The sequence below is a fragment of the Sminthopsis crassicaudata genome, chromosome 1 (assembly GCF_048593235.1).
Source record: "Sminthopsis crassicaudata isolate SCR6 chromosome 1, ASM4859323v1, whole genome shotgun sequence".
NCBI classification, from domain to species: domain Eukaryota; kingdom Metazoa; phylum Chordata; class Mammalia; order Dasyuromorphia; family Dasyuridae; genus Sminthopsis; species Sminthopsis crassicaudata.
In genome coordinates this window covers 82,660,694-82,804,872 of record NC_133617.1, presented here as the reverse complement: position 1 = coordinate 82,804,872, position 144,179 = coordinate 82,660,694, and positions in this window count along the sequence as shown.

Sequence of the window (144,179 nt, the reverse complement as noted above, 5' to 3'; positions counted from 1 at the left end):
AAATGTTGGTCTATTAACTCTGGCTAAAGAGGAGTATACTATTGGGGGTAGGTAGGATTTCCTTTTCATTCTTTTATTATTCTCTTCCCTACTGCTTGGCCTTAAAAATGGGGAGTGGAAGGGGAAATGGCATTAATAGGGCTTCCAAAACATGAAGCTCCAGGCATCTTCATTGTCTCCCCACTATTAAAAAAAAATAATGGAAGTCTTTCCATTCTTTGCAAAAAAGACTGCATACAGGATTTAATTTTTTTACCCTCTTGCCCTTAATTCCTGCTTTGTGCTGAGGGAGTGTCATTAATCCTGCTAGCTTCTCTGTCTCTTGTCAACTTTCTGGAGAACAAGAGGCAATTCACATGTAGGCCGGGTATACATCATTTGAACATGTTCCTGCTGCCTGAAATCCATGTCCCAGCCTGGGGAAGGAGAGAAGGTGGATTGATGGACAGCATCAGGCCCTAGGGTGGAAGGAGAACTGATTTGATGTGGGAATTAAGAGAGGAAGGAAGTTTGAAGAAGCTTCCTTTACGGATGTGTGTATAGTGGGGATGAGGACCAGGGGAGAGTCAATCAATGAATAATAAGACCATATGACACTTCTTTAATGCTTTCTAACTCTGGTTAGGAAATACTTGGCATCAGTGAGCTCACTGGGGACTCTAAGGGGAAGGGAGAGGAGTGACTATTATCTCTATTTGCAAATGAAGAAAGAGGTCCAGGGATAGTATTCTCACAGTTGTAAGTTGTATAGCAGGGAGCCAAACCCAGATCTGCAAATCTAGTTCTGTTACAATGACATCAAATTGTATTATTTCACCTAGGTTCTCTGACTCAAGGTCATTTGTCTACTCCACCAATCCTAGACTCCCTCTCCACTAATACAGAAACTTCCTGATGTTGCTAACTGACTTGTGGGGCACCTTCTATTGTACTATGTCATCCCTGGGTTGATGGAGACCTCAGTGAATCCTGGAAGCTTGAAAACATATATGGGAGAGGCCAAATTTCTCCTCTCCTTAAAAATTATAATAATGTATTCAGGATCAGAGGTCCTTCTTCATCTTGCCATTAGGCAAATTTTTATTTTAGCATTTAATCAATAGTACAGATGATGAGTCAAATTATAGTATGGTAGAAAGAAAGTTCCTCTCATGGGAAAATCACATTCCTTCTCAAGTCAAAGATTTGATTTCCTCAGAAAATCAATTGGAGTACTTTGTGAGGGGAGAGGAGAGGACAATGTATATCTGGGGCAGTTCCCAAGTCATCCAGAAATGAACATTTTATATAGGAGGAAATTGATGCAAAGAGTGACATCCAAGATGTCATGATTAGTCAAATAAAAGATTCAAATATAGATCTACCTCCAAGTTTTGGAATCCTTCTACTAGACCAGGTTCTCTTTGAGTGAGCCTTAGCACCTAGTCCTCTCTCACAGCTGATAAAAGGCCAAAGTCTCTATCCTCTAGGAGCTCTTGGCCAAAATAGGGAGATAATTTCATTTGAACTCTATACTACCTCTACAAGGTAAGGAATGAAGTGTTATTATTTCCATTTGATAGAAGTGGACAAATGAGGTACAGCTAGGCTAAATAACTTGCCCAACAATACACAGTTAATGTTACATTTGGGATTCAAATCCAGGTATTTCATCTTCAAAAATCTTCTATAACAATTATTCCATGTATTTATCATATTTCCTCCAGGCTCAGCAGTCAATTTAATAACAGGGACTTCTTAATGTTAGAGATAGAATTAGATGCACATCTTTTGATTCCAAGCCTTGGACTCTTTCTATAATCCCACATGAGCTGTGTGTCTTGAGGATAATCACTTGTACTCTCTGGTTCAGTTTCCTCCTCTGTATAGAGCATTGGTCTGTTAGGGCTGTTTATAGCTTGAATATTCCTTGGTGTTATGATTCCAGGAGTGCTCTCTGCTTCAATCTGGAAAAAGAATTCATTGCCTCCTTTCTAAGACTTTAAATCCCTGACTTGCAAGTTATTCATTAATTACTTTTTAATTATTTACATCTATAATTTGTTATATTTGCATCTCTGCAGTAGGTTTTTTTTTCTTTTTAACTTAGGTTCTTGCTGTGAGCTTTCCATACCAGATCTCAGCCTTCTTTTGTTCTTCTGAGTTCTTTAATCTTTGTGAGGAAGGAAATAAATATTTGTAGAACATCAACTAAGGGTTGGATACTGTGCTAAATGCTTCACAAATATTCTCACATTTGATCCTTACAACAATACCGGGAGGACAGTTGTTTTTATCCTCATTTTACAGTTGAAGAAAACTGTAGGTGTCTGAAGTAGGATCTGAATTCAGGTCTTCCCAACTTTAAAGTCAGAATTTTCTCCTAATCTGAAAGATTTCATTTGCCTCCTAGAAAGAAGACTCTTTTAGAAGATGGCAGATTTAAAAAATAAAACAAACCAAAAAGAGTTTACAATATCTAAAAGTCAGTAGGATTATCCATGCAACATTTCATATAAGCTTTTGAAAGGCAGAAATCACTTTGTTTTTGTCTTTGTCTCCCCATTCCATAGCACAGTGTCTTGCACTTAGTAGGTGTTTAATAAATAACCATTGAATTAATTTGAGTTTCATTTTACAGAATTGAGTTTATATGGTTATTAGAAGTAATCTTAAAATGATTTTCTTAGATCATTTCAAGGGAGCACAAAAATAATGTGGGATTATGGGAGTGAGAAAACCTGAAATTTCTGTTTTGTTTGTGCTGCTGGTTTGCTGTGTGACTTTAGATACAAGCCCTCCCAGGACTTCAATTTCTTCCTTTCAAATGGGGGTCAAATAGACTAAATCATCTCTGATTGTTACAGACTCACAGAATTTCAGAACCCATCCCCTTACAGCCTGGAGCTGAAGAACAATGTCCATTACAATATCACCCCCCAATCTTTGTTTGGAATTTTCCAGTGAAGGGGTGCTCATTACATCATATCCTCAGGGGTAGTCCATGGACAGCCCTAATACTCTTAGAAAGAATGCCTGAATAAATTGTGGTATGTGATTATGATGGAATATTATTGCTCTGTGGGAAATGATGAACAGGATGCTCTCAGAAAAACCAAGAAAGTCCTCCATAAACTCAAGCAAAGTAAAATATACTCTATACAAAGTAATAGCAATGTTCTGGTATAATCAGCTATGAATAACTTTGCTATTCTTAGCAATATAGTGATTTACAACTACTCTAAAGGGCTTTATGAAAAGTCCTATAACTATTCAGAGAAGGAATCAATTGTGTCTGAATACAGATTGAAGGATACTCCTCACTCTTTTTCTGTCTGCCTGTCTCTGTCTGCCTTCTCTGTCTCTATATCTTTCTGACCCTGTCTTCTGTCTCTCTTTTTTATTGAGTGTGTTTTAAAGGGGGATGTTCTATGTTTTCTTTCACAGAATGACTTTCATGGAAATGTTTTACATAATTTCACATGTACTGTCTTAATGGGAGCTGAAGGGTGGAGGAGAAGGAATCTGGAACTTAAAGTTTTAAAAACAAATGTAAAAAAATGTTTTAACTGTAACTGGGGAAAAATAAAAAAAAAAATAAATAAAAAAGCCACCTCCCAAAAGTATAATTTTTGTGCACTTGGGATGTCACAGTACAGTGGAGGAAACCTTGGACTTTGAGTTAAATACTCTGAGTTTAAATCCTGTCTTTGCCATTTATTATGTGTATGACCCTGGGTAACTAACAACTTCTCTTATTTCCATCATTTGGAAAATGGTGATAACAATAACTCATATTTGTATAATGATTGTGAGGAAGCATCAGAATTGCTCAGATGGTTGTAGACCATGCCATATTAAAGTTCAGTTGAAAGAACTAGTGATGTTCAGCTTGGAGATGTTCAGCAGATTCTTATATGCTAAAGATAATTTGAATTTTCAAACACATATCTTTTCTTTTCCCTTTCCATTTGTGGTTTTTACCCTTTAGATGCTCTGGAGTGCTGATGTGCTGGAAAACAACAACAGCACACTTAACTTGGGGTTAAGAAGAATCCCACCTTAGAAACTTAACCATCTCTACAGTCATGATCAATCCTCTCTGGTCCTCAGTTTTCCTATCTATAATGAATAGATGCAAGCAGATGGTCTTTGAGATTTCATTAAGATTTAAATTTATGATCTTGTAAACCTAGAGTGCTGAATGGCAGAGCTAGGAAGTACCTTAGAATTATCCCAAGTTCAATGCACTGTCTCATCTGGTGCTTATCAATAGCTTCCCAATAACCTGAACAAGTTCTGATCAGAGTTAACACAGCTCAATAGCATTTGCAAATTAGCTATTTATTTGTTAATAATAATAATAATAATAAGACACAATAGTTGTGGTTGCTATTCAATTTACTACCAGGCCATGAAATAAAACTGGACAGTAAAATTTCCTCCTGCCACCTCTTTACTGAATTTAGCTTTGGAGCAAGGTGCCCTAAGGGTTGTTAGAGTTTGGCACTTCCCCCAAGGGCACAGTTGCTTGCAGTCCATTACTCTGTCTCTACTTCTTATCCAGACTGGTTTATCCCATAGTCTTTAGAAATTCAGATTTTCATAGCTTCTGGGAAGGTAGTTTCATGTATCCTATGATTCAATCACCCTATAGTACTTGGGGAGGCTGGAAACTTTATCAGGCTATGAAGGGAAAAATAATTCAAAAGAGATTTGCTTAACTACTCATAATTTAGGTTCAATGGCTGTCTGAATTAGTTATTTTCCTGAGACTTAGTTTTTACAATTGCTCATAAAAAAGTTTTTTTTCTTTTTAAAGATTTTACAAAATATTTTTATTACAAAAATCTTTCAACATGGTGGGTGCTTGTGGTTGAGAAGCCAGTGTTGAAGCTATTTTTTTTTCTACTTAACTCATGAATTAAGTTAAGTTGCCTAAGATCATAAAGTTAATAAGGGCCATTATTCAAAATTGAATTTAGGGCTCAAGATTTCAAATTCAGTGTTATTTTAACCACATCATCATGTCATAGATCACACAAATGTTAGGGCTGAGAGGGACTTGAGACTAATCTTCCATTTTCTTCAACAATTGAGAAAGGAAGAGAGTAAAACAGAATTCAAAAGTCCCCTCGATTTAAGGATAGTTCTATCCTCACATAAGAAAAAGTTATTGATTTCCAGGGAGTGACAGAGCCTCAAGTTATTGTCTCCTTAACTCATTAGGCACTGGGTCAGAGGCCAGCTGAAGGAACTTAGTTTTTTTTTTTAATAGTATTTTCTTTTTCCAAATACATGAAAAGATAGTTTTTTTCAGGGGAAAAATTGCAATTAATTTATTTTTTATGTTCAAAACATATGCGTAGGTAATTTTCAACATTCATCCTTGCAAAACCTTGTGTTCCCAATTTTTTTTTCTCATTCCTTTCTCCCGAGCCCTTTCCTAAATAGCAAGTAATGCAGTATATGTTAAACGTGAAAGTTTTCTCTATATCTTTCGACAATTATCGTGTTGACAAGGAAAATCAAATAAAAAAAGAAAAAAAATGAGAAAGAAAACAAAATGCAAGCAAATAAACACAACAAAAAAGGGAGAATACTATATTGTGAAACACACTCAGACTTTCAGTCCTCTATGGGTTCAGATGGTTCTCTCCATCACAAGACCATTGTAACTGGCCTGAATCATCTCCTTGGTGAAAAGATCCACATCCATCAGAATTTATCATTATATAATCTTGCTATTGCTGTGCACAATGATCTCCTGGTTCTGCTCTTTTCACTTAGCATCATTTCATGTAAGTCTCTCCAGTCCTCTCTGAAATCATCCTGCTGATTGTTTCTTATAGAACAACAGTATTCCATACCATTCATATACCATAACTTATTGAGCTAGCATTTCAACTGATGGGCATCCAGTTAATATCTAGTTTATTGCCACTACAAAAAGGATTGCTATAAACATTTTTACATGTAAGTTCTTTTTTCATCTTTCATGGTCTCTTTGAGATGCAGACTCAGTAGAATCATTATTGGGTCAAAGGGTTTCAAATTGCTCTCCAGAATAGTTAGACCAGTTTACAACACCACCATCAGTGCATCAGTTTTCCCTCATCCCCTCCAACATTTGTCATTATCTTTTTCTGTCATCTTAGCTGATCTGAGAGGTTTTGAGTGGTACCTCAGAGAGAGTTGTCTTACTTTGCATTTTTCTAATCAATGATGTTTTAGAGCATTTATTCATATGACCAGAAATGGCTTTAATTTCTTCATCTAAAAATTGCCTGTTCATATCCTTTGATTATTTATCAATTGGAGAATGGTTTATATCCTTATTAATTTGAGTCAATTCTGTATACATTTAGAAATGAGGCCTTTATCAGAAACACTAGATTTCAAATTTTCTTCCTCTCTTTATACTTCCTTTTTAATCTTGGCTGCATTTGTTTTGTTTGTACAAAATCTTTTTAATTTAATGTAATCAAAATACATTTTATAAAGTTCTCTATTTCTTCTTTGGCCTTAAATTTCTCTTCTCCATGTATCTGATTATTCCTTGTCCTCCTAATGTGCTTATAATATCATTTTTATGTCTAAATTATGAACCCATATCAATTTTACCTTGGTATAAAGTATTAGATGTTGGTCAATGCCTAGTTTCTTCATTACTATTTTCCACTTATCCCAAGAATTTTTGTCAAATAGTGAATTCTCATCCCAGAAACTGGAATTTTTAGATTTATAAAACATTAGACCAAATTATCTGTTTTTTTTCTGATTCTATCTTCTGGAAGAAGTTTAGTCCTCCCTCATGACACATATGCTTGAAAAGGGCTATAATATCTTCCTTCCCCTATGATTCTTTGTCTTCATTTCTCAGGGCTAAGCAATCCCAGTTCCTTCAATTAATCTTTATTTGATATGGACTCAAGACCCTTCATTATTCTAATTTCTTTCCTCTGGACAGATTTTCTATATCTTTCTTCAAGGATTGTCCCTAAAATTGAGTACAGTATTACAGATGAGGCATGAAGAAAGCATAGTACAGTGGGGCTATCACTTCCTTAATTCCTTAATTCTGGAAGCTAAAACTGTCTTAAATACAGCTCAGCATCACAGTGTTTTTTTTTTTTTTTTTCTCCTCAATGTCTCTCATTTGATTTTTGAATTCTTTTTTTTTTTTTAATTCTCTCTGGGCAAGGAACCATTTTATGTTACTCTTTGAGGTAGAAACTTTTTTTTTTTTTACTAAAGTGTTCTCTTCTGAAGATGAACTATTTTCTTCCCTGTTCCCTAATATGTTTCAGTGGTGGGGTTCTTTCTTCTTTGCTGATTCATTTTTTTTAATAACAGGTATTATTGTAAGCACCTTGAATCATGGGGTGGGAGGGATAGTATCTCAAGCTTACCTTTAGGTCTTCACTCTGACCAGGAACTCCAAACCAAGAGGTCCCTTTTCCTGCAAATGCCCACCTCCAGCAGCATCCCTGCCTCACTGCTTCTGCACCCACCAGGTACTGGTTCTTTTTCACCAAGGGCTGAAGCTCTGCAGTCTGGAAACAGTCTGGAAAATGAAAGTTTCTATGGTTTCTACTGCATTCCAGCTACACCCAACTAGTAAGAAAGGTACCCATTTGGTGTTTCTATGGAGCTAGCCCAGAGGTATTTACACTTCAAACAGGTTATTCCCTAGCTTGGGGTCTTTCTTCAAATCTAATCAGTTTGAATCAGGAGTACTCCCATTCTGCTCCAAATGTTATTGATTTTTCACCAGTCTTATGTTTGCCCTGAGGCACAAATTTGTTGTATTTGTGGCAGAAATTGAGAGAGTTTGAAATGTACCAACATACTCAACATCTTCCCAGAATCCTTCCATTCAATTCAGCTTTGCTCATAGAGCACAGCATCTTCTCTGATGAGGGCACGCCATTCTGGGCAATCATGTGCCAGTGTCTCCCATGTCTAGGATCATCCTAAAATTCTTAAGAGAGATCTTGGCTGTGTCCTTATGTCACTTTTTCTGACTTTTGTACTTTTGTTGTTTGAGTTCTCCATAAATTTTATATATGTGTATGTGTATATATTATAGATAACATATGTGTGTATATCTGTGACTATTTATCCCAGAGAACATAAGAAGTTCAGTATGGCTTCATTGGAGATTGTATGAGGAGGAATAATATGCATATAATAAGGCTGGAAAGAAAAATTGGAAGAACTTTTAAAAAGAGGAATATATACCTAGAAGAAATAAGGAGCCTCTGAGTAGGGGAGTGACTTGGTTAGATCTGAACATAATGAGTATTACATTCCCAAACCTGATTTCATCCTTTAACAGCAGAAATCTTCATTCTGAGTTCACTCCATTCTTCATTTCAATCAAGCTCTGACTTCATCCTAAACTTGATTATGATTCTCCACAATCTGCTCATATTTTCCATTACACTGTCATTATTCCCATATTTTGTGGTTGATTTCATTCTCCCCATGTATTCCTTGCATTGTTCCTTCTAGGAATAATCACTTTCTGTCATCTCTACCTTTAGAAATCCTAAACATTTAACTTTTTTGTTTGTTGTTATCATTCAGTGTTGTCCAACTTACCATGACCTTATTTGGAATTTTCTTGGCAAAACATTGGAGTGGTTGACCATGTAGCAAACATGGCTAATTGACTTTCTCAGGGTCTCATAGCTAGTAAATATCTGAAGCTAAATTTGAACTCAGGTCTTTCAGACTCAAGGCTTGTTATTTTATCTATTATACCATTTAGCTGCCCAAATATTTATTAGATTCCAACTATATGCAAAGCATAGTGGTAGTGATGAGGAGTAAACTGAGGTTCTAAAGCGAGATGGCTCTGTTCCTTTTCTCTCTCTCCTTCCTTCCCCAAAGTAACCAAGGGCTGGGTTGGCAGCAAATGAATTTGCTACTTAATGCCATATGGAAACATAGTCTTTATTGATTAGAATGGAAACACCGGAGAGCCAGTGGGCAAAATGGCTGCAAGGTACAAAGCCAATTTTGCAAAGAATAGATTTTTGAGGACTCTGCTTTATACAAGAGCACAATCATTCAGATGCAGTGATGTAAGGAGGTTCCGGAGACTGATGTAAATAAGACAAGGATTCTCTTGTTATCTTTTGGGGAGAGACAGAAATCTCTTTCCAAAAAGGAATTTCCTGCTGGCATTTGGTCTATCTGAGCAGATTAGAATGGGGGCTGTAAAACTCCAACCAGCTCAGATAGCCCAAACTAGTTTGACCAGATCTTGTATCAAAGGTCCAAGTCCCAAAGGAAGTTGGAGATCAAACAAGGAATATCAAGGGGCTACTGCCCCCAACAGTAGATACTAGGCATACAAAAGAAAAAAAAATGAAAATTTCTAACTTCAATGAACCTAAATGGGTCATAGAATAATAGATCTAGGGTCACAAAGGTTTTCTACTTTAACCCTTTAATTTTATAATTGAGAAAACAGGAAGAGGGAGGTTTACACATTTGTCAGTGGTTCCTCTCCCATTGTAGCATTCCATTTCAGTAGTAGAGGTGGGATTAGAACTTGATTCTCAAGATTTCAACTTTTGTTGTTGTTGTTTTGGATTGACAATCCAAGTTAGGTGACTTGTCCAGGGTCATTTGGCAAATGTCTAAAGCTAGATCTAAATTCAGGTCCTTCTAATTTAGGACCAATGATCTCTATATACATCTTTGCCCCTGGTTCCAAGTTTAGTGGAAAAATTCAGGCAGCATTTACTCTCCAGCCAAATTGTGAGCTGCTAAGGATGGCAACCACATCTCTCCTCTCTCCCTTAGCATTAGCTGAGAACAGAGCTGCCTAGGAGACTCAGATTTGCTAAAGATTTTGAAATGAATGAAATTTAATGAAGGCCATTGAGAAGCCAGAGACAGTCAGATAGATTAGTTAGAAATAGCTGGGCATTATCTTTGGAAGTGGAATAATAGAACTGCAGAATGTTTAATTGGGAGGACCTTGTAGCATACTGAATGGAAGGCTAGAGATGAAAAAATCTTATTGACAATAATAGCATATATATATATCTATCTATATATATAGATAGATATATATATATATATAAAGTTTACAAGATGCTTCAATTATTTCTTTCTATTCTCACAACAACCCTGTGACGTAGATTATCATTATCCCATTCAACAGATAAGACCAATTAACACTGTTTACCTCAGTTTCCTCATTTGTAAAATAAACTGGAGAAGCAAATGTAAACTACTCTAGTATTTATGTCAATAAAATCTCAAAGGATGTCATGAAGAATCAGACACGACTAATGATAACGAAACTTCCTAACACCATTGCTCTCCCCAGTGTGCCAAAAGTTGCCTCAGTTTCCCCATCTATCATAAGATGGGGTTGTACTCAGTGATTTGTTATCCTGATGAGCAAAGGGAAGGAAGTGTAGTTTGTGAGGTGGGAAATACAATCTATTGCTGTCTCTCACTGTGCTACTTTAGATGGTTACTCCTTCTTAAAGCCTCATTTTCCTCATCTGTAATATGAGGGAGTTACACTTAAGGTCTCTAAGTTCCCATTTTACAGTAATATTTCATAGTTCTAGGATCCTTTGACCTCTTAAAACTTGACATCAGCCTACATCTCCCCAAACTGCAAAGGAATGAGGCAGGGAGAATTTGACTAGGAATAGCAATTATCAAGGAGTACAGCTTCTCTTCTATTGATTGGCTGTCAAGCTCTGATTGGGGAAATTACCAATTAATGCCAACTCAATTGGCCTCTGTGGGATTGTCAGTGTATGCAAGAGAATGATTTTCTGGGAAGACAAGTGTTTGGAAGGGGGTTGGAGAAGGGAGGGGATGAATGATGTTGTTTAATGGGCTCAATTGAATGAGAATATCTCATTTGTCAAATGAGAAGTTTTGGTAGATAAGGTCTAAGGTTCTTTCCTGCTCTAATATTCTGTATGCAGTGTTCTAAAGTTCCTTCCAGTTCTAAAGTTCTGCTTTGTGATTTAAGGTTCCATTTAGCTCTAACAACCCATTGTTCTAAGATCCTGTCTGAATTTGGTATTCTATTTTCTTAGACCCATTTTATTTTTAACAATATGCCCTATGTTTAAGGTCCCTTCTGAATATATATAAATATATGTATGTATTCATTGTGCACAATGTACATATACAAACATATGTTTATATGTACATACACACTACACATATACATGTATATCTATATACATACATACACACATGTATATGTATATGTGAATGCATCTATACATTTCCCTTTCTCCAGTCTCACTCCCTTCTCTAACAGTCACTATTCTATATTCTAAGCATTTTAGAATAATACGTTAGTGACAACAGTAGGATGAAGTGCAGTAGATAAAGCCCTGACCTGAAAGAGGCAAGTTCTGAGTTCAAATCCTGTCTTAGACGCTTACTGAATGATCTTGCACAAATCATCAAACATGGATGAGTTTCCTTATCTATTATTGTTGTTGTTCGGTTGTTTCTGATTCTTTGTGACCTCACTTGATTTTTTTTTTTTTTTTTTGGCAAAGATACTGGAATGGTTTGCCATTTCCTTCTTCAGCTCATTTTACAGTTGAGAAATTAGTCAAATAGAGTCGAGTGACTTACCTAGGATAACACCACTAATAAGTGTCTGAGGTCAAATTTGAACTCAGGTCTTTCTGATTCCTGGCCGAGAACTCTAGTCATTGCACAATTTAGTTGCTTCTGGAAGAACTGAGGTCACTTAGCCTCTATTTGCCTAAATTTCCCCACCTATAAAATGGGGATGATGCTATCTATCATTTCCCAGTGTTATAGTAAGAGAAATAATATTTATACAAAGCACACAGTAGGCATTAAATCAATACTTTTCCCCTTGGTATTGAGGTCCCAGCAAGGAGAGCGCCAAGCCTATGGTCTCATAGCTATCCAGTGGCTTCCTTGAGATGATCTAGTTTTCTTTAAACTCTGTCTAGTCACTGTTGTGATCATCACACAGCTCAAGATGTAATTTGAGATGAATTAAATAATTTTCACAAGATGTATAAATCAAACCAAGTCATTAACTTATATTTCTTTTTCTCCATCACTAGGGCTTCCTCAGGAAAAGGGTACTGTGAGCATGCCATGTAGAGGAAATCACTTGTAATCAATGCATCTAGAATGACACTACGTGTCTTCATGAGTCCTATATTGTTGTGAAAATTCATTCTAAGCTTGACCTACTCCAGCTCCTAATACTACTACTGCTTTTAGAGGTTGTAGGAACTTAAATGAGTTTTTGAGTCTTCCCTAAGCCCCAGATTCCTCATCAGTAAAGTGGTATGTATATAACTTATACAATGGTATAAATATTTACTCTAGAGGGACAGCATAATATGATAGAGAGAATGTCAACTTGAGAGGAAAAAAGGACTGATTTCCAGTCCTGTTTCTGATATCTACTAATTATGCCATAAGGGCAAGATGTGTACCCTCTCAGTACTTCAGATAATTCTTTATAAGTAGAGAAAACTGAGGTAACCATATGGCACAATGGATAAAATTCTGCACATGGATTTGGGGAGACCTGAGTTCAAATTTGACTTGTTATGTGTTCTTCATTTTGAAAAGGACCAATGACATCCTGCATGATGTCTTGACTAGTGTGTCAATTGTATTTAAATAAGATAAAGTTGCATAAGATTATTATCCTCTCTCTCTCTTGCAAAGTCACTGAAGCCCAGTGGGAAAACAAAAGTCAAGATGACTGGTGATGGTCCAGGATGGAGTGGATGAATTTGGCATCTTCTGTGTCTGACAGAGCTTTAAGGACTTCACAGTACCTGTTTCATTTCCCTTGGTGGAAGATGGAACAGACTGTTCTCATTTGCTTATCCCATTGAGGGAAGTCTTCATATAGTTGGAGTAGACATCCCCCAACTTGGTGACAGTTTTGGAGTTTGTTGGTTTACTCTCAAACTGTTTTACCTCTGTATCTGCTGAGATGGATGCCCCAGGTTGTGGCTGGTATGCATTCTACAGTTTCTTAGAGCCACAGGTGAGAGCTGAGTGAAGGTGGGAAGCAAAGGTAGAAGAGAAATCCTGAAAAAGGGCTCAGCAATCCCTCACAGCAGAGATATTAGTTCTCCCTGAACTCCAAACTCTGATCTAGACACTAGTTGTATGTCACTGGCCAAATCAATTGATTTCAGTCTGCCTCAATTTGCTCAACTACAGTAATCATATCTAATTCCCAAGGTTGTTGTAAATATAAAATGACACTTGTAAACTTCTTTGTGAATCTGAAATTGCTATAAGGCAAAAATAATTAAATGAACAGATATGTGTGTGATATGTATGGTTTGTGCTGTGCGTATGTAACATATGGCATGTAACATATGATATGATTTTATATGTAATTGTTGGGAAGGGATAAGAATGAGGGAAGAAAAGAGAAGAAAATGCTATATAGCAAGCTACTTTATATATATATAAAGTATATACACACATATATAAGTGCTAGCTATTGTATATATCACAATATGTAATGTTACATATGATAATATGTAGCATATATATATATCATATTTAATTGTATATACATATATTTATGTATATACATTGTATATAATTGTAGGAAGGGGGGAGGAGTGAGGGAAGAAGCATTTATTAATCACCTACTATGTGTTACATATTGTGTTAAGCACTTTATAAAGATTTCATTTGATGGCAAGGTGATTAACATCCGTGTCGTTAAGTTTCTGAAACATAAATTCCACACACTAATGAAAACATAGGTGTTACACCCCTATGGACTACTCTAACCTGGTAGCTCCCCTTAGAGATACTCTTAATGCCCGTCCGACAAGGGCACGGCTAGGCCACACGTACCCGTCTTCAGGCACCAACCCAGATCCCATAGAGACAGACCACCATTAGATAGGGGTGAAGCGAAAGAGAACTTTATTCTGAAATAGTACATATTTATACCCCACTGATGATATGGGGGAAGGGGGAGGTCCTCTAGGAACCTGGCATAATGTGATTGGCCCAAGAAGAAGGAGGGAGGATGCTAGGCTTTGAGAGCACTGAGGAGGGAGGCGTGGTACCTGGAGTCAGACACCGCCTCATGGGGCTGTGCCCCACCTCTACGTAGGACTCGCCTGCACCTCAGAACCTCTCATTCCTCATGTCCTCCCACATGCCTTGAACTGCATTCCTTGCTTCTAGAGGCTTTTTAACCCTTACAATAAGTCTGGATTTTAAAAATAAAAACAAAAACAATATTTCACATGTAATTATATATACATATCTATGTATATACATTGTATATAATTGTAGGGAGAGTATAGGAGTGAGGGAAGAAACATTTATATTAATCACCTCCTATGTGCTACAAATTGTGTTAAGCACTTTATAAAGATTTCATTTGATGGCAAGGTGATTAACATCCATGTAGTTAAGTTTCTGAAACATAAATTCCACACACTAATGAAAGCATAGGTCTGGATTTTTAAAATAAAAACAAAAACAATATCAACATTAAAACAAACACTCAAAAGTATGCTATTTACCTCCTGGGGTTGTTTTTGAGGAAGGCACTTTATAAACTTTAGATTGTTGTTGAAACTAGGGGTTCTTTTATTATTGTCCATAAACTTTTATTGACAGTCGATTTGATTGATTTTTAGTAATGATAGCCCTGTGTGGGTGGAAACAAAACCTGTCTTTTTTCCTTCTTTTCTTAGAAAATAGGGCAGGCCAGGCAGGCTTAGACGTATGTGTGTGTGGCTCCGTTAACTCTGCAGTCAGGATGGCCGGGATGACACATTTGTCAAAATTATAGCCCAATTAGGCAGCTTTAACTGGTGTCTAATACTGCAGCTAATGTAATCACGGGGTAATATCACTTAGAGACGTGCTGCTGAGTGATTAGGCGAAGGCCTGGAACAGGAGGGAACCTGTGATAAATTGTTTCCTAGAGGGAGCTCTCCAAGGCTGGTGAAGTGACTTCTAGCTGTAATCTCACCATCTCTTGACCGATGCAGATGATAATGGTTTAAATTAATTCAGTCAGGACCAAAGTTGACTGTGGTCAAGAAGACAGGGAAAGCTATGGTCAGAATTCACAAGTAAGCAAAACATAGTTTGGGGAAAACTTTTACAATCTTCTACCTCTACTTCTACATGCAATTTCTCTGTTCATTTCTTCCTTTTTTATTCCAAGTCTCCTATCACCTTCCTACCTTTCCCCTAGGGATAGACATAGTCTAACACTCTAAAATTCTATGATGCTATGATTTTTTTGGGCAAAATATTGGTTATGGTAGTGATGGCGATAATGTTGCTGATGGTGATGATGATTTGTCGTGATGGTGATCGTGATGGAACTACTACTAATGGTGGAGACAGCAGCAATAATGATGGGAGGGATACTGATGATGGTTATAACCATCACTATATGTTTGAAGGGTTTCTACTCATGAGAAAGTGTACATTTTAATATTTTTAATAAGCATCCAGCTAGAGTGTTGGCTGGGATGAGGATAATGATTCATTTTGATAGAATCAAGGATAATCTTAGAGAAGGATAGGGCCTCAGAGGTCTTATGCAGCACCTCATGAGTTCTTTTTGTAATATCACCTTAAATAGGACTGTCCAGTTTCCATTTAAATATCACATAGAGGGAAAGAGTGTGTATTGAGAATTAGAGAGCTGAGGCATGGATTTTAGCCCTGGTATCTTCCTGGGTGATTTTGGGCAACTCATTTCCTCTGGCTGGACCCAAATATCCTGATCCATGAAAAGAAGAGGTTGAATGATTTCTCAAGTTCCTTTTGCTTTTAAATCTTATGGAACATTAAGTAAAGAGAATTCACCATATCCTGAGGTTGCCCATTCCATTTATGTATTCTGAGTGTTAGGAAGACTGATTTATATTGAGATGAAATTTGATTCTTTGTAAATAAGCAGATAATATCTAATCCTTCTTTCATAGGTTATTCACAGATAAATTTTTAAGACACCTAGTATTATAGTTTTGATGAAATCTAAAATGCAATATAGAACCTATGTAAAATAAGTAAGGTTGAATGAAGCCAAATTGATTCCTTTAGCTTTTAATGCCTGTTTCTTATAATTATCTTATATGTATTTTGCATGTACCTATATGTTTATGTACTCTTTCTTCTATCCAGAACATAAGTATTATGGAAACAGGAACTGTATTATTTTTGTCTTTGTATTCTCGGTGCTAGGTACAAGGCCAGTCATATAATAGGTACCTTGTAAATGTTTGATGATTGAGTGGTTGATCTGAAATAATGAGTTTATACTTTAAACTAAGTTGACTAATTAACTTTTAGTGACTGTCCTTTTTTTTTTTTTTTTTTTTTTTTTTTAATTGAGTCTACCCATTTTGTTTAGTGTAGGAGTATAACCATCACTCGTGATCTCAGTTCCACTGCTGACTGTCACAGAAGGTTTGACCTATTCCATTTCTGACTAGGCTGATTTGCTCCTCCTTAGGCCATCCAGTGGCCCCTCCTCCCAGGGCCTCATCATAATGATGCCAGACTTAACATGGCTAGTTAAATGGCTTAGCCTATAGTAGCTATATAGCTCCTGAATTTAAATAATCCACTAACCTCTAGCTCCTTGGTAGCTGGAATTACACCTAGATATCACTATTCCTAGTTTCTTGTTGACTCCATTTTATGGAATCCTGAAAAGTCCTCATAACATAAAAGTGATCATAGATTCATAAAAGCAATATTCACAAAATTTACATTTTGTTGAACAGGCTTTGAATATTATCCCAGTGATAAGATTTGCCTGAGGACCTGCTTCGTTAATCACTGAAAGGCTCATCAGTAGTTGGACCACTTAGTGATGAAATAAAACAAAACATAAAATTCTCCTTAGTCATGTGTATCTTCCCTCCCCTCATCCCTTCTGCTTCTGCAGGAATTGTAGCAGAAATGGGAACAGATGATGCTAATAATCTTACAGATTTACAATAGTTTGTAGACATTAATTTAACTATTGATACTCTAAATAAGACCTTTACACAGCCATCAACAAATGGAAGAATTGAACCATAACAATATTGACATTCTTGCTATAAATGAAACCACAAGGCATGAGAAAGGTATAACTAAAATAGCGGGCTGACTCTCAGGTTTCTCTCAGATACAAATAATGGATTTCCCTGCATCACATCCCTTAAAGCCAAAGAAATATAATTTCACAGGATACCTTTTCATTTTACCTTGAAGTACTCATGGGGAGAATTAATAAGAAGATTACCTTGAAGAAAATTGTAGCTAATGTGCCTACAGTTATTGTAGTAAATGAAGAAAGGGAAATCTAAAAGGAATTTGACAAAGTCTTCCACATTGAGTCCCTATATACCATGATAATTGATGACAATAATTAGGCATATTTCATAGAAAAGGTAGTGTGAAAATATTGATAATTAAATTTCAGGATTAAAAAGTGAATAACATCAAAGTCTAGTAGATAATTTAGAAGACACATCTGTCTTTTTAAAAAGAACCATTTCTTCAAACATATTGTTGAAAGGTAATGGACTTGGTGACCAACGTGTAATATTAAAAGAAAAGAAATTTTTTAACTAAATTGACAGGAAATGACTACTTACTGATGTGGGAGTCATTTTTTGAGTCAGTGATCTGTATACAGTCAGACCATGGACTAATTATAGCAAATGTCAAAATCAACACCATATAAAAAAGGATAAAGATGAAAATAACATATTGTATTCAATTGAAATAACTTTAACTTGACCTATTCAAACAAAAAAAACTTCCTTTAAAAATAATAAATGAACAAACATACTAAAAGTGGTTTTAGTCATCACCATTTCCTGTAACAGTATGACTGATAGGAATCCCAAACAACAGAAAAAAAAAGCCCAGAAATCACTCAAGGTAACACATTGATCTCCTTGACAAGTGGAGCAACATGACAGCTGAGGTCAGCTGTCAGGTCATAAAGTACAGATTTTTCTGGAAAGCAATATGGTGGATGATGCAGACATTTATGACAGGTACCTCCTTACAAAGTAGCAAAAGACAATAGAGGAAAAACACATCTTTAGAATGTTTGGCATGAGACACAGCTTAGCAAGTCAACTTAGGAGCAACTGTAGAAGGAAGACAAGTACATGCAAAATGTAACATACTTTTCATAGTCTCCATGACAATCTATTATCATTGTCATCATGACAGTAGAATGACAGATAAAAAACTGAAAGGACACTGGCAAAGTTGGTTGGAAAGATGAGTTGGACTAGAAGAAATCCTTTGGGAAACATATCAATTTTGAAACCCTTGAGAAAGGCATGCAATAACATAGCAAGAGGAATAACAGGTGGTTATTCTGGTTATACTGGTACCCAAGAATTTACAAAGGTAGTAGAATGGATATAGTATATTTTTCATGCTTACAAGTATTTTTGTCTTTCCCTTTAAGAAAAAGGCTTTATATGAGCTTTCAATTTACCCATCTATGTGTTTTTACATATCTATCTTCTACATACATATCTTCTATACATCTTCCCTGTTTAGAATGTAAATTTCTTAAGATCTGGGGCTGTTTCATTTTTTTATTTGTATTCTCAGTGCTTACAGCCCCACCATATACATAATACAAGCTTTCTTTATATTTACTTGATAAATTAATAGGATGCTTCCTTTTGGGGGGATATTTGGAAGACTGACAAAATTCACTTCAGGTGAAAAGACTTGGGTGGATTTCCTTTGAGCTGATAGAGGAAGTATCAATATTAATGTTGATGAGGATGATAATGATGACAACTCATATAGCATTTAAAGTTTCCCAAGAGCTTTTCTCTTAAAGAACCAAAAAAAAAACCCAATGAGAACCAGGTAGTTTAAACACTATTAGTAACATTTTACAGAGGAAGAAAATGAAACTGTGTGATGAAGTGATATGTCCATAATCACACTCAAAAGTATCAGATCCAGGACTGGATGGGAGGACTTCTGACTCTAAGACTTTCCTCCACCCACAAGTCTTGCTACTATATTGCAAGCTACCCGTCAATGAAATGGATGAGATTATATAGAACAATGTTCAAGGAAGATCACTATGAGCTCCTTAAATGTGCATTTGCTTACTGACTTCTTCTTTCTCCTTTCTCATACATTTTTTATATGTTATCTTGCCTCATTTGAATGTATGTTCCTTGAGGGTAGTGTCTGTCTGTCTTGATTTCTGTTTATATTTATATTTTTATCACTAAACACAGGACCTGGCACATAGTAAGTGCTTTAATAAATGCTTGTTGAAAAACTGATTCTGTTATGGATCACAGGCTACTTATGCCCTGGCCTTGACATCTCCCTTAAAAAGAATTCTACAAGATTGTCTTGGATGAAAGTTGATTTTACTCCTCATCTTTCTGAATTCAAATCTGGCCTCACTGCAAGCTGTGTCACACCAGGTGAGTACCTTTGCCCTTTTTGCCTCAGTTTCCTTATATGTAAAGTGAGCTGGAAAAGGAAACAGCAAATAGCTTCAGTGTCTTTGCCAAGAAAACCACCATGAAAAATTGTATGGGACTGAAATGACTGAATGACAACATTGAACACCTGTTCCACCCAAAGGGGCACTAGGAGAGGAATAAAAAGCTATTATGTATGCAGAGAAAATGACCAGGATTTCTTTCTCCAGAATAGGCAGTGACTTTGGCAGAAAAGATGACTTTCATAAGGAAGGGAGAAATTTTAAATGCTTACTATATCAGGTTCTGAGCTAAGGATTGGGGATACAAATAGAAGAGCTAACATTCCAATGGAGAATACACAAAACAACATTGAGAAGCTGTGTGTGTATGTAAGGGGGTATGAATATTATCCAGTAAGTTATAATAACTGAATGTTTTCAGATGAAAGTGACCGAGAGATTATCTAGTATAGTGGGAAGAAAATGAAGACCAGAGAAGGAAAATAAATTTCTGAATTATGCAGATAGTTGATACTAAAACACAGGTCCCCTGAATCTGGGTCTAGGATTCCTTCCACTCTATTATATTAATGACATGCTTTGTACTTGGGAGTGAAGGGAATCATTACCGCAGAGTAAATCATTGACTTCTTGGACATTCAAGGTGCCAGGAAGTTTACTACTTTGGTCAAGACTTTAAGTTAAGGCACAGAAAGCCCTATTAAAACACTATTTCTGGGAGTGATACCTTCACTCTCTCTACTATTGAGGAACTCATACTTTCTTGAGTCATGCACTTTTTTTCCTATGATGACAAATAGACCTTTTTTGCAAAATAATGCTTTAGAATGCAAAAAAAAAATAAATGCACAGGATGATAAAGGAAAGCAATTATAATGAAATACAGTAATTAAAATATATTTTAAAGAACAGTCTGTTCTAACTCATTTATAACTTGGTCAGAATGGTAAGATTAATCTTTCTTTTACATCAATCTGTATCCATATTTTTCAAAAATCTTTAATGAAAGTTCAGTTTTTTGGTTTGTTTATTCAAGGCACTCTATGACCCGATGTTTTCTTACCTTTCCATTATTGTCTCAGTATAACTACTTTCTACATATTCAATAGCCTACCCCAATTTTATAGTTCACCTACCATCCTTGCCATATGTTCTAGGATCTCCTGTATTTTTTTCTTTTATTTTATTAGGCCTAGAATGCCTGACTGTTACTCCTTGAATTTCTGGCCATCCTTTAAAGCCCAACTCAAGTACAATTCAGGGAATGGGAATTCATTTCCAGAATTCCTACCCCTTAGATCTCACCTAGATCTTTGCTTATGCCTCTCAAATATCCCTATGAGTCTGTATCTAGACCAAGTCTTATCTCAACTTAGTTTCCCCTTCTATTGTACATAGAGCACTGAATGATTAATGATTGTTTGCTTAATAAATGTTTGCTGTATTCATGCATATATGAACAAATGAATGAATGAATGGATGAATATTGAATGTAAATTTGATGCATAGTTGAAGGAGCTTGGGATGTTTAGCCTGGAGAAGAGAAGACTCAAGAGAGATATTACTTTCTTTTCAAGTATTTGAAGGGCTGTCATGGGGCAGAGGGAGCAGACTTTGTTCCATTTCTCACCAAAGGGCATAATTAGGAGCAAAGGGTGGAAGTTGCAGGGAGGCAAATTTCAGCAGAGAATAAAGAAAGTATTTTGAACAATTAGAGTTAGCCAAAAATGGAATGGGTTGCCTCAAGCAGTAGTCAGTTGCCCCATCATGTGGAGGTTCTTCAAGTTCATTAACTGGATGACCACTTATATCAGAGGTGTCATAGAGGGGATTGATGATTTGGGTAGAGGTCTGATTCCTGCTTAGAATGAAGCTTAAAATAAATGATGCTTAAGGTTTCTTCTATCTTTAGGGATCTATGTTTTATGGTTCTGACTGAATCCTTTTTTTTAAATGTTAGATGAGACCAAAGGCCAGTTTACTAGAGCTCATAGCATCCCTCTGGGCAGTTTGACTCCCCAGCATTCACTTGACCTTCCCTGCATAAGCTGCTCCTCCATCCCCCCTCATTAGTTAGTCCCTGGAGCCCCTGATTCATTGAAGTTGCTTTCCTTTGAATTCCCTCTCATTTGTCAACAATCTTTCCCTATCGAGCTATTATTGAATGCCTCTAAACGGACTCTATGTATGGCTAGAACTAATTATCCTCTCTTACTCTCTCTACTCCCAGGAAACTGATGCTGAGGAAGCCTTCATTCTGGCCAGCATGTCAATTTTTCACTCTGGGAGTGTCAGTGATATGTGAAGGAATGTATGGAATGTGTTCTACTTTGTTCTACTTTGTAAAAAATGTTGGGTGAAGGCAGAAAGAGCATTGGGATGAGGATTAGCATGTCTGGGTTTATTTCTTCACCCTGCCTCATTCTTTTTGCCATTATGGAGCTTATACTGGGTGGTAGAAGCAGCATGGTAAATTAAAATTCTCTTGGGACAAAGAGGCTAGAATTCTAAGTTATATTTTTGGCTCCATAACTTATAGTTTTGTTGTGGTTATTATTTTTTCAGTCATTTCTGACTATTGTTGACTCCATTTGGGGTTTTCTTGGAAAAATACTGGAGTGATTTGCCATTTTCTTCTCCAGTTCCTTTTTCAGATGAGGAAACTGAGGCAAACAGGGTTAGGTGACTTGCCCAGGGTCAAACAGCTAGTAAGTGTCTGAGACCAGAAGTGTCTGAGAACTCATGGAGATGAGTCTTCATGATTCTAGACCCAGATCTCTATGCACTATGGCAGGGGTTCTCAAATTATGGCCCCAGGCACATATATGTGCATATATATATATACACACATATGATAGATATATACAGTTGACACACATAACACAAATAATATATATAGCATGTGTAGTTCATTATGTGTATGTTATCTATTCATGCACATACACACATATACACACATGCTTGACAAATATATCCCCAAGAATAAGGAGGCAAGGAATTCATAAGTATAGGATAGTATATAATTGAACTGATCAGCTAGAAAGTTGACTGATACAAGAAATGGAAATAAGAAGAGTGGTACTGGACAGAGAGAATAGAAAGGCATCAAAGGATTAACAATAATGGTAAAGATGAAGAGTAAGCTTAGAGTGTTGGAAGGAAGCAATAGATAGAATAAGCATTTATGCACACACAACTGTTATTATCTCTACTTTAAGGTTGAGGTAACTGAGGCAAATAGAAATTAGGAGATATAATCAATATCACACAGCTAATAAGTGTCTAGGCCAAATTTGAAATCAGATCTTACTGAATCGATGTTGAGTTCTCTATGCTCTGTTCTCCCTGGCTGTTACTGGGATAGTGAAAGAACCTATAGCTGAATTTATGGTGACATGTGGAGGAAGCTTGTGAGGCAGCATTGTCCAGGGTATTGCAGGCTGAAGGCAGGCTGCTATCCATGATCCAGATTTAAGAAGGCTTGATATAAATGTCATCAGAGCTTTAGGATTGCTTGGAGTTAGAATTGCATCTAGCTGTATCTTTGTGATGTAGGAAGAGAATGGTTATATTGTATGGTTGTCAAGAAGAAACCTCTCAACCCCCTACCTTGAGCATGCTTTTGCATCTTTTACTCAGGGAGTTAAGTTAAGAAGCATCTGAAGGATAGTGTGTGTGTGTGTGTGTGTGTGTGTGTGTATGTGTGCACATGCATGTGTATGTGTACCTGTGTTTCATGGATAAGAATGTCTCTTGTCCATGAAACACATGTACACATACACATCAATATTTTGGTAAAGAAGGGCTGAATCTTTGGTGAGAAAACCTTTCAGAGCTTCTAATGCATTGCTAATGTTTCCCAAAACCCAAGATTTTGCCCAACCATCCTACTATCTGAAACAACCTTTTTTAGTCCCTTTTAAAATGCATTTTTATGATTTTTTTTTCTATTCCCTCTCTCTATTTGGGAGGATTTTATTCTAGAACTGGGGACTTTCCTCTTATTATGAAGGCAGAACTTATGCTCTAATATTTGGGGATTAGTAAGCATTGGATATTCTTTAATTCCTCAATGCAAAAGTGAAACAACCAACCCACAAGGAGTTTACAGTATAACAGGAAAAACATATGTATCCAAATATAAAGTTTATAATTAGGATATATACAAAATGAATATAAGATAGTATACATCTTACTGGAGATATAATCTTAAGTTGTCCTTGTACTTATAGAGTAAATCCCTAGGGAAGAACTGACAACTCTCTTACTAAGGGTTACCATGCAAGTCTATACTTCTAATACTGAATCTTACAAGCCCCAATCAGGATGCTTCCCCTAAACAATCAGTGACTAGCCTAAATTAACTTTTAACAAAAGCATTTGCTAAAATGGTAGAGAAGACTGAGCTTATATCCCAAAGAAATACTAAAGAAGGGAAAGGGACCTGTATGTGCCAAAATGTTTGTGGCAGCCCTTTTCATAGTGGCTAGAAGCTGGAAAATGAATGGATGTCCATCAATTGGAGAATGGTTGGGTAAATTATGGTATATGAATGTTATAGAATATTATTGTTCTGTAAGAAATGACCAGCAGGAGGAATACAGAGAGGCTTGGAGAGACTTACATCAACTGATGCTGAGTGAGGTGAGCAGAACCAGGAGATCATTATACACTTCAACAAGGATACTGTATGAAGATATCTTCTGATTGAAGTGGATATCTTCAACATAAAGAAGATCTAATTTAGTTCCAGTTGATCAATGATGGACAGAAACAGCTATACCCAGAGAAGAAACACTGGGAATCGAGTGTAAAATGTTTGCACTATTGTCTTTCTATCCAGGTTACTTATACCTTCGGAATCCAATTCTTACTATGCAACAAGAAATTTGGTTTTACACACATATATTGTATCTAGGTTATACTGTAACACATTTAATATGTATAGGATTGCCTGTCATCTAGGGGAGGGAGTAGAGGGAGGGAGGGGAAAACTTGGAAAAATGAATACAAGGGATAAGGTTGTAAAAAAAAATTTACCCATGCATATGTACTGTCAAAAAATTATAATTATAAAATAAATAGATAAATAAATAAATAAAATAGATAGAGAGGAGGTAAAGATGATAATCTTAATGAAAACAGAATGATATGAAAATATTTCTACAACTTCCTCTACAGTGGGTCTCAAAAGTCTTTAAGTAGCTTAATAGCATGACTGCCTTAAAATCAAACTAAGATTTTTGTAACATATTATGTATGATATGTATTATTCTTTCATATACCTTTGTGTAAGTAGTTTGTATGCATATGTATGCATGTAAAATTTGGCACACATAAGTACTTTAAAAAATTTAAGAAAAATAAAATGGTATAGTAAGAATTCTAATCTCTCCCTCCTTCCTCCAAAGCCGGGATTGCATTCTCCACAAATACATAAAGGTCATTGGGAAGAATGGGCAAAATCCTAGAAGACAGGATGATGAGTCACATGTGTAGAGCAATTCACAGATTCTGACACTGGATGTCCTTTTTCCCTTAACAGAATCCTTATTCAACTTCCTTTGGGCATAGTTATCTGCTAGGGAATTCTTTAGGAGTAGGTCCTTTCTTGAGTTTATGACCAATACTTTTCTATGAATTCTTCTCTCAATTATTGTATCTTGTTATTTTTATCTAAATGCATTGTTTTCCCCTGGTCTCTACTTTTTTTTTTTTTGATAACAGTTTGTTAATGGATACAAGCAGGTTTGTGGGGTGAAAAGTGTAACTTTCTGGACTCACTCTGGTACAGCCATAAACCTTTGCTTCCACAAGATGCTTTTGAACTTTCTATATTTGATTTCCTTTATCTGAACTGGAGACCTTAAAAATCGGTTTGCCTTGTTTACATGTAGGTCAAATGGGTGTGACTGATCCTCTTAGCCAGTAACAATGCTTTCTTTTAAAAAATTAATTTTATTTTTAATTTATTAAATTAGCCAAGCATTTTCATAACATAGTATATTAAAATCATTTCTTTTTGACTCAATTAAGGATGAATTTACACTTGACTAAACGACCAGAGGCATATAAATCTTGTCTATATATTACAAGCTAATTATTATATGATTACATGTTGTAAGATATGAGAAAATCCCCAACATCTTCTACTTGAGATTACCTTCTTGTCCTGTTAATTGATCTATTATTTTATTTAATTGATGTATCTGATTCTTCTTTGATTATATTAATTGATGTTTGGAGAAGTGATGCCCCTATGGGAAAGGGTTAACTAGCATGTAGGAGTTGGTACTTGAACACTGAGTTTTGAGAAAAACCAAGAATTCAAGGTAAAAGAGAGGAGGGAGACAAAATTCCAAGTATAGGTTGGGGGCAATATGGAAACATGGTGATGGGAAATGGAATGTTGTGGAAAAGGATTAGCAAAGCAAACTAATACGGCTTAAACTGTAGAGTTCATAGAGGGGAAGTAGTGTGCAAGAAGGCTGAAAAGTTAAGAAGGGTCAGTTTGTAGAAAGTTTTAAACACCAAAAAAGAGAAGTTTGCACCTTATTCTAAAGCTAAGAGGTAGTCATTGGAAATTATTAATTGGACATTGACATGATCAGACATGTGCTTCAGGAATAACAATTTGGCTTCTTTGTGGAAGATGGTTATGAGGATGGAGGTCCTAGAGAAAAGCAAAGAGAGAAGCTGTTGAATAGCTCAGAAGAGGGATGTTGAGTGCCTGAACAAGGGTGGCAACTGCTACTTAGAGAGAAAAGGATAGATGGGAGATATTGGGGAAGGAGAACATAGCATCTGATTGATGATGAGGTAAATGGAAGTGACAAGCCAAGGCTTTGAACCTGAGAAACTGGAAGGATGGTGTCACCTTCATAGAAATAAAAATATTAAGAAGAAGCAAGGGCTTGAGAGAAAAAGAAAATGAGTTCTGTTTTAGACATGTTAAGTTGTAAATAATTTTCTACAATGAGTCTCATTAGACATACCTAATAGGTAGTTCATTATTTAGGACACCTTTTCCAAGTATCCCCAGATCTAATTATTTTCTCTGTTCTGCACTTATTGTGTATATGTGCTGATTTATGGACAATATATATTGTTTCTTCCATTTGGATATAAGCTCCTTGGGGATAAGAATTGTTTTTCTTTTTCTTTCTTTTTTCTTTTAAATCCCCAACAGCACAGTGCCTAGTATGTGGTAAGTACTAAATAAATGCTGATTTATTAATACATTGATGCACTAGAATTCAGATCCAAGGTTAGGAGTAGGAAGAGAAAGAAGAGGAAGAGGAGAAGGAGGAAAAGAACAAAGAGGAGAAGGAAGAGGAGTAGGAAAAGGAAGAGGATGAAGGGGAGGAGGAGGAACAGGAGGAAGAGGAGAGAAGAATAGAGCAAAAGACAGGTTAGAGCTTTGCCATAACATACCCCCCACAGAAGCCCCCCCACACCCTCACATCCCCACAAACAAAACCGAAAAGAAGCTTGGAATAATGATCCTTTAAAATATACTTTAAAATACTGATCAGACCAAGAGACAACTGTAAATGGTGGTCAATGAAAGAAACTAGCATAGCCAATCTTAAACTTTGAATCTAGGTTCCCTTGAAAGGAGTCATCAGGCATGCACCTCAAGTGAGGTCCAGTTATGGTATAATAATAGCATGTGTCCCTCTCTACAACCATTACAACTATCACTGGTTACACTCCCAACTCGGGGCAGCTAGGTAGCACAGTGGATAGAGTATCAGCCCCCTGAAGTCCGGAGGACCTGAGTTCAAATCTGGCCTCAGACACTTAACACTTCCTAGCTGTGTGATCCTGGGCAAGTCACTTAACTCCAATTACCTCAGCAAAAAATACTCCCAACTCCATATAGTCTCTCCAGTGATTCTGAACTATTGACAATGTACAAACTCCATCCTCTAATAACTGCCACTAACTCTTTTCCATCATCATCTCACACCATATGTCTTATTCCAGTCTGTGTCTTCTCCTGTGCCTTCTAGAAAGTATGTTCCATAGATTTAAATTTTTATTTTCCTCTAAACTTATTTCTTTCATCTTCTGTATTTCATGGAGACATGGTTTTCTTCCAAATGAGAGATTCTTTTTTGAAATGAAAATTATTTTTCATACTAACTGCATTTTCAACAAGATACTTATTTTCTTATTGAGATCAGAAAATCTGAACGGCCTCTTCTATAACTGTTCCTCTGTGGATATCATATAATGATTTTTCCTCCTCTGAGACCTATTGTATACAAATTGATAACCCAACCCAGACCATAATGGTCATTATCAATCAACTACCAGGGCATTCTCCTTCCTTTCTGAAGGAACTTAGTGCCCTACTCATTGCCTTTTCTCCTCAACTCTTGACCTCATACTAGAGAACTTCAGCATATATATATATATATATGTATGTATATTGTCTATTTATATACATATATGTGTCACACATATACTTAGAACATTATATACACATACATATATGCATATATATTCTATATGCATCTAGGTGGCACCACATATGTATATATATGTATGTTATCTGTTTATATGCATATATGTGTCACATATACTTAGAACATCATATACACATACATATATGCATATATATTATATATGCATCTAGGTGGCACAGTAGATAAAATGATAGATCTGGAGGCAGGAAGATTCATCTTTCTGAGTCCAAATTTGGCCTCAGACCCTACTTAGCTGAGTGGTCCTGGACTTGTTTTAGTTTCTTTATCTGTAAAATGAGTTGGAGAAGGAAATGGAAAATCATTCCAATATCTCTGCCAAGAAAGCCCCAAATAGGGTCATGAAGATTTGAACAAGCTTGAAAAATGACTGAATAAAATGTAGATATGTGATAGATGCATGTATTTATGCAAGTACATATATATGTGTGTATATATATGTGTATGTATGTATTATATATCCACATATGTATATGTGTGATTTCTCAAGTACTCTAACTTCCTAGTTTCTCAATGTATCTAGTTCCCTGGTCTACTTCTCTATCTCACCCCATACTCTTGGTCTTGCCATTGTTCATAAGTGTTCTACTTCCATATTCATGTATTATGAAATTCATTTATTTGATCAGAATCTTTTATCATTTCGTCTTTTCTTATGCCTTAGTACACTTAATTGTGCTCTTCAGAATCACTGTGACCTCTGTTGCCTTTTCCCCTCAATACTTTTTCAAATAATTACTCTTATACAGTTTACAATCTCCTCTTTTTCTTAATTCTGCTCTTTAGTGAACATATTCAGCTCTTCATTATTCTTTTCTCTTGACTATTTTACTCCCTCACCCTACTGTCACTTTGCATCTATGCCTTATCCCCACTGTTTGTCTTCTTCACTTCTATCAAAATGTTATCAAATAGAAATGGAAATCAGGAAATCATTTTGAATTGATTCACTTTATTTATTGATTTATTTATATCTTTTTCTATTTATTTATTTGTTTGTTTATTTGTGATGATGGAGAAATCTCAACTGGGCACTTACAGCAGCAAGGCAACACTTCTAGCCCTTCTTAAACAATTAACTATCTAACTTTCAATAATGTGTTTTTCAAAGCCCCTCATCTCTCAAGCCCCCAATTATGCCTGCTCTTACCTTTTACTTGAAAAACTCATCTCAGATTTCAACTAAAATATTGAGAACATTCATCTAAAACTTTCTTTTATCTCATACTTCTCATCTTTTATCATTCAGACACCTTATTCCACTATATCTTCATTCATATTTGGATAAAAAAGTTTACCTTCTCCTTGCCTAAATTAGTATATATATATATATATATATATATATATATATATACATGCCTTTGATCTATTCCTTTCTATTCAATTAGATTACTCTCACTGTCATCTCCATGCATAGGCATGGGTCTAAACATAATCTCAGGATAGGCTGTGACAACACAGCTCAGGTTCCAGGAAGCCATTAAGTGTCATGATCTCTAGACGTCCTCAGCCCACAGAGGCCTAGGATAACTCTACAAAAAAAGGTTTGATATACTTAGGTATGAGAGAGCACCAGCCCAGGACTGGGCTTTGGAAGCCACTGAATCAATCAGTGCCAGCATCAATGCTGTATTAGGAGCAATGATTGTGACTGTGGTAGCTTCTGGAGATCTTAGCTCACTGGTGGGGGAATGGACAGCTGGTCAGAGGGAGACTGCAGGGGCTTCTTTGCTGGCATTGTGGCAGAACTTTGTTGCGTTGCTCATACTCAGAACTGGGTAGCAGGACTGACTGACAGCACAGACAGACACCTAGAAGGATCTCTGAAAATAGCTGCATAAAATCCTACTTTAATGAAGAGTTAAAAGCCAAGTAATAGGCTGAGTAAATGAGTAAACAATAATAAAAATTATAATCATAGAAGTGAATTCTACCAAATATTATGGTGACAAGAAAGATCAAAATATATACTCAGGAGATGACAACAAAATCAAAACTCTCACATTGAAAACTTCCAAGAAAAATGAGAATTGGTTTCAGAGTATAGGTTTTAAAAGAGATTTTGAAAATCAAGTAAGAGAGGTAGAGGAAAAAGTGGGAAGAAAAATGAGAGAGATACAAAAGGAAATATTGAGGTGAAGAATGCTTTAAAAAGACCAAATGGGAAAGGAGTACAAAAGTTCTCTGAGGAAAATGATTTCCTAAAAAATTAGAATTGAGAAAATGGGAGCTAATTATTTTATGAGAAATCAAGATACAACAAATCAAATCCAAAAGAATTTTTTAAAATAGAAAAAAAATTGTGAAACTTCTGGCAAGCAATTGTCCTAGAAGAAAGATCAAGGAGAGATAATTTTAAAATATTGATATAACTGTGAGCCATGATGAAAAAAGAGCATGGATATCATCTTTCTTTTTAAAAAATCTAATTTAATTAATTTATTTATTTATTATAGCTTTTTTATTGACAAAACATATGCATGGGTAATTTTTCAACATTGACCTTTGCAAAGACTTCTGTTCCAACTTTTTCCCCTCCTTCCCTCCACCTCCTCCTCTATATGGTAGATAGTTCCATACATATTAAATATATTAAAGTATATGTTAAATACTATATATATATAGTTGTCTTGCTACACAAGAAAAATCGGACTTAGAAAGAAGGTAAAAATAACCTGGGAAGAAAAACAAAAATGCAAGCAAACAATAACAGAAAGATTGTAATTGCTATGTTGTGGTCCACACTCATTTTCCAGTGTTGCTTCACTGGATGTAGCTGGTTTTGTTCATTACTGATCAATTGGAACTGATTTGGATCCTCTAAATGTTGAAAATAGCCACTTCCATCAGAATTGATCCTCATATAGTATTGCCGTTGAAGAATACAATGATCTTCTGATTATGCTCATTTCACTTAGTATCAGTTCATTTAAGTCTCTCCCGGCCCTCTCTGTATTCATCTTACTGGTCATTTCTTATAGAACAATAATATTCCATAACATTCATATACCACAATTTATTCAGCCATTCTCCAATTGATGGGCATCCATTTAATTTCCAGTTTCTAGCTACTACAAAAAGGCCTGCCATAAATATGTTTGCACATACAGGTTCCTTTTCCAGTTTTAATATCTCTTTGGGATATAAACCCAGTAATAACATTGCTGGATCAAAAGGTATGCACAGTTTGACAACTTTTTGAGCATAGTTCCAAATTGCTCTCCAGAATGGTTGGATTAGTTCACAACTCCACCAACAATGCATCAGTGTCCCAGTTTCCCCATATCCCCTCATTGTCACCATCTTTTCCTGTCATCTTATCCAATATGAAAGTTGTGTAATGGAATCTCAGAGTTGGACATCATCTTTCAAGAAATTATCAAGGAAAAGTGTCCTGACATTCTAGAACCAGAAGATAAAACAGAAATTGAAAGAATCCACATATCACTTTCTGAAAGAGACTTGAAGATGAATACTTCCAGAAATATTATATCCAAATTCTGGAAGTCTTAGTTCAAGGAGAAAGTATTGTAAGAATCCAGAAAGGAACAATTCAAATATAACAGAGCCATCATCAGCCATAACACAAGATTTATCACCTTCTACATTAATGGATTGAAGGGAATGGAATATGATATTTCAAAGAGCAATGGAACTAGGACTACAATCAAGAATTGCCTATACATTTGAGGCCCTCATCTTGGAAACTTGCTTCAAAATTCCCTTTATAATCACTATTTCTAACTATATTACCCCCTTTATTTTGTCCTTTGTTAAAAACACTAGAGATCATAGGAATAAGTAAAGCGTAACTTAAATGAGAAGTAATATTTATCTAAAGCCATAAGCAAGCATTATCTGTAATGGGAATATACTAGAAAACTTCCATATACAATCAGGGGTGAAGCAAAGATGTCCATTATCACTTATATTACTTAATATTATATTCAAAGTATTAATTAAAACATTAAGGGAAAGAAAAAGCAATGAAAGTAATTAGAATAAACCATGAGAAAACAAAACCATCTCTTTGCAGATATGATATTATACATAGAAAATCCTAGAAAATACATTAAAATAGTTGAAATTATTAGCAGCCTTAGCAAATTCACATGATTTCAGAAAGGCCTGGAGAGACTTATATCAACTGATGTTAAGTGAGGTGAGTAGAACAAAGAGAGCACCGTACATAGCAACAGCAAGATCATGTGATGATCAATTCTGATGGACGTGGCTCCTTTCAACAATGATATAATTCAGAAAAAAACCTATCGGACTTGCAATGGAGAGAGCCATCTGCATCCAGAAAGAGGACTGTGGGGACTGAATATGCATCACAACATAGTATTTTCACCAGTTTTGTTATTGTTTCTTGCATTTTGTTTTCTTTTTCATTTTTTCCCTTTTTAATCTGATTTTTTTGGTATAAATATGTGTACACACACATATATACATGGACATATATGAATTACTTGTTGTCTTGGGGGTGAGGAAAAGGAAGGGAGAAAATTTGGAACACAAGGTCTTGCAGGGATGAATTTTGAAATACATATATTTTGAAAATAAAAGCTATTATAAATTCCACAGAAATCATTAGCATTTATATATTATCAATGAAGTATAGTAGTAATAGATAAAAAGAAAAAAATAATTTAAAATAACTGCTGACAATATAAAATACTTGAGGAATCTATCTATCCAAGATATACCCAGGAACTACATAAATACTACCATAAAACATTTCACACAAATAAACTCAGAATAATTGTTCATGTATAGGCTGAGCCAATATAATAAAAATGACAATTCTACCTAAATTAATCTATTTATTAAATATAATACCTATAAAATATCAGAAAATATTTTATGGAGCTAGAAAAAAATAATATTCACCTGGAAGAACAAAAGCTCAAAGATATAAAAGGAGTCAATGAAAAAAATGTGAAAGGTGATCTAGCTGAACCAGATTTCAAACTATTATAAAGTAGTAATTGTTAAAACAATGTGATACTTGCTAAGAGATAGAGTAGTGGATAAGTAGAATAAAATAGGTACAAATTACATTATAATAAATTACCTTAGATATCTAGTATTTAGATAAACTCAAAGATCCAAGCTTTTGGAAAAAAAACGCATCATTTTGTAAAAACTACTGGAAAACTTGAAAATAGTATGGCAAAAATTAGGTATAGACCAATATCTCACACTAAATACCAAGATAACATGATATATACTGAAAGGGCAATACCATAAGGAATTTAAGAGGAAATGGAATAGTCATGTCAGATTTATTGACAAGAACAGAATTTAGGATCAAAGATTAAAGATTACAAAATATAAAATAGATCATTTGCTTTATATAAAATTTAAAAAGCTTTTGCATGAACAAAGCAAATGTACCTAAAATTATAAGAAAAGAAGAAGACTGGAAAAAATTTGCAAGCAGTATCACTAATAAATATATAGGAAATTTAGGAAAACTTTTAAAATTCAAGTCATTCCCTGATTCATAATGGTTGAAGGATATGAACAAATAGTTTTCAGACAAATAAATCAAAAGCATTTTAGTCACATAAAAAACATTCTAAATCCTTGTTGATCAGAAAAATGGAAATTAAAACAATTCTGGAAAAATACTTCATACCTATCAAGAGGAGAATATTATTAAAAAAAGGAAAATGTTGAATATTGAAGGAGATGTAGGAAAACTGGGACACATATATTGTTGGTGGAGTTGTGTGTGAACTAATCCAACTATTCTAGAGAGCAATTTGGAATTATGCAGAAAAGGCTATCAAACAATGAATACTGTTTGATACAATAGTGTGTCTATTGTATCTGTATCTTAAAGAGATTATAAAAAAGGGAAAAGGACCCACATGAGTGGAAATGTTTGTAGCAGCCCTTTGTGTAGTGGTAAGAAAGTAGAAACTGAGTGTATGCCCATCAGCTGGGGAATGGTTGGGTAAATTATGGTATATCAATGTTACGGAATATTATTGTTCTGTAAGAAATGACCAACAGGATGATTTCAGAAAGGCCTGGGGAGATTTACATGAACTGATGCTAAATGAAGTGAAAAGAACTAAGAGAACATTATACACAGCAACAGCAAGATTATGTAATGATCAACTCTAATGGATGTGGTTCTTTTCAATAATGAGGTGATTCAGGATAATTCCAATAGACGTGATGGAGAGAGAAAATTGCACCTTGTCCTGTGGGGATTGAATATGGATCACAACATAGTATTTTCATCTTTTTTTGGGGGGGGCTGTTATTTTCTTGTTAGTTATTTTTTCCCATTTTTTTCCCTTTTTGATGTGATTTTTCTTTTGAGCATGACAAATGTGGAAATACTTTTAAAAGAACTGAACATGTTTAACCTATATCGGATTGCTTGTTGTCTAGGGGAGGAGGGAGGTGGAGAGGGAGTGAGAAAAATGTGGAACACAAGGTTTTGTTGGAGTGAATGTTGAAAACTATCTTTGTATATAATTTGAAAAAAAACTATTATTATTGAAAAGAGAGTATTGGATAATATGTATATATGCATATATATGTGTGTATATATACATATATATACACACACATATACACACACATACACACACACACACACACACACACACACACACACACACACACATATATATATATATATGTAGGATAATATATTTTTGAAAGATTTTTCACCCCTGGCTCTATGATGTTCTGTACTAGATACCTATGACCCTGACACTGGGGCTCTAGTTGGTCCCTAGATAAAGGCCATATAGTTTGTCCATGATTTAATAAATGTTTATTGAATTAATCATTGAATTGGACCATCTAGCTGCTGAATAATTTCAGGCAAATTCCCTGCCCCCTCTGAGTCTTGTGGATTGTTAAATCCGTAGTTGCCAGGCCACGGGTGTTGTGGCAATTAAGCTTACTCTTGCGGGGGAAAGGTGGTTCAGGCTTTTCTGGGCCTCTGGCTCTAGAAATATCCGGCATCATTATTATTTTAAGTCTTCCTCAGCTGCTTTATTGAATTCTCCAAGTCAGTAAAATTCTGGCAAGATAAGAAGTTGACATTTTCAGAAGCCGTGTCGTAGAGAACTGTGCGGGCGGCGAGGACAGAGGGAGGCCTGCTCGGCATGAGAATGACTCACAGCCTGCCTCCCCCTCCCTGCTCAGGCTCGGGCCGAGGAACAAGTGTTGGAGAGCGAGCCCACGCCCGCCACCCTGAAAAAGCCCCTCAACTCCCCAAACCTCAGCTCCTCCTTTCCCAGTGCGCTCTGCTCTGCATTTCCTTCTAAAGTGCGGAGCAGGGGTGGGGTGGGGATGGGGGGCTTGTGCTGCCCCCTTAAACTGGCGTCCAAACGGGAGGGCTGCCCCGGTCAGACTAGCCTCCTCTGGAGTACTCATGACCAAACCTGGTCGCAAAAGAGGAGGTAAGACAGTGTTCCCCTTTTCCTTTCTGGTCAAGGGGCCCATGATGGGCATAGAACACTGCATATACTGATGAACTCAGTTTATGTCAGTTAGTTTTCTGAATTATCTTTTTAGGTTAATTTTTCTATTCTTTGTTATAAAAGAGGGTCCTCTGGGTAGCAAAGGAGAAGGGGTATATTGAAAAAAATAAAGGTGATATAAAAGTAAAATATCTCTACCTCCTTTCTCCCTTCCTCTTCCCTCTCCTCCCCTTCTCTTCTCTCCTCCCCTTCTCTCCTCCCCTCTTCTCTTCTCTTCTCTTCTCTTCTCTTCTCTTCTCTTCTCTTCTCTTCTCTTCTCTTCTCTTCTCTTCTCTTCTCTTCTCTTCTCTTCTCTTCTCTTCTCTTCTCTTCTCTTCTCTCCTTACCTCTCTCCTCTCTTCTATCTTCTCTCCTCTCCTCTATTCTCTTCTCCTTCTCTCTCCTCCCTTTCCCTTTCCTTTCCTCTTTATCCTCTCCTCTCTTCTCTCCTCTCATCTCCTCTTCTCTCTTTTCTCTACTGCTCTCCTCTTTTTCTTCTCCTTTCCTTTCTCCTCTCTTCTCTTCTCTCATTGCCCTCCTCTTCTCTCCTTTCCTCTTCTCTCTCTCTCTTTCTCTCTCTCAACTATCTCTTTGTTTGTCTCTGTCTCTGTTTCTGTCTCTGTCTCTGTCTCTCTTCTCTCTGCCTCTGTCTCTATAGACACACACACACACACACACACACACACACACCCTCCTGGAGGAGAGATCTTGTTTTGGTTGTACTCACTTTACTTAGCATCAGTTCATGGAAATCTCTTCAGGCCTCTCTGAAACCAGCCTCTTGATCATTTCTTACAGAACAATATTATTCTATAATATTTATATACCATAACTTATCCAGTCATTCACCAATTGATGGGCATCCACTCATTTTCCAGTTCCTTGCTAGTATAAAAAGGGCTGCTTCAAACATTTTTGCACATGTGAATCCTTTTCCCTTTTTTATGATCTCTTTGGGATACAGACCTAATAGAGACACTGCTGAATCAAAATGTATGCACAGTTTGATAGCTGTTTGGGCAGTTTCAAATTGCTCTCTAGAATGATTGTATCAGTTTACAACTCCACCAACAATGTATTAGTGTCCTAGTTTTTCCACATCCCTTTCAATGTTTGTCATCTTTTCCTGTCTTCTTAGCAAATCTGAAAGGAGTGCAATGATATCTCTGAGTTGTCTTAATTTGCATTTTTCTAATCAGAAGTGATTTAGAGAATGACTATAAATGATTTTAATTTCTTCATCTGAAAATTATTTATATTCTTTGACAATTTATCAATAGAAGAATAACTTGCATTCTTATAAATTTGAGTCAATTCTCTATATGTTTTAGAAATGAATCCTTTAAAAAAAAACCTTTGGATGTAAATTCCAGTCCCCATGTTTTCTTCTTCCCGTCTAATCTTTTCAGCATTGGTTTTGTTTGTTCTTTTTTTCTTTTCCTGAGGAAATTGGGGTTAGGTGACTTGTCCAGGGTCACATAGCTAGGAAGTGTTAAGTGTTTGAGGCAGATTTGAACTCAGATCCTCCTGACTTCAGGACTGGTGCTCTATTCACTGCACCAACTAGCTGTCCATGTACAAAAATTTTAACATAATCAAAGTTATCCATTTTGCATTTCATAACATATTCTAGTTATTAATTGGCCACAAATTCCTTGTTCACAGTTCTGAGAGTTAAACTATTCTTTTTTCTCCTAATTTGCTTAGAGTATCACTTTTTATGTCTAAATCATGAATCCCTTTCAATCTTACCTTGGTATAGGATATTGGGTGTGAATCATGGTATAGTTTTCCCAGCAATTTTTGTCAGAGTTCTGCTTCCAGAAGATGGGGTCTTTGGATGTGTCAAATATTAAATTTGACTCTTTATGAACTAATTTTGAGTTTTCTTGGCAAAGTTCCTAGAGTGGTTTGTCATTTCCTTCTCCAGCTTATTTTACAGATGAGGAAATCGAGGCAAGCAGGGTTAAGTGACTTGCCTAGGTTCACATAGCTAGGAACTGTCTGAAGTCAGATTTGAGCTCAGGAAGATGAGAATTCTTGACTCTAGGCTGGCACTATCCATTCTACCACCTAGCTTTTCTGAAGTATACCTAATCATCCATAACCTCTGGTTTGGTTTGCAAAGAATATTATTTAGAATAAAGAGGAGCTGTTGCTTTGTATGTGACTGAGGTTAGAAGTTACTCTGTGAATAAAACTATTAGATCTCAGTCTATCTCTACCATACGAGCCCAGTTTAAAGTAGAGGGTTATTTTGTAGTCTGTAGTGAGGTTCAGTACTCAATCAAAATTAGGATTCAGTCTGTAGCCAGGTTTGGAGACTAAAATTTACTCTCAGTTTGAGATTAGGGTTTGACCTGTTAATGACTTTAGGCTTCAGTTAGTGACCCTAGTTCTTGTTGGATTCATGGTCAAAATCTGTGCCACAATTAATTTGTAATTAAGATCAAGATCTTATTGTAATCCTGATTAAAGCTAGAACTTTCCCTTCCCGTTCCCAGGAGATCATTGCTTTGATCTTGGCTGCCTTATTGCCTAATGCTCTTCAGCTACTAAATGTTCTTTCCCTATGCCTTCTGTAACTTTTAGCCATTGCCCTTACCCAAAGAGAACAGAAGAAATTGGCTAAATACTGTTGGATGTGCATTAATATGATAATATGAAAGATATGTCCAATGCTTTGAAGTTTGCAAAGCATTTTCTGTCATTGGATTAACTCACTGGATCCTCATAACAACATCTAGACATGGTAATAGGAATGGAATAGGAGTGTGACTTTATTTATATAGGGAACATACTGGGTAAGGAAATATACTCTCAGAAATTAACCTCTTCAATACCCCCACGCCCTAAAAAATAGGTCAGCAGGTATTATTATTCTCATTTTATAGGTGAGGAAACAAAGTAAGATTAAGTGATTTACCCATTGTGATACTGGGCATAACTATAAAGTTTTAATGTTGCATAGTTTATATGGACCAAAGACAGAATTTAACCCCAGTTGAATTTTTTTTTAATTTTTAAAAAATTTTCTCTTTTTTAATTCATTTTTTAAATTAAAGCATTTTATTTCCAAAATATATACATGGATAATTTTCGACATTCAACCTTACAAAATATTGATATTTTCTTCCCTCCCTTCCCCCAATTCTCTCCTCTAGATAGCAAGTGATGCATTATATGTTAAACATTTGCAATTTTTCTATATATATGTTTCCACAAATATCATGTTGCACAAGAAAAATCAGATCAAAAAAATCAGAAAGAAAACAAAATGCAAGCAAATAATGCCAAAAGAGTGAAAAATACTATGTTGTGGTCCACATTTAGTTCCCAAAGTCCTCTCTGGGTGCAGATATCTTTCTTTATCACAAGTCCATTAGAACTGGCCTGAATTGTTGTTAAAGAGCCATGTCCATTAGAATTGATCATCGTTTAATCTTGCTGTTGCCATGTACAATGATCTCCTGGTTCTGCTCATTTCATTTAAGTCTTTCAATCCTAGATCTTTCCAATGCCTTCTAGTACTGTATTTACCACATCACACTGTCTCTGTACTAATTTTTCACATTTCCATAGAACAAACTGGTCTTCAGTTTCTGCTGTTGGATGATAGGGATCTGAGCTGCTACTGTGTATTAACTTTTCAAAATCCTGAAAACATCTCCTAGGCCACCTAAACTAATTTGTTGCAACCTGAAATTTGCTGTTCATAGAGCAGTAGACCTTTCTGTGCTTTAATTCATACTAACAAAGACTTAAAGAAGCACTGGGACAATGCAGGGCAGCAAGGGATACCCTCCAATCATGGCAGGGAAGGAATCCAGCCAAGGTACCAGTCAAACATTGAATGTAGGATTTCTAAAGTATGAGTCTGAAAAGCTCACTCCTTTACTTAATAAACTCTGGTGGTTGAGGTTAGGAATAAAATAGAAAGTCCTTTATTTGGTATTTAAAGCCCTTCATAGTCTGACTGCTTTTTGCTTCTGAAATTTTCCACTCTCCTCCCCTACAATCCCTACTCTTCTAGTCTGTGGTTTTCCTAACACCTCTCCTATCACCAGGCCTCTGCTCAGGCTGTTTTCCATATCTGAAAAGCCCTTTCTCCTCATCAGCTCAGAGCATCCCGATTTTCCTTCAAAATTCAGCTCAAATGTCACCTGCTAAAGGAAACCTTTCCCAATTCCCCTAGATACTAGAACTTCCAAAGTCACCTTTAATTTACTCAGTATCTCAAAAATACCTTTTGATTTACCTACTGACTCTTTTCCAGGAAGTAAATAAACATTTATTCATTTCCTGCTAAGTGACAAGAAATATGCTAAGCACTTTTCTTCACAATAATCCTATAAGGCAGATATTATTATCCTTATCTTACAATTGAGGAAACTGAGGCAAAAAGAGATCAAGTATTTTGCCCAGGATAACAGAGCTAGTAATAATCTGAGATGGATTTGAACTCAGGTTTTCCAGAGTCTTTTTCCAGAGTTTTTCCAGAGTCTATGCACTGTACCACATAGCTGCCTTTGTCACTTAAGGGCATGTTGAGAGTTTAGGCACCAAAAAAACAAAGAAAGAAAATAAACAAAATCCCCAAAGCATAACAAATTCCTAAAAATCAGATCTAAATGTAGTATCTAGGTGGTACAGTGAATAGATAGAGGACCAGTAGGATGGAGGCAGGAAAACTCATCTTCCTAAGTACTAAGTTCAGGTCTAGCTTCAGATACTTTCTAGTTGTGTGACCCTGGGAAAGTCACTTAACACTGCTTGGCTCAATTTTGTCACCTATAAAATGATCTGGAGAAGGAAATGGCAAGCCAATATAGTATCTCTGCCAAAAAGGCTCCCAAATAGTCTCATTAAGAATTGGACACAAATAAACCAAAAAAATGTAAGTTGTTCTTGTTTTTATTCTGGAAGAGGGCCATGACATCAGGGAGGGGATATTGTATCATGCAAGTAAATGGGATTTAAGTGAGATGCCTCACTTTTCTTCCAGAGTTATTTGGGTCCAGTGGCCAGATAGAGATCAGGACAACTGGAGACGGTCCTAGATGTAATGGGAGACATCAGCCTCTTTTAATTAAGGTCTTTTCCCAGGTCTCAGTTGCCACACTCAGTGATTAAGGGTAGGTAGCAAGTGAGACAAAAAAAAATCACCTCTTTCACTTAGTCCAAAAAAAAATCTAAATAAATGAATAGTGAATAAATGAATCTTGGAGGGGAATGCTCCTTCAAAAGACAATGCATTATCCTTGGTGATTTGGTGATTCAATGATTCTTTAATGTGCTTTTCTATCAATTCTACCCAGGTATCTTGGTGGCACAGTGATAAGAACTCTAGGTCTGGAGTCAGAAAGATCTGAATTTAAACCTGTGTGATTGGCTATATGACCCTGGACAAGTAGCTTAACCTCTTCCTGCCTCAATTATATTATTTGTAAAATGGTGATAATAATAGCACCTATCTCCCAGGGTTGCTTTAAGGATCAAAAGAGGTATTTATAAAGTACTTTCCAAGCCTTAAAGTAATATAAATAGCAACTAATCATAATAATGATGATATAACAACAAATTTGAAGAGAAAGATTTAAATCAGTATTTCCCTTCTCTCCTATCAAACAGCTGTCTGATATATTATTAAGCTTCATGTAAATCAGTAACTGAGGCAAGAGAGCAGTTCTTATGTACATATGCAGGCCCCTTTGCTGTCTCGGATTCAGAGCAGCCATGGCTGGCACTTTAAAAAGACCATATATTGTCTTTGGAGATCAAAGCTCAGCCCTCCCTCCTCTGGCCTCTGACTTGCCTCCATTTCTGAGCTCTGAACAGAAAGAGGATTCTTATCTCAGGGTTTATTTCCAAGTCTGATCTTGCCCTGAGATAGTCTCCCCAGGATATTGCCAACAAAGGCTGCTGACTTTTTTAATATCCCGTCTGTGTGGAGGGATGTAATGCATTTTGTTATCTTGCCAATGTGTATCATAATATTGTGGGAAAAATAATAGTGTGATGGGAGTGAGAAGTCTTGGGTTCAAATTTTAACTGATATCATACTTGTTAGTGGGACTGTGACAGATCATATTTCCAGGTTTCAGAACTGTCTCTGCAAAATAAACATAATAATTTATGCCAGTCAACACCATATGGCACCTGAAATGGTCATGGGAGATAAGAGAGGGAGAGAAAAGTGCTTTATAGTTAAAAACCATGCACAGATATCAGCAATTACTCATAATAAAACTAACCGGTTGGGAATAGCAAGGCTAGCAGGTACTATTCATTTCTTCCTGGACCCTTAACCTGCAATTTAAAAATTTTGCTAGCAAGTGGAAGATGAGGCTTGCATGATGGTCCCCTATCCTCAGCTGACAGGTTTACCAAAGGTGTGGTTTATTGGGTCACTAATTAAAGTGGACACACACACACATGCATATAGATGTATATATATCTTATATTATTTATATTTCCAAATACATAGATTTAAAAACAATTTCAGGGATATATATATATATATATATATATATATATACATATATATGTATATATATGCACATATTTTCATGTACATACTAAATATATATGTATATGAAAGTATGTGCATTTATATATGTATATATCCACATATATATGCATCTATATATATATATGTACATATGTACATGCATCTATATATGTGCATTTATAGATGTATATTCATCTATATATCTGGATATATATCTGTAAATATGTATATAACTGACAATATTTTAATATAATTGGTTTCTTTTGAAATCCATCATATTTTATTTTATGCTTTAAACACATTACAGTGAAAAGAAGCTCATAGGCTTTACCTTACTTTCAAGACATACAACAGTTTAGGAACCCTAAGACTAGAGGTCTATGAGGAGGTCCCTGCTAGTTTGATAGTTATGATCTGCTATCAATAAACTGACAAACCTTTATTAAGTACCTATATGTTCCAGGCCCTGTGATAGTCCTCAGAGATATTAATATAAAGAAAAAAAAAATCTCTATGTAATATGGGATCTTGAGAATCACTTCTGTTTCTGAATCTCTGTTTCTTTATCTGGCAGGGATGATGGATGATAATATTCCTGCTACCCATATTACAGAGATGTATGGAGCAAAATATACAATAAATGAGTATTTTGCACTTTGAAAACATATTTTATATAGTGTCTTTTAAATACTATTCCTATCTTAATTATGCATTCATGATTAAATAGAGAGAACAGTAATGACCTTGCCAGGGTTGTACAAGATGTTAAAGACAAAGTAGGGAGCAGAATCCAAATCTCCTGATTCTTAGGCCAGGGCTGATTACACTTCTCCCATGTTGCCTGCAAAAAAGCTGTCTTTGGTGGGCTTGTATAAATACCCAGAGCTTCAAGGAAGGCTGGAGTGATAGTGATTCCCTTGGGCTCCACCCATATCACTTGTTTCAGGTAATTTCTGGAGCATATCCCAGGTTGGATGAGTCGAGGTCAGTGGCTGTTCTCCACTCCTTCCTTCCCACCCCCCACATATACACCGTTGTGGTGAGGGTGCTAATAGACTGCACCTGGCAATTGAGTCCTGCTTAGAAAACAAGAGCAGTTTTGTGGGTCTGAAGATAATGAGATAATGGAGCGGAAGTTCCGTAGGGTTTTCTTTCCTTTTAAATTCTCCAAGAAATCCTGCACCTGGAGAATGAGAGATCTGGCACTGAAGGGAAATGCAGAGGCTGACGCCTTTGTCTGCATTGTGTATTCTTCTGATGGGAAGGGATATTCTCTGAGGCTTCCACCTGGAGATTTTCAATTAATTCAGGCTGGGTCCTCTCTTCAGTTCTCCCCTCATCTCCCTCATCCACACACAAAAGACTGGGAAATTCTTTGAGGGCTTCTCCTCTCTATGTCCTCTCCTAATGGTTAGGTTTACAGGGTCCCATTTTAACAATGACATGTTCTCTCCTGGGCAATCTACCCCATGGAAAGAGAAATTGAGTTTAATTGCGAAAGATCCAATCAGCAGTATACATGGTTATTATTTAGGTCCCCTATTAATATGTTTTAATTAGCTTCTTTCTCTTCAGTTCAGTCTCTACATAGCTCCCAAATTTATATTCCTAAAACAGAGGTATAACAATGGCAACCTCTTGGTCAAGAAGCTTCAATAACTTCCTACTGCCTCTGGAGACTCCTGAGAGAATATATAAACTCTTCTTTGGCATTTCAAATATTTTACAACATAGCTCTTGATATATCTTTCTAGATTGGCCAAATGAGATCAGTGTGGTGCAATAATAATTAGCAGAGATTACATGTTGCATAAAATTAGTGGGAAGAAGTCCAAAAATGAGCAGGCTTATATTATCACCCAAGGGCATTAGTGCACTTTAAGGAACAGTGGTAGTAATCCATGAATACACACATATTTGCTATATGTGTCTATTCCTACTATGGAAGTATTAAGTATGCATATGTGTGTGTATGTATGGATATGTTTGGGAGAAAACATGCCCAAAGATTATGAGGAAATATTTTATTGCTACATTATTCCTGTGCTATTCCTTTATGTGCTATTTCCTCATATGGTTTTCCTTTCAATTAAATGTGTCCTCTGCTAATTAAAAAAGTAAATACATTGGAGGACTTTTAAGTTAAGTGTTTTGAATGGATAGGGGTCAATGGTGAATCTCATCTAGAGAAGACAAATATAAGTTGGGGGAGTGTTTCCTTTTTGTAGGTGATGCAGATAGTTAATAGTAGAGTCAGGATTCCAACCGAAGTCCAGTTGGGATTCTGAAGCCCAAATATGACATACTTTTCTGGGATCACACTGCATAAGAGTTGATATTGAAATCCATGTCCCAAGCTTCTGATCTGGATTCCTCCAACTACATTAATGCTGCTTTTTGAAGACTAAAGACTGTATAAATTGCAGGTTGAGTGAGGGAGGTCATTAACTTCCGCTAGCATCTCTCACCTAGAGATGTAAGACAGAATTCCATTGCTCAATACACAAAGGTCAGTTAAGGCTCTTCCTTGGCCCTCCAGGACCAGCATAACAATGAGAAATCTCTGGGTCTGTTGAAGGAACTGCCTGTGAAAGAGTTTATATTTTAGAGTCTGCTGAATTCCCCCTCTACCAGGAGCTAGCCAAAACCACTTAAGTTTTAATGTCTGAGGAGAAGAGGATTCACAGAAAAATAAATGCCTTCCTATTCCCTGGTGCACAAATAATCCATTTTTGAAAAAAGGTATGAGTTTCTCTGTCTTTAAGGTAGTTCAAAGAAGAAACACCCAATAGCAATTGCCTAAATTACTGAAATGTTTGGGCCCATTAGAGTCCAAGACCTTTCCTAACATCATCAAATGACTTACTCTGTCAAAGAAGGACTGTATAAACAGAGAGGGGAAAATAGTACACAAATCAAATATAGAGTCAGTTGAATGAACCTGTTTCTATAGGTTGTGAGCTCCCTGTCATTGGAAGTATTCAATCAGATGCTGGATGACTACCTTGACTAAGTCATTCTTGCTTAAGTATAGTTTGGACTAGATGCCTTCTGAGATCACTTCTAACACAGAGATTCTCTAAATATTTTTGGTGCATTGTTTGTCTTGGTGAGAGTTTCTAATAATTGTTAAGGTTTAGAGAAACTTTAGCCATACAGAAGGAATAATTCCTTCCTAATTAGGAAGGTGAATTCTGCATTTCTGCAAATGTCAGGTATGATACTTTTTGTCACATAGTCCAGTGGACCTGGAGCCATTGGACTGCCATTCCTTGGTTATGTCATTTTCTGAGCTTATCTCTCCAATTGAATAGGTATTCTACATATCTTGGTTTATGTATTATGTTCACATGTGAGTGCTAATTTAGCCATCTCTGACCTTTGGTTTCCTCTTTTCTTGTTTTATTATTTTTTTCTGGTTATACATGTACACTGATTTTTAAAATACACAGTTCTTTATAAATTATCTTGAAAGAGAAAAATCAGAACAAAAAGGGAAAAAATCAGAGGGGAAAAAAGGAAGAAAAAAGATTAAAAAATAAACATAGTATTGTTGATTTACATTCAGTCTCTATATTTCTCTCTCTGGATGGAGATAGAGTTTTATATCCAAAGTTTATTGGGATTCCCTTGGATCATTATACTGAGAAGAATCAAGCCTTTCATAATTTATCATTACACATCCTTGTTACTATGTACAGTGTATTCCTGGCTCTGCTTGTTTCATTCAGTATCACTTCATGTAAATTTTTTTTGCCTTTCTAAAATCAGTTTGTTCATCATTTTTATAAAACAATAATATTCCATTACTTTCATATACCATAACATATTTAGCCATTCCCCAATTGATGGGTGGGCATCTACTCATTTTCCAATTCTTTGCTGCCCCAAAAGGAGCTGCTACAAACATTTTTGCACACGTGGGTCCCTTTCCCTCCTTTATGATTTTCTGAGTATATTGACCCAGTAGTGGCAGTGCTGGATCTAAAGAAATGCACAGTTTTATAGGCTTTTGGACATTGTTTCTAATTACTCTCTAGAATAGTTAGATCATTTCACAACTCCACCAACAATGCATTAGTGTCCCAGTTTTCCTATATCCACTCCAACATGTTTTGCTGTCATCTTTGGCAATCTGAAAGGTGTGAGATGATACCTCAGAGTTGTTTGAATTTTCATTTCTTTGATCAAAAGTGATTTAGAGCATTTTTTGAAATGGCTTTAATATCATCATCTAAAAATTGTCTGTTCAGGACAGCTAGGTGGTACAGTGGATAGAGCACCAGCCCTGAAGTCAGGAGGTCCTGAGTTCAAATCTGATCTCAGACCTTTAACACTTCATAGTTGTGTGACCCTGGGCAAGTCACTTAAACCCAATTGTCTCAGCCCCCCAAAAAAAAGAAAAAAAGAAAAAAAGAAAGAAAGAAAAGAAAACTGTCAAATTCTTAAAATTTTATTCTTAAAAATTTGACACAGTTTTTAATGTATTTTAGAAATGAGGCTTTCATGTGCAAAAATGTTTGTGGTGACCCTTTTTGTAGTGGCAAGGAATTAGAACTGAATGAATGCCCATCAGTTGGAAATTTACTGAATAAATTGTGGTATGAATGTTATGGAATATTATTATTCTATAAGAAATGATCAACAGAATGATTTTAGAGAGGCCTGGAGAGATATGAACTGATGTCAAATGAAATGAGCAGAACCAGGAGATCATTGTACACAGCAACAAGAAAATTATACAATGATCAATTCTGATGGATATGGCTCTCTTCAACAATGATATGATTGAGGTCAGTTCCAATGATCTTGTGATGAAGAAAGCCATCTCTACCCAGAGAGAGGACTTTGAAAACTGAATGTGGATCACCATATCATTTTCGCTCTTTTTGTTGTTGTTTGCTTGCATTTTGTTTTCTTTCTCTGTTTTTTTTCTTTTTGAACTGATTTTTCTTGTGCAGCAAGATTATTGTATAAGTATGTATACATATATTGGACAACATATTTTAATATATTTATCATATTTTGTATTGTCGTCTAGGAGAGGGGGTAAAGGGAAGGAGGGAGAAAATTTGGAACACAAAGTTTTGTAAGGGTCAATACTGAAAAATTATCTGTGCATATGTTTTGAAAATAAAAAGCTTTAATAAAAAAGGAAATGAGGCCTTCATTAGAAAAACTGGGTATAAATTTTCCCTCAGCTTTAAACTTCCCTTTTAATTTTGCTTGTGTTTGTTTTGTTTGTGCAAAAACTTTTTAGGTTAAAGTAATCATCTTCTTTGGTCATAAATTTCCCTCTTCTCCAATGATCTGATAGACAAACTATCCCTTGTTCTCCTAATTTGCTTATAGTATCACCCTTTACATCTTAGTGACCCCATTTGTTTTTTTTTTTTTTTTTTTTTTTGGCAAAGTTATTAGAGTGGTTTACCATTTTCTTCTCAAGCTCATTTTTGCAGGTGAGGAAACTGAGGCAAACAGAGTTAAGTGACTTGCCCATGGTCACATAACTAGTAAATATCTGAGATCAGATTTAAACTCAGAATAGTAAGTCTACCTGAATCCAAGGTCAATTCTCTATCCAATGAGAAATCTAGCTGCCTTCTCGCATATGCACATTTATGCTATCTTCTCTTTCAATACATCTGCTTAATACTGTTTGTTGACTGATGAATTTGTAAAATGACCGATTGAACTAGATGACATCTAAGGTTCCTTATATTCTTATAGTCTATGCATTTATGAGTTTTCCTCAACTTATGACTCCATTTGCCTCACCTCCTTGGATATACTTCTTAATACTTCATTTTTATCTCTAATTCTGTTCACATCAACCCTGTTGCATAGAAGCAGCTTTCTTTCCCATAACCCTACAATCTATTCATCATGATCAAGCTTAATTCCCACGGTCTACAGGATAACTTCTTTGACCATTGTAGCTCTGAAGAAATAATTAAAGGCTAAAGATTAAGGAAATTGAGAATTCTTCTGAGAAGGAAAACACAATGTTAATTAAAGGGTGATTTGATGAGAACCAGAGAATTGTCCACTATTATGATGTTAGAATTTAGAACGTCAGGATAGAAGGCATTGGAGAGATCATGTCGTTTCTTAATTCTCTATCCTATTTTATTTTAGAAGCAATTGGTAGTGAAATGGAAAGTGTACAGTATTTATAGTTAGAAAGATCTGAGTTCAAATCTAGCCTCAGATGCTTACTAGCTGGGTGACCAGGAACAAGTCACTTAATATGTTTGCCTCAGTTTCCTGAATTACAAAATGAGAATAATCATAGCACCTATTTCCCAGTCTTGTTTTAAGGATCAAATACGATTATAACTGTAAAAAATTGCTTAGCATAATTCTAGACATAGATTAAGTGCTATACAATTACTTATTTTCTTCCTTCACGCCCTAGTTTTAAGGTCTCTACTATGTTTTCATGGCAGCTTCTCATCCATTTTTTCTATGGACTTGGAAAATCATGTCCTGGTCCACAGCACTTAGAATTCTCTTCAAAAGGGGAAAGTGTCAGTCTCTCAACTCTCTCTCTCTCTCTCTCTCTCTCTCTCTCTCTCTCTCTCTCTCTCTCTCTCTCTCTCTCTCTCTCTCTCTGTCTCTCTCTTTCTCTCTCTCTCTTTCTCTCTTTCTCTCTCTCTCTGTCTCTCTCTCTGTCTCTCTCTGTCTTTCTCTCTCTTTCTCTCTCTCTTTCTCTCTCTCTCTCTCTCTCTCTGTCTTTCTCTCTCTCTCTCTCTCTCTCTCTCTGTCTCTCTCTGTCTCTCTCTGTCTCTCTCTGTCTCTCTCTCTCTCTTTCTCTCTCTCTCTCTATCTCTCTCTCTGTCTCTCTCTCTCTGTCTCTCTCTCTCTGTCTCTCTCTCTCTCTCTCTCTCTCTCTCTCTCTCTCTCTCTCACACACACACACACACACACACACACACACACACACACACACACACACCAAAGAGACAATGAATGAGTGAGTGAACAAGGAACAAAATCTGACTCCACCTCCTGGAGCTCTCTAGAGAGCCACAACCCCAGTTCTTGCCAACAATGTGTCTTGCTGCCTGACAAGGCGACAAGACACCTTTAGTCACAGGCATAACGTTGCACATTCATCTCATGTATTGAATACTTCTGGATCCCAAAGCACTTGGCAAATGAGTCTGAATTCATTCTGATCCTCACAGTTGAAGGGCAGCCATTTATGCTATGAGGTAGCATAATGAAGGATTTTAATTTCTGTAGTCCTTATAGAGGCATATATATGTATATACACGTGTCTGTCTGTGTATCAGTCTATCTATCTAATTATCTATCAAACTATCATCTAATTACCTAGATAATATATCTTGATATAAAATATATACACATATAGATATGTGTATACAAACATATATATGGTTACCATGTTAATATATAAATCACATATCCTATTTTTATTGTCCATACATGTAATACATATATATAATATACAATTATGTTATATATCATACATATATAAAGGTTTTTATTGTTGTTTCAGATATGCCCAACACTCCATGACCTTATTTGGGGTTTTCTTGACAAAGATATTGGAGTGGTTTGGCATTTCCTTCTCCATCTCATTTTATAGATGAGATAACTGAGTTAACAGGGGTAAGTGACTTGGCAAGGGTGACACAGCTACTACATATCTGAGGCCAGATTTGAACTTAGGAAAGTGAGCCATCCTAGAGCTCTATCTTCTATGGCACTTAGCTGATCCATAAATAACTTGCAAATGTATATGGATGTGCATGTGTGTATTTATACATTAAAGCCTGTGCTTTGCCATAGGAAAAGAGAGTGGGCTCTTGTTTGGTGAGATTTCAGAAGCTGCAGAAAGGTTCTTTTTGTCCTGAAATTCCTATCCCATCTTTCTGCTTTTCCATTATCCCAGTTCTGTTATTCTTTCTCTCTTCTCTAAATACCTGGAGTGTCTGAAAAAGACATATTTCTTTGTTTTTATAACTGACATTTTTCTGTTTCTTTGATGTTTGGAAGGTGCTTTATATAGCTTATTTCATTTGAATCTCACAATAATCTTGTGAGAGTAGGTAGCTAGTATTAATACACATTATTAGTTCTATTTTATAGATGTGTAAACAAGTCTCTTGTTTAAGATACACAACTAGGAAGTGCTAAACAAAAGATCTAAACACTGATTTCTTAAATACTCTACCCACAATATCACAGTAGCACTTCATCCTCTATAGTCATCAATTTAATTCAATTCAATGTACTTTGAACTATTGGGTTAGAACTACTGTATTTTCTAATTGATCATAAAAAATAGGATTTCGAGGTTAGAGAGTGACTTGGCCATTAACTCCAAGAGGAGTTCACTGCCTTCACTTTACAAATGTGGAAACTGAGGCCATAAGAAAAGTGCCTTAATACAGTCATTCAAGGATCATTTACAAGTAGTAAATAGAAGAAAGACAAGCTAAATGATTGTGAATAGAGGGCCAGGCCTAGAGTGAGGGAGACATCTTTGTGAGTTCAAATCTGGTTTGAGACATACAAGCCGTATGACCCTGAGCAAATTACTTAACCCTGCTGGCCTCAGTTTCCTGATCTGTAAAATGAGCTGGACGAGGACATGGCAAATTTCTCCAGTATCTCTGCCAAGAAAATCTCAGATTGTGAAAAGTTGAATATGACTGAAAAATAACAGAAAATATCAGAAAATTCAGATTCAGGTTTTTCTGAAGGCAAATTCAGTGTTTTGGCTGATTTTCTCTTCCCCCTCTACTCCCTCCCCACTTCTGGTCCATCATTATGCTCTTTATTATTTCCCTATTGATTCTTTACTCTAAACGTGTCCTAATACTGATGGTCCTCATCAACATTAGCACATCAACTCTAAGACTGATGCAAGTGTGTATGTGTATATGTGTATAAGTATGAATGTATATAAAGGTTTTTTGAGAGTATTTCAGTAAACATTTCTATAGAGTGAGCATATTTCTATAAACGTTTGTGTAGGTTTGGAGAGCTTCGTACAAAAACTGGATGACTACTTGTTTGCTATGTTGGAGACAGAATAAGACTTTGGATTGAACTGAGCCACTGAGATTCCTTTTAACTTTGAAGTTCTAAGTGATTGTGTGTATGTGTGTGTGTGTGTGTGTGCGTGTGTTTGTGTATGTGTGCACACACACATGCATGTGTAGGAATATATATGTGAGATAAAATATGAGTGGAAGGAGAGAAAGAGACAAAAACATAAAAATAAAGGTAGAGAAAAAAGGAACAGAAAGAAAGAGGCAAAGTGAAGCAAAGAAAGAGGAAATAGAAACAGGAGAAAATAGAGACACACAGATGAATGAGAAGAGCAGGAGAAGAGCAGAAGAAAAGCAGATTTCTCTGTGTGTGTTTGCATATGTGTGTATATGTGTGCATGCACATGTGTAGGAATATATTTGTGAGAAAAATGTGAGTGTAAGGAGAGAGACAAAAATAGGAAAGGAAAAAAGAAAAGGAAAAGAAAGAGGCAAAGAGAGAAGCAAAGAAAGAGGAAATAGAAACACACACAGATGGATGAGAAGAGCAGAAAAAAAGCAGGTTTCTGTGTGTGTTTGTATGTGTGTGTGTGTGTGTGTGTGTGTGTGTGTGTGTGTGTGTGTGTGTGTAGTTGCAAGCTCTCTCAGGTGAATGGAAAACACCCAAAGTTCAGGTCTCACTCACCCCCTCCTATGAGTACAGAGTTCAAGGCAGTGATGCCCTCCTATATGCACCCTCAGCCCCAGGCTCTTTCCTGCATCCTGGCCTTAAGTGGCCTTAATATCTCTTCACATACTCATCAGCCACCCCCAGTGGTGCTTTCATAGATCTTAGCCATGGCTTCTGGAGCAAAAAAAGGAGGAGAGATCAAGGCATATAATGAAGGACCTGTCTTCTCAATTTTACTACTGGGGGTGGTGGGAGATTAAAATGCAGGTGCTTCTGAGAAATTAGGGAATTAGAACTGGGGGAGAACAGGAACCTCATTCAGCTCCCAAGCAACAAAGCCACCTGCTTGATCTAATCCCAGTCACGTCCATGTGGCAAAATGTCCTGCAAACTTGCTAGGATCACTTGGGTCTTCATAATTGTAGCTGAAAACTTACTTTCTAGCTATGTATGCTCTTTCCCAACAGGATAGAAGTTTCCTGAGAGCTTGCTACTTATTCAATGAATGCTTATTATTTAATTGATTAGGCAAGTCAATCAACCATTCAATCAATAATCTTATACTCATCATGTTTTAGACTCATGGTTAAGCCCTAGAGATAAAACAAAAAACAATAATAGCCCTTGACCTCAAGAAACTGAAATTTTAATGGAGGCTACCCCTCAGTGTGGCAGTTTGTGTGCATAAAGTATATACAAAATAAATACAGACTGTATGGAAAATAGCTTTAAAGAGGGAGGTGAGAAGCACTAAAGACTGGGAAAGGTCCCCATTATAAGACAATGTTTTTAATAATTTGTGAAGGAAACCAGAAATTCTAAGAGATGAAGGCTCATATTCCCAATATATGAGAAAGCCTGGATAGAGTTATGGAGATATAAGATGGAACATGGTGTGGGGAAAAAGGGAGTTGGCTAGTATGGTTGAACACAATATATATATATATATATATATATATATATATATATATATATATATATATATATATATATAAAGTTATATGGAAAAGCATTGGAAAGCTAGGAATGAGACAGATTTTGAACAGCTTTAAATGCCAAACCAAAGATTTTATACTGAACCCTAGAATAGAAAGCCAATGATATTTATTGAGTTGGGGAAGAGTGACATGGTCAGGCCTACATTTCGGATAGATCACTTTGGTGAGTGTGAGAAGGATGAAATTAATGAATTAGTGAAAAGTATTTATTAAGCATCAAGGACATAAATACAAAAGGAAAGATATCCTCTGTCTTCGAGGGACTTATAATTTAATTTTTAAAAAAAGAAAATGCCTATAGGAGAGTGGTAAATAGGAAGGGATTATTTTGGTTTGAGAAAAGTGTGGAACTATAAGGTAATAGAAACTTTAATTATTTTACAATAAACATGTATTTATTTTCTTCTCCTTATCTCTTCCACGACTGGAAAAAGAAAAAAAAAATCTTGCTTAAAATTCAGTCAAGCAAAACCAATGTTTACATTGGCCTTGTTAAAAAATGTGTCTCATTCTGCATATAGAGTTTATCACCTTTTTGTTATAATGTTCTTAGTATACTTAATCATCCATTCTCTGAAAATTATTGTATTGAATAAAGTTGTTTCAACAATGTTTTCAATGTTGATATTATAGATTTTTTTTTTATTTTGCTGATTTCAATATGTGTCAGTATGTAATTCTTTCAAGGTTTCTCTAAAATTATCTTTTTCATCATGTCTAATAATACAATTATATTCTATTTCATTCACAAGCTATAAATTATTCAGTCATTCACTAATTTATAAGTATTCTTTTAGTTTCTAGTTCCTTACCAGTACAAAGTTGATATAAATTGCTCTAAATATTATAGTACATATTGCAATTATTTTATTTTTTGTTTGATAAAATGAGATATTTGTAAAGTGTTTATCTCTTACACACACACATATACATACACACATACACAAGCAAAATAACTGAAGGTTATGACAGTACCCTTATACTCTAGAAGCAAAGCTCTACTTTAGCATAAAATAAGGAAATAGTCTAGAAAAATAAATGAACAGACAAAATATACTGATTATAGAAAGTTATTATGATGACAGAGAAGATTAAAAAATAAATTCAAAAAACAACAAAGTTAAAACTCCTGCATCCTAAACCTCAAAGAAAAATATGAATTTTTTTCAGGTCAAAAAAGAGGTCAAAAAGAATTTTAAAATCAAATAAGAGAGAGAGAAAAATTGGGAAGAGAATTGAAAGTAATTCAATAAAATCATGAAGAAAACCAACAGTTTGGTAAGGAAGCAGAAAAAATATTTCAAACAATAATATCTTAAAAAAAAACCCATTAGGCCAAATGGTAAAAGAAGCACAAAAAATTCAATGAAGAGAAGAATGCCTTGAGAAGCAGAATTGGGCAAATGGAGAAAAAGATATATGAAAATTCACCAAAGAAAGGAATTCCTTAGAGAATAGAATTGGCCACATGGAAAAGGAGGTACAAAAGCACTGAAGAAAAAAAATAATTTCTTGAAAATTGGAATTGGACAAGTGGAAGCTAATGACTTTATGAGACATCAATAAAACATAAAACAAAATTAAAAGAATGAAAAATAGAAGAAAATATGAAATATCTCATTGGGGAAGAAAAAAAAAACTGACCCAGAAAGAAGATCCAGTAGAGACAATTTAAGAATTCTGGCCCTACCTAAAAGCCCTAATAAAAAAAAGAGCATAGATATTTTTATTATTATCTTATCAAGATTATCTTTCAAGAAGTTATTAAATAAAACTGCTTTGATATTCCATGACCAGAAAGCAAAATAAAATTTGAAAGAATTTACTGATCATCTCTTAAAAGTGATCCCCAAATGAATACTCCCAGGAATATTATAGCAAAATTCCAGAACTCCCAGGTCAAGGAGAAAATAGTGCAAGCAATTCAAATGTTGTTGAGTCAGTGAGGGTAACACAAGATTTAAAGTTTCTACATTAAAGAATCACGGGACTTGGAATATAATATTCTGAAAAAAAATAATTAAAAATACAACCAAGAATAACCTACCCAGCAAAACTGAGTATAATCCTTTTGGGGGAAAATGGATATTTAATGAAATTGAGAACTTTCAAGCATTTCTGATGAAAAGACAAAAGTTGAATAGAAAATTTGACTTTAAGATATGAGTCTCAAGTATAAAAAGGTAATTAGGAAAGAGAATCATAAGAGATTAAATAAAGTTAAACTATTTACATTCCTTTTTGTGAAAATATACATGTAATTCCTAAAAAAATTCTCTCATTATTAAGGCAACTAGAAAGAAGGAGTATGTGTAGTCAGAGGGTGTGAGTATGAATTGTATATGATAAGATGATTATTTTAAAAATTACATAAAGGAGTGAGAAAGAGGGATGCACTGAGAGAGACATTGAGAGAGAGAAACAGAGAGACAAAGACAGACAAACAGAGACAGAGAGACACACACAGAGACATAGAGACAGATAGAGTCAGAGATGCGGATAAAGACAGACAGAGATAGACAAACACATACACACACATACATAGAAAGACAGATACAGACAGACAGAAAGAGAGACAGACAGACTGAGACAAAGATACACAAATTGAAAAACAGAGACAGAGGCAGAGAGAGAGATATTGGGTGGAGAAAAATGCATAGTGATCATAACAAAAAAAGTTATAGCAAGTTTCTCTGATAAAGGCATCATTTCTCAAATATATGGAGAGCAGAGTCAAATTTATAGAAATAAAAACCATTCCTCAATTGAGAAATGATCAAAAGCTATGAATAGGCATTTTTCAGATGAAATAATAAAAGCTATCTATAGTCACATGAAAAAGTTTGTCACTATTGATATATTCTTCCTTTCATTCATTCATTCTTTCTTTCTTTCCTACTTTCTTATTTCTATCTCTTTCCTCCTTCTTCTCTGCATTTTTTATAGCATGATTAACATGGAAATATGTTTTGCATGACTATATATGTATAGCCCATATAAAACTTTGTGCCTTCTCAGAAAAGAATGGGGAGGAAGGAAGGAGAGAGAGATTAAAAAAAAAAAAAAAAAGTTAAAAATATTTTTTACATGTAGTTGGGGGGAAAAGAAAATATTCAATAAAAAACTTCATTCAGTTAGATTATGGTCCTGGATGGATCAGGAAATATTCAAAGAGTGAAATGAATTGTGCTGGGCCTAAGCATTCAGGGATGGATGAGTAGGAAAAGGTTTGTGGCAGGGAGACCAGTTAGGAATCAATTAGTCAGGCAAGAATTGTTGAGAGCCTAGAATAGAGTGGTAGTTGTGTGGGTGTGGAAAAGAGGTTGTAGGGGATATGTTATAGAGGCAGAAAGAAGATTTGGATATTTGAGATTAGTGAGAAGGATTAGTGAAGATGACACTATTGATGAAGTGAGCATTTATTAAACACCTACTATGTGCAAAGCAATTCACAAATATTTTTTCATTTGATCTTCACAAAAATCCCATGAGGTGAATACTATTAATCTATCTATTTTTTAATTGAGGGAACTACAGCAGATGAGTTAATTCACTTGCTTATTATTACAAAGTGAAGAAGTATCTGAGACTGCATTTGAATATAGGTATGCTTATATCTAGTTAACTGAAAAGATGACTGTGCCCTTAAAAATAATAGTGAAGGAAAGAGGATGAGTTTTGAAAAAAAAAAGATGTAATGAGTAATGTTTTGGAAATGTCAACTTTGAGATGCCTGTAGAACACCCAGTGTGAATTGCCCAATAGGCAATTGGTATTTCAGGACTAGAGTTAAAGAGCCTGGGGCTAGAGCTTCCTAGGGATGCATATGAAGTCCCTGGCAGCTAATGAGATCCCCAGATAAGAGAATATAAAGAAAAAAGAGAAAAGGCCCTAGAATAGAGCCTTGGGATTTTCCCAAAGGGGAAGAATATGAGTTAGATGAAACTACAGAAAGGGAAACTGAGGTATGATTAGACAGGCAGGAATAGAACAAGAGAAAAAAAAAAAAAACATTCATAACAATAGAAGGAGGAGAGTGTCCAAGTGGAGAAATGTCAAAGGCTAAGAAAGTAGAGAGGTTTTTTTTTTTTTTTCAATTTAAAATTAAAATAACTTTGGAGAGAACAGTTTCAGTTGAGTAATGAAATCAGAAACCATCTTGCAGGGAATTTAGAATAAAGTGAAGAAAAAGTAGAATCACTTTGTCTCCTTTAGCCTTAGTTTACTCATCTGTGAAATTGTTGTGATTAAATTTCTCTGTAAACCTTAGCATTTACAAGAAAATGGGAACTATTGTTATTGTCGCTGCTGTTACTATTAATACTACTATTACTCACAGTTTCCTAGGATATTAGAGCAAAAAAAAAAAAATTCGAGGGACAAGCTTTTCCCCTTCACTTGCATTTTCCCAATGAGTAAACTGAGACCCAAGGGAATTTAAATCAATTGTGTGAGATCATACTGAAAGTCAGTGACAAAGCTGGGACTAAAAATTTGGTCTAGAATTGCAAATTCACAGCTTTTTCCTGTTCATGAGTGTGAGCTCCTGAAGGGCAGGGATTTTTTGTTTGTTTGTTTGTTTGTTTCTTTTTTTGCATCCCCCATGGCTTATTGCCATGCTGAATACATAGTGGGAGTTTAATAAATATTTATTGACTGAATCCAAGGTTCATCATTATGCTTTATAAACTTTGTATATAAACATCAGGCCTCTAGCAAGGGAGAATATACAGAGACCCAAAACCAAAGAGAGAAGTTCTTCATATGCATTTCTCTTGAACAGAAGACATTAATGTGTCTCTATGTGGAGGAAAATGAGAAAGAACATGGGTCAGGGAGAGATATTCAAACCCAAGAAACCTGGATTTCTTTTTCTGCTCAGTCATAGTCTCAAATGTATAAGCATAAGATTGTATGACCACTTGTCAGCGATGATATTAGGAAGATTCCTACTCTGGTATGGGTGGGACCTGATGCTTTCTGATCTCCCTTCCCACTCAGGGATTTTAAGATTCAAGATCCTTTCCTGGGCCTCAATTTTCTCCTCTGCTGGAGTTAACTGGATGATTCCTAAGGTCCCTTTGACTGCTGCAATTCTCCAGCTCCCCATTTTGCTGCAGGCTGGCCTTGTCTAGCCCCTTCTCACTCTAAATGTCAGATATTAAATTAAAACCTCTCTGCAATTGTGCATGCTACATTGACTTATGAGATCACAAACAATTTAATAAGCAGATGGGGAAGAAAAGGTCATTCTTTTGTCAGTCCAACTTATCTCATAAATTAGGCATCAGGTGTTAACACAAGTGTCTTTGACCAAATAGAATTATCTTGTTTGATGAGGGAACCCTGTCCACTGAAGACAGAAAGGGAATACATGTGTAATGCTAATAATAACAGTCAATCTCAGAATGGAAAAGGACCTTGGAAATCACCTAGCACAGAAATACAACTGCCCACACTACACTGGCATTTGCTTTGGTTCATTTGTAGCAGTTAACTAGTCTACCAGCCTCTGAATTAAAAAGCATGCAACAATTTTGAATTATTAGTCTTGCTTTCCTACAGAGGAACCCCCATCTGAAGCAGCTTGTTATAATTCTTTCTGCTTTCTGTCCTGATTGTACCTCAATCCAAAGCTGCGTGTGCTATTCTGGGTACCACATTTTAGGAATGTCAGTCTATCAGTCAATAAGTGCTCTTTGTGTTGAGTACAGTTGAATGCTGAGAGTACAAACTAAAAGGAAGACAAATTCCTGAGCTTATATTCTAATGGAGGTAAGCAACACATGAAAAGAAGTGGAAAAATGGGAGGGATGGAGAGGAGAAAGGCAAAGGTCCCCAGTTGGGCATGGTAGAAAAACTCTGTAATGTAAAATCTAGAGAGGAATGAGATGTATCTGGCATGGATACCCTCCTGAAATGGAGGTTCTGGGAGAGGGAGAGACCACACTGGGAAGAGGGCAGTGAAGGTGGAGAAAAGATGAGAGACCATGCCATTAAAAGATTCATTTATGAAAGTGCAGGTGTTGACCTGAAGGTCAGTCAGCTCTCTGACAGTCCAAAGGATTGTCATGGTGTCATGGGGAAGAGAATATATATATATATATGTACACACACATATATGTGGCAAACAGAATTGGTTGAGAACAACAGAAAGGGATTTTTTCAAGGCAAGGAATGACAAGCTATATATAATAGGGTTACAATTTCATGTAGAATTATTTTTATTATACTATTTTATGAAAATACTTATTTTATTCCATAAATTAAAAACATAAAGCAATGGAAAAAAACCCAAAATCTGCTTTGAAATCAGAGATGTCTCCATATGAAATAGACTGTCTTATCAAGGAATAAGTTGCTTTTCATTTGATATCTTCAAGCAGAGGCTGGGTGACCAAATGTTGAGAAGATTGTAAAATCTCTTGACGTTTGGTTGGAATAAAATCAAATGGAAAACATTTATGAAGCACCTACTGTGTGTCAGGCCCTATGCTAAACATTATAGGCCCTGTGTCAAACTCTGTAAGATGTCCTCAATCGCTAAGATTCCTTGATTTCATAATTATTTGACTAATAAGAAAAGTCAACTTGCTACTTCCTGATGAATTATATTCTTCTGTGAAATGGTTACCTGGTAATGAATGTCTCTGCTTTTAATTAGTCTGTTACTAGAGATTAGGGACTATACCTGAGATTTTATTAACATGGAGAGCTCCCAAAAAGGAAATTCTAGAGATCAGGACCTTCTCGCAACTTAGAACTTTAAAGAAATGTTTAGAACATTTATTTAGGATAAGTAATTTGCCCAGCCAGTCTATATCAGAAGTGAAATTTGAGCTCTGGTCTTCCTGGTTCTTGAGGCCTATTCTCTAGAGTTTCATTATCTCCCTCTGCTTTATAAGATTCTGTCTTTATAGATGAAGTCTTTCTAGTTTGGAAGGTAAAACTAGGATATGGGTAAAATGGACATAAGTTTTGAGATCTGCAGGGCATTTTTATACCAGAATGATTATATTAGAGAAAGTTTTAAGTTGTGGCAGTAACTTTAAGAAGAAATGTTAACAATAATAATAATGACCTAAAGATGCACTTTTCTCAAAACAGTTTTATGAAATAGGCAGCATAAATGTGATGGACTTTATTTTACAGAAAGGAAAGCTGAATTTCAGAGAAAAAGTATTTACTTGCTATCATATGGCAGGTAAGGATTGAAGGCAATTAGAGATAACAAGGATTTACAAATATTATTTCTTTTCTTTTTTCTTTTTTTTTTTGGCAACAATCTAAGAAATGAGTATTATTATAACCATCATTTTACACATGAGGAAACTGAGGTAGAGAAGTCAAATGACTTACCCCAGTTCACACAAATAAGTTTCTGAGGCTGGATTTGAATGTAGACTTTACTAATCCTAGGTCTAGAGTTCTATCCATTATGCTACCCTGGTCTCTAGGTTTCCTGATTTCAAATAAGGGGCTTTTGCCACAATATTCACAATATTACAGTAAATAAACAAAATAAGTAATAAATGAAATGTGATTGGTGGTGAAAATGATTAGCCATATGTATAAATGGACAATTTCTATGCTTACCCAGTCTTACTTTACTAGTTGTCTTTGATCTAGGGATAATAGAGAATAGAGTCCTGGATTTGGAGTCAGGATAACCGAAGTTCACGTCTACCCTCAGACATTTCCTAGTCATTTAACATCTGTTTACCTCAGTTTCCTCATTTGTAAAATAGAGACAATGATAGCACCTATCTCTTGATTTATTGTGAGGATGAAAATAAATGTTAGCTATTATTATTATTATTATTATTATTATTATTATTATTATTATTATTACTCCATTCCATGCTAGGAACACTTCCTTGCATTTCTGTCTTTTGTAATTTTCCCCTCCCATAAAGGTCCAGTTCAATTGTCAGCTCCTCTGTAAAACCTTCTCTGATCACTCTAGGTAAATGTTAAACTCTCTCCAAGAATCACTCATTCCCTTCTGAATGGATCTCTTTTTTTTTTTCTTGTCCTAACCTCACTAATGTCAAAGTTGTTTGTGCCTGCCTTATGTCAGCTCTGTATACTCTTCTTCCACCAACATCCTTTAAAGAGAATATATTTACTCCCTGCAAGCAGGAACTACAGGTAATGAAAACAAAGTTTTCTAGGCATAAGGCATCCAGTAAATATTTGTTGAAATTGTATTAAAGTGTGGTTTCAGCCATCAATCAATAAGCATTTATTAAGCACCTACTATATCAGGCACTGTGCTCCACACAGTAATGCAGTCCTGTCTGTCAAGCACCTCACAGTCTGAGGAAGAGACAACATGAAAAAGTTATGTCCAAACAGCACATTGACAAGATAAACTGGAAATAAATACAAGGAAAAAAAAAGATCTAGAATTAAGGGGGATGGGAAAGGCTTTCTCTAGAACCTGTTCTTTTTTTTCCCCTTTTTTCCTTATTTTTATTTATTTTTCCCTTTTTCTGGTTATACATAAATGTTATTTTTAAAGTACAGGTTTCTTTATAGATCATTGGGAGAGAAAAGTCAGAACAAAAGGGCAAAACCACAAGAGAAAAAAAATAGAAGAAAAAGAAAAAAAAAGTGAACATAGCATTTGTTGGTTTGCACTCAGTTTCCATAGTTCTCTCTCTGGATTCAGATGATGTTTTCTATAGAAAGTTTATTGAGATTGCTTTGGATCATTGAGCTACAAAAGCTTATTTATAAAAACTAGGCGCATTCCATCTTTAAAACCAAAAACATAGTTCCTTTTTTATGTTTTTTTAAAAAATCGAAAAAAGTGCAAAAAATTTAATACTGACATAGTATATAAATTCAAATTTTGTAAAAATCTTATTTATTAGTTTGTATAGCTTAACCACTGAGAAGAACTAAATCTTTCATAGTGGATCAAAGCAATTCCTGCTGCTGCAGTTATTGTGTACATTGTTATTCCTGTTTCTATTTGTTTTACTTAGCATCAGTTCATGTAAATATTTCCAGGCCTTTCTAAAATCAGGCTGTTCATCATTTCTTATAGAACAATAATATTCCATTACTTTCGTATACCATAGCTTATTCAGCCACTCCCCAATTGATGGGCATATACTTATTTTTCGATTCTTTGACATCATAAAAAGAGTTGCTACAAACACTTTTGCACATGTTGGTCTTTTCCTATCCTTTATGATTTCCTTGGAATACAGACCCAATAATAACATTGCTGTATCAAAGTTTATGCAAAATTTTATAGATCTTTGGATATAGTTCCAAATTGTTTTCCAGAATGGCTAGATCATTTCACTACTCCACCAAATATGCATTAATGTCCCAGTTTTCCCATATCTCCTCCAACATTTATCATTATTTTTTCCTGTCATTTTAGCCAATCTGATAGGTGTGAAGTGGTACTTCACACCTAATTGATCTCTAATAAATGGTGATTTAGAGTATTTTTTCATATGGTTATAGATGACTTTAATTTCATTATCTAAAAATTATCTGTTCATATTATCTGACCATTTATCAATTGGGGAATGACTTGTATTCTTATGAATTTGACACAGTTCTTTATGTATTTTAGAAATGAGGCCTTTATCAAAAACACTGGCTGTAAATTTTTTTTCTTCAATTTTATACTTCCTTGTATATGTTAGGTTTGTTTGTTCAAAACCTTTTTACTTTAATGTAATAAAAGTTGTCTATTTTGCATTTCATAATGTTCTCTAGTTCTTCATTGGTCATAAATTCCTCCTATCTCCAAAAATTTGCTAGGTAAACTAACTAACACTTGTTCTCCTCAGTCCCTTATGATATCACCCTTTACCTGAAATCATGTACCTTATTTTGCTATGGGGTGTGAGATGTAGATCTAGGCTGAGTTTCTGACATATCATTTTCCAATTTTCCCAGAAATTTTTATGAAATAGTGGGTTCTTATCCTAGAAGTTGGAGTTTGGGGGTTTATCAAATATTAGATTACTGTAGTCACTAATTATTGTGTTGTGTATATCTAACCTATTCCACTACCCACCACTCTATTTCTTAGTCAGTACCAAATGATTTTGATGACTGTTGCTTTATAATATAGTTTTAGGTTATAAACCAACTTCTTAAACTGTGGTTCACAGCCCCATTTGGGGTGTTTTAACTGAATGTGGGTTTGCAAAATTATGACATTATCAAACTAATGTTTGATTTGTATAATTTTTTAAAATATCTATATGCCTGGGGTCATGTAAAAATTTCCTGGGAGAAAAAGGGTAGTGAGTAGAAAACAAGTTTTAAAAAAACCTGCTCATCTGGGGCTGTGCTTGGGGGGCTATCAGACTGTGCATGTTCTTTGATCCAGCAATATCACTGCTGGGTCTGTATCCTAGGGAGGTCATGGCTCAAGGGGACCCACATATACAGGGATGTTTGTAGTGATTCTTTTTGTAGTGACAACAAGTTGGAAATTTGAGAAGATGCTTATCAATTGGGTAATGGCTGAATAAGTTGTGATGTTTGAAGATAATAGAATATTATTGTGTTATAAAACAACAATGAACAACCTGATTTTAGAAAGGCCTAGAGAGATTTACAAATTACTGATGTTGAATGAAACAAGCAGAACCAGGAATACATTGTACATGATAACCACAAAAATATGTAATGATCAGCTATGAAAGATTTGGTTCTTCTCGCTGGTCCAGTGATTCAAAGCAATCCCAATAGACTTAGAATAGAAAATGCCATCTGCATCCAGAAAAAACAAAACAAAACAAAACAAAAACAAAAAAATGAAAAACTATGGAAATTGAATGTAAGTCAACACATGCTATGTTCATTTCTTTTCTGTTTTTTTTTTCTCTCCCATAATTTTTCCCTTTTGCTCTGATTTTTCTTTTCCAGCATGATTCATAAAGCAATGTACATTAAAATAAATAAAACAAAAATTTAAAAACCCTGCACTAGAAGGTAAGAAGGACTTGAAGGAAGATAGGAAGGCCTCTTATGTGGGACCACAGTCCTGGGCAAGGCTGACTTCCTTTCTCCAGACTGCCTCTCTTCTCATCATAAGTAAAATTGTTCACTTCCTATTCTTTCTTCTCTCAGTCCCCTCTGATGGGTGGTCATTTATTGGATGAGAGGATATGTGTGATATTCAATAGCAAATAAGTACCTTCTGATTGACTGAGAGTAAGCCTGGGATTGAAGAATGGATCAATGAATTTGACCTAGCTCATTCAGGGAGGTAAATCTTCATTTGTCTCTAGAAGAAAGTACCCTTTTTTTGGGAACTCTGAAAAAGAGATATAGAAGGCTTTTAGAAATTCACAGGACCATGAGAATAAAAATGATATAGGCTCTCATAGAAGAATTAGTCAGTATTCTGCTTAGATTTCTTTTACCTGAACTTCTAATGATCTTCCCTTAAAATATTATTTTGAATTTGTATAGTCTCTTTTCCCTTGTGAAAATGCCCTCATCATTCTGGAGTGTGCAAAGACAGGGAGATGAAGTTAAAAATGAAAATACTGGATTTTTGGTCCAATCAGGGCTGTGCTCAAGCCAGCTTGGAGTAATCCTAAAGTTAATTGTTAATTTTCAATGTGGACATTTACAGAAGAAAGGAGGAAGAGAGGAAGGGAGAATGGTTATGAAGGCCCCAGTTAAGACAAATGTAATGTGAAGAGGCAATGGGATGACAGAGAGAATAATGTCAGGTAGATTCCCTAAGACTTTACAACTCATTGGACCTAAGGAAGGAGAGAAGGAGAAGAGTTGAGGATCGTGCTGAAGTTTCAAAGACTGATGACTGAAAAGAAGGCCTTCTTTCACAGAAAGAAAAGGGAAACCTAGGGAGAAGAAGCATAGACAGAAAAGTTCTGAATTTTGTTTTGGATTTTCAATGAGAAAGAAGGATCAACTTCTACAGGATGAAATCCCAAAGGTCAGTCCAAGAAGTAATGAGGAAAAGTAAGAGGCCAGTCTGAGTTTAATATGAGGAGGAAGGTTCAGCTGTAGAATATTTGAGCTCCTGTGTTTTAGGAACAGTTTGGGAAGAATCTGGAGGGATGCTGCAAAGGGAGTTTCTACTTCAAGTAGGATGGATTCCAAGGTCTATTTAGGGTCCCAAAGTTTGCTTCTAAAATTTCTTTTTGCATTAGAAAGGCTCATGGATTTTGATTCATGGCATCTGAGTTCATTGGATTTTTGATTCTGAGAACTTAGAGATAATCTAGTCCAGCTCTCCTACTTGACAATTTGTTAAGAGCAATGTTAAGATTTGAACTCAAATTCCCTACCTCTGAACTTTTTGTTTCCCCCTTAAGCCATGACACTGGATTCTTGGCTTCCTTGTTTACTGGTTCTGTGACCCTGGGCATTTTAGCCTTTCAGTTTTTTTATCTGTCAAATAGAGAATAGCAGTCATATCACTTACACTACTGAGTTGTAAGGATTACACTATAAATCTTAAAAAGGATAAAAGTGAGAGCATTTATTGGGGGTGATTTTATCATGAATACTATGTCTTCTCTGGGACTCAGGGTTTTGCAAAGGAAAACCTGACAGATCCCAGCTTGCCTCTGAATGAAACCTCTTCCCCAGTGTCCCCCACCCTCAGCCCCCACCCCTCCACACACCCCAGGCTCCCAGATGGTGTGTCTGATGTGAGCAAACTTATTGCTTCCTAAGCCGGATACAAACAAAGGGCATGGTTGCTTACATTAACTTCTAAAAGGCTCATCCATTCTCCTGGAGAGATGCGTACAGTAAGTCATATTGGGAACGCAGACGGATGATTTTTAATAAACCCAGCTTTCCCGAGGCCTGAATCACTGTTACTGCAGAAGCAGGAGCAGATTTACTCCTCAGCCCTAGCACTCTCTCCAGCCCTGGCCCCCACCCTGGGGAGCCACCAGGCAGCTGTCTTGTTTAGAGGACAATTTGTTTTTGTGGAAACTGTGGTATAAACAGAAGCCACGTCTATCAGAAGAAAAGCTTGTGTATGCTGGAGCAGGAGGGATGGAGACAGATTTGAGAGCCTGGGGGAAGGGCACAGTTAAGTTTGAAATATAGGTTTATACCTGAGAGTAGCCTCTCCCGCACCCTTTTTACAGAATGAATCTTCCAAAGGAGAGTATTTCAGATTTAAGGAACTTTGCTTTTCTGTATGTAGGCTAAAACCATAACTCATGAGCCCCTACCTTTATATTTATTTTTACTAATTAGACAGATTACACAATCAATTCAAAATAGTAGAGTATGAAAAAATGAAAAAAAAATTGTTTCTTTTTTAAGCTTAGGATATACTTTCCTTACGGATGTATCCACCATCAGTGAAAAGAATTGGATACATGTTGAACATACATAGAGAGGCAATATGCTTTTGGGACACTCATTTGGGAAGCACATGCTCATTATAAGATATCATAGGATTTCTTCTTAAAGACTTGTGCCCACTTGTGCCCCAGATATATAATTTCCATTCAACAGGTAGTTTCCACTAGATGCTGATCCTGTGGCTCCTAGTGGTTACCATTGGATAAATAGTTATGGAGCTCTTTCTGTTTCCAGCTTCTGGCTTCAGTTGGAGTGCCATCTAATTTTCACTCTAAAGAATTGGAAATCAGTGTAAACATGGTGGGATGTATCCACTTAAAGGTATTGTCTTGCTTTTGATGAAACAAGGACTCAGGGAGATGGGCAGTGGAGAAGAGAGGGGAAGGAAGAAGTATCCACATCACTACCACGCTATCATGATAGCACTACCATGATGCTAAAAAAGGTCTTAGGTTCATGTCAAGTAACTCAGAATATATTCTCTCAATACCAACTATATAGCAGAGAATTCTAGGATTTCAAGTTTGCAACAGACCTTAGAGACCATTCAATCCAAACTCATCATTTTGCCAAAGGGACACTGATGTCCCCAGAAAGAAAATTTTGTGTCTCATATCATACAGATAGTTCAGTAGAAGAGTTTAAAACTGAATCCAGGTCTCAAAGATTTAAAAAAACATGTTTCTCTTCTTTTCATCTCTGCCCTCAGGAAGTCCCTTTGGGGATTTCTCTTTTTCTTCAAGTAAGCTTTGCCTGACCAGTTAAGGAAACTTTCAATGATATACAATACTATCTTTTTCTTTGTCCCTCTTCTGATTAGCTTATCCATTTTTCTGTTGCATTATAATTTACGAGGTTATTTTCTCATCCAGGATCTTATTTGATTATTTCAGAAGTCTTATAAAGAAAAGAGTATAAGGTTTATTATCTCCATTTGACAATTGAGGAAACTGAGGGCTTAGAGAGAGAAAGTCATTTGCTGCAGTGCATAAAATGGAAGAGCCAGGAAAAGGCTCAGAGGTTCAGACTCCCAAGGCAGAATATCTTTCTCATTTTCCATTCATTGCTTCTTCCTTCCTCTTCCTCTTTTCCTCAAAATATTGAGTAGTTGGGAAAGTGAAAGCTGTATCTAGAACTAGGAAGATGATTGAAGTTGGTCATAAAGTCATTTCAGTTTAAATTTGGAGGGTCTGAGGTCCCCATCTTCATCATCCACCAGCTATTATCTATGATCTACCATTTATTACCCATTATCTTTGTTACTTAAACTACATCTGGCATATTTTATTCAGTTCTGCTTATCAAATTTTCTTCCTTCTTTCCTTCCTTCCTTCCTTCCTTCCTTCCTTCCTTCCTTCCTTCCTTCCTCGCTCTTTCTTTCCTTCCTTCCTTTATTTTTTCCTTCCTTCCTCTTTCCTTCCTTCCTTCCTTCCTTCCTTCCTTCCTTCCTTCCTTCCTTCCTTCCTTCCTTCCTTCCTTCCTTCCTTCCTTCCTCTCTCCTTCTTTCCTTCCTTCCTCTCTCTTTCTTTCCTTCCTTCCTTCCTTCCTTCCTTCCTTCCTTCCTTCCTTCCTTCCTTCCTCTCTCCTTCTTTCCTTCCTTCCTCTCTCTTTCTTTCCTTCCTTCCTTCCTTCCTTCCTTCCTTCCTTCCTTCCTTCCTTCCTTCCTTCCTTCCTTCCTTCCTTCCTTCCTTCCTTCCTTCTTTCCTTTCCTCTTCTCTTCCTCCCCCTCTCTCTCTCTACTTCCTTCCCTTGCTCCCTTCCTTCTCTCTCTACCTTCCTCACTCCATCCCTCTTTGTCTTCTTTCCTTCCCTCTCTTCCCAAATGATTTCCTTAAGATGTGTAATGAGTTACCCATCACTGGAAGGCTTTTAGCAATGACTATATTTTCACTTGTCTGGGATGTTATATAGGTGATTTCCAGTCTGGTGTAAGTTGAATTGGAAGTCCTTGAAGGTGTCTTCCACAACTAATATTACTTTATTTCTTTAAATGGATTAATAATGCCATAAGTTACTTTCTCCTCCAGCATACTTTGCAATCCTTTTGATGCTTTCATGAGTGAATTGTTGTAGCTGAAAACTTCATCATGTTGCAATCTCCCAATACTTAGCCAAGCTGGTATTCAGATGAATATGGTACACATTATATTGATTGAGTCATACTGAAAGCCTGGATAAGTTAGGGGGGCTTTCAGAGCTTGAACTCTATTGGTATAGCTCTTGACAACCTATTCCAACTCTGTAACAATGCTGAGGCAGCTCCATGGCATAGCGATAGACCACTGAGCCTGAAGTCAGGAAGATCTGACTTTAAATGCTACTTCATAAAAACTTTCTAGGTATGTGGCAACTTAAGACAGATTAAGTTGAATTTAGGCCAAGTGTGTGTGTGTGTGTGTGTGTGTGTGTGTGTGTGTGTGTGTGTACCCATATTAACAGAGTAGGATTTCCGGTGAGATCTGATTCTACTACTCACAGCAGAATGTTTCTGCTTCTCAATACCAACAATGTCTTCAGGGCTTAAAGAAATGTAAATTTAAAAATTCCTTGTCCCTTCTCTCAGCCTTCAGACTTTTCACAGACTGCTTTTCATAGCTTTATACATCTGGGATAAAGCATTTATATTGTGTGTTAAGGTTTGTGAAATGCTTTATAAATATTATCTCATTTCATCCTTACAACTGCAGAAGGTAGGTCTTATTATTGTCTCCATTTTACACACAAGGAAATTTGAGCCTGAAGGAGGAGAAGTGATTTGATCACAGTCACATAGCTAATAATAAGTCTGTATTTGAACTCATGTCTTTGTGACTCCAGGTCACAGCGGTACCTAGCTTCCAAAGTAGAATGATCCATCTGAGGATCAAATAAGATCATCGTGAAGCCCTTAGCACAGTGCCTGGCACACAGTTAGTGCTATATAAATATTAGCTATGACAATAACATCAATAATAACCATTATCATAGAAATAAGTTATAGCCTCAGATTCACAGTTGTTAACGCTTTAAATACACGCATGATCTTTGGAGGGAGTTTGAAGAAATTTGGGAAAACTAAAAGCCTGGTCAGGCTAAATTTAAGAAAACTGAAAATCCTAATATAGGGAAGGGAGAGGAGTATAGTGTGCAAATCCTAGTTCTCTCATTATTTGGCTTTTCACTGTCTGGGTCTCAGTTATCTCATCATAAAATGAGAACATAGCATATCCAGATGGGGTCACTGTGTTATTAGCTTTACTTACCTATTTTATTTTGTTATAATGTCTTTCACAAACTAAGAGTAATCTGTAATTATTGGATCATGTAAAATACATAATAATAAAACTTTAAAGAAAAGAGTCAAAGACTGAACTTCCATCTAGATGGGCAGCAGATAGTGTACTAAATGTAGCTATGGACCTGAGTTCAAATCTAGACTTTTATAATTATTGGTTATCACCGTGGGCAAATAACTTAATTGTTTCTTGCTTCTGTTTTCTCATCTGTAAAACAGGGATAAAAGTAGCACTACCCCATACCTACCCCACCCCTAAGCTTATTGAGAGAATATGGTGTGAGAATATTTGTAGAATATGCTGCAAAATCTAAAGTGATTTATAAATATTTACTGCCTGTATATTAAATTAAGGGTTTTCCAGCTATAATGTAGTTCATATTTTCTTATTGTTATTATCACTGGAGTTTCCTAATCTGCTGATCCAGATCTAAATAACCCATACAACCCCATAGGGCGGTGCCAAAAATTTTTGTGTTCTAGGTAAGATGAAGGAACTTAACCTAACTTCTTCCCATTTCCCTTGCAGAATACTTCTCTCCCAACTTGATACCTTAGTACCCCATGGCTCCCATGTTTGGGATGTACTCACTCTTCCCCTACCTCCAAGAAACCCTCTTTTCCTTTGAAGTTTAGCTCAAGAGCCTCCTTCCACATAGGGCTGACCCTGGTCCCCTTAAACTGACTTCCTGGAAAGACTCACTTGGGTTTATTTTGGATTTATTTTGAATATACATAGATTCATAGAGTTAGAGATTTTAAACTAGAAGGGATTGTAGAAGTTACCAAGCACAAATTTTTCATTTCCAAATTCCTCTATTCAAAGAGGTTAAATAAGTTGCTTAGGGTCACAAAACTAGTAGCTGAAGTAGGATTTGAACTTAAATATTCTTGGCTCCAAATCCAAAACCTTTTCTGTTGTTGCTATTAAGTTACTGCTGTTGAGCTGCTGTGTTGTTCCTGACTCTTACTAACCTCATTTAGGATTTTTTTTGGCAGAGATACTAAAGTAATTTGTCATTTCCTTCTCTAACTCATTTTACAGATAAAGAAACTGAGGCAGACAGGGTTAAGTGACTTGTCTGGTGTTACACAGGTATAAGTGTCTGAGGCCAGATTTGAATTCAAGTCCTCCTGACTCAGAGCTGGTACACCATTCATTGTGACACATATACATATGTATGTATGCATGCATGTAAGCATGTATATGCAGACATAAACGGCAGATATACACATACATACATATAAGACACACATGTATATTATGCATAATTGTGTATGTGATGGTATGTACACTGTGTATTATAACACATGTATATGTATGAATACATACTATATTTATATGTACATACATGTATGCATATCTAGCTCATCTATCTATCTATCTATCTATCTATCTATCTATAGATTTAGATATAAATGTCCCTTGTAGAATATGGGGCAGCTAAGTGGTGCTATGGATACATCACCCCTCTGAATTCAGGAGCACCTGGATTCAAATACAGCCTCAGACATTAACAAGTTGTTCATATGTTGCTGGATAAATCACTTAATCCAATTACCTCTGAGAAAAGAATATAAACTCCTTGAAGGCAGGAACTATTTCACTCTTTGTTTTTGTTTCTCTAGCATAAGGAAGATACTAAATAAATGCTTGCTGAATGATTGGTTGGTCCATTGAAATACCTACTGTGTGGGGCTGTTTTTCTTGTTGTATGGTAGGATAATCTGGTCTCTTATGATAGAGTGAGAAGGCTTAGGTGATGGTCCTGCCTTCTAGCCTTCTATACTTTCCCAAACTATATGACCTTGGAGAAATCAGAAACTCTTTGAGTTCTACTTTGCTGATCTGCAAAACAGAAGCAGCGCGAGTTACAGTGTTTACATAGTTTGATGGTTGTGAGAAAACTGAGCTATTATTATCATTATTCCAGTTATTAACAGTTGGATAGCTTAGTCCAGCAATATAAATCAACTGTTCTCTGGGGCTCTTCTCTGCTGCTCAGTCATTAAAACAGAAGCCCAGATTTGCTTTATAGAATCCTAGAAGAACTGGAAGCAGCCTTAGAACACTGGCTATCTGAAATGAAAGGGCCCTTAAAATATAATGTTGGGACTAGGAAGAACATTAGGACATCAGAACAGACTAGGAAAGCTGAAAGGAATCTTACAAGCAATATAGTTTGATTTTCCAATTTTTATGGGTAGTTTAGGTATTACAATATAATTGGGCTTGGATTCAGGAGAACCTGAGTTCAAATCCAACCTCAATTACTTACTAGTTCTGTGATCCTGGGCAAGTCACTTCATCCTGTTTGCTTAGTTTCCTCATCTTTAAAATGAACTGGGGAAAGAAATGGCAAACCATTTCAGTATCTTCGCCAAGAAAACCCACATGGGTCACAGAGAATCTCGCATGATTGAAATGGGTCACAGAGAATCTCACATGATTGAAATGACTCAGCAACAAACATTTTTAATTTTTAAGGTAGAGAACTGAACCACAGAGACGACATGGGTGGTTCAAAGACATGTAATGAGTAGCAACCTTCCAGGAGGGAAGATCTGGATTCAAATCCCAATTCTATGTGATCTCAGGCTTCCCATCTTTAGAGTGATGGAGTTGGGGGTCCAGCTCCTTTCCATCTTTAAATCTACGAGCCTTTGCCTCAGCTTTTTTTTTTCTGTCTATAAAATTAAACAGTTGGATTTTAAAGATTCTAAGGGCAAGGAGAGAAAGGAAAGGGTGAAATATTGAGGGGACAGAAGGAATAGGAAGGAAAGAAGGGAGATGGAGAGGAAGTGCTCAATGATAAACTGGTGAACTTTCCATTTTACTTTTTTTAAGTGACCTCAAATATTGTTATTGTTAATATTCAGAAATACAGTGTTCATATTTCTCCTTTTATAATAAAATTAAGTCTTCACTATAATCCTATTCTGATTCTTCATTTTTAGTTGGGGAGGAGGAGAACATTGACCTATAGATCAATCATGATACACCCAAGAAGTCTTTGTCACAGGATTTGTCAGACCATAAAGGGGAGGACCAAGAGTGAATATGCATGAATAGAAAGTATTTTCTAGTCTAGTATTTTCTAGTCATTTCTAGTCTAATTTCTGCTGAATGAAAGGTCTACTTGTCCTACTAAAGGACTTTCAGGCAACAGTAGGGAAGTAGAGGAGGAGGATGTTAAGGAATTAGAAACTGCTGTTCCTGTGCCCCAGAAATCATACCATGCAGGTGGCTGGTCCACCTACAGGTAGGGCTGGGCTTCTTTGCAGATGTCTGACTCCTCTGGTTTCTGCCGTTTTTCCTGCCTTCCCTGATTAATCCCAACCCACTCAGATTACTCAGAGATGCAGGATATGCTCATAGAAACAGAATGTCAATGATGGAAGGGGTCTTTATCTTATTCAGCCCCCTCAGCTTTCAGAAGATACTCAAAAAAGGGACGTGAGTCCTAAGTCGCATAGTCAGGGAGTGGCAAAGCCTAGGTCTCCTGGCTCCCAAATCTGAGCTGCTTTCCTGGCAGCCTTTCCCTTCTTCCTCCTCTCAGCCCCCTCAGGATTCACAGCCAAGGCTCAGTTGTGACTGTATCACTGCTTTTATAAATATGTTGTTTGTAATCGTCCCCAAGTGGTTTCATGATTTTCAGTTTGTCTCCCCAGCTAGACAGGAGTGGTGATAATATCATCTTAGATTTATTCAGGGTTCTTCACTCCAAAAATCTTTCACCACCTTCATTTTTTCAGGCTTCCCTCCCACCTCCCCCACCCCCACTCCCACCCCCCCACCCCCCGCTTGGAAAGTTCCTCCTATTCTCCCCCAACCAAACACTCCCCATCTTTTAATGCTGGTCTCAAGTTCCACCTTCTCCTGGAAACCTTCCTGGGCCCCCACATATTCTGTGCCACCAGGCTGGCACTGCAGTTTATACTGCATTCTATTTTTAGAATCCATTCTGATGATTTCCTCTGTTTGCCTTGGACCCACAAAGCTTGATTCTAAGTCCCAAGAAACCTTGCCTCCTCCAGGAAGGCATCCTTCCCTGATTCTTCTAGTCTGTCTCACTGCTTCATTCATCAATAAGCATGAATAAATAATTCAATATTATTAATAAATGCCCATTGTTAATAATTCACAGTGATGATCCACTCATAATTGTAGAGTGATGTTAACTCTTCAAAGCCCATGCATTTCCTAGCTCCTGAATCTCGGACCAGAGTCCTGCTTCTAGTTTTTAGTGCTAGGTGCATGGCTTCCTCTGCTATTGTCCAAAGGTAGCTCTGGTCCAGGAGGGCAATCACAGAGGAGGGCTTTGAGACTTTGGCCAAGTGCATGTGATATCCTAAATAAAATGAGGATAATAGACAAGACCAACTCTGAGTTTCTGATAGTTAATATTCTAACCTATCTTCACCTCTGATTGCTCCATGAAAGCAGGGGTTGCCTTGGCCCTTGTCAAAGGGCTTTCTGTGGGCCAGTCTCTCCTTAGACATGGGGTCATGCTTCCTCTTCCTGCAAGAACCCTGAAGGCAAGGGCTTTCAGAACCTCCTCCTGCCTCTCACTCCCCTTCCAGGCCCAGTGCCACATATAGGGGGTGCTAAAACCCCATTTCTCACTGACTGATGTTGAAAAATGGAACTTTTTATCTGCAAACTCTGCTGTTGTTTCTTTAAGTCAATAGAAGACGCTAGATCCCAAAAATTGATATTGCAAGAGTCCTCACACATCTGCATCGGAAAGATTCCAAATAAGAAGTTTTTTGCTTTTGAAAAAAAAAGGGAGAGGAAGAGCCAGACAAAGAATTCTCTGACAGCTTGAAAAATTTGCACTGTTCCCGGTTCACTTGAAGGTTGTTTTTTTGGGGGGACCCAATTATGCAATCTAGGAAAAGGCAATACAATAAAATTAGGGTGTCCCTGTGGGTGCAAATCTCGGTCAGAGAAGATCCCCTTTAGACATCCCAGCTGACAACATGGGGGAAAGTCCTGAACTGGAACCCAGAAGATATGGTTTTTGAGCTTATCTCTGCTGGTTTGGATGATCTGGAATATGTCTCATCTTTGGGCCTCAGTTTCCCTATTTGCAAAAATAGAAAATAGGGTGGGTATTGGACTAAATTACCTTTTCTGTCCCTTTCAGCTGAGATATTCTGTGGTATAAGATCACTTTCCTTTTCTAATGGTCGTGTTTTAAAGTCCCTTGTAGTCTTAGTCTGGATTTCCAAAATCGCGCTGTTCAAGACCTACTAATTTGTAGGTTGGTTATCACTAAGGGTTACATTATGATTCTGTGAGGAAGTCACCTCTTTGATTGTTTCTTTCAACAAATACTTATTAAAGCCCCTACAATGGGAGGGCCCTAGTCTCAGTTCTGTAAAGAATACAAAAATGCCTTAGGAGGAATTGGGACTAGGACATTCTGATGTCCCTTTCAGTTCTAAACCTGTGATTCCCATGGTACAGTAACTGCTTTTAGGGAACTTAACATTGGGGAAAAGAGTCATGGATTCATGCCTTATCCAAGCTCTAATATTCTCATTTATAAAATTTATTTTAAAAATATATAAATATATATATATAATATAAATATAAAATATATAATTATAAAATTTATAAAATAGGAATAATAATACTGCCTTAATCTATAGAGACCCAATGAAATAATGAATGGATATGCTTTTGTCCCTATGTAGTACACACCTAAAGCATAATTACTTATTTAGTATTTCCTTCCTGTACTTGAAGATTCCTGTATGTTGATACTGTGGGGGAGACATGCATAAAGAACACCTTGGCAACCAAGAAAGACACAGTGAATAGGATGGTAAATTTGGAGTCAGGAAGACCTGAGTTCAAATATGAACCCAAGTACTTATGAACTTTGTGATGAGTAATTTATTTAATCTGTTTGCTTTAGTTTCCTCAGCTATAAAATGGAGATCATAGTAGTAGCTACCTCCCAAGGTTATTGTAAAGATCAAGTGAGATAATATTTGTAAAGTATCTGGCATATAGTAGGGGGCTTAATAAAAAGCTTGTTTTTTTCCTTAAAAAAATTCCTTGTTTTGGAGGACAACAGAAACATGTCATAAAGATAAGAGTGGAAAGAACCTTAAAGGCCATCTAGTCTGGCCCTCTCTTTTTTAGATTTTTATTTTAAAATTTACAAGAAACTTGCTCAGTGCTATCACAACCAACATTTTCTCATTCCCTCTTTTACTAGTAGAGGAGAAATGATTTCCCTCATTTTACAGAGGAAGAAATGGGGGCTCAGGGAAGAAGAAATGATTGTTCCTTATGAGGCACATCTCTAGCAAATGTCTGAGCTGAAATAAAGGTCCACATCTTTCACTCTCTCCATAGTGCTGACCTATCTCCTTAAGTCCACACATGACAAAGGACAAACAAATAAGCTTAATATAATGTATGAAGAGCTGACTTAGGTGTCAGCAAAACAAGAATTAAGCCCACTTTTGAACTATACTGTACAAGGGACCCAAAGCAAGTAAAGTCCTTTCTCTGTAAGTTTCAAGAATAGTTGTTGATTTACATCGGAAGAATTTATTCACCATAATATTATAATTTCAGCTTCTCTAGTCTTTTAAATTCCTCACAACTATGCATACTAGGTAATATGAGAATTATTGCCACCATTTTACATAAGACTGAGGTGGAAAATTTCTGTTCTCATTGTGAAAATGATGAGGAAAACATTTTGAGGAGAATCACAAGCTAATAAGCGACATGGAAATGTACGGAACCCAATGGTATTGAACCCTGATCCCATGTGTACTGCTCTTTGTACTATAGAAGGGGGAGATCATTGTAGTTTGGAGTAATCAGAGAAGACATCCTGGAGAAGATGGCACTTGAGCTGAGTCCAAGTCTTTGTGCCTCATTGTTTAGTTTTGATATACTGAATATAAATAGCAAGTGTTTTCTGTTCTGGCCAGCAATTGTGAGGATCTTTTACTCCCAGACTGCTATCTTTTGATTATAAACTAGGCCATCTTTTGTATCAATTCTTGTACAGTCCTTATTCATTGAATTGGTATTGCCTCAGACAAATTTAAACCTGAGAAAGACCTTAGCTTAGAAGGGTCAAGGTCTTCCACTTCATCTGGTCCCATTGCCATTGTCCCAACTTAAATCTTGTCACTATACTCCAATGACTTTGGAGGAGGGAATGAGTCTGAAGCTTTTGCACAGCTTTGCCTCACTTATTTCCAATATATTTATAAGTTAAGACATCCTCCTCCTCATGATGTCATCAATCCTCTTTAAGCCCAAATTTTAATCAACAAATAACAACAACAAAGGATCTTAAAGGAGGGAAAAAGAGAGAGAGAACAGGTTATTCAAGGCTGGGTAATTTGCAGCAGTGAGTGTGCATGCTATAGGGTTAAAAGCTCTGCACAAACTGTAAGTAGCATTATCATCATTCCTGTCTAGCTATGGAGATCAAATAGAAAAATCATGAACTCTCATGAAAATGATTACAAGCATTTTTTCCCCTAGCCCACCTGATAGGATCACTACTGAGCTCTGGCTGTATATCCCAAGGAAACCTGAAGGGTTGGTGAGGGGGAAGGAACTGTGATACAAAGGGGAAAAGTCTAGATCTACGTATCAGAGAACTTAACTCTAGTCCTGGTCCCTTTGCTCACTGCCTGGGACAAGTCACTTCTCATATTTGGGTCTCAGTTTCCTTTCCTTTTTTCTCAAAAAAGGGGGAAATAATAACTCCTCTTCTATCCCCTTAACTGGGATGTTGTAGCCACTGATTGTGATAACTACTGTTTAAAATTTTTGTAAAGCTAAGTTCTTCTACCATTGTGGGAAATTTAGCTACACTACTAGCTACATGATGAAATGGTTGGACTAAGGCCTTCTTCATCTCTGACATTCTACATCCCATGTTCTAAATGCTTAGCATAATGCTTAGTACATTTTGTTGTTCATTTATTTCAGTTGTATTTGGCTCTTCTGACCGAATTTGGAGTTTTCTTAGCAAAGAGATAGGAGTTTAAAATGTTTATTGAATGAATGAGTAATGAATAAATGCTTATTGAATGAATGAATAAGGTCCCTTACAGCACATAATGAATATATTATGCATTTTAAAGTACCTTTTGGCTATAACATTATATATTATATAGCAAAAGGGTTAAATACCCAGTACTGCTCCGACATGATTAACAAGAAACTAAAAAAACTTAACACAATAAAATAACAAAATAGAACAGAGATGATATTTACATATGATTTTCTAAGTTAATATGTAGCCAATGAGGATCTTCATGTAAAGTTTCTATTTGAATTGGACACTATTATTTTATAGAATATTCTAAAGTCCTTTGCAACTCTATCATTCTATATTCTATATTCCAAAGTTCCTCCAAACTAAAAAAAATTTTAAAAAATCTAGAATCTATTCTTTAAAGAGGGACAAGGTAGTGCAGTGAATAGACACTAGATCCCCAAGAGTCCTCAAACATCTGCATGGGAAAGATTCCAAATAAGTCTTTTTCATTTGAAAAAGAGGGAGAGAAAGAGGCAGAGTCTGTAATTAGGAAGACTTATCTTCCTCAGTTTATATTTGATACATTCTTAGATACTAGCTCTGTGACATCAAGCAAGTCAATTCACTCTGGTTACCTCAGTTTCCTAATCTGTAAAATGAGGTAGAGAAGGAAATGGCAAATCACTCCAGTATCTTTGCCAAGAAAACACCACATGGGGTCACAAACAATTGGACACAATTCTATGAAGGATTGTTGGGTGGTAGAATGGTATAATCCTAAATCAAAGACCTGAATTCAAATTCAACCACAGATGTTTACTAGCTGTGTGACCTGGAAAAGTCACTCAACTATTGTCTGCTTCAACTCCAAAATTGGGACAATAATAATATCTGCCTCTTATAAGTGTTCTAAGAATAAAATGAAGTACTATTTGGAAATCTTTTAGCACAATGACCTTCTCGTAGTTGGAATTTAATAAATGTTTGAAATATTCTCCAGATTATTCAAGTCCATTATTTTGCAAGTTGATTCACTTCTATTCCTTATTTTAGAGTGAAAAGGAGATGAGACAGATGAAATACAAGGTGTAAGAAGTAGTCTTGGTTTCAGAATGTCACTCTGGAAGACAAGAAGTTTCAGAGCAATTACTCATTTACATTTGTAATAGGAACATTCTCAATGAAATTCCTTCAGCCTATCAAATCACAAATCTGGTCTTCCTCCTCATATCCCTGACCTTCCCATCAAAAAAAAAAAAAAAAATATATATATATATATCTATATCTATCTATATCTATCTATCTATATCTATCTATCTATCTATCTATCTATCTATCTATCTATCTATATATATATATATGATAATCCCGATTCAGCTGAATTGCCAGTGATCTCTGCTGAACAACAGATGCCTGTCATTGAATCATTTCAATTTTGTCTGAGGCTTTATGACCCCCTTTGGGGTTTTCTTGGCAAAGATACTGGAGTGGTTTCCCATTTCCTTCTTCAGCTCATTTTACAAATAAGGAAACTGAGGCAAACTGTGTGAAGTGATTTGCCCAGTGTCACATATGTCTGAAGCCAATTTGAACTAGAAAGATGGATCTTCCTGATTTCAAGCCCAGCACTGCATCCATGGCTTTTTACTGCCTCTCAAAGATCTCAGGAAAAATTCTTGACAGCAAGGAGGTTGCTGGACTTTTCAACTATTCCTATTACTGAGTTTTGATTCACTCTTCTTTTTGCTTCCCTCAACGCCTTCTCAAACCAAATAATCCTTTCTTAGAATCAAAGGAACAGAAAGTACTAACTGATGAGATTTTAAATGACCTTTATGGCTCCCCGGAAAGCATGTACTTCTCTCTTAGGTTTGAAGCAGTGCTTGCTCAGAGTGGAATGTTAATAGTGACTCCTGTTTCTCCAACCTTTGGAGCTTGCTAAAGACTTTTCTTATACCAACCTGTGAGGTCAGTAGAACAAGAATACCCCATTTGACATATGGGAAAACTAAGCCTCCGAGAGTGGAAAAAGTGGATCCATAGTCACATGGAGAATGTCAGAGTCAGAGCTTGGCTCCAAGTCCACTAATCTCTAACCCAAGGTTTTCTCTCATAGAAACAGAGATCTATTGCTAGAAGGGAAACCCAGTTAATTCAGACCCATTATTTTATAGGTAAGGAAATGAGATATAGAGATGTTAAATGGTGTGCCTCAGATCATAGAGGCAGTAAGTGTCAGAAATGGAATGTCCTTGTTGCCTTCAAAACTCATTTCAATAATTGGTCTGGGCATCCCATAGATTCAATTATGCTAATGTCTATGGATTCTTATTTTAAAAATTAGAAAAGCATTCTTAGAGATCATTAGGAGGCAGAAGAAGAGGATGGGAATTAGAGATCCAAGAACCTGTGTGTGAATAATGGCTCAGTCAGACACTACACATGTGGCTTTGGGCAAATCATTGAACTTTCTATGTCTCAGTTTCCTTATCTGTAAAAATGAGAGGGTTGGATTAATTCATCTTTATACCCTCATTTTTCTCTCTCTCTGTAAAAATATATGATCTATTTCAATTTCCTTTTATAATCAAATAAACTAGATCTCATTTCCTTACTTATACAAGAAGGGCTTTGGATCAGCTGGGTTTCCCTTCCGGCAATAGATCTCTGCTCCTATGAATTAGAAATAGAGCTTTGGTTTTGAGGTTGGTGGACTTGGAGCCAACCTTTGACCCTGACACTCTTATGTGACTTTGGTTCTACCATTGCCATTTTCTGAACTATGATCTAATCCAATTTCATTTTACATAAAAGGAAACTGAAGGACAGAGTACATAGCTAGTAATGATTCCCCTTTCTATAGCACTCCCTGGTTTTCAAAGACCTTCATTCATAAGAATGCTATGCCAGGGAAATCTAGCAATAGATTCAGGTCTCCGGCTTCTAGTGTAACACTTACCATATTACACAACCAACCTACTATACCTAAAAATACTCATTTCTAGTACAAATTTCCTCACTGATTTATTATGTGGCTTTGATGCCCTTTCTGCACCTTATTATATTAAATATAATGGACTGAATTCTCCCAGGAGTGTTGTTGGGATAGAATGGGACTATAGATATGAAAGGACTTTTAAAATAGTTTGTATTTATATGAAGAGTAGGAATTAAGATGGGAAAGAAACAAGCATTTGTTAAATATTTACTACATGTCAGGCACTGTGCTAAGTGCTGGAGATAAAGCCCTGTTCTCAAGGATCTTACATTCTGACAGAGGAAGATAACACACGAAAGAAAGCTGAATTTTGGGGATGGGAGTGGGGATGGAAAATGGGACTAGGGATGAAGGTATTTAAATCAAAGGAGGCACGGTTTTGAAGTCCCAAAATTCTGGTCCAAGACCAGGAAGGGAATGAATGTCAGAGTGGGCTCCTTCACAAAATGGAGACTTTATGAGAAACTCACTAATGGGAAAAGAGGCTGGGGATGTACAGATTGAATAAGCTGCAGGAGATAGATAGTCAGTTGTTCAGGATGAAGAGGTTCCAGGTTCTGTGAGAGAAGATACGAAAAGAAACAGTGACCTGGGAAGGAAATGTAAAATCTTAAATGTTCTTATTTTTATCATTAAGAAAGATCACATAGTATAATAAAAAGAATTATGGATTTGCAGTCAGGAGACCTGATCTTGAATCCTAATTCTGACATTTTATTAGAGGTGGGGTCTTAGGTAAATCACTAAATATCTCCTGATAACAAGGCATTTGGGAATTGGGAGGAATTTCTCCAATATAGACCATCTATATAGTTACTCTCATGTTATATATAGTTACTCATAGTTACCTAGGTGTTCATAATTCAAAATCCAATGCTCTATTGGAGCTAATCCAACCCTTCTCATTCTACAGAGGAGAAAATTGAGGCCAAAAGAGAAGAATTAGCTTGTCTAAGAACCACCATCCTGCTATCATGCTATTTCCACCATCCTGTACTATTCAAACTCACTTTTCTCATCTTATAAAACTAAGAACATACTATCTAGTACTACCAACTTCTCACGATTGTTGGAAGGAAAGTGCTTTATAAAGTTTAGAAGTGTATTTTTCGTTGTTGTTATATCCTCTCTGGGTCAAGAAAGAAGAAGTGTGTGTGTGTGTGTGTGTGTGTGTGTGTGTGTGTGTGTGTGTATGTGTGTGTGTGTGTGTGTGTGTGTGTTGTGTTTGAGGTGAGGGAGGAGAGGTCTGCAGAGATGGTTGCCAGGTGGTAGAAGAACAGAGTGGTCTTGAGGCCAGAAGTGGGGCCAGTTTATCCCACTGCATCCTGTGGCACAGAGTCCCCCAGGCATAGGTTTCATATCCACTCATCCACCTGCCAGGAAGATAAATAGCAAGTCAGCAGCTCTGATTTGTTCGCGTCCTTTGCTCAGTGAATGTCAGCTCCATTTCAGGGCCTAGCGTGTCCCCTTCCCTACCTAGTTCCCCACAGGCAGTTCATTCGGCTTTCGTAATCCCAGGCCAGCCAACTGGGACTGCCTGGCTCACTAGTAATTTGATATTTTTTTTTCTTCTTCAGGTCCTTGTATTTATATTCATAGCAAAGCTAGCACAGAGTTTCACTCATAATAGATGCTCAACAAACAGGTATTGATGACTGAATGTGTGTCTGAGAGAGAGATGCCATTTTATCATCATCATCACCATCATCATCACAACCACCATTATCCTTCATGTTTATACATTTCTCATCACATTTAATGACCACTATCCTGTGACCAGGGTCAGAGCTCAGGCCAGGATTAGGATCAAGACAGTCTGTGACCAAAATGAATCACCAATTGTGATGAGGGTCAAGATTCAGACTGGGGACATAATATAATAACAACAATAATTGTTTTATTTATTTTATGTATCTATTTATTTATATTTATAATATAATATATTATTTTATTATATATTATACATATTATAAAATATTTATTTATATGGTGCTTTAAGGTTTACAGAATCTTACATATCTTATGGCAATTGATCCTTGTGAAGTAGATACTGTGGTTTTTGTCACTTCCATCTTACAGATGTGGATACTGAGGTTCAGTGATTCTGTTCAAAACCACACAATCTTGAAGCAAGATTCAAATTGAAGTCTAGCATCCTACATAATATGCCCTGTTCTTTCTAGGAGAGGATAGTCCTTCTGTCTTCTGCTTTGGTCAGACCTCACATGGCTAGCTATGTTGAATTCCTGGTGCGACATTCTTAAAGGAATATCAAAAATCTGGAGCATGTCATTTATAAAAAATAGAAATTCTTCAAGTACTTACTATGTATAGTACAACTAATATGGGGAGACAATTGTAACCAGTGCCACGCAAGGATAGGCTGAAATATCTGGGGCTTTATAGTCCCAAGAAGAAAAGATAAGGGGAAAAATAAATATTAAATATCTACAACATGCTAGGCATTTTTCTAATTAGCTTGCTTGATTTTCAAAACAACCCTAGTAGGCAGGGGCTATTATTAGCCCCGTTTTACAGTTGAGAAAACTGAGGCCAAGAGTGATGAAATAATCTGCCCAGGGTCACACAGCTAATAAATATCTTAGTTCCAATTTGAACTCCTTGACTGATTTCAGATCCAACGCTTAGCCCAGTGAATCACCTACTTGTCTCTGAGGGGAGATAAGATTGTTGTTTTCATATACCTGAAGTCATAGAACAGAGGAAGGTGGTTTATTATTGGTCTGAGAAGCAGAATTAGTATCCCCAAGGGGAGTCACAGAGAGGCAGATTCTTGCTAACTCTAAGAATGGAATTTCTAAAGATCCAAACTGTCCCACTATGGCCTACCCAGACTTTTTTGGGAGGAAGGAAAGATCATCGTTTTAGGAGATCATTTATTCAGCTTCAAAGGGAATCAATAATCCAGATTATTGAAAGGCACTTTAAAATCATCTAGTCTAAATCTCCTCATTTTGTAGGTGAGGCAATTGAGTTACAAAGACGATCATTGTTTTTCATAAAGCACAAATGTGCTAAACAGCACAGTGGGGATTTGAACTTACATCCTGACTAGTGTGTCTTCCCTTCTCTCCCTTTACATAATATTGCAGACTTAATGACCCCTTCCTTCGGAATTCCACAGAGAGGATTCCCACAGCGAGCAGTGGGCTTGACTAAATAATCCAACCCTGAGATTCGGCAATTCTTTGTCATTGGGAAGTGTTGCTGTGACTCTGCCCTACTTAAGTGCCCTAAACAGATGATTGCAAATTCATATATTCTGGCTGCTGGTCTCTAATCCGCCTACCATCTCTCCCTCACTCCCTCTAAAATAGCACAGCCGTGACCTGACATTAACTTTAGTCGATATTCCTTGCTCATTATTAAAATGAGTTCTGGAGGCTCTATTTTTCCTGTGATTAGGACAGGGCAAGGTTTTTTTTTTTCCCCTGTGGGGTAAGTGGATAATATGCTAGGCTTTTTCCTCCTAGGTCCTAGCTCCCTCCCTGGTACAGCTATTTCATCTGTTCCAGGTAACACAAGGGGACCCCCACAGATCACATTGAATGGGTGATCAAACTCTCCTTCTACTTCAAGGCTAGCCAAAAGAGTTGAGCACAGATTAAGCCAGAATGTTCTTACCCAATATGTATCACACTCTGAAACAGGCTCAGAAGGGAGGAGAAACAGCATGCTAATGATATGATGAAAAAGTTAGATGATTCATAAACTAGTAATAGAACCTAGGAAACTCCAGAGGGAGGGGTGCTGAGAGGCTAGAGCTCATGGAAGACTTAAGAATCCCTTAGTCCAATCTGATTACAGGTGAGGGAAGGGGCTACCTCAAGTTCATGAAAGTCATAAGTAGGAGATATGGGCTTTGGCCAACAGGTACTCTCAGAATCCCAGAACCTCAGGCAAAAAAAACTTCAGAGCATATCTATCTAATCTAAGATACCTCTGAACAAGAACCCATCTTTGACAATGCCAACCTCCATTGTCAGCTCCATAAAAAGAATAAGGTAATCATGAGATCTATCATGATGGAGAATGGGCTGTGTCAGAAGGTGGGATCCCTTACATGAGATGATTCATAGCTGAAATCTGATGGCTATAGGTTGACAACCTCTCCCCATATTCTCTTTTCCAGATTAAATGTTATTTAAAAGACTCTCATATGATCTAGTTCCCTATTTGCTGTACTGGTCACCTTTCCTTGGAAGTATTTAAACTTGTCAAGGTGCTTCCTGAATTGAGGACTCCTCCCCAAGAGAACAAAGCATTCAGGTAAAATCTAAGGAGACATTGGGATGATCACCCCTCTCATTTTAGATAGTTACTTTTTAGTCCATTAATGGAATCCAAGACCAAAGTAGCATTTTGGACTTAGTTGCCTAATTTATTTATTTACTTACTTTCTGAGGCAATTGGGATTAAGTGACTTGCCCAAAGTCACACAGCTAGAAATTGTTAAGTGTCTGAGAACAGACTTGAACTCAGGTCCTTCTGACTTCAGGGCTGGTGCTCTATCCACTGCATCACCTACTGCCCTTAGTTGTCTTATTTTTAAAATCATTTGAACCATCAGATGTTTTCTACAAGGTTTATCATTAAGGAAAGCTTCCTTCATCCTGTACATGAGCAGCTGATTTTTTATGTAATTGTAGAACGTTATGCTTTCCCTATAAAACTCCACCTCAGTAGATTTGGCCAACCATTCTAGCTTGTCCAAAAAATTTTGGCTTCCAATTCTCTCATCTCATGTGTAAACCAGAACTATAACTAGGTTGGGGGAGGTGGTGATTTGAGTGTTCCATCTAAATGTGAAAGGGCCAATGAGTTTTTTTCTTCCCACAATCCTGATTCTCCTGTCTTTGTCACAGTCCATTCAGATGTATAACCTTTGGTATCCATTTATTCCTTTTAATATTAAGTGAGTGAAGCCTGATCCAATTCAAAGAATGGCATAGGGCTAGGATACTATTAAATTAAGGTTTTGGTAATAGTTGAATATAATGCTCTCACCAGCCTGGACTGGTTCACTCATTTACTGACACTGGCATGGACACACACACACACATACATACCCAATACACATACTTTTATTCTGTGGAAGGAAGAAGGAATGAATTATTTTTCTCCTTACAAAAGGAAAACTTATACCTGTGGAATTAGCTAGTTCTGGCTTTCTCTTATTTGTAAAACTGATGGGCATGCCATTTATATCTCCATCTAAACAATTTATAAACATGTTGAAAGACCCAGGGCCAATTACAGATCCCTAGGTCATGTACTGCAAAGAGACCTACAATTGTCATCCATCAATTAATAACTAGTCTATGTATCTGGCTATTCACCTAGCTCTGAAATCAGAGAACTTTACCTTTTTTTCCTAGACTGTATCTTTCCAGCTTGTCTACAACAATATGTAAGACTGTCAAATGTTGTTGAGATTCAAATATATTATAGTGCTTAGTATAATGGCTGGCACAGAGAGGTGCTTAATAAATGCTTAGTGAATGATTGATATTCTCAATTTCATTCCATTGGTCTATATTTTTAAAAATGGAAAATAAAATAGCTTTATCTTCCTGGTCAGACCTTCTCTTTATGTAACTATGGTGACTTTTTTAATTGGGTTGCTTTCCCTTCTAATTATTCACAAATTATTCCTTGAAAGAAAGCAGCATTATATCACAATTGAAATGCCATAAGAAAAAAATGCATCAGAATAATATCAATAATAAATATTTTTAAATAATGCTTACAAATATCATTTGATCCTCACAATATTAAGAGGTATATACTATTATTACCTCAACTTGACAAATGAGGAAGACAGGGCCATAGTTAGCAAGCGCCTGAAGTTAAATTGAACCTAGAATTCTAGGACTGAATGTGAATCATATCATAGTTTTCACCTTTTTTGTTGTTTGTTTGCTTGTTTCTCTCTCTCTCTCTCTCTCTCTCTCTCTCTCTCTCTCTCTCTCTCTCTCTCTCTCTCTATCTCTTTTTTCCCTTTTGATCTGATTTGTCTTATGCAGCATGATAAATGTGGAAATATGTTTAGGAGAATTGCACGTGTTTAACCTATATTGTATTACTTGCTGTCTAGAGGAGGGGAGAAGAAGGAAAGGAAGAAGAAAAATATGGAACACAAAGATTTGCAAGAGGGAATGTTGAAAACTATCTTTGTATGCATTTTGAAAAATAAAAATCCATTATAAAAAAAGACATCTCCAGAAGATCTTTTCTTCAAGAAACCATGCTGATTCTTTGTAATCTCTATTTCCCTTTTTAAATGTTCACAAAGTATCCATTTAATAATACATCATAGAATATTTCCAGAAATTTAACTTATTACTTATCATAATTTACAGATTCTACTTTCATCTTTCTTTAAAAAATACTATAACTTTAACCTCTTTCTGGATCTGTGAAACTTGTCTCATTCTTCCCAAGATTTCTAAGATCACTCACAATGGTTCAGCAGTCATGTCTGCTAATTTTTTTTTTGTCTTTCATAGTTTAGTGACTTAAACTCATAGAAACCTATATTCCCTTACCACTCTTAGATGGCAAATTCCAATTGACCATTTTATTCTGCCCTTTCTAGCTTGGAGGTAATGCTCCTTGATAGAGAAAATAGAAACAAAATAAAAGTTGTTGATTTTTGCTGTTGATTTTTCTTGTTCATTATGACCCCATCCATTGAGGGATAGTTCTATCATCCATTCTTATTTTTTTCTTTTATCCTCAAAATTTAAGACTTTTGGGACTATCTTTTGGCTCTGAAAGCTGTTCATTTTCTGATCCACCATATTCCCTAATGATTGATGTAGTGACAAATGGGTACCATGAGAAGCCTAAGAATAAATGGGAAATATTGTGAAGTATTGGGGAAGACATGCAAATAAACAAAATTTTCTACTCTTGGTCAAAGAAAAAACACACACAGACACACACACACACACAAAAACAAATGAAATGAAACCAACCAAATCCAAAACACAAAAGCAAACTAAAACAAACAAACAAAAAACTCAACTGAAATCTAAGGATACAGGTGATGTTTTCATCATTGCCACTGGTTGAAGGTAGGGGTTTTAGAAGAGAAAAACTTATTCTGGGAAGTGAACAAATAGCTTATGGAAAAGATCATGACTGAGAATAAGATATGGTTTTCTAGAACACAGCTTAAAATACAGAAATGATGTCCTTTTGGCTGAGTATGGAGTGTTAACTCAAGCCAACAAAAATGCAATTCTGTGAATCTGATCAAGAGGGCTTTAAAGAGAAAATGGAGAGGGAGAGATAAAACTTCTTACATTTATCTGACAAATGAGATACCACAGAAAGTAACAGGTGCAACAAAAGAAGAGATATATAAATAGAACCAAAAAAAATTAATATCCAAGAAGAAATACATACATATATATATGCATATATATATACACACACACACAAATATAGGTGTTTATATGTATAAATATATATGTGTGTGCATATGTATACACACACACACTCCATATGTCTCCTCCAGTCACATATATTTTCTGTACATGTACCTTGTACACTTTTGTTGCAGCCATGTGGTAAAGTGTGCTATATGTATGCACTGAAAATTTTAATGTCTCATAATTAGATATTTAAAATTTTTATTAGAACTAATAATTAGCTTGTCAAATGGATAAATAGAGCATTTATTAATGAGTTACCATGTGACAGGTTCCTACCCTCAAGGAACTTACATTTTATTGGAGGGAAACAGTACATTTAGGACTGGGAAATCAGTGGCCAGAGTGAGAAGGGACAGTATTCAGTCAGAGGCCATGGAGAAGTTGAGGAGGCAAAGTACATAGAAGATCTAGAAAGGAGTGTAATGAAGCTTGATTGTCGTTCTTCCTAAAGTAGTGGTCCTAGGGAGGAAGTCACCAATGAGGAGAAGATCCTAGAGTCTTGGTTTCCCAGCAAGTAAAAAGGAAGTATATTCACAAAGTTCTGAAGAGGATGAGATGAAGCACCTCAGGAGTACTTAATAAAATGGTGGCACAACAAAAATAACCAATGAAGAGAGAAGGATCCTAAAAAATTATATTTTTCCAGGGTGAGATGAAAGTTTCTAGGTGTTTTTTTTTTTGCTAATTGACATAGATGAGATTTAAAACTAGGTCTTCTGATTTTGGTGTCAGTGTTCTTTCCATTAAATTATGACTTTGAATCTATAGAATGCCTTGAAGTAAGAGTAGCCTTCCTATGGGCCTCACATGTGAGGTGAGTACCAAAGGAATTATAAGATATATTTTGTTATATTGTTACATCAGAGAACACCTGGACAGAAGTTAATAGTTAAGTAATTTGGAAAAACGTTTAATTCAACAAAAAGATTGCAAATTTACTCCAGATAGGTACAATGGTGATGACAGACTTCAACTATTAAGATGCTAACTGTTGGCTTCAGCAAAAATACAGCAAATGAGAACTTTATTTTAAAATTATGTGTAAAATAATCATCCTCCCCCAACTCCAGAATCATTACATTGAAATGTAATATATCTTGCTTGCTTTTATTTATATCCCCAGTGCTCAACATGTTGTTTGGAACATATAAATGCCTAATAAATAGTAGAAAGATGTTCTCAAACATATATTAAGAACCTATTATGTTCTATGTAGTAGTTTCTAAAAGTTGATACAAAGAGGTACAAAGACAAAAATAAAAATCCTATTTCTTTAAAAATATTGCATTCATCTTAAAGAATGAGAAGAAAACCAAGTATGTACTCATTTTTTTGAAAAAGTGAATTTAGAAAAAACAGGAAAAAGAATGGATAGTTTCTCATGGTTTATATGTTCGATAAGGAAATCAGTCTGAAAGGAATTTATAGAATTCAAGATTGAAATCCTTAAAATAAAGATTCAGGTGGGGAAGATAAAAGAGAGCTGTCTGAAGGGACTATTATAATTGTAGAGGGATTTAAATGATGGATTTATTTTAATTTTTTCTAATAACAGGTTTTTTTTTTGTTTTTCAAACTATATGCAAAGATAATTTTCAACATTCGCCCTTGCAAAACCTTGTGTTCCAAATTTTGCTCCCTCCCTCCACACCTCCCCTCCCCAAGATAGCAAGTAATCCAATAACATGTGTGATTCTTTTAAATATATTTCCACATTTATCATGCTGCCCCCAAAAAATCAGATTAAAAGGGGAAAATGAGAAAGAAAAAAACAATCAAGGAAATGACAACAATAGCAACAAAAAGTGAAATTATTATGTTGTGATCCACCCACAGTCTCCACAGTCCTCTCTCTGGGCACAGATGGCTCTCTCTGTCACAAGTCTATTAGAATTGGCCTGAATCACCTCATTGTTGAAAAGAGCCATGTCTGTCAGAATGATCATCACATAATCTTGTTGCCGTGTACAATGTTCTCTTGGTTCTACTCACTTTACTTAATATCAGTTCATGTTAGTCTCTCCAGACCTCTTGATCATTTCGTATAGAACAATAATATTCTATAACATTCATTTTCCGTAACTTATTCAGCCATTCACCAAATGATGGCATCCATTCAGTTTCTAATTCCTTGCCATTATAAAAAGGGCTGCCACAAACATTTTTGCATCTATCCTTTTCCCTTTTTAATAATGTCTTTGTGATACAGAGCCGGTAGAGACAGTTTGATAGCCCTTTGGCCATAGTTCCAAATTGCTCTCCAGAATGGTTGGATCATTTTACAACTCCAGAAACAATGTATTTCAAACTTCATTTTTTAAAAAAGACAAGTATATATGATCCAAGGAAAGGCCAGTAATTGACAATGAATTAAAAATGACAGCACAGTTTGATTAAATAGTTTCAGAAGTATTAAAGTCCCTAGGGAGCACTAATATAAGGTAAAGATGCTATTGCTATTATCACTTTTTTTTTCATTTGAGGAAACTGAGGCAAACAGAAGTTAAAATAGCTTGCCCAGGATAATACAGTTAATAAATAGTGTGTGCACCAAAATTATAGCAGTAAATATCAAGAGGTAACCTGACATCATGTATTGAATGCTGGACTTAGTTGTTTTTCCCATAGACTGTAAGCTCATTTAAGAGCAGGGGCTGTCTTTTGCCTTTCTTTGTATCCCCATTGTTTAGCAGAGGGCCTGACACAAGATAGATGCTTAATAAATGCTGATTGATTAACTTGAAAAAAAAATAAATAGTGTGGCTTTGAACTGAAGCCTTGATTTATTGCCTAGCACTCTATCTCCTGTACCACTAGCTATCTTGATTTGAGTACAATATGCCTTTTATATCAATATGTCTTAATTTCCTTTAGTTATTAATAGGGAAATTCCAATTTTGTTCGCTCAAGCTTGCCTGATTATGCCTATTTGGTATATTCAGAATATCTGCACTGATGTCCAGCTTGATTCTATTCTTTTGACTGTGAAATGATTCTCCTTGTCAATGGCTCTGGTCACAAAGGGGTACTATCTACTTTCCTCTTTTAGTAATCCATTGTCAAAGAAGATGTTCAGATTTTAACATCTCAGGGAAAGAAGGAAATTCAGAGGTCATTTAGTCTGATTTCTTGTCTCTTGAAACTATAAGGTACAGTGAAGTAGGATGTGAACTGAATTTGAAGTCTAAGAACATGAGTTTGGATCCTGTATCTTTTATTTCTACCTAATTGATGTTGGGCAAGCAACTTAATATCACTGTTCCTCAGTTCTTCCTTCTAGCTTTAAATACATGATACTATGAATAGTAGCAAAATGTCTTTCTCCTCAATTTGAAACCTTGTAATGAAGGGAAGCCCCATTTCCTGCTACCCTCCAGCTCTACTCTTATTACATCCTGATTTAGTTTTAATGGTTAGGATGCTTTTCTTTCTATTGATCTGAAATATCCAACTCCGCATTTTTTTTATCTTTTGCTCAAAATTTGGCATTCAAACGAGTAAGAACAAATCTATTTTTTCATTGATCAGGGTGACATGATCTTCCAATTTTAGGCAACATATTATTTAAACCAGTCTCTCCATTTTACAGAGGAGAAAACCAAGGCCTCGAGTTAGAGGATTTAATTGCAAGTTTGTGATTATAACTCTATTTATGTAGTACTTTTCAATTTATTGAGTTTTTTTTTCTCATGGCATTCATGAGATGTAGAGTCTTAATGAGAATTCAGACCTAAGAGCTTAGGTGAAATAATTAGATTGCCATAGTTACCTTACCAACTTTGGGGGTTTCTTCTCCCTTCCATTCCCTTTCCCAACCTGTTGGGTAAATCTCAGTTCTATACATTTCTAGCATCAATACTTCCACCTTTTCCAGGGTTACAAGAGATGTTCAAGTCCAACATATTACCTTCTGCTTTTTTTTTTAATTATATATATATATATATATATATATATATATTTGACAGTATATATGCATGAGTAATTTTTTTAAACATTATCCCTTGTATTCATTTTTCCAAATTATCCCCTCCCTCCCTCTACTCCCTCCCCTTGATGACAGGCAATCCCATACATTTTACATATGTTACAATATAACCTAGATACAATATATGTGTGTAAATCCCATTTTCTTGTTGCACATTAAGTATTAGATTCCGAAGGTATAAGTAACCTGGGTAGATAGACAGTAGTGCTAACAGTTTACATTCACTTCCCAGTGTTCCTTCTCTGAGTGTAGTTGTTTCTGTCCATCATTGATCAACTGGAAGTGAGTTGGATCTTCTTTATGTTGAAAATATCCACTTCAATCAGAATACATCTTCATACAACATTGAAGTGTACAGTGATCTTCTGGTCTTTTCATTTCACTCAGCATCAGTTGATTTAAGTCTCTCCAGGCCTCTCTGTATTCCTCCTGCTGGTCATTTCTTATAGAGCAATAATATTCCATAACCTTCATATACCATAATTTACCCAACCATTCTCCAACTGATGGACATCCATTCATCTTCCAGTTTCTAGCCACTATGAAAAGAGCTGCCACAAACATTTTGGCACATACAGGTCCCTTTCCCCTCCTCAGTATTTCTTTGGGATATAAGCCCAATAACAGCACATATTACCTTCTTTAGGAACTTCTTGTTATAACCCCTATCCGCCCCTGCCTGCAGCCATCTGTTGGGAGCTAATCCCAGCATACTGAATGTTTCTTCCAGCCATTGGTTGGCAGTGAGGGGCTGCCATACAATTCATTAGTCCCAGCCCATAAATATGTACTGAGTCAGATCCAAGACGCTTTTGACTATAATTCAATTTGTGCTCAGAGTTTCCAAGTTGCAAGCATTTCTTATCCTGCCAGAATAAGGTGTGTATGTGTGTGTGTGTGTGTGTGTGTGTGTGTGTGTGTGTGTGTGTGTATGTATGTATGTGAGAGGGAGAGAGAGACACAGAGAGAGAGAGAGGGAAGGAGTAGTGGGGAGATAGGCAGAGAGCATTCTGTCCAGTGGAGATTGATATTCTTTCAGGCACCCTTGACCTTGCAAGAATCTTGGTATATGAGTCCCTTCTCTGTCCCCTAGGCCTCTGCTAGTGTCTCTGCTGAAAAGTTACTTTGGATTTTTGTTTACTTTTGAATTTATATTATTAGCACATATATTATCCCTCCTATATGAAGTAAGCTCCATAAGGATAAAGGTTTCTTTCTTTTTTTTTTTTTTCTTTTTGTCTTTGAATCCTAGAGCATAACAGTGCCTGGCACATAGCAGAACTTTCTTCCTAAGAGCTTATGGACGGATGGATGAACAACAATGCTGTGATTCCAATGCAGAACAGAATGCCTGGCACCTAGTGGGTGCTTAATAAATATTTAATGGTTCACTGATTGCTAATTGCTCTTTTGGGTCACAGTAGGAGATAAAGAGTTAAAGAGACCTTTAAATCTCAATTAATGACCTAGAGTTCTTAATCTTCTATCTACAGACTTTTAAAAATATTATTTAATATAATTCATTCCTTTTGCAATCCTATGCATTTTATTTTATGCACATAAAACATTTTTCGATGAAAGGATCTCAAAAAGCCCCAATGATTCATTATAATTATAATCATTCTGTCAGGCACTATTATTAGTGCTTTATGATCATAAGTATGGATGTCCCTAATCAATATTTTTCTACATTGTGTATTCATTGTTTCCCCAAGTGGAATATGAGTTTGTTAGAGGCAGGACTTGTTTGTTGAAGTAACTCGGTGGTATAGTTCTTGGTCTAGAATCAAGAAGACCTGAATAAAAATCATCTCCCACACCCTTGTTATCCATACAATCCTGGGTAAGTCACATAACCTGTGTTCACCTCAGCTTCCTTGACAACAGAGTGAGGATTATTATAAGGACCAAATAAGATAATATTTTTAAAGTGTTTATCCCAGTGAGTGATATATAATAGTCACTATATAGATATTTATTGTTTTTTTCTCCTCTTTTGTATCCCCAGGGCCTGGCATAGAGCTTAATAAATGTTTGATAAATACTTAATGAATGAATGTTACTCTTCTCTGTTAGCTCTCCAATCAAGTCAAACTGGACTATTCTTCACTCATTGGAGTTACTACTTTTGTTCAGAGTTTTGCCTCTTTGTAGGATTTCTCTCCTTCACTATGGCTGTTGGGAATCTACCTAGCCTTTAAAAACTAAGAGTCATATTTTACTCCTTTCAGAAGTGTTTCCAGTTCTCTCTTCCAACTACATTCTATTCAAATCTCACTGAGCACTTTATGACATATCCTTCAAATCACTCATCCTGTGACAGCATAGTATTTTCCAGTCAGGAGGAGGTTAAATATGGACTAAATGTCTAATGAATAGAAAGTTAGACTTGAAAGGACCTGAATCTGCTGACTTCACTTGCCATAATGCCTGGTATGTAGTAAATGCTTAATAAATGTGTTTTTATTCATCCAATCTATTCATTAAACATAGGATTTCAAAAACAGATAAGACATTAGGATATAGAATATTAAAAATGGAAGGGGATTAAGAAATAATGAGGAATTTAGAAAATTTAAAGTTAGAAGACTTGGGAACAAACACTTAGCTTCGTCATATTTATACACACACATACAAACACCCACACATATGTACATATATACACACAAATATATATTGTTATATGTTTATTATATTACATATTATACACCTACATTAAAAGGCAAATCCAATTCCTTCATTTTATAGATGAGGAGGCTGAGATGTGGGGCTAAAGGACTTAGCTTAGGTTATCCAGGGAATTCATGAGAGGTAAAGAGTTGACTCAAACCCAGGCTCATTCTCCTCCTCTATATTGCTTCCCCACTCCTCTGCAGTCATTATGCAGCCAGAAACTTGGTGTATTAAAGGTTCCATCCAACTGCCTGCCAGCCTCTTAATTTTGCAGAAGGCTGAGCAGGATGACAGACAAGGGAAAAAAAAATGAAGAGGGAAAAAAGCCCACGACAATTCAGCCCCTTTCCTAGATGGATTATGTACCCTGTTCAACTCTAACTTCATTTAAAAAAATCCATTCTTGATCCTCTTAAAGTATTTTCAGAGTGAATGGGGGATGTAGCGCAGGTGGGAACAGGCTGAGCTGCCTTTCCTGGGCAAGCGAGGCCTAGGCAATCTGCATATTTATGAAATCGTTTCCATTTTGTTGGGTCTCCTTGAACACAGAAATGTTGCATCTCATTTCTATCCAGGAGGCTGAGCTCTCAGAACGGAGGTCAAAGTAATTCCCCAGCCTAAAAGGACTGTGTGAAATGAACTTGAGTTTGAGAATCACATCTCAGTTCTTATCTGACCTTGGCTGTAGAACCAAAGATGACCTTGGCCAAATCACTTGTCTATTTTCAGCCTCAGTTTCCCCATCATTACCTGATGGAAACAGAGAGGAAAGCTAGGACTAATCTACCTTTAAAATCCCTCCCAGCTCTGAATATTACATGCTATTTTCCTCTTTTTTTTTTTTTAACAATAGAATGATGGGTATTGTCAAATGCTTTGCTGAATCTGTGAAACGTTTTTCTGGGACTTGAAAGCATCACAGAGTTTCAGAGTTGGAAGGGATCTCATCAGCTTTCTGGTATGACATCTACCGTAAAAAGGACATTCTGGACAGGTAACTGAGCTTCTGATCAAATACCTCCAATGAGAGGAAAGTTATTGCCTCCTGAGGCAGCCTGTTCAATTTGGGGATTGCTCTTGTCATTAAGAAATTGTTTCTTTAATCAACCTTAAATTTGCAATTTCCATTTCAATGGAATTTCCAAAATTTTTATTTCTATCTTTTGTGGCCAAGAAGAGCTAATATTATCTTTCTTTCATGTGATAGTCCTTCAAAAAATTAAGATCATTATCATGACCCCTTCCAAATCTTTTATCCTCCTTGTTCTTTTTTGTGTGTGAAATTTTACAATTTATAATTAATTTTCTTAAAATACAGTGCTTATAATAAAAATAATATTCAGGATATAGTATATAGAAGATAGAATTCCTATTCCCTATTCCTATTTTTATATGACCTGAGATGGTAAGAGAATACTTAGACTCCCGGATTGTTTTTTGATCAATTTAGAGATTAAAAAGAATGCAGTTGACTTGCTCAAGGTTAAACAGATGGCAAGCATTTGAAAAGGAATTTGAATTCATGTCCTCTAATTCTAGAACCAGGTCTCTTTTCAAAATATCATGTTGCTTACAGGACTCCTTGTGCTTCTTTCAATTTCTATTAATGATAATGACAACAACAACTTTTATATCTCTAGCATTTTAGAATTTATAATTTTTTTCACAACTTGAAGTAGGTAATGTAAGGATATGTATATATCTGTGAGTATATATATATATATATACAAAGAGAGAGCGTTAGAGATAGATACAGATTAAGATAAACATATGCTTATCTTAATCTGTATCTATCTCTAACTCTACCTATCCATCTCTCTCAATTGATATTTATATTTTATTTCTTTCTTTTGATATTTGTACCTATGCTTATATTTGTATCTATACCTATATCTGAATCTGTATCTATTTCTATCCCTATTTATCCATTTATCTCTCATCTATCTCTACCTTTTTATGCCTGTTTCAATCTCTATCTTTATCTATCATCAATCTATTTCCTTTTCTATCTATCCATGTATTTATCTACACACATATTTTCTCCCTCTCCCCTTTCAACTGTACTGAATTCAATACTAATTACTCTTGTCTTAATTTAGGTTAATTTCTTCTTGATAACTGTAATTTCAGGCAAAATCAAAAGGAAAGTAATATGGTACTATGAAAAACAGTTGAAATTGGAGTTTAAAATCTTGACACCAGATTCTCTTACTACTTTTGTAACCTTAGGTAAATCATTGAACTGAAATATTCTTCTGTTACTTTACTTGCACCACAAGAGAGCTGGAGTCGATGACTTAAGATCTTCCTAACTCAATCTTTGAACCTATGATTTAGAATGCAGACAACCACTTTTCAAAAATGTTATAATGAGGATGCCTTTTCAGGTATTCAAATTGTCCTTATAGTCCCTTCTAACTCTAAATAGTAGCTGGGTGATGCAGTGGATAAAATTTTGGATCTGAAGTCAAGAAGTTCAAATTCAGTCTCAGATACTAACAATTCACTTGCTCTTTGTCTTACTTTCCTCATTTATAAGATGAAGGCTAATAATAGAACCTCCCTCTCAGAATTGTGAAGATAAAATGGTATAATAATTTTTAAGCTTTTAGCACAATACCTGGCACATAGTAAGAAAAATATAAATATTAAATACTTATTATTATTGCACCATTTATTTAGGAATTTTATTCCTTCTAGTTTTGACATTCTGTGATTCTATTATAGCCTTTGGATTGCTAGACATATTGTCATAGAATATTAAGAGCTACATGAGATCTTAGTCCATATCATTATAGAATTGGTACCTGAAAGATTATCTAGATTGATCCATTCATTTAACCAGGGATGAAACTGAGTCTCAGAGAGATAAAACTTCCACAATGTGTTAACTACAAAGACTCTAATAGTTTCCTGACTTCTAGGACAAGGCTTTTTATACCCTCACAACCCTGAAACTGCTGTCTCGGGCTAAGATACCCCCCCACTTGACCCATGGACATATAGACTTAATTTAACCCACAGCTATTGGCCCCTGTAGTACATGCTCTGTAATGGGCCTGCTGGCATTAACAAGGCTGCCTGGGAGAGTACAGATTGATTTTCTTTCACCAGCCTTAATGTAGAAAAGGGATTTATTTTAAAAGGGACTGATGAATTACTGAACACAGAGAGAGTGAAAGGGACTTCCAGAGGAGAGGGGGTCAGAATGCCAATCAAGGTGCCAGTAGGCTCAACTTCCCTTTGTTCTAGATGTAGTTTAAAAATTTCTTCTATTGGGCAGGGTTTTACATTTTAGTAATTGTCTCAGCCTATGTTTGTCAGCAAGAATAGTTAACAATGTATATCTTGCTGGTTACTAAGTCCATAGGGTTTGTGAGACCCAACACCAGGGAAATGTAAAAGGGTTAGAGAAAGAGCCTTGGATTGGCAGTCAGAAAATCCTGAGTGCTTAGCCAAACTCTACCAATGAATTGGTATCTTTGTATTTGGGAATGACGCAGTGAAATGTGTATGAGATGTACTATCAAAGCATATTGGCTTAAATTCCATCTCTGTTGATTCCTCCCTACCCTACACAACTCTGGGTGGATCACTTCCTATCAAATCTCTGTGTAAAACAATGGATTGGATGAGATGAACTTGGCCTTCCATTTCTAAGTCCTATACTCATATCCTGGGGAGTCTTTAGGGTATTTTACAGTCTTAATGTTCAATGGCTCTAAATAAAATGGCCACGTTTGGGAATTAGACTTTCCAGTGATCTTAACATGATCTAAGGATGTGGATAATAATAATAGCTAGCATATATATATATATATATATATATATATATATATATATATATCTCACTTCACGGACAGCTAAGTGGCTGGAACACCAGGTAGTGTCAGGAAGACCTGAGTTCAAATCCAATCTCAGACATTTATTTGCTATGCAACACTGAGTAAGTCACTTTACCTTGTTCACTTCATATGTAAAATGAGTTCAAGAAGGAAATGGCAAACCACTCCAATGTCTTTGCCAAAAAAACACTCCAAAATGGAGTCATGAAGACTTGAACATGACTAAAGAGACTGAACAACATACATAACTTCAAAATTTGCAAAGTGCTTTATACAGATTGTCTCATTTTATCCTTATAACAACCTTTGGAGGAAAGTGATATTATTACCCCCCATTTTACAAATGAGGAAACTGAGCCAGAAAATAGTTAATTATCTTGCCCAAGGTTGTATAGCTAGGTGGCACCTGAGGCAGAATTTAAATTCAGGTTTTTGTGACTCCAAGAACTGATTTAGAAAGATTATATTTTAGGCAGAGATATATCTAGGCCAATATTTAATAAGACAGTAAAACAAATTTTAAATTTGGGGAAATGGATACATTTCTGCTAATTGTGTATACTCTGAGAAGTGTTGATTCTCCCTTTGTCAGCCAGATGATGTGAAAATTGCAAAGTTTCTTTAACCAAAAATGAGTGACCCAAGTCACTTATCTCAAAACCTTCATTGTAATATAGCACCGCATTTTATTGTAATATCCATTTCTGTTAATCAATCAGAGCTGATTGCCACCCCTCAGGAGCACTTCCTCTTCAAGGAGCATATAAACTGTGAGTATAAAGAATCTTTGGCCTAAAAAATGACCAACTGACCATCCTTTTATTAATAACATACTGACATTATTAATAAAATGATTAAATTGCCCAGAAAATATGTCTTTTAGAATTTTTTTTTAAATCATCACACAACTTTAACCTAATCCTAGAAAATTACAGTTAGAATTGAAAAGAATTTCAAAAACTATGTAGTCCAGTTTATACTTGAATAGGAATTCTCTCTTCACCATCCCTGATTAATGGTTATTCAGCCTCAGTTTGACTACTTCCAGTGAGCAGATATGGCCAATCACCAAAAGCAGTCCATTTCACTTTTCATTTACTCTAATTTCTGGATTTTTCCCCTTGTACATGGTTAAAATTTGCCTCTCTGTGCCTTCCTCCCGTAGTTGCTAGTTTTTCCCTCTGGAGATAAGCAGTACTCATTTAATCTCTTGAACATGACAGCCTTTCAAATATTCGAAGACAGCTATTATATCTTCCCCTTACCCTTGTTCCTCAATCAATATCTTCTCTTCTTCAGGCTAAACATACCCTCTACTTTACCCAGTTCTCATCTAGCATATTCTTCTTTCATGTCCTCAACCTAGTTTTTTTCACTAGACATATTCCAGCATATGTACAATCATTCCAAAATATAGCACAAAATTCTCCAATTAGGATAATAATCATGCTATTTGCATTTATATCATATTTTATGGTTTGCAAAATGCTCTGTAAGTTATCTCATTTGATCTTCACAGTGAGTGCTATTATTAATCCCACTTTATGTGGTGAGCCAACTGGGACTAAGATAGGTTAAGAGACTTGCTAAGTATTGAAGAACTAGAAAGTGATCCAGGATTCAAATTCAGTCCAGGTTAAATGACTTGCTAAGCATCATGCAATAAGTGAGTTGGTATTCAAACTCAGCTCTTCTTAACTTCCTGTTCAACAATCTACCTATTGCTATCTGTACCTATTGCTCATTTTGTACATTATCCCTCTTCCCCCACACCCCCAGAATGCTATGTTATTAGATTCCTTTGATGTTTCAGTCAATTAAAAACACAAAGATCTTTCCATCTAAACAATTGCTAGGAATTTGTCTTTTCCCTTATACTTCTGAAGTTGAATTTTAGAATCACTTTGTGGGAACTTATATGTATCATTATTAATCTAATTATACCAACTTGAAAGATCAAAATGTCTCATGTTTTTCCATTGCAGTCACTTCTTTGATATTAGACATTTAAAGAATCTCTAAGATTGTAAATATATTACTTCACATTTTTAAACATTCATCCAATCATCCATCCATCCAATCAAAAGTTTATCAATCTGATTCATTCATATCTTTCTTCCTTTCACTGATATTGTCGTATAAAAATATTCTGAGTTCATAGAAATACTTCCAATCAATTTACACACTTTTCAGCCCTTTACAACTAGCTTCTGATTATCTTTCCTCCATCTCCCAATGATTCCCTGAAACTATTCTCTGAAGAATTACAGATAACCTCTCATTTGATTAATCTGAGATTGTTTTTCACAGTCAATCTTCATTCTTCTTGAACAATCGTGAATTTATGACAATGTCAAACACTTATCTTGGATACACTCTTTTTTCTTTTTTTTTTTCTTTTTAAAGAACATTAGTAAAAGGCTATATTCTGAAGGGTTTTGAACACCAAGTACATGATTTTGCATTTCATCCTGGAGTTAGTGAGAACTAGAGTTTATTGAGTTGTAGAAAATGATAAGATCAGACCCTTAGTTTAGAAAAATCACTTCAGTTGTTGAATGAAAGATAGACTGGAGGGGAGAGAGATTTGAGGCAGGTAGATCCAATAGAAGGCTACCACAGCAGTTTAGGTATGAGGTGAATTCATTCATTCATTCATCCAGAATTGTGGCAATGCCAGAGGAGAAAAGGGGGAATATTTTAGAGAAGTAAAGGTGAAATCTATAGGCATTGGCACTTTACATGTGAGGATTGCAGCTGGTGAGAAATTGAAGATGACTCCCAAGTTATGATTCTAAGGGATTTGAAGGATGGTGTTGTCCCTATAGAAATAGGAAAAGGAAAAGCAGGAGGGGTGGAGAGTTTAGGGGGAAAGATTATTAGTTGAATTTAGGTGCCTACTGGACATCCAGTTCAAGATGCCTGAAAGATAATTGGAGATGCAAGATTGGTGATCAGATCATAGAGGATGGAAAAGGATAAGTAGATTTGGAATTTATAAGAATAATGATGGTAATTAAATCCTTAGGAGTTGATGATATCATCAAGTGAAGTAATATATAGAGAGAAGATAAGTGAACAGAGGAAAAACTAGGACAGAACTCTATGGGACATTTATAAATAGTGCTCATAATCTGGAAGAAGGTCCAGCAAAGGAGACTGAGAAGAAGTGGTCATGTAGGGAGTCCTATATGGGAGGAGATTCCAATATGATAGGAGAATAAAGAGAGAGGATTGTTCTGAAAACCTAAAGTAAAGAGAATATTGATGAAACCAGGAACTATATGAACCCCATTACAAAACACTTCTCATACAACTCAAGTCAGAGCTACACAATTGGAAAAATATCAATTGCCCATGTGTAGGCTGACCCAATATAATAAAAATTACAATTTTGCCTAAATTGGTCTACTTGTTCAATGCCATACCAATCAAACTGCCAAAAATATTTTGTAACATTAGAAACAATAATAGAACTCATCTGGAAGAACAAAATGTCAAGAATATCAAGGGAACTGATGAAAAATACAAAAGATGGTGGCTTAGCAGCACCAGAACAAAAACTATATTATAAAGCAGTAGTCATCAAAATCATTTGGTACTGCCTAAGAAATAGAGTGGTGTCTCAGTGGAATAGGTTAAATATACACAGCACAATAATCAGTGATACAGTGATCTAGTATTTGATAACCCCCCAAACTCCAGTTTCTAGAATAAAACTCACTATTTCACAAAAATTGCTGAGAAAATTGGAAAATAATGTCAGAAACTCATCACAGACCTACATCTCATACTCCATTCCAAATTGAGATCAAAATATTACATGATTTGGGCATAAAAGGTGATACCATAAGCAGATTAGGAGAGCAAAGGATAATTTACCTATCAGATATTTGGAGAAGGGAGGAATTTATGACCAAAGAACAACTAGATAACATTATGAAATGCAAAATGGACAACTTTGATTACAATAAATTAAAAAGATTCTGCAGAAACAAAAGCAATACAAACAAGATTAAAAGTGAAGTACAAAGTGGGGAAAAATCTTTATAGCCAGTGTTTCTGATAAAGGTCTCATTTCTTTTTTAAAAAATTAAAGCTTTTTATTTCCAAACCTATACATGGATCATTTTTCAACACTGATCCTTGCAAAATCTTGTGTACCAATTTCACCCCCCCCATTTCTGTCCACTCCTTCCCTAGATAGCAAGTAATCCAATATATGGTAAATATGTTAAAAATCCTATATATATATGTGTATATATATATATATATATATATATATATATATATATATATATATACAATTATGTTGCACAAGAAAATCATATTAAAAAAGTGAAAAAATGAGAAAACAAAATGTAAGCAAACAAGAACAAAAAGTGAAAATGCTATGTTGTGAATTACACTCATTTCCCACAGTCTTCTCACTGGGAGTAGATGTCTCTCTTCATCACAAGATCATTGAAACTTGTCTCAGTCATCTCGTTGTTGAAAAGAGCAGTATATATCAGAATTGATCTTTATATAATCTTGTTGTTGAAGTGTATAATGATCTCCTGGTTCTGCTCATTTCACTTAGCATCAGTTCATGTAAGTCTCTCCAGGCCGCTCTGAAATCATCCTACTGATTGTTTCTTATAGAACAATAATCCATAACATTCATGTAAAATATATCATTTTTAAATATATAAAGAATGGTGTCAAATTTATAAGAATACAAGTCACTCCCTGATTGATAAATGGTCAAGGGATATAAATAGACAATTTTCAGATGATGAAAATAAAACCATTTATAGCTATATGAAAAAATGTTCTAAATCACTAAATTAAAACAACTCTGAGTATCATTTCACATCTGTCAGATTGGCTAAGAGAACAGGAAAAGATATTGATGAATGTGGAATGTGGGAAAACTGGTACATTGATGGAGGAGTTGTGAACTGATCCAATCATTCGGAAGAAAAATTTGAAATTGTTCTGTGTATATCCTTTGACCCAGCAATGTCATTATTTGGTCTATATCCCAAAGAAATCATAAAGGAGGGAGAAGAACCCACATGTGAAAAAAAAGTTTGTAGCAGTTATTTTTGTGGTAACAAAGAATATTGTTGTTCTATAAAAATGATGAACAAGCTGATTTTAGAAGGTTCTGAAAAGATTTATATGTACTGATACTGAGCAAAACAAGCAGAAGCAAGAATTCATTGTGTACAATAACAGCAAATGTGTGTGATGATCAATTATGAAAGATTTGGTTTTTCTCAGTGATTCAGCAATCCAAAACAATCCTAATAGATTTTGGATAGAAAATGCCATCCATCCAGAAAAAGAACTATGGATACAGAATGTAAATCAACACATGCTATATTCATTCCTTTTTTTCTCTCATGGTTTTTCCCTTTTGTTTTGATTTTTCTCTTCCAACATGATTTATAAAGAACTGTGTATTAAAAATAAAATATTTTTAAAAAGAAAAGGGAATATCAAGAGAGAGTGACCAACAAAGTCAGAAAGGTCAAGAACAACAAAATTTGAGTAAAGACGATTGAGGAATAGTCAATATGGCAGTGTAAAGTAACAATGAAGTTGCCCCAACATTCAACATTCCTTTTCCCAAAAAATTTAAAATAATATCACAAATCTAATTCTGGAATAGTGGAATCTATAAAAGGTCATAGTGAAACATCCTTTAAGTCCAAGATAATGAGGTTAAACAGTAACAACAAAGCCTCAAAGTAAAATATGAATTGGGCATAAACGCAACAAGAATTCTTGAAAGCCCCTTTCCTTTTTAAATTTATAAAATCAAGTAAGAGTTGTAAAGAAAAAAAATCAGGAAAGAAATGAAAGCAAAGGAAGCTTGGTAAAAGAGGAACAAAATATATCAAAGAAAACAAGACCTTAAAAACAGAATTGACAAGTGGTAAAAGAGGCACAAAAGTTCACTGAAGAAGGTAATTCCTTAAAATTTAGAATTAGGCAAATGGAAGCTAATGACTCCATTAGACATCAAGACAATCAAAGTAAAAACAAAGAAAAAATAGAAGAAAATGCCGATTATCTTATAGGACAAACTACTGACATGGAAAATAAAGGATATGTGCAAGGAAGAAATTTTATAGTGGAGAAGAAAATGGTTGAGGGTGGGGAAGGCAACACTTGAACCTCATTTACATCTAAGTTAGTCCAAAAGAAGGAAAATATAGACACATAATCAGTTAGTAAGATAAATCTTTATTATCCAATAGGGAAGTAAAAAGGGCAAAATGTGGGAAAGAGGTGATAAAAGGGAGGGAAAATAAAAAGACAATGTTCAGAAGCAAAACAGATTTTTAAAGGAGAAATATAATTAAAAGAGAGAGAAAAATAAATAGAAGAAAATATGATGGCGGAAAATGGATAAATAGTAATAATAACTGCAAATATGAATGGAATGAAATTACATATAAATGGAAGACAGCAGATATGCGATAACAGGATAGATTAGAAACACATTAGCAGATTCCAACAATATGTTGTTTATAAGAACCACACTTGAAACAGACACATAGTGAGAGTTAAAATAGGGACTGGAGCAAAATCTATTATGTTTGAGTTCACACACACACACACACACACACACACACACACACACACAGAGGACAGTGTAAAAATTGTGATCTCAGACAAAGCAAAAGCAAAAATCAAAAGGGATAAGCAGGGAAACTACATCTCATGAAAGGAACCATAGACAATATAATATTGTCAGTACTAAACATATATAAATTAAATGGCAAAGCATTCAAATTCTTAAAGGAAAATTTAAATGAGTTGCAGGAGTAAATAGACAATGAAACTACAGTATTAGGAGACCTCAAAGTTTGTCTTTCAGAGCTAAATAACAGTAACTATCAAATGAATAAGATGCTATGGAGAGGGATAGAATCTTAGAAAAGTTAAATATGTGAGACCTTTGAAGAAAACTGAATGAGAATATAAAGGAGTATATTTTCATTTTCCATGGCACTTTCACAAAATTGACCTTTATTAGAGCATAAAAGTCTTACAAATACAGAAAAGCAGATATTAAATGCACCCTTTCAGACCATAATGCAATAAAGTTACATGTAATAAAAGTCTATGGAGACTAAATTAAAACTAGTTAATTTAATCCAAAAGAATGAATCAAGGAACAAATCATAAAAATAATAAATAATTTCTTTAAAAAGGAAAACAATGAGACAAATTTTCAAATTTGTGGAATGTAACCGAACTAGTACTTAGATGAAATTTAAAATCTCTAAATACACACATCAATTCATTAAAGAAAGGCCAGCTCAATGAATTGGGTATGGAAGTAAAATATAGAAAAAGAACAAATTAAAAATTCCTATTTTACATTATATGTAATGGAAATCCAGAAGATCAAAGGAGAGATTAATAATGTTGAAAGTTAAAAAAAAAAGTTGAACTGATAAATAAAACTAGGATTCAGTTTTATGAAAAGAAAAATAAACCATTGGTTAATTTGATTAAAAAAAAAAAAAAAGAAGATGGGTGAATACTCCACTAAATGAAGGTGAAATTAAAGCAATTCTAGTCATTATTTTGCCCAATTACATGTCAGTAAGATAGACAATCTAAAACAAATGGATAGATATTGAGAATATAAACTATCAAGTTTAACAGAAAATGAAATAGAATACTTAAGTTATCCTACTTTAGGGAAAAAAGCAATTGAATGAATTATCATCAATGAATTGTTTAAGTAAATATCCTAAGAGTCAGTTAAATTTAAAAGTAGATTCTGTCAAACATATAAGAAACAATTAATCACATTGCTATATAAGCTTTAAAAAAAACTCAGTAAAGAAGAAAGAAGTTCTCTTTATTTTTATGACATAAATATGATGCTGATACTTAGGAAGATTAAAGGCAGAAAAGTAACTTTATAGGCTAGTTTTCCTAATGAATATTAATATGAAAAATTAAATAAAATATTAGCAATTTTACATGCATACAATATAATCAGGTGAGATTTAGGGAATGCAGCAATGCAAAGTGAGTCAGTTGTAGGAAAACTATCAGCATATATGACCATATCAATAAAAATTATAGCAAAAATAACTTGATTACATAAATACATGCAGAAAAAATCTTTGACAAAATACAACACCTATCACTATTAAAAACATTGGGAAGATAGATATCAATAAAACTTGCTTAAAAATATAAGTATTAGCTATATAAAAACAAAAGCAAGAATTATCTGTAATAGGGATAAGCTTGAATTCTTTCCAGTAAGATTAGAGACTGAAACAAGGATGTCCATTGTCACTTGTTATTCAATATTGTACTAGAAATTCTAGTTACAGCAATAAAGCAAGAAAAAGAACCACTCTTTGCAGATAACATAATGGTATATTTAGATGATCTTAGAGAATCAACTAAAATACTAGTTGAAACAATTAACTTTAGCCAAATTGCATGATAAAGCCACGTAAATCATCAAATTTCTATAAAATACCAGCAAAACCCAGCAATAAGAGATAGAAAAATAAATTCCCATTTAAAATAAATTCAGACAATATAAAATACTTTGGAGTGTGCCTGCCAAGATAAGCCCAGGGATTTATAAACAGAATTACAAAACATTTTTTCCCAAAAGTAATTATTTCTGAACAATTAAAGATATATTAATCACTCTTGGGCAGGCTGAGCCAATATAATAAAAATTATATTTCTACTTATATGAATTTACTTATTCAATCAAACTTCTCACCCAAATTATTTTATACAGTTAGAAAGAATAATACCAAAATTTTTATTTGATTTGATTTTATACATGTAGATATATTTATATATAGTTATATGTGTTGGAATAACTAAAGATCAAGAATATCAATGGAATCAATGAAAAACTATGTTGAGGAAGACAGCCTAGCAATTTCAGATTTTAAACTATATTACAAGAGATGTGCTATATATATAAAATTTATTCATAGCTGCTCTTTTTGTGGTGTCAAAGAATTGGAAATTGATGAATATCTATCATTTGAGGAGTAGCTGAATAAATCATGGTATATAATTGTGATGGAATACTATTGTGTTATAAGAAATGACAAGCAGGATGATTTCAGAAAAGCCTCAGAAGTCTTATATGAACTGAAGCAAAGTAAAGTAAGTCAAATCAGGAGAACATTGTACACAACCACAACAATATTATAAAGAAGAGCAACTGTGAAAGACTTTGTAACTCTGAACAAGATTATGATTCCAGACTATTTTAAAGGACCCATCATTAAAAGAAATGATATCTCTAGAGAGAAAACTGAATTCAAGATGAAGTATACTTTTTTCTTGTTTTTTTTTTGAGACATGGCTAGCATGAAAATGTGCTATATAATTAATATTATAATGCTTCTCTTCTTAAGATGTGGGAGTTAGATAAAATTTGGAACTCAAAATTTCAAAAATTAATGCTAAAATTTTAAAAATGTAATTAGTAAATATTTAACAGAAGAAATAAAATATTTTTTTTTTCAAATATTGTCTTGTTTTATCCTCACAACTACTTTGGGAAATAGATGCTATTATCATTCCCATATTACAAAGGAGAACACTGAGGCAGACAAAGACTAAGTCACTCAGGGTCGCATAGATAGTAAGAATCCAAGGCTGGATTTGAAGCCAAATATTCCTGACCCTAGGTCCAGTGCTCTATTCAATATGGTATCTACTTTCCTAATATCCATGCACTCATTTCTATTTTTTATTTTTTTCATGCATTCATTTCTAAACCATTTATTTTTTCATTCAAACAAGATATTCTGTGCAGGGCCCAAGAGTAAACACTTTTGGGGAGAGACATAAATGAGAGGTAGTCCCTGTCTTCAATGAGTTTATGATGTAGTCAAGCAAGAATACTTATCAACAATCATTAAAACTGTAAGTGAAATTGATTGATTAGGTTATACCTGCAGATGACCCTAGAGGTATGGGAAATGGACTTGGGATTTTGAAATCATATTGAATTCCCTTTTTATATCCAACACTTGGCCAGCCATATGATAGTCACTGAAGAAGTAATTGTTGACTTGAACTGAAGGCAGATGTAAAGTAATTGATTGCTCTAGGAGCTGGAAATGATCTTAAAATTTAGGCTTTTAGAATGTAGACTAGGATCTGCCAGAGTGGAAAAAAAAGACCTTAGAGCAAAGAATATAGATTGCCAGAGTTGGAAGAGGTCTTAGAGATCATTTAATTTAAGTTGTTCATTTTACAGAAGAGAAAATTGAATTGAAGAAAGGGGAAGGGGGCATCTGTTATCATAAAACTATTTAGTGGCAAACCTGGGAATATCCATTTTGATTCTATTCAACAAACATTAATTAGACTAGAATCTCAATCTCCTGACTCCTGATTCAGCTTTTCTTCAATGGAGTCCTGGGAAAGGATTAAATCCTAACAAGAAAGAGCTCATTTTGAGTAGAAATGATTTTTCTTTAGCAGGTGTGATTCAGGTAGCCAAAAGGGAGTACTGGATTCACCTAGATCATGAGAATTGCTTTGGCTGAAAGATTGCAATTCAAACATGGGTCCCATCTCTTCAAATATTCTTTCCACTCTTTCCAAGAAAGTTAAAAATAGTTTGTAGCTTATTTTAGATGGAGGAAAAAAGCTGATTGGACTAGTAAGAATTGGGAGGAGCTATGAAAGGTTTTCATCTCTTAGAGAAAATTCTCCATCTGTCCAAGGGACTTTGCTTGAGGGAAGGAACATTCTTGACTCGCCTCTATTTTTAACAGTGTTTATCTTCAGATTTGTGAGACTCCAAGAAATAGACAAGGATAAGTGTTCACTCATTACCTGACCTGCTTTTTAATTGCAGATTTATCCTGTCCCACAAGTTCCTGAATGGGAACTTATGAACCATCAAATTAAAGAGGGTGAATGAAGGCTTTTCAGGATGCAAATAGAATGATGAAGAATTAACCATCATTTTATCACCATTAGCAGCAGCATCCCATTGTGAACATTATCAGCAACACCATCATCATCATCTTCCTCACAATCACTTTAATCTTCATCAACATTGCTCCTGCCACAGGTACCATTGAATTTTGATTAAAAAAAGTAACGCAATACTGAAGCTACCTAGTTTTCTCTTTTTACAGTGAACAAACTGCAACCCAAAGAATTATGTGACTTGCTAATAGTAATATAAGAAGCAAGTAGCAGATCAAAATACCTACGATTAAATTTAACATCCATTAAATGCAAGGTACTGAGTTAGGAGTAAGAGATACAAAGATAAAAGATCAAAATAAAATGACATCAGGTATTTTGTAAGTAGTAAAAGCATTGCCTTTCTGGGCCTTTAGTTTCTTCATCTGTAAAATGAGGGATCTGAATTCTATGACTTCTAAGGGGACTTTCATTTCTAAATTTATGATGTTTTGATTGCATTATTTCAATTTCTCCACAGTTAAATAAAGGAGAAAGAAGAAAAAAAGAAAAGAAACATTTATGAATTACCAACTATATGCTAAACACTCAAGTAAGCACTATATATACACATGCACACACATATGTATATGGTATATATGTATGTATTTGTTATGTATATATGCATACATATAAGTATGCATACATGAATGTGTATATACATATATATGCATACGTGTGCATGTATGTTGTCTGTCTGTATAAATTTGGCCCTTACTGCAACCCTATGAGGTAAGTGCTGTTATCTGCATTTTACTGCTGAAGAAACTGAGACATACAGAGGTTGTGACTTGCCCAGGGTCACATGTTTTCTAAGTGTTTGAGGCCAAATCTGAATTCAGGTCTTTCTGAAAATGTGAAAATGGCAACATTGCTAATAAGAAGGAATGGACGAAGGCTTTACAGAGGATAGAAGATAAGCAGAATCTTGAAGAGAATTTTGGGAAACATAGTTGATGAGGAAGTAAATTCCCCATATGGATTTCATTTGTTCAGGTTGATGAATTGTTATAGTGGAATATAAGTTTAACCAAACTATAAAATAGAGTTCACAAAGAGGAGTCAATATGAAATAATCCTAGAACAATCAGTTCAGTCAGATGGAAGGGAAACTTTAGTAGTAGGTTGAGTCTAGGCAAGAAATAATGAAGCCTTTAATATGGGGGTGATGGCCTTATAGATAAAGAGTTTGTTGCAAGAAAGGTTAAGCATGCAAACTAGAACCAAATTGATATTTCATTAAATATGGAAAATGAAGGAAAGGGATGATTCAAAAATGACTCCATTATGAAAGTGAACAACTGGGGAAATGATAGGGTCCTTAATTGAAATTTAGCATTTGAAAGAAAGATGAATTTTTATTTTGAACATATTGAGTTTGACATGTCCACCAGTAGTTGGTGATTTAGATTAGCACCCTGGACAGAACTGAGGGATGATTGTATAGATTTTTGACATCAAATAAATAGAAATGAGAATTGAAACTAAGAAATCTGGTAACTTTACTAAGAGACTATAGAGATGGAGGACAATCAATGGATTAACATGTTGGAGAATCACCTGCATAGGGTGATTAATTGATCCCAATTGATACCCTCCCTAATTTATATTGGGAAATATCCAGAGGATTCATAGACTCTTAGAGCTAGAAGTGCCTTAAGTAACATCATGTCCAAATCCCCTGTTCTTATAGAGGAGAAAATAAGAGTCTCAAAGATATTATAAGAGGATAGGCTGGAACCTAGGTTTCCTGCACAGTTTAATATTATTTCAGTCAAATTGTTGAAATCGGTCTTCCGTTGGGAGCATGGCCCTTTCCAGAACATTGAATTGTAGTCTAATAATTGAAGGCAATCATCTTTCCAGGAAAGGGAAGCTTGTTACTTCTACTCTCTTGTATACCAAGCCTGTTTTTTCATAAAGTTTGAGAAGGTTAAGAGAGTAAAGCTTCCAGGGACTCATAAGGTCCCTGCAAAGGGAGAAAGATTCTTTAGATTCTCAGGAATGTTTGAAGAGCCAACTTCTTATGCTGGCTTGCTCCACCAAATGTGGATCATGGTGAAAAGAAGTCAGGAAAGGCAAATTCTTGACTTTGTGAAATGTCTACCTCTCACCATGGCAGATCCATTTCCTTCCCAGTACCTCACTCTGGATTTACAAAGTGGTCTTCTTCACTTTTAAGCCAAGCTTTCTGTCCATCTTTTACTTCCTGGCTAAGAAAAGTTTGAGGAGCTAGGAAAGGCAAAACTTTGAAGGAAAGAAAATATATCTGAGATTGAGGAGGCAGAATAATCCCTGAGAAGGCATGGACCTCTCTTCTATGGCCGTGATTCACTTTGTTTTTTCCTAGGGTATCATCATAGATATTTTCCAGTCTTCTTCTCCCTGGGCTTTCCCCCCCTAAAAGGTTGTAAGATATATCATAAAGGTGCTCCTATAGGACCACTGATGTTAGCAATAAAGGGGCTAGTTTACTGAGCCAGGACAGAGCAGGCGTGCTACCTAACTTCTCTTCCCCTTTCTCCAAGAAACTCGAAGATATAGTCAATAATGAGACTTCATTTTCTACTTTTACCAATTTTCTATGGCCTTGAAGGCTCTATCTTGACAAAGTTCTGCCACATCTTTTTAGAGAAGTATAAGAGCTGGGGAAAGCCTTTTTATTATACTGTGAGGAAAATCATCTACATTTAGACAAATGTCTACCCTGGAGCAAAATCCTGATTGTCTTACCTTTACTTTGGCTCAGCAAATGACTATTTTTCTCAGCACTAATTGCTGAAAAATTCTTCCTTAAGTTGAGTTGACATTTACCTCTTTGGAAAAAGAAGTGGATGGAATTAGAGAAGGTAATAAGGAAACAAAACTGTAACTCTTTGTAGATGATATGATGGTATACTTACAAAATACTAGAGAATCACCTAAAAAAAACTACTAGAAACACATAACAACTAGCAAAATTACAGGATATGAAATAAACCCATACAAATCATCAGAATTTCTAAGTTACCAACAGAGCTCAGCAGCAGGAGATAGAAAGATAAATCCCAATTAAAATAACCATACATTGAAATCTACCTGCTAAGACAAAACCAGGAATTGTATGAACACAGTTGCAGAATGTTTTCTACACAAATACAATTAAGCATAAACAATTCAAAGAATACCAATTATTCATAGGTAGCTGAGCTAATATAGTAAAACTAACAATTCTACTTAAATTGTTCTACTTGTTCAGTACCATACCAATCAAATGGCCAAAAATTGTTTTATAGAGCTAGAAAAAAATACTAACAATATTAATTTGGAAAAACAAAAGGTCAAAAATATCAAGGAAATTAGTGAGAAAAAATGCAAAGAAAAATGGCCTTGCTGTCCCAGGCCTAAAACTATATTATTAAGTGGCAGACATCAACACCATTTGGTACTTCCTAAGAAATAAGAGTAATAGAGTAATGGGTTAGGTACATAAGACACAATAATCAATGACTATAATAATCTAGTGTATGATATACCCAAAGACTTTTGGGATTAGAACTCACTATTTGACAAAAATTGCTGGGAAAATTGGAAAATAGTATAGTAGAAATTAGCATTGACCAGCATCCAATATCTTATACCAAAATTAGATTGAAATACTTTATTATCTAGACTTAAAAGATGATACTACAAGCATATTTGGAGAGCAAGAGATCTGTGAAGAAGTGAGGAATTCATGGCCAAAGAATAATTGGAGGACAATATGAAATGCAAAACAGATAATTTTGATTACATTAAATTAAAAAGGTTTTGCACAAACAAAACCAATGTAATCAAGATTAGAAGGGAAGCAGAAAGCTGAGGGAAATTTTTATAGTTAGTGTTTTGGATAAAGATCTCATTTCTAAAATATTTAGAGAACTGACTCAAATTTACAAAAATACAAGTAATTCCCCAATTGATAAATGGTCAAAAGATATGAAAAGACAATTTTCAATGAAGAAATTAAAATCATTTCTAGCCTTATAAAAATGCTCTGAACAACTTTTGATTAGAGAAATACAGATTAAGACAACTTTGAGATTCTGTTTCACAACTCTCACATTGGCTAAGATGACAGGAAAAGATAATGATAAGTGTTGCAGATGTGGGAAAGCTGGGATAGTAATGTATTGTTGGTGGAGTTGTGAACTGATTCATATATTATGGTAAGGAATTTGAAAATATGTCCAAAGGGCTGTAAAACTGTGAATACCCCTTTGATCCAGTAGTGTCATTATTGGATCTGTTTCCCAAAAATCATAAAGGAGGGGAAAATGTTTATAGCAGCCCTTTTTGTAGTGGCAAGGAATTGGAAATTGAGAAGATATACATCATTTGGGGAATTGCCGAATAAGTTTTGGTACATGAATATAATGGAATATTGTTGTTCTTTAAGAAATGATGAACAGGATGATTTCAGAAAAACCTGGAAAGACTTACATGAATTGATTTTAAGTAAAGTGAACAGGTCCAAGAAAGCATTGTACACAATGACAACGAAATAATGTGATGATCAACTATGGACTCTTCTCAACAATGTGGTGATTCAAGGCAATTCCCATAGACTTAAGATGGAAAATGTCATCCACATGCAGAAAAATTATGAAGACTGAATATGGATCAAAGCATAATATTTTCATGCTTTCTATTTGATGTTTTTCTTTCTCATTTTTTCCCATTTTGGTCTAATTTTCCTTGCACAACATGAAAAATACAAAATTTTGTTTAAAAGAAATGCACATATTTAACCTATATCAAAGTACTTCCTGTCTTGGGGATGGAGAATATAAGTGAGACAAGGAGAAAAGTTTGGAATTAAAAAATTTACAAAAAATGAATGTTGAAACTATCTTTACATGTATTTGAAAAAATAAAATACCATTGAAAATTAAAAACAAACAATAACAACAAAATAAATTTACTTTTATGTTACTTTCCTCCGTTGGCATCTGGATGTTCTTTTAAAAAAATATAAACTTATTTTCATTTAGTATCTTATTTTTCCACAGTTACATGTTAAAACAGTTTTTAACATTTATTTTTAAAACTTTAAGTTCCACAGTTTCTCCCTTCCTCCCTACCTCAACACACATAGAGGCAATGTAAAATATTTCCATAGTAGTCATGTTATAAAAAAAAAAAAAGACAAAACATTTCAAGAAAAAGGTTTAAGGGGCAGCTAGGTGGTGCAGTGGATAGAGCACCAGCCCTGAATTCAGGAGGACCCAAGTTCAAATCTGGTCTCAGACACTTAACACTTCCTAGCTGTGTGACCCTGGGTAAGTCACTTAACCCCAGCCTCAAAAAAAAAAAAAAAAGGTTTAAAAAAATGATGCTTCAATCTGTATTTGGGACACTATCAGTTCTTTATTTGGAGATTGACAACAGTTTTCAAAAATCCTTCAGAGTTGTCTTGGATCACTGTGTTGCTGAAAATAGCTAAATCCTTTACAGCTGATAATTTTTATAATATTACTGTTATTTTATACACAATACATTTCATTTTGCATGAGCTCATAGAAGTCTTTCAAAGTTTTTCTGAGAACACTGTATATTTTTTATATTAAGGCATTAAAAACCTTCTTCCCAGGGTTTTTCATTTGTAAAAGTTATGTACAATTAATAAGCTCATCTGTACTGATTTATCAGACATAATGTTAATAATGACATATACGTGTATATACACATTAATACAAATGGTATATACACATATCTATATCTATATATTTAAATTTTGCAAGGTGCTTTACAAATATTATTTATCTTCATAGCAACCCTGGGGGGTTGTTTTCAGTCATGTCCTATTCTTTTGGATCCCCTTTTTAGGGAATTCTCTTGACAAAGATACTGGAGTAGTTTGTCATTCTTTATCAGGCTCATTTTACAGGTGAGGAAATTGAGGTAAATAGGGTTAAGTGACTTGTCCAAGGTCACACAATTAGTGAATTTGACTAGATTTAATTTCACATCTTCTTGACTCTATGTCCAATTTTTCATCTAGTTTAAGGCTTCTTAAACTTTTTTTTCCACTGGTGCCACCATTTTGCCCAAGACAAATATAAAATAGGTATTCAAACTAAACATTTATTGATAATAAATATTCATTTCCTGACCCCGACATTCAATTACATGACCCCAAATGTGGCTGTAACCCATAATTTAAAAAGTTTTGATCTATATTCCTTTCTAACCACATATTTCTTATCTTCCTTGAAAGGAGGGTAACTTTGCCATATGAGATTTGATTGAAAGGAATGGGAATATTTAGCTTGAAGAGGAGCAGATTTAGGGAGTCCAAAGTAATATAAGATGATAGAATTTATTGTAACAGACAATAAAAATGAAGTCCAGTAATTCTTAAACTGGGGTCTATGTATTTGTTTTGATAACAGTATTTTAATATAGTTTTCTTTATTAGCCTATTTTTTGCATAAAACAATACAATAATTTTTTCTGAGAAGGACTCATTAGGCTTCATCACAGTGCCAAAGGGATCTATTACACGCAAAAAAAGGATTAAGAACACTTTGAATCTGAAATTTTAAAAAAGTGTTAGAAATAAATAATATATTGAAAAACAAACCCCCAGATTAGTCTGACTCCCTAATGTAAGACGCTTTAAATTGTAATTTAAATTTCAACAATTTATTTCATCATATATGGTTTGCAGTTTCTTTTCTTATGGTGTGTGTAAGGATATGTTTTCTTCTTGAGATTTTATAACTGCAAATTTCATCCTTCCTTCAGGGAATGTAAATAAGTTGATGTTACTTGCTGAAAATGCATACACATATTTATATACAACCTTACCAATAATCAAAGCCTTTTTTTCCTTTTATCAGGATCCTTGTGTATTGAAAGTTTATACTTCCCACTCCTCTTCATCTCAAGGAATGTGAGTTAGCAATAACATGTAGGAACCCCAAAGGAATGATTCTGAGCCCTTCTTTCAGAGGTCTATGAACCTTGTTTGAAAGAACAACTTCAAGCCATCTTCCTGATACTTGCTAGAGAATTTAAAGGCAGAACCTTGGGGAAAAGGCTCATGTTTCTATTAATTAATCCTGTATATCTGTGACATTTTTACTGCTTTTTAATTTGTTTAACTTTTACCCTAAAAACCAGCCAAGAAGGTCTCCCCAGTTCCCTAATTATAACTATGTAGATAAATATCTATCTGGGCTCCAACTAGTGAGTGGGATGCTGATATGACCTGTCACATTCTATTTGTTAGCCATCCTTTAGTAAACTGGAAAACAATTTATATATTATATAATTGTGTCAGTAGCCCACTGAAGTCTGCATTGGGCAAGCTTATCATAACTCCTTCCCAATATGCTCGTTTTTGTATAATGATTGTACTAGAAGATCCCAAATTTGTAATCTGAAAGTTGAAGTTAAAGATCAAACTTTGCCACCAATCCTGAGACCTCTGAGAAGAAAACATCTTTAATGCACCCTGTATCCCAGAAGTCTTTATTTTCTTTTCTGTGCCTGTGTCTCTGTCTTTAATTTTCTCTGTCTCTATTTCTGTCTCTGTCCCTGTTTTTCTTTCTGAGTGTCTCTCTCTCCATCTCTCTCTGTCTCTACCTCTCTGTCTCTTTCTTTGTCTGTCTCTGTCTGTCTGTCTCTCTGTCTCTTTTTTTTGGCAACTTGCAGATGGTAGTAGTTCTCCAAATATTCATCCATATTGAATGAGTTCTGCGACTTCTCCAACATTGGCTTTATAGACACACACACACATACAGACCCATGTGTATATACATACATCTATATTTATATACAAATACATCCACATATGTCCATATTTCTGTTTATCCATCTATTCATCCATCCAGCTATCTTTATATCTATATCCTTTATCAAATCTTATCTGGATTTATGGATAGTGTTCCTTTTCTGCTCCCTCTTCCCTGGTGTGGATGCTTGCTTAATAATAATGATTATAGCTAACATTTATATATTACTTTATGAATTGCAAAGTTCCTTAGAGAACTTATTTCAGTTGATCCTCACACCTCTGTGAAGAGCTACTATCTTCCCATTTTATGAATAAGAAAATTGAGACAGATTAAATGACTTGCCCAAGGTCGCACAGCTAGTAAATATCTGAGGCAGGTTTCAAACTCACTTCTATCCTGGATCCAAATCCAAGGCTTTATTACCTGCATCACCTAGCTCCCTAGGTACCAGCAAATTGCTTATTTGAAGAGATCTTTGCTGCCAAATGTAGGGGAATACAGGAGTCCTCAGCTGCAGTGGAGGAGCTTTAATTTATCCCATCATTGTACAGATGAAATATGTGGTGAGACACAGTGGTGTTTAATGGTTTGTCTGTGAGTGACAGCTTTCAATTATTTGAAAATCTATCATAGACAATAAGGATCTGATCTGTTCCTGTTTGACCTCAGAAGGCAGCAATGGGACCAATAGCAAGAAGTTCCAATATAGAAGATCAAAGACTTAAAGATTGAGGTCTTTGAGGTCATGGAGTCCAAAGCTTTCATTTTGCTAATGAGTGGGAGCCTCAGAAGGGTTATGTGATATAAGAGGTATAAGAGTCCTAGCCTCTCAAAGATTATAGCTATATGTAAAACAAAAGAAAATCAAGGACTTAGTAGCCCTTCGTGCCATTGTCGAGGGAAGTGGACTGCCCTTTGAGAGAGAATAGACTCCCCTTCAACGAGATTCTTGGATTCAATGAGATTCAATGAGAATCCCCCCACTCATTGGGGATAGTATGGAGGGATTCCTGTTTAGCTATGAATTAGACTAACTGTCCTTTAAAAGTAAATCTAGCTTTAAACTTTTATGATTTGATGGGTTCTCACAGCTGAATGTGACCCCTCCATGGAGTCCTGTCTTCCCTATGCTTGCAGTAAATTATTCTTAGTTTCCAGCATCCTTTTACCCTTCCTCTATGGATGCTGAGAGGGACTTATACATATTACATTTCAGTAAACAATGCCATTCAGATCAGAAAGATCACTGAGCTTGGAGGAGACTTCTGGACCTTGATAAAAAGGAAGTATCTTTAATCTGGAGGGCACTTAGGTGTCAGGGGTGGGGGATTGGGGTGGAGAAAGAAGGCTGCAGATCACAGGTGATAACTGAGGCCATGAAATATTTATCCCTGCTCTTTGTAGATAGCCACTGACTTTGGAATGTGAATGGTAGCTGTCAGTCCTGTTTCCTTTCTTCTTAAAGGTGAGTTTGCCTTCCAAAGGAAGAACTGAATCTTCAGGAAGTTCAGGGCTTCTGCCTACTTAACAATGGATCCAGCTGACAGTGAATGGGGCATGTTCAATAGAGAGGGTACATAATACTATATTCTAAGTGTGGGTATATGTGTGAGTGTGTGTATGTGTAAGTGTATTCTATTATTCACATTTTATACATATGTATATACATACATGTATTAATATGTAAATATATGCACACATATGTATTTGTATTTATTTATATGTTGACATATTATCTTATATTTCAGCTGGCAGAGTGAAGGGAGGACTGGCTTAACATCAAAAAGACCTAAATTTTAATGATGATTTAAATACTTAATAGCAGTGTGACCTGGGCAAATTACTTAATTTCTCTTTGCCTCAGCTTTCTCATCAAAAAATGGGGCTTTTAGTAGCTCTTACCTTAGAAGGTTATTGTGAAGATAAACTGTGATAACACTTTTAAAAGTTTGTTTTAGAAACCTTAAAACACTCTATATATGTTATTTTCTCATATAGAATGCAGTTTTTTGAGGGCAAGCACTGTTATTATTTTTTTTGTCTTTTCATATTAGCACCATGCAATGCCTAGGATAGGGTAAGTTTTAATAAATGCTTATTTGATTTATTGTTATGACATCGATCCTGCTTTTAATAGAACTTACCATCTAATAGGGAGATGAAATGCAAAGGGACATATCTGCAAAGTACAATACTACCTGACAATTATATCAGAGAATAATAAAGTCACAGATGAGAAGCAGAGTGGTGTGGTAGAGAAAAATCTAGGCCTGGAACTGGGAAAACAGGGATTTCAATCCTCTCCTTTTACTAGTGATGAGCCAGGTTTCTGGATCAATACTCCAATACATCTCATGATGTCCCTCTCTAGATATATCATACAATGTGCTTCCAGCCCACCCCCATTGCCATACCTACCCTGAGAACTCACAACTACGGTATCCCTGTCATCACAATACCTACTCTGAATTTCCCATCTGTGATGTTTCCTGTGCTTGAAGTGCCCTTCTGTCGATGTTTCCTATAAAATGCTCTTGTCAAAAGCTCAACTAAAATTCTACTTCCCCCAGAAAACCTCCCTGCTTGCCTCCATCATTAATGGCCTACCCTCTCCCACTCTGTACAGAGCTTACCTAGCACTTTGTACCTTTTTCATTTGCTTATGATAGCCCATTGATCATTCTATAATATTCATTCTAGTGCATGTTATAACCCTGTATTTGATTGTAAGCTCCTTAAATGCAAGAAACTTTTTTTTTAAATGCTGAATGTCCCCTAACAATGGAAGACTTTATATATAGTAGGAATAGAAGACATTTAGTAAGTACCATGTATTTTTATTAGAGTTTTTTTTTTAATTTTCATATGCATGGATAATTTTTCAATATTAGCCCTTGAAAAACCTTGTGTTCCAATATCCCTTCCCTTTCCCCCCCACTCCCTCCCCTAGATAACAAGTAATCCAATATAAGTTAAACATGATGTAATACTATGTATTTTTTATGTGCTGTCTCCTTAATTAGACTGGAAGGCAGAAATGTTTTTGGTCTTTTTTTTTATCTCTCCAGGGTCATACCAGTGGCTGGCACATAGTGACCACTTAATACAAAAACATGTGTTCACTGGATGAATTTAGGACATACAGGACCTGCTCTCTGGCATATAGGAAATAGTGCCATGGGCTTGAAATCAGGAGATTTTTGATAGAATCCTAACTCTGCCATGTCTGGCCATCTGGACATTAGAAAGACTCTTTCCCTCCTTAGACTCCTCAGCTCCCCCTAAAAAAAACAAGAGGCAGGAACAGAGATGAAAATACGTTTCACTTAACTTCTAAATATAATTGATGTCATTCATTGCTTTCCTTCTCAATGGATGGAGAAGAGGTGGGTGGGAGAGAATTTGGAATTCAAAAATTTAAAAAAATGTTAAAATATATGTATATACATAAATATATAGCACATATGTGAAATCAATATATATGTATACATATAAATATTTATACACACACAATATAAGATACATGTATATATACTCATATGTATGTGTGTATAATATATACCCACATACATACAAACATACACTTATTGGAGGCAAAAGAAATTACTTGCTTCAGTCCCTTCCATCTCTGACATGCTTTGATTCAAATTCTTTAAATTGATTCTGGTAAGGCCCATTGCAGGGGCCTGAAAATCCAGGGCAAGAGAATTGAACTGGAGACTGATGGAGTTGCATTCTCATCAAACACTCTCCATCAGTGTGGATGGGACCATTCTGTGCTGTGGCTCTCCATCTTCTTAAAGCATAATCCTTTTGGTGTGGTGGCACATTATTGAACACAGCTGCTACCTGAGCTTACGATTTGTTCTATGCCCACTGGGGTTACTTGAGGGAAGAATGATGCTATCTCTTGCTCTGTGTGTTCTCTGCTTCTGTCTGTCTCTGTCTCTGTCTTTTTGCTTCTGTCTGTTTCTGTCTCTGTCTCTCCCTTGTGAAATCGTGAAGAATTTTTCTCTAAAAGGTGGTGAAAAGTTATACCTCAGTAGGTTTGACAATGACCAGGATAGTCCAACAGACCTGGCTTTCTGTGGTAGGAAAAGAAGGAAGTGAATAAAGGGGTCTGGCAGACTAGTCTCCAAGGTCCTTTTTCTGCTCAGACAGTTTATAAACCTATGACTTCAGCTTGACATTATATAGGAAATGCTGTGAGCCCATAGTAGATAAGAATTGGAGTGTCTTCTCACTTTAGACCAAGAATTCCCCAAAGACAGGAGCCCCTCAAATTAAGGACTCCAGGATGCCTGGGACTATATATTCTGACTACTGTCCAAGGATCTTTCCTTCATACTGGTTGAAATCCCAAGCAAACTTAGGTAAATCCCAACTCTCCTTTGGAACCCCCAATCATTTAGTCTCTGAAAAGCATGATACTTATTACTGGACAGAAAAGAGATGGAAGAGGAGATAGGAGACACTCAACTCTTCTGCCTCCTGCCCCCACTCCTTTTACTTGGTTCAGGTTCCTAATCTATTTCTATAAAATGCGACTAATAACTTTTATCTACCTTTCAGGCCTCTCACTCCTGTCTTGGCAGCACTTGGAGATATAAATAACAGGTGTGATTACCTACCTTTTTTGTGTCTCTGGGAATTTCTGTTGATGTCAGGAACTATATTAGGGATACTAGTAGAGTTATTAGAAATCCCTGGGATGAGGAAAGGAAAGGGAAATGATTGTGTCCTCTTGATCGAGGGCACATATAATTCCAGAGAATAGTCTAACTATCATCATAAGCGTTTGGGGAGGCTTATTGTAATAAGCCATGGTCATTTCAATTACTTAATAAATTTTAAGTTCCCTAAGAGCAGAATCTGATTTGTTTCATTCTTGGGCACATGAACACAATACGTAATAGTTTATTGAATGAATGAATAATTTTCTCTTTTTTTTCCTTTTCCTAACCCATTTTATTAAAACAACAACAACAACAACAACAACAACAACAACAACAACAACAACAACAACAACAACAACAAAAGACCTTTCTGAGTTGAATGATGCAGGAAATGCTGTATTGGGAGTCAGAAGATTTGGTTCGAACTATAGATTTTTTTATCTTTGTGGGTTTTGGTGAGACACCTTTCCTCCTTAAACTTAAATTTCCTCCTCTGTAAAATTTGGGGCTTCATCTATATAATATTTAATGCCTCTGATTGCTCCAAGATTTATGAACCTATTGTTTTTCTTCTCAAAACAGCTTATTCAGAAAACATTTAAGTACCTTGTGATTGTTCCTGTGCTTGGTGTAGAGAATACAAAAGTGAAAAATGATATAGTTATTTTCCTTAGAGAATTATTGTCTAATAGCAGGGAGAAAACCTGTGTCTAACTAACTAGAAGGCAAGTTTCAATGTGATCAGTTCAGAGGACATACCTCAGTCATTTGCAAAGAGAGATTTGAAAAGGCGGAAAACACTTATGCTTGAGTCATCAGGGAAGGCATTATAGAAATGGTGTATATGAGCTGGGTATTGAAGGAAAGGATAAATTTGTACAGGCAGAAATGACAGTAAGAGTGAAAAGATCACATGGAGTGTGGTCTCTTTCAACTTTTTCACTAAGAAAAGGGTAGCATGAGATCCGGGAGAGACAATCAATCAAAATATTTTTGTTAAGAGATTATTATATGCCAGGCATTGTGTTGCTCTTGTTAGCCTATCAGTCTTATACATCTCTTTGTGGTCCCATGGATCATACTGTTTATGGTGTTTTCTTGGCAAAATATATTAGTTTGCCATTTCCTTCTGCAGAAGTTGTGCTACATGGCAGAATCAGAAAGACTAAATGGAAAAGCTCCCTATCCTCAAGGATCTTAAAATCTAGACAAGTCCAACAGCATGCATATATATATAGTTATGCACAAAAACAGAAATTAAAGTGATGAAAAGGTGAAGAGGCCAAGTAGCTGGGCAGAGGGGATAAGGAGAATGTTATTTGGAAGAGAGCATTTCAACTGATCCTTGAAACAAACTGTGGATTCCAAAAGACAGTAACATATTGAATTTTTTTTTCTCTCTCCTCCTCTTCCTCTCTCTCTCTGTCTCTATCTCTCTCTGTGTCTTTGCCCATGTTTCTCTCTTTCTCTCTATCTCTGGCTATCTGTGTCTGTGTCTATTGTCTCTGTCTCTCTGTCTCTCTTACTCTCTGCCTCTCTGTGTGTATCACTGTGTGTATGTCTCTTTCTGTCTCTGTCTGTTTCTCTCTGAATTTCTCTCTTTATCTCTGTCTCTTTCTCTCTCTCTTACACTGCCTCTCTCTGCTCTATGTGTATCTCTGTGTATCTGAATGTGTGTCTCTCTCTATTTCTGTCTCTTTCTCTATCTTTGTCTCTCTCTTTCTCTGTCTCTGTTTCTTTCTGTGTCTCGCTCTTTCTCTTTCTTTGTCTTTCGCTTCTCTGTCTTTGTGTCTGTCCCTCTGTCTCTCTCTCTCTGTCATATACACACACACACAGACACACACACACAGACACACACACACACACACACACACACACACACACACCTGTAAATTCACAATGTTTTCAAAGCAAATCTATGATGTCCAGACAAGCTGATTCAAGTAACCATTATACTGTTGTGTGTCAAAGTGTCATTGAATATTTTTTTGGTTTATTGCTGAAGTGACACTGTACAACTGTATTGAGGTATACTTTATAATTGTGTACATTAAAGTGACATTTTTGAACTGACATTACACATTGTACACTTGAGTCTAGGGTTGAAAAATCATAATAGTCATTCAATTATTGGTGAACAAGTGGATAGAGCACAACTCGATCCTCATAAAGAGCTCCTCATTTGGGTCTCCTTGTTGATGCAGTCATCATATTGATAAAGAATAGTCTTTATAACATTTTATGAATACTTGTGATTGCACAAGAGATGGGGGATGTTGTGTTAGCTAAGGATGTCAAATATTGGCTAAGACATACCAGAAAGAAGACAAATAGTAGTCTTATTATGTGAACTTCCTGGGACATCGCAGCATCTCTAAAGGGTTAATTTTTGATGAGTTTGTGAATTGATTATTAAAAATATCATTGATGACTAAAAGCTGGCATTCATTTGAAGCCTTTAAAGTGAGAAGATGGCAAGAGGATGATGAAAAAGGCTGGTTGACTAGGGTAATCCCATCTCTAGTACTACATAAACTAATGGCTTATGATCACAACTTCTTTAGAAATCATATTACAACAACAATAGCAATAAGTAACATTAATATGCAATTTTCAGATTGGCAAAGCACTTTACAAATATTATCTCATTTTTCCCCACTGAGAAGTAGGTATTCTTATTATTCTCATTTTAAGAGACTGTGGCAGAGAAAAATTAAGTGACAACTTCACAGCTAATACAAAACTCAGACCAGATAAATTCAGGTCTACTTGATTTCTAATCCAACGCTCTATCCACAGCCTCCTAGCTGGTTTGCAATTGCTAATATTAGTATTCTCTAAGGGAAAGCTCGTTGGGCAAAGAATGAAAAGACATGGATAGAAGTGCCAGCTCTGTCTCACAGTAGCTGGATGATCCTGGACAATTCTTTTAGCTAAGATTATTATGACAAGTGTGTGTTTGTGTGTGTGTGTGTTTGTGTGTGTGTGTGTGTGTGTGTGTTTGAAACTATGTCTATAGGGGAAGGTAAATAACGAAGCAGAGATAGATTATGAAGAGAACAATAAAGAGAGAACTCTTAGAGAATAAAAGGAGATATATTTGGGGAGGGGTCGATTATTCTTTTCCTTCTGGATATAAAAAAGAAAATAAAAATACTGATCCCTTGGTACTGATACCAGTAGGGCATCCTGTTTGAGACATGACACTTCCTGGGTATTTGACAAAGTACCAGTCTTGAGCACTTGCAGAAAATGCAGTTGATTCCAAGGTTGGGCTCTAATTGGTGGCAGGTAGCTTTGGTCTTGAAAAAGTTTCCCTTTGATGCTGGAGGTAGAGGGAGGGTACATACAGCCTGTAATCCCAAGGTACCTTCCCTTTAAAGGATCTCCGGGCTGGAAACTACTGATTAGATATGAAAATACCCAGAATTTACATAGCAAGTGAAGGATGTCAGGCTCTTATTCATAGAAACAGCCTGGGTGAGTAGTTAAGAGTGAGGGACTTGGAACTTGGCAACCTTGAATTCTCTGTCACTGACCTACTGTGTAACCATGGGAAAATCATTTCATCTCCCTAGGCCTCAGTTCCTGTCAAATTGGGATAACACTTGTGCTACTTACCTTACTGTATTATTGTAAGGATGAAAGAGCTAATGTATACAAAGAGCTTTCTAACTGTGAATAACTATATACATGTGAGCCATTAGACACAGGGGTGGGGAGGAGCCATAGAGCACATGTAGAGACTTGGCAGTGGAAAGGGCTTGAAATAGAATGTTGGAACAGACAGAGTGTCAGAGCTGGGAGGAACCACTGGCTCTCTCTCACCTCAATGATGAAGTGAAAACTACTTGCCTTGGCTTTTAAAGCCCTTCAAAATTCAGACATTTCTTATTCTGGCTCCAGGCATTTTCAATGGCTGATCCCCCAAGTTCTCTTGTCTCATCTCTTATCTCTTGTCTTCCCTAACTTTTTTCAAGTCTTAGCTAAAATCATACCTTCCAGTCAAGGGTTGTCCTGATCCCATTTGAATCTCGTGCCTTTTTATAATTATCCCTAATTTATCCTGTATATAGTTTATGGAATTTAATTTATAAGTTGTGTCTCCTTTAGACTGGGAGTTTTTTGAGGGCAATGTCTGTCTTTTCCCTTTCTTTCTATCCTCAGTGTTTAGAACAATGACTGAAGCACAGCGACTGATTAAAACAATCTTTCCAAACTTTCCTCATTTACCATGTATTGGCCAAACTGAGGCAACTTTCTTTTCTCTATAAAGGACATTCAATCTCCTATCACTATATTAATACTATCTATAATGTATATAGTGTTTACCATGTGTCAAACACAGTGTTAAGCTAAGCACTTTATAATTATCTCATATGATCCTTGATCATATGAGCCTTCGAAGTGCTATTCATATGTCCATTTTGCAAATTAGGAAAATGAACCAAAGTGACTTGCCTGAAATCATACAGCTAGTAAGTATGAGGTCAAGTGTGAATTCAAATCTTCTTGACTCCTGGCCTAGCACTCTGCCCATTGTGCCTTCCAGCTTGTGCCTTTTTGTATCCTATCTTTTACTTTCTGTCTCATAAGAACCCTAGCTTCTTTCATTTTGTTTCCTACAGAAAGCTTCTCCTGATCTCTCTCCACTTCCTGTGGCTAATGCCTTCATGCTAAAATTATTTGGTATGTATTTTGAGTTTTATTTTTATATTCATGTTTAATTCTCTCAATAGAATTTGATTTCCTAAGGGGAAGGATTGATGCATTTTTCTTTTTTCTCTTTTTTTTTTTTTTTTTTTTGATGTTTAGGTATTATTGGCAGCTAGCATAATGCTTGGTACCTCTAGTCACTTAATAAATGCTTGTTAAATGAATGCATAAATTTTAGAATTTAGCAGTTAGAATATTAGAGTAAGCAAGAAGTTTAAAATAGATGACATAGAATGTTATAGATCTATTGAACTTTATTATACAAAATACAGAATGCTAGAGTTTGAACAACTTTATTATACAAAATAGAGACTGTCAGAGATAGAAGGAATACTGGGATAGAAACATGTTAGAATATAAAACATCATCAGTTGAAGGGTCATTTGAGCAGAATAAATTAAACCATAGAAGGTTTAAAGCTAAAAATCAACTTAAAGATAAGCTAGGTCAAACCTTATTCCCTCCTCATTTCTCATGGAGGTAAAGTGAGTTAGATTAGATCAGATGGCAAGTTAGGGCCAGAGTTATATCAATTCTGTGTCTTGCTTCCTAGCATATGGATCCTTCATCCAAACTGTGTTAATATTGTCGGCTTCTTTAAACCTGAGGCTGCCTGTTTTAAGTTAGCCATGGCTCCTACTCCCTAGTCCTGTAATGAGGCTTGATTTCTAATACCATACGGACATAGTGCTCTATCAGCAAAGTCTCCCACAGGATGCTGTGGTGACCTTCTGGGTGAATTTTTCTGCTGAGCTGTCAATCATGCTATTACTTGTTGTAATACTTTTGCACCAAACATTCACATTATATCCCTGTATCAGCAAAATAAACAATGAAGATTCATCTATTATTAATTTAAGAGAGATGTGTTACTGATTGATTCCAAAATGGTTTGTCCTCTTCAGGGAACCTACTTCCTCTTGTTTCCCCACAGGGCTCCTGAGTTGAAGAAATAATTTTCTAACAATAACAGTTGCTGAATAACAGAGGTGGTGAACCTGATGAGGTGGTGAGCCTCCCATGACTGAGTGTACTTAAGCAGATGCTAGCTGGCTTCCTGTTAGGGAGGCTTTGGGGAAAATTCTATTATGAGGCGAAAAATTGAGAGAGGCAATTTCTCCCCCACCCCTACTTAATATTTTATTTTTTCCAATTAGATGTAAGGAATTTTCAGCATGCATTCTTGTAAGATTTTGAGTTTCAATTTTTTCTCCCTCCTTCCCTCCCCCTTCCCAAAGACAGCAAGCAATCTTAAATACATATAAAATCATTTAAATCATCTTTACATTAGTCATTTTGTGAAAGAAAAGTCAGAATGGGGGCAGCTAGGTGGCGCAGTGGATAGAGCACCAGCCTTGAATTCAGGAGGACAAGAGTTCAAATCTGGTCTCAGACACTTAACACTTCCTAGTTGTGTGAAACTGGGCAAGTCACTTAACCCCAGCCTCAGAGGGGGAAAAAAAAAGTCAGAACAAATGGGAAAAACATGACAAAAGAAAAAAAAAGTGAAAATAGTTTGCTTTAATTCACATTGTCTCCATAATTTTTTCTTTTCATATGGATGGCATTTTATATCACAAGTCTTAGAATTGCCTTGAATCACTGTATTTTTGAGAAGAGCTACATCTATCAAAGGTGATAAACCATATATTGTTGTTACATTGTTTTCCTGCTTCTGCTCACTTCACTCAGCACCAGTTCATGTAAGCCTTTTCATGCTTTCCTGAAATCAGCCTGCTCATCATTTCTTATAAAACACAATAGTATTACATTATAGCCATTCCTCAACTGATGGGCATGCCCGCTATTTCCACTCATTTGTCTCCATAAAGAGTTGCTACAAACATTTTTGCACATGGGCATTCTTTTCCTTTTTTAATGATCTCTTTGTGATATAGATCTAGAAGTGGTATTGCACAATTTTATAACCTTTTGGGCATAGTTCCAAATTGCTTTCCAAAATTTGGATCCATTCACAACTCTACCAATAATGCATTAGCATCCAGTTTTCCCACATACCCTCTAACATTTAGCATTATCCTTACTTGCAATATTAACCACTCTGAGAGAGATATAAAGTAGTACCTCAGAGTTGTTTTAATTTGCATTTATCTAATTAATAGTGATTTAGAGCATTTTTTCATATGACTATATATGGCTTTAAATTCTTCATCTGAAAATTGTGAAGAGACAATTTTTAAGGTCATTACCACCTCTGATATTCCATGATCCTTCTTGTTGAATGCCCATAAGAAAAGTTTGTTCAGGGCAAAAATCTTAGGTAAGTGAAGTTTATCCTTACTAAATGTATCTTCCTATCTATCTGACTTTATATTTGGTGACCTAAAGATCCAGGATCCACCCCCAAGAAGTCTTCCCCATTCCATGAGTTTTATGCTGCCCTCTGAAATCCTCTAGAAGTTTCATGATGTGTCAGACATGACTAAAAAATAAGGCTCATGAAAAGTTTTCTGGAAGAAGTGACATTTGAATTATGTTAAAGGCTGGGTGACAATTCAATAAAGAAAAGGAAGGCGTATAATCTAGGAAGAAGAAATATTTTGAGGGAAAAACCACAGATAATCAAGAGAATTTAAAACATGTTCAGGGGACAATCACAAAATATGGATTATGAAATAAAAGCTCAGGAAACAGGTGAGTACAGACTCTGAACAGCTTTTGCCGAGTTTAGAGTTCTTTCTTTGAGTTGGAAGGCAATAGGGTATTACTGAAGGGTTCTGAGCAGGAGAATGAAATGACCACAATTGTATAATACTAATAGCCTTCCTTAAAGAAAGACACATTTGTACTTTCAAAAGGGCATTCTTGAGATAATATCTTCCTCTTTTGTCATCTAACTCAGCAGAATCAAACTCAAATGAAACATTTAAGAATCCCTATGGTAAGTTATTGATTTAGAAATCCACTTATTAACATCATCTATGTTTTATTGTATTTTCATTCGTTTTGCCAAATATTTCCTGATTACATTTTAATCTGATTTGGACCCACTGGGGAATATGCAATGTGACCTGCAGGCCCCCTATAGTTTGATATCTCTGATCTAATTCATCAGTTAGTTTATATAAAAACAGAGAAGATTTTTTGTCACAAAGAAAACTATGGAGAAATGGAATATTTCAGGGCATGTATAGCTTTGAGGAAGCCCTCTTATCATACCTTGCAGGCAGTCGTCTATCTCTCCCATGCATATGATTGACTCATCTATACACTAAGGGGATTCACCTAGGCTGGTGGGCCATCTGTGACCTAGCTTTGAATGCAGGTGTGCAATGTCTCCCTTCTGCCCAGTGCTGTCTCAAGATATTATAGAATAGAAATAATTAAGCAGCTCCAAGAGTGTCCCAGAAGCAATTAATGATGGGATGGTGAGGTAGGGCCTAAGCAATTATGTCCTGAACAAACACTATTCTGGGAGGTAAGGATAATAACTTCATGGGTCAGAGTTCGTCTGCATTAATAAGTATTTGGCATTTGGACAGCACGCCTGGGTTTCAGACTATTCTATGCACTGGAATTCCTATCCTCAGAGAAATTTCCTTGGTATAGGTCAATATGACCCTATTTATTGATAGATCCATGCTTTCTGCTTGTATTCTGCAATTGGGTAGCAGCTGTGGGTGGGAGAGAAGGGGGAGTGGTAATCTGGGAATATAGACCAAGCCAATACAGTCAGGGTTACAAAGAGCCTGGCCCCCACCTCACCTTCATCTTTCCCTCTGACATACCCTAAAATATACTATTATAGAATGTGAGAAGGACTAATATGAAACATGGTGGAAAGGTAGGACAGAGGCACATTGGGATATCTTTGAATACTAATAAAAGAAAGTATTTCTTATCCTAGAAGAAATGAGAGGAAAAGAATATATTTGAGCAAAGTGGGGATATTAGCAAATCTTTGTCTTAGAAAGGATATCCCAGTTGTTGTGTAAAGGATGGAGAAGAAATAAAAGTGGCTGGAACATGGAGGTCATATAGAGGCTATTTTAATAATACAGAACAGAGATGATAAGATGATGACATAAATTAGAGTGGTAACAATGTGAATGAAAAGAAGGAACAATGTTGTGAAATTTGAATTGACAAATCATGGTGACCAGTTGCACATGGGAATGAGATATTAGCTGGAAAGGATTCCCAGGATTTGAAATTGCAGTACTGGGAAGATGTTAGTGTCATCAAAAGCATCAGGGATATTTGGGGAAAATGGTGGATTTTGCAGGTAGGATGCTGAGTGTAATTTGCGTTATTAATGGTATGTTTGCCATTTTTTAAAAAAATGTGGGATGGAGTTCAGTGGAGAAATTATGGTAGGGTTTACAAATTACAGAATTACCAAGCTCCTTGGGAAGAATGAAGAAAAATGAATTGTAAAGAGAGTAATGGATCTAGAGATACGTATTGGCTTCTAGGACTTTTTTTGTGTTTTGGAGTGATGGAGCAATTCTGTGGCTGAGGAATGGGTTGGAGAATTAGCCACTGAAGAGGAATAACCTCCTTCTTTGTGGACTATAAAAAGAATGAGGAGGAATGGCTTTTCTTATTTGATATGGCCCCTTCCTACTCTTGCAGCTAGGCTAGCTTTATGCTTGAACATAAGGCAATGAATGATAATCAGCATGTGCTTGCCTAGGTGAACTTGAAATAGGAAGTCAAGCCCCCACCAGTGTCTTCTGCTTTCTCTTTGTGATCCTGAGATACTAAAGTTTTCATTATCTTATTCTAGACTTCAAGGTTTGGAATAGTAGTAGCGATCTCTTAAATTTTAGGGTTTGAATTAAGTGTGACTTGTTTAGATCTTTCCTGTAACTAAATTCTTATCAAAGAAGAAAACTTTATAATAGTTATCCCCTATCTGTATAAATTAGCAAAACTTTAAATATCATCTATAATTATCACATTTATTATACTTTCATTGGAGATAAAGATTTTCTAGAAATTTATAGGACTGATGGATAAATATTTTGCATTCACTATGGATCTGGATTGTCATGCTAAAATACCAATCCTTCCAAATCAGGAATTACACTTTTTTTGTTCCTTTCAATTTTGTTCTCTGCCTGGCAATAGTCTTGGGGGACTTTTTCCAAAGAGAAGGAACCAACCATGTCTTACAATTTCTGGGCCACTATACTCCACTTCAAGGGTATTTTTGCAGAATTTTTCTTAAAACAAAGCTTAACTATGACCCATGTCATACTCCTCCCCTAAAATGGATTAACAGAGTTATTTTAGACAGTCTTTGTATAAAGAGATAGTTATACAATATTGGATAGCTACTTATTTTTTTCCTCCACCAAAGTCTCTACCAAGATTGATCATGGTCAATATGAGTTCAGAACAGTAACTCCCACATGGGAGAGCAGTGAGTTCTGGGTCATTGGTGAAAAAATCATGTGGAAGAATAAACTTTGGCAAGAAGAAGGATTAGTTTATCCTACAAATGAAGAAGAAAAGGAGGGAGAGGATTTTGGAGATGTACAGATGGAATGAAGAGGGAGTTCATAAAGGATGACTTCAATTTTCTCTATTAAGAAGAAGATGAGACCAGTAACCACCAGTAGCCCACAGATATGAGGTGCAGTTTGGAAATCTGAAAAGAGAAAATTTGAAAGAAATATGATAAACAGTGTGATAGAAGTCAATCAAAGAAGGAAGTTGTCAAGTGGAAGTGATAGTATGACTGAGGTTAGATAAAATGAATTTGTAGAAGAAAGAGTTGTCAAGTGTTTCTGATTTTCTTTAGTGGTGTTAAGCAAATTAAGAGCAGGAATAAAGAAGACAGATTGCAAGGTGATTTAGGAAAGAAGTACTGGAAGAGACAGAGTAATGAAAAAGCAAGATCTCAAGATTGGGAATAGTGTCTTGTATATACTGATTAGCTATTGGGATATTCTTGTGCCAAGAGAATAAGCCCCCAAAAGTATGATGGACTGGGAAAACTGGGGAAAGTGGGGGTACTGGAGTATGGGTTTTTAACCTATTCTGCATCATGGACATCTTTGCCAGTCTTGAAAGGCCTTTAACCAGACTTCCTTCTCAGATAATGCTTTTAAATACATAAAATAAAGTATTTAACAGTGATCAAAACTAGTTTTATTGAAGTTAATTTATCATAACATATTTATTGAAAAAATAAGTTAAAATACTTACCCCCCTCCCAATTCAAGAAATGCTAGAGAAGTTGTTAGGTTGTGAAGACAAAATATAAATTTGAAAGATTAGAAGACAGAAAATCGTGGGGAGGAGAGAGAGGGGGAGAGGGAAGGAGGGAGAGAGGGAGAGAGAGACAGATAGAGATACTCCTTAAAACTTGTTAAAGAAAACTGTCCCTCTCATTTGGACTCTCAGCTTACTGAAAAAATTGAGATCTCACTTACTGGTAGATTAATTCTTAGCCAATACATTGATCATGCTCAAAAATTTGTGCTTCAGTTTACCTTATTTCAACTTTTAAATTATCTAGTAGGGAAACAATACAAACAGAGCTTAACTAACCTTCCCAAGTTCACACAGCTAGTAATTAACTGAGACAGAATTTTGAACAGAATTTTGGTTTCTTTAGATCTAGGTGCAAAGCAGCCTATCCACTGCACCATCCAGCTGACTCAGTATACAGTTTCTAACCTGCATCAAAAGTAAAGCTTTCAAAATATAGAGATCTAGTAGAAAAAGTCAAAATAAAATGAGAACAGAATAAAGTATATAACATCCATGCTACCCTCTCTGCTAATGAAATTATACTAAGAATATTTGCAGTGAGTCTAAAGATAAACTTGCATCTTGGTCAAGCACAAATAAGTTGGTGATTTTATTTTCTGACCTCCGTTGACCCTCCATTTATACAATATCAGTAATCATGTCTCTTATTTATATCTCCAAAAGTTTTCTCACATACAGTCTCCCTCTCACTCCTACCCCTAATCATACAACCAAGTTTAGCTCAGAATTTTATCAACTTTTACCTGTATTATGGAAATAATCAGGCATTTGGTATCCTTGTCTCAAGTTTCTCTCCTCTCCAATCCATCATTCACATAACTGCCAACATAATTTTCCTGAATTTTAAGTCTTATAATGTCAATCCCCAAATCATTAAACTTCAATGGTTCTCTCTGACTTCTAAGATTAAATTTACACTCTATTAGGTATTTGGATGTTTTTACAATCTCATCCCTCCTTGTTCTCCCAGTCTCTTTATACATTATTGCCTTCAATGCACTCTGTGATCTTTCCATATTGGTCTAATGGATGTTTCACTTATAGGCTACTCTATCTATCATCCGTATGCCTTCTTACCATCATTGATGTATATCCACCACATCACAATACCCTCTGATGTCCCTTCCAACTCTGAGAAAATAGAATTTTATGATTTGGAGAGGTGGAGTTGAACAGGGAAATCCTTGCCAGATTGCAATGAAATTGGTTTTGATGGAGGAAAATAGATCTCACTCTTCTTCATGGGTAGTTTTAAACAGGCACAATTACCCAGTTAATTTAGGGAATCTGCAAATTTTGCCCAATATGAATACTTAGGTTCTGGCCTTGGCTCTGTCACTAAATTGTTATGATACCTGGGACAAGTCCATTGACATTACTGTACTTGACTTTTCCTGACCTCAAAATGTGGAACTTGGACTTTCTGGTCTCTGTGGCCCCTTTAGTTCAGCTATCTTATAAATCTATGCATCTAAGGGGAAAATTAAAAACATGGAGTCTGCCTTTCCAGATATTGGGTCTGAATAATATCTGGCTATCAACAAAGAATTGTAGATTTGAAAAATTCCATTCCAATGGGATGGGCATCCTATCATCCATCTGGGCTGCAAGCATTGGCTCTTGACTCCTGGTTTCAATTTTCATGAGCTGTCATAGAGTCAATATAATATCTCACTTCCCTATTGTCATAATATGCAGACGTTCAAAATCGATCACCATCTGCTTCTCCTTTGGCCCGATTATGGGTGGAATAAAGCGTTAGTGGTTTATTTGCGGCAGGCAGACTTCAATAATGTCTGTGCATTGCTACAGACATATCAGACATATTTCTGGCTCAGGATCAGTGATTTTTTATGCAATCGTGCATTAGAAAAACTCTGCTCTGGATCAGGGTGTGAAACACCATAAAACCCCAATCAATATAGTTCTGAGAGAAAGAACTCTGTTTCAAATATAAGCTGAGCAAGATCAATAAGGCGGACATCTCACAAAGTATTCAAAAGCTACAGTTTATGAGCATTCCAATTTCAAGCTGCAGCAATTGCCATCTCTGTCTTTCTTCTTGGAGAAAAATAACTCCTCACTGTCACCCTCCTCCTTATCATTGCTACTAATGCAGCATGGCACAGTGGAGAACATACCAGATCTGAAATCAGAAAGACTTTTGAATCAAGTCTAATCTATATTTACTATTTTTGTTGCCATAGGTGAGTCACCTAAACTCTCTGACTTCAAAGTCATCATCTGTAAAATGGGAATAATAATTTTTCATTACCCAATAATGTTGTGAGGCACAGAGAAGATTGCTAGAATTCTAGTACTAGGAGATGCCTTTGATAGCATATAATATTTCTCTGTAGAATGAGATCATTAAATCTAAGGAAAATCCACAAATTATTTGCCCAGAGTAAGTTAGAAAATTAATAGTGAACTGGGAGGGTATCCAGAGTATAGGAAAGGTCTTTTATCACATTACACTTATGTTTCTATTTTTTTTTTTACTTTTAAATTTCTTTTTATCCAGACATAGGACTTTGTTAGGACAAGGAATACCATCCACTAATCCAGATTGCCAATACTTCACATTTTAGTTTTAGAGAGCTACCAGAGTTATTTGTCAATAATCATGCAGTCAACATGTTACAGAGATTGAGGTGAACCTTGAAACTTTAGTCTATCTGACTTTAACGTCCAGTACAATACCCACTCATAACATTCTGACATTCTATATTGTCTCCTTTTTGTCATTCTATTGTTCAGAACCTTCTTTAGTATATGTCTCTTTTTTATCCTAAGGTTAAAATTCAATATCTTCATTTTGTTGTTCCTTGCATTCCATAATTTAGTCCCAATTTATCTGCCATTTTCCTCTAGTTTAAAGTCTCCACACTGGTCCCTTCATTGTCTCTTATTCAGCCATTGATTCAATGAGCATTTATTGAGAATCTTTGCAAATTTTCTTTCCTGTTAGAAGGGGACTGTTTTACCTTACTTTTTATCCCCAGTAATTAGCAATGCTTGGCACATAGGTGTTTAATAAGTGCTGGTTGACTTGCTTTGTTAATTTGACTAAAATGAATAGGTTAAGAGACATCTAGGTGGTGCAGTGGAGGGCAGATAGGAAGTACAGGGCACCAGCTCTGGAATCAGAAGAATCTGAATTCAAATCTGAGCTCAGACACTTAACACTTATTAGCTTTATGACTCTTGGAAAGTCACTTAACTCCAATTGCCTTGCCAAAATAATTTCTAAAAAATGAATGGATTCGAAGAGATGAACTTTGAGGTCACTCATCTCTAACCCTAGATTCTGTCTTCTTAGATCCCTTTTAACTCTGACATTCTACATTCCAGGGTCCTTTCCAGTTGAAAACTATCTGAATATATTTCATTCAATATATTTTACAATGGGGAAAAGATAAGAACAAACTAAAGATAATACCTGCTCTTATGATCACCCTATCATCAAGATGTTTCTAATCTAGAAAGGGGAGATAAATTGTTTGACAGAGTAGTAGAATCTGATTGTATATAAGAGGAGTACAAATTTCTAACAGGTCAAATTAAATAGAGATCACCTTTAGAGGGAGGGATCAATGAATAAAAGTTAATGTTAATAATGTTAATGTTAATAACTAATATTTATACAGCACTCTTACATGTCTATCAAGGATTTTACTTGTTATCTCATTTGATTATCACAATATTCCTGCAGGTAAGTACTTTATAGCTGAGGAACCTGAGGACTAGAAAGTTAGTATCAGAAGTGGGAGACTCTTGACAGATTACATTTGAGCTGTACTTTGAAGAAATAGAATTTTGAGAGGAAGAGATAGGTGATAGAGATAGGGAGGTGATTTTCCAAAAGCACAGTTTTTCTGTCATACCTATTTCTCTTCTCTTCCCCATTTAATAAACTTCACTGACTTATCACTTCCAGGATCAAATATAAAATCCTGTTGGCATTCAACACTTTTTATAATTTGACACCTCCAGCTTTCTTATAACTTTCATTCTAACATGTGTTATGAAATTAAGTGACATGGTTTTTTCTCAAACGAGACACTTCATCTCCTGACTCCAGATATTTTCTCTGGATGTTCCCAATGTCTGGAATGCTCTCCTTCCTTGTCTTTATCTCCTGGTACCTCTTGCTTTCTTAAAGTCCCTTTAAAATACCATCTTCTAAATGCTCTAAATCACTATTGATTAGAGAAATGAAAATTAAGACAATTCTGAGGTACTGTTATACACCTTTCAGATTAACTAAGATGACAGGAAAAGATAATATGTGGTGTGGATGTAGGAAAACTGGGAAACTAATACATTATTGGTGGAGTTGTGAATTGATGTAACCATTCTAGAGGACAATTTGGAACTATGCTATCAAACTGTACATACCCTTTGATCCAGCAATGTCTCTATTGTGTCTATATCCCAAAGACATCATAAAAAAGGGAAAAGTGTGCACATGTGCAAAAATGTCAGTAGCAGCCCTTTTTATAGTAGTAAGGAATTAGAAACTGAGCGGATGCCCATCAGTTGAAGAATGGCTGAATAAGTTATGGTATAGGAATGCTATTGAATATTATTGTTTTATAAGAACCAATCAGCAGGATGATTTCAGAAAGTCTTGGAAAGACTTACATGAATTGGTGCTAAGTGAAATGAGAAGAACCAGAAGATCATTGTACAAGACAACAGCAATATTATATATATATTATATATTATATATATGACAATCAATTCTGATGGACGTGGCTTTTCTCAATAATGAGACTATTCAGAACAATTCCAATAGACTTGTGATGGAGAGAGCCATCTGCATTTAGAGAGAAGACTGTGGGAACTGAGTGTGGTACAACATAATATTTTCACCTTTGTCATTGTCATTTGCTTGCTTGTTTTTTCTTCTCATTTTTCCCCTTTTGATCTTATTTATTTTGTGCAGCATGAAAAATGTGAAGAAATGTTTAGTAGAATTGTACATGTTTAATATATATTGGATTGCTTGTTATCTAGGGGAGAGGAAGGTATGGAGAAAAAATCAGAACAAGGTTTTATAGGGGTGAATATTGAAAACTATCTTTGCATGTATTTTGAAAAGCAGAATAGCATACAATAGGAACTTAATAAATGCTTATTGATTACTGTGTAATTGAGTTCTTGAAATTATTGTTTGCTTTAGTAATAAAAAATGAGAGCATTATTTTATATTCTTCCATTATCCTATGTGTTTGCTTTTGTTTTCTCTGTTAATGGTTATGATCTTTAGACATGAAAGGACAGAATATAAATGACTTGTGGGGAGTTGAAACCCACAATAAACAGGAGATAGGAATAGAGTTTCTAGATATCCTTGGTGAGTTTCAGTTACCTGGGTCATATGAACTCCATCCTCTATTACTAAAAAGAATAGTCGGTATAATTGCTGAGGCCTTATCAATAATTTTAGAAAGATGATGGGGAATTTTGTAGGGAAGCCATGGACACTAGAAAAGAACAAATTCTATAGTTTACAATAAATATATGTCTACCAATTCTATAAGTTGATTTTGATTTATTTTTCCTCACAAGACTTCTATAACACTGAATCTCTCTTTCACACATACTTTACTCTTCCTTGTTATTTGTCTATATGATTTTCTTTATTATATTTCAAACTCCTTAAGAACAAGGTTTTTGTAGTATACTTCAATTTCCTTGGAACCAAAATTGTTTTATATATACATGACTTTCTAAAGCATCTATAATTTTGTCAGTGTGCTGATCTTTTTATCTAGGAGCTCCCTCTTCTACAAGTCCTAAAGAGTTGCTTGAATTAAGGGTTAAATTTAGGGGTTAAATGCATGGATTAAATGTCTTTGACAGATCACCCAGCTAACAGACATTAGTAACCAGTCTTCCTGATTCCAAGCCAAGTCCTCTATTATAGCATACTGTATGTTGTTGTTCAATCATTTTTCAGTAATGTCTGACTGATCCCATTTGAGATTTTCTTGGCAGAGATACTAGAATGGTATCCATTTCCTTCTCTAGTTTATTTTACAAATGAGGAAACTGAGGCAAGCAAGGTTAAATAACTTGCTCAGGATAACACAGCTTTTAAGTGCCTGAGGTAAGATATGAAGTCATGAAAATAAGTCTTCCTGATTCCAAGCCCAATGTGCTTTCTACTTTACAACCTGGCTACTACTGTATTATTATGTAAAATATATAATGTAATATAAAACACAATCCAACAAAACATAATATAATATAATGTGATAAAATGCAATACAATGTAATGTAATATTCTATAATACAACACAATATAACATAACATAATATGATATGATACAATGTATGTAGAATGATTTCATGACTAAATGAGTTAATAAATGAATAAGTGAATACAAGATTTTGATATTTACAAATTGGTGGTTGCATCAGATTGAGTATTGGGCTTGGAATCAAGTAAACCTGTATTCAAATCCTTGTTGTCACTTATTAGCTATATGATCCTGATCCTTAATTTCATCATCTATAAAATGGGAGGGTTAGACTTGATGACCCTTGACATCTCTTCCAACTCTAGATATCTAATCTCATCATTCCAAGTACTTTCTTCACATAGTTCTATGAAGTAGATAGTCCATATGTTCTTAGCCCCATTTTACATAGGAAAAGCTGACTTTAAAAGGTAAAATGAATTGTTCAAGATAATATAGGCAACAAATCAGGGACTTTCAGAAAATAAAAGCAATTTTCAAATGTGAATGAATAGTTTAGAATATGGTCTCTGACAATATCATTTGGATTTCTGGGACGTGGCTGATGATATAGGAATGATGATCTCCTGTCCAGTATAGAATGCATCGAATGAAAGCCAATAAAATTGTATTTTTGGAGACGAGGTGCAAGATGAATTTAAATTGAAAAGGCAGGAGGAGAGATAAATGTTGGCATATCTCTGTAAAGTTAACTTCCACTAAGAGTAGCCATCATAGTGAAGGGAGGAGAAAAGAATGTATTCAAGAAGAAGCAATAAATCCTTGATACCAAAAAAAGGGTATCATTCTTTTTTTAGACCAAATCTATAATTTATTTAGCAGAGGGAACCACCAATAAGAAAACCCCTATGTAAATACAGATCTGTAATAGTTGACTATTATAGACTTTAAAAGTTCCCATGAGTCATTGAGAGATCAAATGTTTTGTCCAAGTGCAAATTAGTGTGTTGAGGACAGCCAGTAAATATTTGTGGGACTTGAATCCAGGTTTGAGACTTGATGTCAGGTCTTCCTAACTCTGAAGTTAGCTATATTACCAGTTCTTCTCATATGTCATGGAAAAGTATGTCTTATTCCAAAGGAACAGATTTAATAAAAGGGATATTAGAGTGTGATGTCTGAATACACATTCATCCTGTCATATCTGTGAATGAGAGGTGAAAGAAGAATGATAGAAGGTGTCTAGGAGAAAAATACTGGTGAGAATACACTAAAACCCACCTGGACAAGAGGAAGAAATTGATGATGTGTTTAGTATACAGGACACGAGACTATAATCTGGTTATAAAGACATGCTGTATTAGTAATGGAAAACTTAAACCTTCTCGATATTTGCTGGAGCTCTCTGTAGAAAGCAGAGAAACTGATAAATGCTTGTCTTATTTTAAGGATAGTTTCATTCTTCAAAAGGGGATGAAGCAATAACCTATAAAGAGGAAATATTTTTTGAAGTAGGATTGATGGGAGCCTTGACAGAAAGTGATCACTCAGTCATAGAGCTCTTGATAGATAAGGAGGGCATGGTCTGACATGCAATCTTAGTTTTAGGATAGCTGATTTCAGAATTATCAGAAAAGAGAAGGAATGTGCTTTGGTCTAAAATTCTACTGAGAGAAATAGACCCAAAGCAGATAGGATGCTTTCAAGAACAGAATTCTGACAGCACAATCAAAAACATTTCTAATAAGGAAAAAAGGAGATCCTTAAAGAGATAGATATTGAAAAAAACTTGTCAAGAATTTAATAGTGTGTGTGTGTGTGTGTGTGTGTGTGTGTGTGTGTGTGTGTTTGTACTTAGTCACTTGGTTTTATTTTCTTTGTATACACAGTAAGGTCTTTAAAAAAAACTGAATCTCAAAATAAGCCATTGATGACTGCAAAGAACAAAATTTTCATTGTGTTGAAGACAAATAGAAGATCAAAGAGAGAATGAGATTAATGTTTTGGGAAGAAATGACAGAAAGATGAAAGCACTATTCAACTTAAATTTCTTTCTTTCTTTTTTTTTTACTGTAAGGATAACAAGTTTTGGAATTGTGGGACAAATCCAAAACTGTTTAATAGGGTGTTTAAATACATTATATATGAGTTTCAAGATGAACTTGGTGTCCTCAATGAATTCAGATGATCAAATGTGGATAGATTATATGCTAGATACAGAACAACAAAGAAAATAATGAACAAGGCAAAAATTCATGAATAGAATTGCTGAGCTTTTGTTAATTTGAAAGATTTGAAAGTGTGAAAACTGGAAAGAATATTTAGGGCTAGAGAGCAGAGTCCATTTTCCTGAGAACATGGGTCACTTGCTTGTTTTGTTTTGTTTTGTTTTTCCGTTGAAGATGAAAGTTTTTGAGCCAGGATATAATAGATTGACTCGAAATTCTGGCAAACTTCTCAAATCCATCATTAAAAGGATAGTTTGTGAGCATTTAGAAAGGAAAGTGCTGATCACTAATTCACAGCAGGGTTTATTTTTGATTGGCTGATTCCAAACTACAGTTATCTCTTTCACATTGCAGAGGTTAGGGGTGTGACACCCCTACAATCTAGAAAATCAGCATAAATTTATTTTGGCCTTCCCTTCATATCAGAGAAGCAGTTTAATGAATTATCATAGTATTTAAAGATAACATACATTGTTATTATATAATACTATATATATTTTTATTCATTTTTGAGTTTATGAACTTATCCCATGTCATCCTATTGGTCTTTGTGTTTTATCTATAGCTTCCATAAAACTACCCCCAAAGTCCATTTAATTTTTTATGCCTATCTGTGATATATCATTAGCCACAATGGGGAAAGTCACAATGTGGAAGGAATAATTATAATTTCTTTTCCCTTTTAGAGAGGTTCCTAAATAAGCAGAGCAGGGAAATGCAGAGGTATAATACATTTTGATTTCAGCATCATATGAGATGAAATCTCTGGCAGTTTTAAGTGACATTGTGAATCAAGTGCTGGACTTGAAATTAAGAAGATCTGAATTCAAATCCAATCTTAGATACTTGAAAGTTAATATTTCTTTGAGCAAATCATGTAATCTTTGCCTTAGTTTCCTCATATATAAAATGGGAATAATAATAAAACCTATCACCCAGAGTTATGGAAATCAAATGAGGTAATATTTGTAATACCCTTTGACAACCTTAAAGTAAAATGGAAAGACTAGATCTTCATCAAAGTATAGTTAGCTGAACTAGGGAATTGAATGAATAACATAGAGATTAGAATTTGGAGTTTGGGGTGAGGAAGACTTCAACTGCAATATCAACTTCAACATTCATTAATTTTTTCTGACTTTGTTTTTTGTTTCTGGTTTTTTTTGGGGGGTATCTGTAGTATATCTGTAGTATCTACAATGTTGTTATGAGATTTAAATAAGATAATGAACATAAAATAATTTCTAAAGATTAAATTTTTTATTATTATTACTATTATAATCAAACTCCCAAAGAAATCATTTATTGGAAGAAGTTTTCTAGTACATAATCCAGAAGATTCTTCATGGCGGCTCAATATTTTTTTTCATCAGTGACTTATATGGAATCGGTATCAAATATGTAGATGACAAGATGAGGAAGGATAACTAATGTCACTTAACAGAAGAAGAATCACAAGTGGTCCTGAAAAGCTAGAATGTGGACAGCATCTGGTAAGTCAAAATTTGATAGGAATTAATGTAAAATCCTATATTTGGATCTGAAAAATATAACTGAACAAGAACAGGGTAAAAGAAGTGGGCTTAGATAACAGTTCTTGTGAAAAGGAACTATCTTGCTTGGAGGTCAGTGTGAGTCAACAGTAAACACAGTGATCATCAAGTGACTTTGAGAGATAGATTACTTATTATGTCTGTATTTTAATCTATAATGGGTAGCTAGGTGACTGAGAGATTAGAGGACTGGGCTTAGAATCCCAAAGACTTGTCTTCCTGAGTTCAAATCTGGCCTTGGGTACATATTAGCTATGTGACCCTGGGCAAATCACTTTACCTTCCCTGTCTTAGTTTCTTCATATGTAAAATGAGCTGAAGAAGGAAATGACAAACAACTCCAGTATTTTTGCCAAAAAAATTCCAAATAAGTTCATGAAGAGTCGTATATAACTGAAATGAATTAGCAACAACAATAAAAAATATATATATGTATATATATATATATATATATATATATATACATATATATGTTTATTACAGTATATTTAATATATCATTGGGCTATAATAAGAGAGAAATGGTATTTATCAAAAGTCTGTGACAATTGTAATTCACTCTGTCTTAGATATCCCTTGAAGCACTAGATTAATTTTCAGTGGCTGTTTTTCATCTTTCATGTATATATATATGCACACACTTTATTTTCATATTCACTTTTAAAATTTTTGAATTCTCAATTATCTTACTCCTTCCAGTTCCTCCCCTCCATGAGAATACAAGTAATATTTCATTTATACAAATAAAGTCAAGCAAAACATATTTCTATCTTAAATTTATTGCAAAAATTAAGAAGAATATGAGTCCTTTGGAATAATTTTGGATCATTATATTGATCAGTATAGCTGAATCTTTCAATATTGCTTACTGTATATATTATTCTATTGGTTCTTCTTGCTTCACTTTACACCAATTCAAATAAATTAATTTTGCTGTTTTTCCTGAAACCATTTTTTTATTTCTTCTAGCATATAGTATTACTCACAACCATTTACCACAACTTGTTCAGTCATTCCCTAAATGATAAACATCTCATTTTTCATTTCTTTGCCACCACAAAAGTGCTGTTACTTTTGTACATTTAATTCCTCTTCCTTTCTTGTTTTTTGGAATACAGACCTCACTGTATTATTGCTGAATGAAAGGGATGCACAGTTTTACAGTCTTTGTTTATAGTTTTAACTTATTCTTCAGAATATTCAGAAGAATTTACAATGTGAATTAATATGCCTAGTTGCCCACAAGCATTCCAGTATCTGAAAGAAATGGACATTGGTAAACTGAGGCATATCCTGAAAAAGGTAACCAGAATGATGAAGGGATTGAAGGGACCCGGATGAAATGATTATTTAAAGAAACTGGGGGTGTTTATCTTGGAATCAAGAAGATATAAGGGGAATATGAAGCTTGTTTCAGAGTATTTGTGGAAGAGGAATTAAACATGTTCTAAATTTGACACAAAAAAGTACTAACAGTTAAAGGTCTCCAAATGTGCGATG